General features: G+C 48.0%; 5 protein-coding genes across 5 annotated transcripts; 3 read left to right on the forward strand and 2 right to left on the reverse strand.

The window, feature by feature from the left end:
* Positions 1-9,438: 9,438 nt before the first annotated feature.
* Positions 9,439-63,105, reverse strand: TOM1L2 (target of myb1 like 2 membrane trafficking protein). The gene is given in 16 exon segments (XM_086622564.1): positions 9,439-9,521; positions 9,523-9,629; positions 10,156-10,192; positions 12,887-12,946; positions 23,594-23,669; positions 25,596-25,713; positions 26,813-26,936; positions 28,048-28,096; positions 30,713-30,846; positions 33,513-33,629; positions 34,403-34,561; positions 35,525-35,659; positions 40,010-40,159; positions 41,807-41,885; positions 42,496-42,580; positions 63,022-63,105. Coding segments are annotated over 16 exon segments (1,524 nt in total). The 5' UTR covers positions 63,074-63,105; the 3' UTR covers positions 9,439-9,479.
* A 1,994-nt stretch (positions 63,106-65,099) lies between these two features.
* Positions 65,100-80,037, forward strand: DRC3 (dynein regulatory complex subunit 3). The gene is made up of 12 exons (XM_009989856.2): positions 65,100-65,256; positions 66,664-66,780; positions 68,311-68,477; positions 69,065-69,211; positions 70,435-70,554; positions 71,463-71,575; positions 72,895-73,069; positions 75,738-75,869; positions 77,159-77,229; positions 78,032-78,155; positions 79,631-79,762; positions 79,924-80,037. The coding sequence occupies exons 1-12, from the start codon at positions 65,100-65,102 to the stop codon at positions 80,035-80,037; spliced, it is 1,569 nt and encodes a 522-aa protein (XP_009988158.1).
* A 1,126-nt stretch (positions 80,038-81,163) lies between these two features.
* On the reverse strand, positions 81,164-88,287 carry ATPAF2 (ATP synthase mitochondrial F1 complex assembly factor 2). The gene is made up of 8 exons (XM_086622263.1): positions 88,158-88,287; positions 86,406-86,450; positions 85,944-86,089; positions 85,071-85,168; positions 83,840-83,920; positions 83,594-83,706; positions 82,397-82,512; positions 81,164-81,778 (listed from the first exon to the last, which is right to left on the reverse strand). The coding sequence occupies exons 1-8, from the start codon at positions 88,285-88,287 to the stop codon at positions 81,641-81,643; spliced, it is 867 nt and encodes a 288-aa protein (XP_086478389.1). The 3' UTR covers positions 81,164-81,640.
* A 403-nt stretch (positions 88,288-88,690) lies between these two features.
* Positions 88,691-96,570, forward strand: GID4 (GID complex subunit 4 homolog). Its single transcript, XM_086622161.1, has 6 exons — positions 88,691-88,903; positions 91,406-91,465; positions 92,363-92,470; positions 93,249-93,350; positions 94,413-94,543; positions 95,762-96,570. Exons 1-6 carry the CDS (start codon positions 88,691-88,693, stop codon positions 95,823-95,825), a joined length of 678 nt encoding a protein of 225 aa, XP_086478287.1. The 3' UTR covers positions 95,826-96,570.
* A 2,343-nt stretch (positions 96,571-98,913) lies between these two features.
* On the forward strand, positions 98,914-106,956 carry DRG2 (developmentally regulated GTP binding protein 2). The gene is made up of 13 exons (XM_086622001.1): positions 98,914-98,990; positions 100,085-100,245; positions 100,673-100,762; positions 101,928-101,988; positions 102,941-103,031; positions 103,396-103,468; positions 103,621-103,711; positions 103,907-104,004; positions 104,616-104,692; positions 105,145-105,233; positions 106,170-106,228; positions 106,656-106,709; positions 106,791-106,956. Exons 1-13 carry the CDS (start codon positions 98,927-98,929, stop codon positions 106,875-106,877), a joined length of 1,095 nt encoding a protein of 364 aa, XP_086478127.1. The 5' UTR covers positions 98,914-98,926; the 3' UTR covers positions 106,878-106,956.
* Positions 106,957-109,144: the final 2,188 nt, after the last annotated feature.

Below are 109,144 nucleotides of genomic sequence, written 5' to 3' on the forward strand. Positions count from 1 at the left end.
GGGATCTAAATTCCTGGGCTGGGCATTAAACACCACTTAGTCCCGGATCGGAGCCACATGGGTGCAGGCAGGAGGGCCGGCACGGGGAGAAGGTGGCAGACATGGTTGCCAAAGTCTCCAGCACCTGGTGGAGGCCACGTGCTGGGGTGAGCCTCCGCGGAGGCCACCGTGTCACCTCTCGAGGTTCCTGCGGTTCCTGACACAGAGACAGGCTGCGGACTCCTCCCAGCTCCAGGGTCCAGAACACATCCCAGCACCGCTGCCCAACCACGGCATGGCTCAGAGCGGGAGAAGCTCCTGGGCACTCAATTAGGAGATGCTGAAGGGCCAATGCTGCTCTGTGAGCCCCAGCTGAGCCCATGTGCCCTCCCGGGTGCCGCGACCTGTGGGAACCAGGAGAACCGCTGGTGCCATCGGGGTCAGCCCCGTGGCTGCCTACGGGTGGTGGGTCTCAGCGTGGGGGTCTCACAGCAGGGCAAGGCCGTGCCTCTATGCCCTGCAGTGCTGCATGGCCTGTCTTACTGCCGGGAATTATTTAGGAAAACAAAATGCGCTGCAACATCGACCCCCTGAAAGTTTGTCCTCTCCTCTTCTGTGCCACCAAGCACGATCTGAGGCTACCTGTGAGTTAATTGAACCTGGCTGCACCATAAAAACCTCCCCCCCCCCAGCCTCACTGGCTTCCACGTGGTGGCACAGCGGGTACCCCACTGCAATATGGGGATCCCTTGCGTGGCACAGGGCACCCCGGTGCAACACGGGGCTCAGCGGGGCCCACGCAGAGCACCCCGTGCGTGCATGCGGCAGCGGCAGAGCCGTGGGTGCGCAGTCCTGCCGGTCCCTCTGCGCCCTCACCCCGACTCGAGCCTCCTCAGGCTGGGGACATAAACCTGTGCCCGAGCTGGGGACAAGCCCAGGGAGTCCTGGCACAGCTCCACGCTGACGGCTGGGGCAGCGTCACCCACGCGCAGGCCACCGGCAGCCTCTCAGACATCTCCAGCCACAGCAAACACTAAAGAAAAACCCTGGAGAGATCCATAACCTGCCATGGGGCAGCTCAGCGGGGCCATGCGCTGCTCCCCACTTTTTTATTCGGGTCACCGGGAAGGAGCTGGGCTCTGTGGCGGCGGGAGGTTTCCCTTCACCTTCAGGAAAGCCCTTCCCGCTGCCCGCGTGCTGCAGGAGGAGGGGGCAGGTTTCCAGGGCTGGGGAGATGGACGTGCCGTGGCCCCGCGAGGCTTTAGGGCAGCTTCCCGCGAACGTGAGGGTCACACGCCGTTAATAACCTACGCGAGACCCAGGACAGCCTTCCCCATGGAAAGACATGGGACGGGGGGAAAATCACACGGATAAACACGGCTTTATTTTCACCCAAGGTGCAGGCAAAGCTCCGCTTTGCAGGGCCCCATCCCAGACCCCCAGCATCCCTCTGAGCCAAGGGGTCCGTGCACCCCGGGGACCCCCACATGATGCTCCGGGGGACCAAAGCAAACAAGCAGCATCCTCTGTGCAACGGGGAAGAATTAAGCACGCCGGCAGCTCCGTGGGCCGGGGCGGGTTTGGAGGCCGATGGATGCCACGCGGGGTGGGGCTCCCCGGGGTAAGCTCGGTTGTGGGGTAGGGAAAACCCCGCCTGTAGGACCAGGGCCACGCAGCCAATAAGCGCAGCGGCCCGGAGTGGAGTGATTCTGCATCACGGCTCAGGGCCCGCGATTACATCATGTCGGTCCTGCGGGGATGGCAGCGGGGCCACGTGGTTGCTCTGGAGTCGCTGAGACGTTTTTCCTGAGCGCAGGCTGGGAGGAAACCGCAGGGATGAGACAGAAAACAAACCAGCTCCAAGATGGTCGGGTTCTGGCTGCCAAGACATCCGGGCAGGCTCGGGTGGCTCCGTAGGGCTCCGGCAGCTGCGTAGGGCTCGCTGGCAGCGTGGAGCATCGCTCCGAGCCACAGCAGCAGCAGCGACAGGCTCTGGGACATGCTGTGCTTCAGCTGCAGAGCCCAAATGCGGCAGCCCCCGGCACCCTGCATGGAGCATCCCTCATCCTGCTGCCCCCTCGCTCAGCTGGGCTCCCCCCCAAAACGCTGTGCCCAGCCAGGCCCCAGCCCCCAGACATTTGCTGCCTGCCAGCACGCCTTAACCCTGCGCTGAAAGCAGCCCTGCCTGCCCAGGGCTTCGCTGACATGCCCCGCTCCCAGCCCTCAGCATCCCTCGTGCTCCGGGGTTTGTTTTGCTATGGCAGAGCGTGGCGTTAATCATTAATTCGCGTTGCAAACAGATTCAAAGCCTCTTCTCTCCTCCACTACCTGTAACTCCGCTTTGTCAACTGCCCCTTCCTGAGCCACAGCTTGGGTAAACACGCCGACAGGCCCGGCGGCACTCCAGCGTGCCGCACAGCCCCTGCTTGGAGTTTATTTACCCTGAGTTGAAATGGGAAAAGGCAAATACACGTGTGGTCACTTCCCATTCACACCGGGATCCAAACTTGGTGCCCAACGCTGGAAAGCAGTGCCATGCCCCCTGTCTGAGGCTCAGCCCAGACAGGGCGCTGCAGCGTGCTCTGTGCCCTGGGGCTCGGCAGCCTGCAGTGGAGGGCAGCGATCCGTGGAAGCCTCCAGCCCATGCTGGGAGCTTGCACAGTCTCTGTGGGAGCCCAGGCAGGTTTGGAGATGAGAAGCCCATCAGGGTTCACAAACCCAGGGAAGCCACGCTCGGTTTGAGGTGCCAGGTGTCACCAGCAGCTTGAGGCTGGGGGGGCCACACATGGAAAACGTCCCCACATGCTTATCCTGCTCTTATGCTCTTGCCTTTGCACCCGCTTTGGTCCATGCTGGAGACAGAATTTGAGGTTAGAAGGATCTTTGCCTCATGCGTTTAACCACGGGGCTGCAGAAGACAGTGTGGTGCAGCCCCCCTGGAAGGCAGCAGACCCCCACTCTGGCAGCCCTCCCCCTGCACGGCGCTGGAAATTTATGACCCAGTGCTTTTTGTGTGATTTCTGCTCTGTCAGGGCAGCGGCAGCTCCGCACCTTTCTCAACAGAGCTGGGCTGTGAACCTACCCGAACACATCGGACATGGAGTCAGGCACATGATCCATGCCACGGCAAACAAGCCGGGGCAGAGCTGGAATTAATGCACGCTAATCTGCAGCTCCGAGGAGAGGAAACCCATCCTTCGAGCTGTTCCACACACAGCCCTTCCCCAAAGCAGTGTGCAAAGCACAGACCATTAGTTTTGATCTCCACGTGCAAGACGGAGGGCACCATTCTGACAAATTGGTTTGGTTTTGGTGGAAGTAATGCCATGTCATTTCTCCAGGGTTCCTAGATGGCTGCTCTTCCTTCTCCTCTGCCCCTCAAAACCACTGTCATAAATGAGGATGTTGGAGCAAAATCCTGGCTGATGAGTCAGGAAAAGTCACCCGTTGCATGGGCTGGGAACATCACCTGCACTGCAGAGCACAACAGCTCCTTATCCGTCACTTTCTAGGTCACCCAAGGCAGGAGATCTGACTTACCCTCTGAGGACCATCTGGCAAGCCCTGCAGGGTGGGCAGGTGTCCCACCAAGCACTGAGGTTGTCACCTGTGTGCCTGTCTGATGTCAGCCACTAGATGTGACAGAGATTTAGTGGGCAACGACTTTACCAGCAGCGGCAACACACCACCGTGCCCAGCAAGACCCACGTAAAGACACAAAGAGCATCTTCCACTGGGGACAACCCTTCTCCCAGTGAGAATACCCGGGCCTCTGTCGTTTGGAGGAAACGGAGGATTCCCGAAAGCCTGCCTGGTGTTTGGACATCTGACGGTCACCCAAGGGCAGCTGCAGAGCGAGCGTGTCTCCCGCGCTCACTCGCACGATGTGCTCGGGCAGCGAAGCAGAGCGAGATGCCACCTGACAGACAGACGGATACCACCCTCCAGGTCACACTAGTAGTGTTTTTATTGGAGTATCTCACATGCAGGAACCAAAGTAGAGATGATTTCTGGAGCAAGTTAAACAATGGTGGATTAATGCAGTTGTATCATCCTTAATGTAAACACTTTCTACGTGAATACAGCAACATTTTAGTGTTGGGTTTCTTTGCTTTTTGTGTATTTTGTTTCTCTTTACATAGTCGATCTCTTTAAACAGTTACGTCCCCCTTCTCCCCCTACCCCATTCCCAAACAAAAAAATATCCAATATCTTCAGTAAATAAATATTATCCACTTTTATCTGGAAAGCCTACAGCTGTAATATACAGAGAAGCTATGACACGGATTACATTTGTAGGGTTAACGACAGCTCATAGTCACAGGTACAGAATGAGGAGCTCGTACTCATAAAAACACAGAGCAGGGTGGCAAGTTTGGTGAAGGTTTGCCATGGCCTAAAGAGAACCAGCACCGGAGCTCCGCACGGCTCGGAAGCCCGTCAGCTCTCGAGGAAACACAACCTCGCCGCTCTCCTGGATGGAGGGGCAACCTGCCTGGAGCACGGCGCGCCGAGGCTGGGGCTGGCAGCCTGGGGACGGGGCAGGCAGGCGCAGCCTGTTCCGGCGGCTGCAGTTTGGGAGGGACGAGTGGAAGGTGCTGCGTGGGCACCAGCAACCCCTCTGGGTGCCCGGCAAGGGGGTTCCTGCCTCCTCTCCTCTGCTGGTGGGGCAAAGGTGGGTGGGTGCTCCCAGCAGCTGAAGGGTTACCTCCAAGAAGGCTATAAATCCACTCACTGATTGCCTGCTTCATTATTTCCATAAAAATAACTGTCCTGAGCTGTTTTTTTCCAGGGTAGGCTCCGCAAGCCTTGCGGTTAGCATTTAGGAGGTAAACAATGACTGAGCTGGACGAGGCTGGCCTGGGGATGGAGATAGCACAAGCAGTTCCCACTCCATGGGACTCCCAGCAGCCATAAGAGACCTGACAACTCACTGGATGAAAAAGACTGTTGAAAACGCTGCTGTGTTTGATCTCCTGGTCTGCATGTCCCGTCCTCGTGGCTGAAAGCAGGAGAGCACTGGATAGAGAGGAACAGGAACAGGCTGCGTTGGCCGAGGTGTTGGAGGGACACAGACCCAGCTCCTGCGGCAGGTTATGGGAGAGGGACCATCACCCCTGCCCTGGGTCTGAAACCACGACCTGGATCTGTTCTTCCACCACTGGAGGGAAACATCTCGCCACCACAGCCAGCTCTGCCGAGTCCTCCATTTAAAAAGTGGAAACAGCCAACGTATCCCATAAAACAAGGCCAAATGAAGCTGAACAAATGGAAACCCCCACTAAAATCCTCCTTCAGCTCGGAGGTGTAAAAACAGCCCTGGAAATGGCAGGGCTGATTTGACCAGCGCGTTTCAGAGATGGAGGCTGTGATAATTGGGAGGGGACAGGTATGTTGGAGGCTACATGAGGGTCCCAGTAAGGACCAGTCTCCACTGTTCCTTTTAAGACACACCATGCTACGTTTTTATGAGTGATTCTCCTATGAGCCTCACCTACATACTAAACACCCTAAATGTCTGTACAGCACATTGTTACCTATTACACCTGCCAAAGATGCAGCTGAAATCTACACGTAACAATTAAAAAACCCGAAAGGATGTATTTAAATAGAAATCATTCATTTCTTACATCTCAGCACATGAAGGGTTAACAGAAGAGGTTAAAAAACACTGGAAAGAAAATATATTGACAAAATAAATATTTTAACCTAGAACAGGGCATGATTAGAACTTACAAAGGACCCCAATAATAATTTAGTGTCATTGAGTGTCAAGCTGTGATTCCTAATGCGCCTAGAAAGTGTTGGGATGTTATTCCTTACGGAAAGTGGATCAGGCTGCAGCTCCATCCCTTTTCTCACAAGCGTTGGAGCCACGCAAGTCCTCTGCCCACTTGCACAGAGGAAGCACTTAGAGTGAAAGCAAAGGAAGAATAAATCGAGAGGCCGGTCTTCTGAAGTGAAAACCCCCTTCCCTTTTCCCCAAACAGTTTCCACCGCTCAGGTTTTCTGCAGACCACATGAGGATGGGGAAGATGAGAGATCCTGATACAGGACATTAGGGAAGCTCTAGGGTAGCTCTTACACCTGGTAAAGACGGTTTGGGCTAAACCACCCGTTCTGCCGTACGCTCCGTCCCCTTCGGTGCTTCCAGCCCCCGCGTGCTCAGCCCGCAGGAGCCAGCTGCAGTGGATTCCGGCTCCGAATTTAACTCAGGGCAGGGCTGCGCTTTTGCCAGACCCATCGAGGGTCCCACCAAAAGGACATTCAGCCCTCGCCCCAGGCGGAGCACACACCTCCCGAGGAAGACGTCTCCCGAGTGCTGCCCTACTTCCAGCAAAGCCACTGCTTGTGCCGCCGGCACCTGGCACCCCCTGCGAACAGTGCCCTGGCTTTCCAGCGGATAACGTTGGGTGTCAGCGGGGACCACGGAGTGCCTGAGGTTGCAAGCACAGAACAGATTCCCTCGAGTCGTGCCAACACACGCTGCTCATCTCCCCTCAGCCCCAGCCTTCTGGTTTAATCTCTTTTCCTCCCCAGCCAGTCACTGACAGCTCTGCAAACCTTCCAGAAAGGGACCAGATTCTCTCTGAAGGAACAACCTGGAAGTTCCAGGACAGGTTTAGCATTACAGAAAGAAGAATGAACAGCACACAGCCCTTCCCTCCTTTTTGATTAGAGGTGGGGGAAGAAGGGCCAGCAAATCCTCTGCAGTGGGACTCTGCAGGGGGGCTCGGTGACAGCACTGGTGATATCCGTGCCACTCAGCATCATTTGACAATGTCCCCACGCTTGAGCAATGCGATTATCTCCTCCAGCTTGGCAGGGAAGCTGGATTAACATGCTTAGAATCACCTGATGTGGCCATTTACAGGGTCAATGTGTTTCAAGGATTTAGAAGAGAAAATATACACTTAAAACACCCACAGAGCTTTTTGCATTGAGAGGAATACCAACAATTCATTCTGTGCTGGCAAGACTGCTCAGGCAATCACCAGACACTGTCTGAAACCAAATCAGCATCACAACAGCAGCTTCCTTGGGTTTCTGGGAGCTTGTGGTCACATCTGACATGTTGCAGAAAGGCTGGGTCTGGAAGGAGCTGGCAGCAGGGTGCCTGGCAGCCAGGATCTGAGCATTGGGCTCACCTTGTGTTAAACAGCGAGGGCAGTGGGCAAGAGCAGCAGCACACACACGCAACCAAGGCAGACCATCCTGGCACTTTCCAGTAGTCACAGAGAAGATGAAACGGAGAGAAACCCCCTGCAGACCCACACAGAAGGGCTTCAACTAGGGAGAAGGCCAGCAAGTGGGGAGAAGAGGCAGCTCAATCCCTGAGCTATCTCCATCCTTACACTGATTTCTCCCATGCACTTGCGAGCCATTCTACCTTCCGCACAGTGCAGAGCTGACAGGGAGCAGTGAGCTAGGGGGCACCGACAAGGTGCTGAGTCAGCACTGGGGGGTGCCAGGGCAGCCTTGTCTGCGCCCAGCTACATATCGAGGGAGCCTGGAAGAGGATGCGGGCAGGGCAGGACAGAAGAGAGGATGAGCAGGGACAGCACAGAGTGACATCTGGGCTGGGATGGCCTGGCAATCCTGCACCAAACAAGGCCTCCCTCCGAAGATTAATGTGACTGCTCTCAAAGACCACAGTGCTGCAATCAGGCCATTTGGTAAAAGATTTTATGTGTCACAACCTACCAAAGCGTGGCGTACCCTAGAGAGTATGTTACGAGCTGAAATAACTACGCTCAGATAAAAGCTTCTATCACTTTCGCATCAGCTGTTTATAGCACAGCTTCTCGGTCTAGAACAACTTCTGAGAGAGCTCCACACACATCAGCATCCTGGGAAGCTCAGACATGCCAAGTCAGAACAAAGTGGCTGGGTGCCTAAGACAGCGAGCGCCCCAAGGAAGAGGGGCTGGAAAGCTGCTGCCTGCATGGGCGTTCATCTGATAAAGTACCTCTCTGTCAGGACAGGAGATTCTCCCTGCCATGCAGTGTTCAGCTCCCTCTTTGATCCTGCCACCTTGCACCACTGGCTTCCTACCAAAGAACATGCTGGGGGACGCAGCGATGGCTGGAGCTGCCTTCTCCGGCTCTGCTTGTCAGCCCAGCAAGGCAGGCACACATGCTGGAATCCCTTCTGGCAGCTCCAGGAAGAGCAGCACTCTCAGCCATGCCTCTGGCAAGCAAGGGAATATACTTGTTTGCACAGACAGGAGGGAGACTGCAGCCCCATAGGAGCTGGGAGTCCATAAAGGGGCAGAGTTATCAAAGGGCACTCCAAAAATTACAAATAGCACGGCCATGATCATCCAACACTTTCTCAGGCCCAAACCTAGAAGGAAATTAGAAGTTTCACCTCCAGTACAGGCAGGCACGGCTAATCCCTCCACGGTAATCATCTCCCTCAGCATTTTCGTACAAGCCTCTGTGAGGTTTGCCTCTTTTTTTCACATCTACCACCGAGAACCAGCACGTCTATCCCACCCGGCATGGCAGGGAATCCGGGAACCTCAGTTCACACCCAGTCCATGAGCAAGTCCCATCCATCTGCATGGATGTTATTTACAACAGCTGAGACAAACGCAGAGCTCTACAGTCACTGCAGAAGGAATCTAAGGTAAGGAAAAAATAACCTAGCTATTTTAAAAGGCAAACACACTAGAAAAAATCCTCATGTGAGAATGCTCTCCCAAAGAGCAAAATGCTTCGTGCACTAACGTTACAGCATCCATGTAGCTCAGCGTTTTTCCTTCCCGTCAACTGCCAGAGCTACTGGACACGGCCAACAGACTGCTTTCGAATTAGAGCAAGCCCAGATAAAACACAAGGAAAAAAATACCCTGTGAGATTTAGAATATGAAGTGCCGCACAAAGTGGGGAAAAGCAACCACCATATGGTACCAGGAGATGTGTGAGTGGGAGAGTAAAGGATTTTAACTTGTGAAGCACATGTTGAAAGGGGAACAGTTGTTCCTTGCTGTCGAATCCGACACGAAAGCCAATACATTAACATTTTATCTAAAAATAAAGCCACACTCCTCCTGAACGTTCCAGCTCAGTCAATTACATGCTGATCGACAGAGCAGTCTACTTGGCAGGACCTGCCTACAGAAGAGGATGATCCCTACATAAATTGAAGGGCAAGGCTGCTCTCTCCCCTCCGGGCTTTTGTTTCAACACAGTGTGACGTACTCATGCATTCTAAAGGGGTTTTCAGCATCAAGAGCTGGTTTTGTGCAGCTGGGATAGGAAGGAGGGGATTAAGCGAGTGCTCAAGAATCGTGGTCTGGCAGGAATAGTGTTGGACTTAAATAGAAAGAGTCAGCTTGTGGGGGTGGATTGTTTGGGGAGGGGGGGAAGGAGAAGCAATCTATGAAATCGGGGGGAAGGGGACTGTTGTTAGCCAAGGACTGTGGGAGGACGAAGTGCCCGTACCGCGACATTCGCCTGCAGAGCACGGGGTGGGAGGGCGGCTAAGAGCGATCTTCACAGTGCAAAGAGAGCATCCTCCGAGCGCTCTTGCTTTTTTCCTGCTGGAAGGGTTTGTCGGAGGGGTGGGGGCTTCCAGGGGAGGGGATGGCAGATTGGGAACCATCTCCGCTGCTTTGGCTCGCTCTTCTAAAAATTTGTCAAACTCTGCAATGCAAAAAAAAAAAAAGAAAGGAAGACAGGTAAGAACTGGGGCTGTTTAGCCCCGGGGACAGAGGTTAGCAGGGTCTGAAATTCCAGCGTCTGGTGTCCCGCCGGGCTGCGTTCGCAGGCACACACTCTTGTACAGCCTGACTTCCTGAGGAAAGGGTACAGGCGTCCTCTGAGACAGCAGCAGAGGGAATCAAACACACGCTACGCCATCGGCTGTGACAGAAGCAGGGAAACATCATTCCAAAGGACTGAGCAGCTCGGGGACACATTCCTGCTGGCACAAACACAGCGCACAGCCAAGGAGGATGGCAGGAAAGCACTTACAGCCAGGAGCGCTCCTCACACCATAAATACTAACTTCTTGCTCTAAAATGCTCTCCTCCTGCCTTTCTGAGTGCAGAAGCATTTGCTGGGGAACATCAGGCTGGGAGAAGTCAGCATCTCAGCAGGGATCAAAGCAGATAATTCAGTCTGCACACTAACCTGGGAATGGCTCATAGCCACAGGCATCTCTGCTTACCTTCACTGGTCACTCCTTCTTCCAGTTCGTCTCCTTTCTGCAATTGGAACAAAAGGATGTATGAACATACAGGCAGCATTTCACCTTCACTAACTGTCTTCTACAGATGTTCAATGCAAGTGGACAGTTTCCACCACTTGTTCCCACATGCTAACTATTTAAGCAGGGTGACCTGGGGAAACTGCACGGCTCCCATGTCGGGAGGCCACTGGTGACTGACATTTCACTGCGCTGCAGAGCAAGACAACGAGCACTAGGGATGCTTCTGAAGACTGCTGGTGGATAGCTGAACTTTCCCCATTGGACCTGAATGGCAGTCCAGTGTGGTTTCCACTTCAGAAAGTAGGCCTGGTCAAAAACTGAGCTGTGTGAGTCACATGAACACCGTACAAGATGCCATCTTTTTGTCACACAGTCCTTTAAAAAGTCATGACTGCGGTTTGCATCGTGTCTTCAAATAAAATAAATAAAATGCACTTCTAGCTGACAAAGGACACATGCCGCAAAATAGTCTGGGGCCAGCGTTCCTCCTGTGGGAGTTCATTTTATATTTCATACAAAAATAGAGCAGCTTTCCTGGCATCTATGCTGTACAAAGACAGGACAAGGGTGGGCTGGATGAAGGACACTGATGGGCAGTTAGTGTCTGTCCATGAGCTACCAAGGCTGGGATGCCGGGGGTCAGTGCGTTTCTACTAGCCATGTGCATTTCAACATGCGAATTTCCAACAGTGCTTTAATAAGGAAATTAAAAAGCCCAAGGACTCATCAACCTATCAGGATTGTTAAAGATTAAAGAAAATACTACTTGAAAACCTCATGTTGAACCTGCTTTGAAAAAGAAAAGTATTTGTCCCTACTCTGGCTTCTCTACCAGGAGAGTGGGAACATATTGATTGGCCTCACAAAGGTTTTTAATGCCTGAGCATTAAAGCCACCAAAAATCTACTAGTTTTCTACTGCACAGAGGTTTCCAAAGGTACACACGGCAGCCACTGCTTCACACGCAGAGGTACTGTTTGTTCTAATGTACCCCAAAAAGGGTAAGGAAATAAATAAGGATTAGCTAACCTAATCTGTAACTTCCTCCGCTGGGAAGCAGAGAACTGAAATGAACCATTAACAAAAAAAGGAGTGGGGAGAACCCAGAGTGAAAACCAAAAATCCCGTCCAGACTTTCTCAGGGGGCATCTTTATGGCGCGCCCACATACGGTCAGGATGGGGACCCAGGTACCCGGGAGAAGGGAAGCCGGCAGTCATGTCTGCAATGCGTGCGACCCCCAGCCTCGTTCAGGGATTTACACAGCACTCCTCTGCTCTGCTCTTTTTGAGCAAGACTATCTGGGGGATGATGGATGTACAGAGCTACCTCGCTATCTCTCCGTAAGATCTCCTCTCCTGCTAAATTATTTTAAATGGCAAAGACAAAAGTTTATGGTTTAAGCAGAGTGGACATGCTACGTTTACTGTATTTCTTTAACAAAATGAGGTCAGTTTGTAATTAAATGTGAAAATGACTGCCTGCACTGAGGCCTGAAAAAACTACCTGCAGCTGAAAACCAGTGTTTCAAAGACAGCCAGCCAGCCTGCCAAACTGGAACACTGAAACTCAGAATCTGTTTAAGCACTTCGGGTGGCTTTGGAGAGCAGGAGCATCTTCTTCCTTTCAGTAGAGTCAGCTCCTCTGGTGCCGGAGCGGACGGCTGACGTGCCGGAGCGTGCCTGCAGCACTGCTGCCAGAGCCGGAGAGCGGAGCCTGAGCCCCACAGCTCCCAGCTAGGAGCTGGGCAGGCAAGAGTAAGGGGCTGGGGGAGACCTTCAGGAGTAGAGAGTTATCTAGGGACAATATCTGAAGTCCTAAGAAGTAATGGAAGGAGATGATCCTTAGGGATATGGTGACCACAAGGAAACAGTTCAGTTCACTAAAACCATGTTTAAAAGAACAGTCGGAAACACAACCCACCACCCGTCTCCAAAATGCACTTGGTTCATTTGAGTCAGATGCTTACATTAAAAAAACAGACTGGAATAAAGGCGTACTAGCTGTACCACTGCTTAAACCAAACGTGCTTTGGTACAGCAAAACAAACTCCAGGATAAAGGAAAAGCTACTTTTAGTTCTGTCTTTTGTTTGTTTGTTTGTTTGTTTAATAATTACCAGACAATAATCATTCAGGAGAAACTGAAACTTACAAACATTGAAGAGAGACTGTTATAAATTTTTTTTATTACTATTATGAAACACGTCAAGATTGCTTGCCAATTTAACAGAGACATCTCGATTTGAAAGGAATCTACACCCTGATCCAGCATCTCTTAAAAGCATGCTCAACGTAAGCATGTACGTAGATCATGACGAAGTTCATGTAGCCTTAAACATGTGCTTTAAGTCCAGTGGAGAACACAGGGAAACTTCAGCATATGTTTAAATGCTTTTCCTATACAGCTCCAGAAACACACGATTTCTGGAACACGTGCTTTTCCGTAATGTTAACATGAAGAAGTGAAAATAAAACAACTCACAAAAAAAAAAAAAAGTTTTGATTGAATTGCCAAACACGACCCTATCTCCTCCTGCTTAGGTAGTCCCCTCAAAGGGAAATAAGCCATAAGATTGGGAAGTTTCACTGCCTCCCGCTCCGAGAAGCACCAGTAACTCAGCAATGCATTGCATGTCATCTGTACAAGTGCTATTGCGCATGTGAAAAATGAAAATATAAAGAGTCTCACCAAGTCGGTACTGAGCCACTCCTCAATGTCATCCATGACAGAGGACTGTGCAACAGGGATCTAGGGAGTGCAGCGAGAGAACAGCAAGGCAGGCAAAAACCCAAACATATCCACAATCATGGCCACAGAGCGATGGAAAATGCCAGAAGTAAGATTAAAAACAAAACAAAAACAAAGATGTAAGATGTGCTGGAAAAAAAAAAAGGCAACAAAATATAAATGGCATTTCAAATAAAGAAACACTTGGAAAGGAAATTATGAACAACAAGGCTAAAAAAAACCAAGAGAAAGATTATGGGGAATGACGTAACTGGATGCCAGCGTAAGACGGGTAACTTCTCGACCACATATTAAAACCATCAAGATGGACTGATGATTCTAATCTTGATCGTGAAAAGCTTTTAAGGGTAGAATACTGGATATCAGTTAGGCTTTGCAATGTTAAATTTACACCTTTTTTTTTACTTTTAAATGGGTATTAGCCACAGCGAAGAGTTAGCAAAATGGGGGGCTCAAAGTCTTCAGGCAACACTCCTACGAAAATGTGATTTTCTCCACAGGTGGAGGCAGTCAGAGCTCAGGGTACACACTCATGTTTCCTTCCAGATCCTCCTCCCACCACACCACCGAGCCTTGGCAAGCCTCCGCACACCAGTTTAAAGTAAAACCCGCCCCACTTCCCTGCCAAAGGTGACCCTCTTGCAGCGGAGGCCACAGAACCCAACGTATGCCAGTGCAAAGTGCGGAGTCTCAAAGGTGAAGGTGAGGAGGAGGAGGATGGAGCAGCAGCTCCTGGTGTGGGCAGAGGAGGAGAGAGCATGGCACACTCTGCTTGGCTCCAGCTCCAGCACCTTGCAGTGCTGCAGCAGGGCTCACCAGAGCCTGCCCATCGGGCCTCCATGGGTGGTTTAACAAAAAGGCAGGGAAGGGTTGCCTCTCCTCCTGGGATCAAACCGCTCCCGATACGCTGTGCGATTGCGACAGGCAGCGCGGACGCGGCACGCCGAGTGCTGAAGTGCAGCTATTGCACAGAGCGCTGCAGGCAACGGGGTCAGCGAAGGGAAATCACTGCGTGTTAGGGACAGAAGTTCCTGACTTAACCACACTGCTTAAACACAGCGGAGGGCTGCAGAAGTAAACAGGAAAACACCACAATAGATCTCGTAAAGACAACTTGGAAAACACTTGGAAAGCAACGTCAGACACGCAGGTTCCAGGCCAGAGCACGGCAGCCGAGCTGCGGGGCTGGCAGGCAAGAGACCTCGCAGCGCTGGAGGGGCTCTCCGAGGAAGAAAAGGTGTCAGGGGTTGTCCACAGCCTTCGCCTGAAACCTCCCATGGGAAGCAGAGCTGACAGAGGCTTTGCAGATGAATTCGCTGGGAGATGGAGTTTTCTCAGGGAATTCCAGCAGAGGAAGACAGACAGACGCTGAATTACAGAGGCAGCAGCACAGGCTGTTGCTGTTTAGCAGAGCTCCTCAAGGATTTGGTTCTTCTAATCAAGTGGTCCTCTGCACTGAGGAGGACAGATAAGGCCTTACTTAAGGTGAGGTCTGCTAAGGTGAGTTAGCCATGTCAAGGCACTAGAAATCCAGGGCTCGATCCAAGGGTGGGATGACTGCAGCACCTCCCACCAAGAGAGGCACCGGGAAGACAGCTTACCTCCCACTCTGAAGGTTGCTGGACAAAATGCACATGACAGATCCAAGAAGGGCCAGAGGTGCGAGCTGTCATTTTGCTTTCAGCTAATACACGAAGATCCCAAATGGAAAATAAGTTCTTGCACTTTCTTATGGAACGGGCCAGATTTTGAGTAATTGTCCCTTTTTAATCTGCAACAGAGAGCTGAATCATGCACGTACAACTCCAATGCAGTGTGTTGAAGTTGCTTCAAGCTGGCCCAGATGGCTATTAACAAGAGGAGGGCCCTGTAGACACCTTCCAACATGTTCCTTCCCAAGGACAAGTTGCATCTTGTAGAACTGGCATGTTAGTTTAACAGCTTTGGAAAATACTGGCTTCAGAGATACAAAGCAATGAATTTATTCAGCCTACAGCAACCTAAAACCTACTGCCCAAGTTTCACTGATGTCTCTCTCCTGTATTACTTAACACTGCACACAATAAGTAACGCTTCGGAAGGTGTAGCCTTCAGAACTGTTGGCCAGTTTGCAACTCAGAAAGGTACTTTCACTTCTTCAAGAATAAGAAAATCTCTATGGAGGGGAGGAGGAAATATCAGAGTTTTTTCACTTTTCTGTGAATAAAATAAGAGCAGCTGTTCTAAAAAGCGTGGGCTCTGTATGAGGAGGAACAGCAATTCAAATCTTGGTTTTCCTGAAAACACAACAGATCACTGAGCAAGTAATGGGCTCCTGAGAATCCCAGGACTCTTGAGTTTGCAGGAGCCCTCAAAGAACAGCTCAGCAGTATAGAAGTCTGTACTGCTATGTTTTGTAAGATTTTTTTTTTAAAAAAAAAAGGGGAAAGCAAAGAAAAAAAAAGGAATTCTACTTTCAGACAGACCTACTTTGTATAACAAACAAACAAAAACCTCAGAAGTGCAAGAACACTTCTCGCAGGTCATATATGAGAAGCAGAGAGAGCTGTAAGATAAACATTTGAGCATGTCAGCCGTTTGCTATTCAGCACTGACCTTTTGAAAAGCTTCCCCCGTGTTCCGGCACACTTACGGAAGAGCCAAGGGTTTGTATCTACTGCTCCTTCCATGCTCAAACTTCCAATTTACTTTCCTCAGACTCTGAGCCTCATTTTCCCCATCAAACATGGGTTAAATGTATCAGGTTTAATTATTTCAAGAATAAAGGGTGTAGGGGGGGAACTCTCAAGAGTAGCTGGAAGTTTTAAATAACATTGTACCATTTATATTTAATTTGAAACTGACCACACACAGAACTTCACTTTTTGCCAGTCAGTTGTATATTTGGCAAGTCTCTTCCTTCCAGAAGCCCTAAATTGAAAAATGTGGAGCGGAGTGTTGTTAAAACTAATTCCCTAAAACACAACAGAAGCAATGTAAAAATAAATTAACTAGTTTACACATTAAAAAAGACAACAGTTTCTGGGAACAAACAGCAGTGGCAGCCACAGACTACATAGAAAAGGCTCCAGAACGGGATACCGTCTTGCTAATACTTTGATTATGCAAACATACATGGTCTAGTGAAGCTCTCAGTCTTGGCAAGACAGCTCCCTAGATAGTCAGTGTTGGCTGCAAGAGCTGTTTTTATAACGATATTGTGATTTCTTTTTTAAAAGTCTATACTCAAAGTAAATGGAAATTAAGTCAACAAAGTATTTTTGGGCACTTTGAGTAACTGGCTTTAATTAAAAGTTGGGCTTATTGTTCAAATTCCTTTTTTATTTAGTCTTTGGAAAATCCTACAAATGGGATCATCTGAACAGTCCTGAAAGGGAAATGGAAAAGGAGGGCTGGGAGAACAAAAGTGAGCGTTCAGTCCCGCAAAGCCCACAGGAACCCAGAATTCAAGTTCATACTTAGATAAGATAGATTGTGTTGGTGTTCTCACTAGCAATCAAAAGCTGAAGAGTATTGCCAATATATTTCCTCAGAAGTCATAAAATCCAATATTCTACCCTTAAAAAGACAGTTTGAGGTTATTATTATCACATTTTATTTCTATTAAAAATGATCCCACTGGAAAAGAAGCAGGTATGAAATGACAATTCAGGTCTCTAGGTGAGCTCATTAATGTTCTTAAAACGTTTAACAAGGTTCATGCTAATTGTTGCTAGACTACTGCCTTGTAGTAGCTTAGTTAATTCCACTCCTTTCTAGATGTTTAACAAAGCTGACACCAATACTGGGTTAGCTGCTATTCACTCCTCCTCGTTAGTTAGCAATAATAAAGTCGGGGCTGTTATTCCTACAGAAGCAGAACTAGAGCGCCAAGATGCACGCCAGCAGTCTACTCCAGCTTACTACTCCAGCCTTACCATCTATTTAAAGCTGTTGTGATCTTGAAATAGCTATCTGACCTCAATATTAGAACACGTTTAACTTTACATGTAAGGATTTAATTAGCTACTTGATTACTTGTAACTGTGTTTACACACCGCACAGACAGGGAAGGCGAGAGCTCAGGTGCAGTGTGTTACCCAACACAGCCTGTTGTGCCCGTACAACAACCACCCAACCTGGGTCTGATAGGCATGTCCAGACAGCGAAAGCCTTCCTTCACATGGGGCATCACATTGTCCTTGTAGAGTGCTCTGTAAAATGCCAGGGCTGGACAGGTAATGAAACCCACGTGGTTATCAGAACAAGAGAACACGCCTGCTTGCCTTCAAAAGGGAGAGAGGTCCCACCACACAGAAGAAATGAGATCTTCACATGTCTACTTATCTGTTTGTCCCCGATTCAAGCACTTTAGTCTCTAAGAAGGTGACGTATTTCAACAGTCTCATGTTACCCAAGTCATTTCCAGATCTGAGATCCTATCTCTCTCTTGAAGGCATACCTAGTGGCATCCCACTTCATCACTAATTAACAACATCTCAGCACAGGTTTCGTTTAATCTTTACTCACATATCTTTACTACAGAGAGGAACCTTCTCTCTAGTCAGGCACGCTGCTGGTGGTCAGGATGCAACGCTCAAAGTCGTTCATATCACTTTCTGTGAATTCAGGTTCAGTTTCATTCTTCCCCTGCCACTGTCCCACATAATGTCTGTCCTGACCTGGTGGCTTAAGCAACAGTTGCTTCTCACTTTCATCAACCAATATCCATTTGGCATGTGAGTGGGGTGACAGATTATTCTAACAAATGAATATATTAATGCAAATCTCAACAGCCACCCAAACTCATGAGAAGGGAACTGGAATTACCTGCACTAAAACGTGGTGACCTTATGCTAAAGTTTGTGTCTAAGAGCTGCTGATACACCTGGATGACACCTGCATGGCCTAACTTGTAAGAACCCAGACCTTACACTGCCAACAGATCTGGTACTAGACGAGCTCAGCTAACATCCCTAAGCCATATTTAAACTAGGAACATTTTCTGCAGATATCGTTTTGTTTACGTTAGTTTTGTAGGCACAGCTGGAACGGATAAAGGTGTAGTTTGTGTCTCCACGGTCCTGGCATCACCTTGCCAGCAGAACTGAGCTGTAGATTAAGCTGAAACAGAAATAATGCTGCCCAATTCACTGAGAAAGTACACATGGAGCCCTGAGTGAGCCTCCCTCTGCAAAGGTGTGTTCGTGAACTGGAGTGCACGGAAACGGAGAGGGAAGAACTCAACCCTAAGCTTAAACGCATCGCAGTTTGGAAAGAACAATGTCAGGTTGTGCAGGATGTGAGTATCACTCTGGCAGGTGGAGAATACCCTCTCAGTGGTGTCAGCGTTGTACAGGCACAGGTAACGGCAATGTCAGCTCACCCCTCTCTCCCTCCTCGTCTCAAAAGTACAAAAAGTTACCAAAGAACATGCACATCAAATTCATACCTGGGATGCTAGTTATTCCACTGGCATTGCAAATGCTACAAAGTCGTATTAATAAATACAGTTAAGAACTACAGCCAGTTGAGAGAGAAACGGAGTTAATGATTAGTTTAGTTTTATTTCGGGTATTTCTCTCTCGCATTTAGCATACAAACAAGGTGACAGGCTGGTAAGAGCAGCGACTGGCTGGACAGCCAGATCCCCTTCCCTCCCCAAATCGTATGCCTCCATGAATGCTGCAGTATCCTTTTTCCAGACTGAATAACCACAAGCCAATGAACGAATATTGTGTTTGTTTTTTTAATAAAGCAGTGGTGTGAGTGGTGTGAACAGCAGGGGTGCCGATTTCATGCTTCCCTGCTCTTGTAAACAGTGGAAAGGCGAAGACGAGGAACTAACTCAATCACTGGATTATTCATTATGGATGAACATCCATCAGTGGCACAGCACATCTCTGGCTGCAACACAGCCACCGAACGGCAAGAGCCTTTGTGAACTACAGTCCACGGTATCAGAGGCAAAGCAAACGCCGCTCACTTTACAGCTTTTCGCTCTCTTGTTACGAGCTGTGGGGCTCTGACAAACACTGAAACAAAACTCTGGCTCCCAAGGACAGGCACCTACTGCTGGGCTTACCCACGTGTGCCAGCAGGCACAGAACAGCTTTTGGGTGCTTGCACAGGCAAGCAGATATGACCGTACATATGCACGTGTCCCATCACTGTGCGTGCACCAGCCATGCAAACTTCTGACAAATTCACAAGCTGGCCCTCAGAAATAATCTGGATTAGCCCTAAATCTAAAAGAATAAATGCAAAGTGTTTCACAGAGTTGGTGAACTCTGATATCACACACTCTGGATTTTCTCCACTTCAAAATCTCTGGGATGTTTCTCTTTTTAAGCACTGAGAGGCTTCGTCCAGGACATTCAGGGCTCTCCTCGGAACGAGTCGTTCCCATTCCATGGGCCTCCTGACACACAGCCCCACACACTGCACTGCAAGTGCACCCCAGCCCAAAGGGAATTCTGCACCGCACCGCACCTTTCCGAACTCAGCTGCAGCCAGGACTGTCTCAGAAGGACTTTATACAGTTAGGTCACATTACTGGTACTAATCTCAAACACTTGAAGTGACGGATTACGTCATCCAAAAATACAAAATTGGTTTTAGAACTTGGCTTTAAGGCATAGCTGAGGCTTTTTTTTACCTACCTCTGACTTCTGCACTTAAAGCAGGCTTTTGAACTTCTCTCTGCAAGCATGTTGATGAAGGACAACTTCAAACAAGGTCAAAGCGTGCAAAGATTCAGTGATCTTCAGAAGCTTGATTTTATCAGAGCACTGGCACCACTAGACATGGGAATTAAATCCTTAAAGCCAGAAACACTATTGTACCTTTTGGAGTCCGGATCCTAATGCCAGTGTAATTCCCTGGCTGGGGTGGAAGGTGTCAATCTGGGTAGCAGTTCTCCTGTTCCCTTCCTTTCATATGGAACTATCCCTACATTACTCAGCTCAATTAGGTATGATCCTACAAGCTCCGTATGTTTATTCCAGACCAAGAAGTTAAGCACTACCAGACAGGCTGCTTTAAAGACACGTAGAAAGTGTCCTCTTTACAAACAAGATCCATGAGACTTGTGTTTATCCTTCGAAAAGTGGATACTGCATAAATAAATCAAGACAGTATAAGGAACTAATTGGATTCCCAGGCCTCTTCTGAAGGTGATGTGGGATCCTACAAATGGTTCAGTTGGTTACAGGCCTTTGTGCTGTATAAACCCGAAATTGGTGCAAATCTTTCCCTTCGCCCCAGGTCATGATGTAGGTGGGAAATAAACTCCTTGTACTGTCTGATTTCAAGTGGTTCAGTAGGGCAGGACGAGAGGTGAATGGAGGATGGTTATTCTAGGTAAAGGGACTGGGGTGGGCAGTAGGAATCGCTTCACTGGTGAAGTCCTCACCATTCCTTGTGTAATTAGCCACTTGTCTATGGGCTCCATGTCTGAGTTCCCACCTTTACCTCTCCTCTGTGTTGAGAACAGAAAGGTCCATAAAGAGAGAAACCACAGCAACAACCCATGATAAAGTAATATAAACAGCAGCAAGTTAAAAACTTCACATACACATATACACACACAGAGTCGCCCACGGTAACTTCTGGCAGCAGCTGCATCCCACCCTGCTGCCTGTCAGCTCTGTCCACGGAGGGACAGATCTCACCCGACCTCTGCACTTCCTACAGACAGTTCACAGAATTTTAGCACTTCCTCCACACTGATATTAAAAATAAAATTAAAAAAAAAAATCACTGACTAGTAGTGAGGCTGATGTTTGTCATCTTCTTAGAAGAAGAAGTGTAGGCTATACAACCTACTAAAATCAGTCAGACTTTACTGGAAACGCTGGTACTACGCACTGTGGAGTTTCCCGTGTTTATGAAGCTGTGAGTTGCAGCACACCCTATTTACCTCCTTGATCTCAGCAGACAGACTCTGCCTCAGACTAACAGCCCGACAGCTCTCATGATGGCATCGAGCAGGAGGGTAAGTAATGGCAGTTTGCTGCAGTGTTCTGGCAGTCTTTCAAACTGCCCCTCTCCAAGAGCAGCAGAGGTTAGAAGAGCCGCTGATGCATCCCGTTCCCTCTGCGCAGCCTGCAGACTGCACGGCACAGCAATGCAAAGACTCTCAAGACAGCTTCTTGTCCTTCAGCACCTCATCCCTGAGCCAGGGCCCGGATGCGGAGTCATCTCTAGCTCTGGAGGGGCTTGCTCGGGATCGGCAGAGTGCAGCGGTTCCAGCCCGCTGGCCCTGCCAGGGCTGGGCCAGCTCAGCAGAGAACCGCCGGAGTGTTTATGTACCTCCATCCAGACACCCGTATACGTGGGATACCTCTCCTGCCCCCATTACCACAGATAACGGAGAACCAGCTGTAATCTTTTATGTCTCATTCCAGCACTTGTGCTGAGAAAAAAAAAAAAAAGAGGGGAAATCACTCCAACTTCATCTAGTATCTGTGCACCACTAGAGAATTGTTTCTTGGACACCTCTCCTCCCAGTTGCGATCACGCAACAACTCTGTGGCAACAAAAGCAATTCCCAACATGGAAAAGCAATATTAAGAAAACAGTGTATTTTTAGCTCGTCTCGTTTCCAGCTGCTAAATCATATTAAAAGACAGCTAATGCCACGTGACCAGCCATCTCTCTACAGACCGTTCTGAGAACGACTACATTAGAAACGTCGGATGTGCTGAATTTTACCACTGGACAACTGTGCTGGAACAAGACGTGTGTGAAGAATGTGTTGCGAAGCTTTTGGCTCCTCCCTAGAGCTGTTCTTAAATTAGCTCTCTACCCAGATTAACTCGTGTCTTTCATTTACTGAGCACTGCCAGTTTTTTCCTACGCATGCTGGGGCTGGTAACTTTAGGAGAGTTTAATTTTTATTTCCTTTAAGAAGAGACACCCACGAGCCTCACAACACTTGACAAAAAGTAGTGTTTACCAGTTACTGAAAAACTGCATTTAAAACAAGCTGCTCCGATTACACAATAGAGTCATCAGGACCTTTGAAAAGAGGCTGAAAGTCTCCCCGACATCTCAGAGCCCAAAGTTCCACAACCCATAAAGCGTTTGCCCGGAACCAGTTTGACGTCAGATTAGCTTAGACACAGCCCTTTGAACTGACAACACTTCAGGCAGAGCAGCAGCTACGCTGGTGTGAACAACACGTTGCATCAGTGCCTCAAGCAGAACCAGCTGAGAACAAAAGTGTTAATAAATAAGGACATGACCCCGTGGCCTCCGGGGGAATCCGGCCCCCCTGACCAGTAGCTAAATGCAAGCCCCTCGCGTTTGGTTAGCCAGGAACAAAGAGCAGAATCTCAAATCCTTTCCCAGGTCCTGCCAATAACACAGCTCAGTGATACTGGGGGCTTGGGTTGTCACACTGGCTTCAGGAATTCCTCTCTCACTCCCTTTAATATACTTCTGCCCCTTCCTCCCCATGATTCCCCCTTTTCCCTCAGCACTGCTGGCATGAGTTTTTGCAGGGTCGAGCTTGAAACTGGTCCCAGGGATGACCTGGGTTATAAATTACCCTTTTTGCAGGTGGACAGGAACGAGCAGATAGATTTGTGGGGTGGGGGGATGCTCCATAAGAAATCGTTGCTGAAGCTCTGCTACCACTGAACTATGGCCCAGGCAGACAGGCAGCTGTGATCTGACCCCAGCTGGCTCCGAAGGCAAATTCTGCCTGGCTCGGAGCACAAGCTGCCAGGCATGCCAGCTGCCCTGAGTGCTCCCATTTCAACTTATCAAAGAACCAGGGTGGGATCAGCCAAGGCACGGGGGGAGGGGGCAATTCTCCATGGAGGGAGAGGTGCAGCACGCTGCACTGGCTCTCCCATGCTACACTGGCTCTGCCATGCTCCCTGGTGGTCAGCAGAGACTGAAATTAGACTGGGAAAAGGCTCTGAACTTGCTCTGTCATCTAAAAACTTAACACACAGCTGAGTACAAAAAAGCAGGACAGTTTTAAAAAGCAGGGTGTTAGAAAGGGGTTGAGGGATGACCTGAAAGCTCTTTTCACTTCTGCCTTCACCGAGGTATGCAGACAAAGGTGGCCACGCTCGCGCTCTCAAACGCATTTCTAGCATCAGCTGCTACGAGGTGACAGCACACAGGCCTCTTCTGCCCACTCAAGACAGCAGGAGCCTGCCCTCGGACAGACAGAACAGACTGCAGGCAAGGGCAGTTATGGCAAGGCATGGGAAGCATTAAAAGTCGGCATGATTTCTCTCCGTGCAACTCGCTCGTGTATCCATGCACTTCGAGCAGAGTCTAATAGAATAAGACTGCAACAACTTGTGTAAGCAAAAACAAATGAAAAAATGCACGTCAGTGTTCATAGGATGTTCCCCACTTATTCTTTTCAGCAGTGATTCCAGTCAAAGAGCTGGACCCCGCAGGCAAGCTGCAAGAACACAGGAGAAATTACCCACTACAATTTTGAAGTCTTTTAGTCTGGTGTGCTAAGTAGCAGCTCTTTAGAGATCATTACCGAGCAAGCACTTGCTCCTAGATACCAATTTCAAAATAGCCAGTACTAGCATGTCTCTGGAATACGGAATGAGAAGTCTCGGTCAAAGCAGCTGCCTACAGCTTGGATTCCACACACAGCTTCACTTAACGAAACGCAGAGCAATGACATACCCCTCCTGTGTTCTGTTTTCGAACGTCCAGCGCAGACGCTAGTCCTTTGACAGCCTGTGGATCCTCATACGTCACGCTGAAAGAAAGGAACAAACCACAGAACTAGAAGGAAGTCCAGCAGTCACCCGTGCAGAACGTACTTGCTACTCCGATTTACTCCCCTGGAAATCCGAAAGCACATTCTTGTTCTTAACAAGACTTCAAGTGTACTAAGTGCATTCCAAGGAGAGGAGTGGGCTCTGTACAAAGACCATCCATCAGTCTCAGTAAGCACGTTGAAGCAAAAAGCATAAGACTGGCATTATGAAAGGGTACGCAAATAGGTTACGAGGCACCCTAAGCATGTCCAAGAGCTAGGAGGGGACTATGAAAAGAGGCCTGATTACAGATTATGTTTTGCAAAGCTTTGAAGATGACGTTTGGAAGCCTGAACTTGAGGCGTGCATGGGGGAAGGCAGAGACTCGAAGACAGATGAAACATAACTAGCAACTACAGGGAAGCATACAAAGCAGCGCACTACTGACAGAGGCTGGATTTTTAAAAAGCTTCTCAAATTGCTATGCAAAAGGAACATGCAGCAGTCAGGTCACAGAGGCAACAGCATCATTTCTCAGAGCACGGTGGTGAACCACGAGCTGAAGCAGATGCCAACACCTGCCCATACATCAGCCCCTGGGAGGAGCCACATGTCTGAGCAGGAGGAGCACTTTCTCCTCCAGCGTGCTGGCTTCTCCCGAGCTCCAAGCACAGCACCCAGAGGCTCTCACCTACACACTGCAGCAGGTCGCACTCACATCTTTACTGCCTCACTGCTGCTCCATTTACACAGTGTACAATCCAAGGAGGATACAGCAACCCTCCCTGCTGAAATCATGGACTGATATGTGCTCCTTGTTCCATTAGCTCGCAGAAGGAGACAGAGGTGCGGTGTGGGAAGACTAGTTTCATGCTTCATTTAGCACAAGAGACAGAGGGACCTCCATTAGATCTCTCTGCAATGCATCTCCTTTCTGACTATACCTTAGGGCTCTCAGCCTGAAATCTCCAGTGGTATCACACGTCTCTACAGTAGAGCATGTCTTCTGAACACTGATACTACAGCTGAGGCAGTACCAATAGCTATATTGATAACTGTAAATAAAAGATCCTAATAAATTCACTGGCTCAAGTTTTCCAGAGCTGGTAAGTTTTTGATAAGCTAAACTGTTTAACAACATTTCTTAGTTTGAGACAAGATGTTGATGATATTCTGACTGCTGGTAGCCACTACATCCACCACTATATCCTCTAGAATCCGAAACCAGAAGGAGGCAAGAAATAATATATGAAAGAAAAATACCTGAGTGTGTCTTTTACTGAATCTCACTTGACAGGGATCAAAGGATTTCTTAATAATTGCATAGATTTATTTTACAATAAAATAATTTGACCTGTTAAATGCCTTGGAAAGTGCCAGATCTGCATCTCTAGAGATGCAAGCCCTATGCATATAAACAAATTAGGGATAGCAGGGCAGCTGGGCAAGCTACACTGCCTTGACAGCCTGCAAGAGTCTGAGTGCTGGGCCAAAGGGAGAGTTGAACTGGATGGTAATTCTGTTTCCAAGCCCTCAATGACAGTAATTCAGTCACCAAAGTGTATGCATGACCTTCAGGTGAAGGACCCTTATGCTCCTGTATCTTGAGCACTGGCTGGGTGGATGGGATGACAAGCCTTTATGAGAGGAAGCATCTGCAGAAGTAAAGGCAAGTTCCAAGTTTCCAATGAGCTCATTAACTAAGACAAATAACATTACTCAGCCAGTCTGCTCTGCCCAGCAGCAGGAATTTCTCCAGTTACTCATACTAATAATGACCTACAGGATAGGGATTGGATTGAAAGCACAAAAACATACACCAAAACTACTTTAGTCTGGAACAAAGTCAAGAAGTTTCAGATTTATGCCCTTAGAAAACAGGAATGCTGTGATTCAAACAGCGCTAAAGACAAACTCCAACGTACTTCTTTCGCTGCTCAGCCAAGGAACTGCCTCTTGTCTGTGCAAACATGTCGAAGTCATCACGAGGATTACAGTGTTGTAGAGAGCTGAGTGTGCCACTGACACTGTTTGTACCCAAGTCTGCAATCAGAGGCAAAAAAAGTGAACCAACGAAACAGCAAAGCATACGCAAGCACCACTGCCATGACTATGTAGGCTACAGAGGAGTCATTAACAACACAGGACAGCTATAGATCCCATCTAGTCAACAGCTGCAGCACTGAGCACAGTCCTGTCCAGAAGAGGCTGGAGGCTGCTAATCATGCATTTCTTAAAAGACTAATGTAGAGATTGTCCTACTCCTCCTGGAAGCACCACACCATAAGCACTCGTCGTTAAGAAGCTGGACTTTGGGAACCGGTGTGCACCTGCTGCCAATCTCATCCTGGGATATTTACTGTTCACTAATATGCTACAAAATTTGGAGCATGGCTACTAGCCTTCTCCACAATGTTGTCTCTCAGCTACCGACGGTGAAACCAACACTTTCAAATCCAGTGATACAATACTGACTTAGTGCTGAAAGAGGGGGAGAACCTTCAGCCAAATCAAGTGATCCTATCAAGCAATCTTTGGTTTGATGTAATGTAAAACACCTAACAGTTTCATAAAACCTTTCATCCAAAGATTTCAAATATTATTTGTAGAAGGGGAATCAAGAACATTCACCAGACGGATTTCATGGAAAGCTATACATAAGCAGAAATACAAGCAGTAGTACAGCTTTACCATAAACAAGAACCTGCACTTTCTTTCAGCCTGCCCTTTGGTTAATAAATCCCTCCCTTTGTGTCAGGCTGTAACTGTTCCCAGTTACAGACTGCTGCAGTGCAGGGGAGTGGGAAAGCCCTCCTAATCCTGCCTCATACTCAGACCTTCTGAAGGCTACGTGGCAACATCCATCAGGTAGTGGAGAACCAAAAGGTGCAGAAACTCCCTGACCAACAAGTGAAAAATGGCTCCTCATAAATACCAACCGCCCACTGCAATCAGGGCTTGTGCTGGGTGCTCAGGTTGGTCACAGGGACCTCAACAACCACTCAGACTTGTCCCACAATCACACACCTGGACTGCCTAGCAGGCCCTGCCTGCTGTTCAACATCCACAGACTGGTTAGGCTTGAAGAAGTCCACGCGTTGCAGCCTCATGTTCATCAGCACTGTTTAGATCAGGTACTCACCAAGCCCCGCAAGCTGTGAGGAAAGTGAAGATGGGGGTGCTGAGTTTCCAACCATTGGGCTCACTACAGCTGGAGAGCCAGGACCCAGATCTATTAAGTTATCTTCTGTCACCTCGTTCAGTACCTGTTGGGACACAAGAAACAGAGCAAGTTACACATGCCAGAGATTTCTTCTTGCAGTGCAACATTAAACACCAAAAAATAACGAGTGCTTCCTAAAAAGATCTCTCTTGCATACTGCCAAATGGACTAGTCTCTTGGATACCATGGTGATGAGTGCAGGATAATAAGGGTCAGCCACCAAAAAAACCCCAGTTTGACTGCTCAGCACAGCAGGAAACTCTCCTGGAGGTCATCTACATCTCTTCAGGTTTACCTTATGCGTCTGTGTTCTCCACCTCTTTTAGCACTGGGCCAACACTAGATCTAAGTCAAACTGAATTTGCTCCCATCTGCCACATTAGGTACAAACTGTTTTCAGAAACAAAACTTCTTTGTTGTGACTAAAGTTACAATGCAGAGTCTGTGCTGAAGTTTGCATCATGCTGCAGTAGAAGTGTCAATCAAACAGGCAAAATAAATAGAGGAAATGGTTAGAAGAATGCAGAATAGAAAATGTAATAGTGCCACGAATGAATTCATCAAGAACTTAGATCTTGAACACTATAAAACAACTACAAAATAGTTTTCATTGAAATAATAATTAGAACTGTAACTCTTCAGCTTGGAAAGGGGCTGCTGAGAAAAGAGATGAGAGAGGTTCCTAAAATTATGAGTGGCATGAAGAAAATTAACCTGAGCAGCAGTATTGTAAGACAGAGTGAGGAAGAATTAGGTGGAGCAAATGAAAATTATTAAGTGACTTGATCTAATGTAAACAAAATATTTGTTATATATAAATATCCACAGAAATATAAAAATGCGTAGTGAAACTGTGAAGCTCACTGTTTAAGGACATTGTGAATGCCTCAAGTCCACATGGACTCAAAAGCAATCAAGGAAGTTAATAGAGGAAAGAAAATCCATCCACAGAGATGTTTTAGGGTAGTGTCTTGCTGAGCTAAAAGTTGTCACTTGTGGTTTGCCACATTCTTAGGCTCTTTTCCTGGTATCTCCTATTAGCCAGTACAGGCAGGACACAGGGCTGGGCAGGTAAAAAAAGGTCTGATACTAGTGATATCCGTACAGCTAGTACGGTGAAGCTGCTGATACAACAAAGGGAGTTAGGTACTTACTCCATTGCTGGCGTTTTGTGTTGAACGTCCTGATCTGTATCGTTCAAATCTGTTTAGGAAAAAACAAAAAAAAACCAACATGGACTATCAAAGCCACCAATAAACAACAAAAAACAGGAGTTTATAACAAAGCCATGACATGTTTGCCACTGAACTTAGTTTTTGTCGGTTTAAGAGAGAACCCTGAAAGCTTTAATCCCAAACCAGGACAAAGGGAGGACAGTTGCAGAAGTTGCATTCCTGGCAAACGTGGGTATTAAGTTGACTAATCTGATCTTGCAGCACACACATCCATGAAAAACACTGTAGGATTTGTCTTTGGGTTTGGTTTGGTTTTTTTTTTTTCATTAAGTGCTTCGTGATAGACTATTCTGTTAGCCAAGGGACAGGAGGAACTGCAGGGAGATTGATGCTCCGAGCTTAATAAGCTGAGCGCCGCAGCAAGGCTTACTCCCACTTAACAGCTCCCTCTTGCTGCAGTCCATGCAAATTAGAAGCCGTATGCAAGAGAAACAATGATTAGAAGATTAATTTCTTAAAACATTCTGGGTCAGCTCAAAGATCGTCAGAGCCTATGTTCAACTAGGTTGGTACTTTGCAAGAGTGAAAAGTAATGATGTTGGATAAAAATTCTCATAATTCTTAGGGGAAGAAGTCTGGCTAGTCAAGATCTGGTCTCTTCCCTACTCCTTCCCCAAGCAGCTGTGCAGCTGGGGCTGCGAACCTGAACCCAGCTTTCATGAGCTCAGAAAAGCAGGGGGAACTACCTCCCCCAAAGGCTTGTCTGAGGCCAGTCCGATCTCCTTCCTTACCAGAAAAAGCACCGTGATTTCTCTAAGGTTAGAAATTTTCCTCATTTAAAAGTAATTTCACACTGGAACAGGTTGTCCAATGAAGTTGTGGATGCCCCATCCCTGGAAGTGTTCAAGGTCAAGGTGGATGAGGCTTTGGGCAACCTGATCTAGTGGAAAGTGTCCCTGCCCATGGCAGGGGGGTTGGAACGACATGATCTTTAGGGTCCCTTCCAACCCAAACCATTCTGTGATTCTATGTAACCTCTCTTTTCAGTAAAAAACCTGTAATATTCATATAATTCTGTGGGTTTTCTCCCAAATGGACAAAATGTAACAGGGAATCTCAAGCAAACAAAAACATTTTCTTAATGTAACAGAAGAAAATGCAGACTTAAAAGGCAGCAAAACCAAATTCGGGCCCAATCTCAATTTTAGGAAACTGTGGGTGTCAACTATTACTGGAAATCCAGCTCCCTTAGCTGGAAAGCTAAGACACCTCCCACCTCATCTTTCTCACCAGAAGGCTTACGAACCACACGTTCGTTTACATCCAAAGCTTCACAGCGAAGGCCAGAGCTCCTGCTTGAGTCACTGGCAGAGCTCGGTACCCATACTGGAAATCAGCGTGATGAATGTGGAGCTTTTGGAATAGCAGAGGAGGCACTGGAATTTATTGAAATGCTTAGACCAGTGCAGCTATCCTACTGCAAATGGCTTGCTAACATCACTCAGCTCACCTTTCAGTGTGTAATGACTACAAATACATTAGTCCCGTCAGCAAAGGCGCAGATGGAGGAAAACAGAAAAAATATTAAGGGTGACCAGACTGAGCCTTAGTGACAGTTACACTCTGCCTCTTGTAGAATCATGCTCGTGCATGAAACACACACCATTTCACATAAAAAGCCAGTGTTTGTTTCAAAGTTCGCCCCGATCTCCGCCGAACCACTAAATCAAAGACAAAATCGAGGCCGCTGCGTCTTCTTTCCAGCCTTTGCCGTGACAGCACAGATTCACAGATCTGGAGTCTAATTTATTTTTAAAGGCTTGAGAAACAAAGCCCTGTGCTAAGAGCAAGGAACAAAGGGTACTCTTTAGTGCCTCCCTCCCCAGGCCTGTCATTAAGGGGAAGATTAAACTTTCCCAAGACTGCTGTATCACGTGTCACCTGCTGCAGCAGATGTGGCTGACAGAGCCTTTGTCTCACATGTCGAAAGTCCTATGACCCAAGTCCTGCCCCTGGGGACGATTCCCGTACCCCAACTCTTCAAAACCTCAGCTCGGCGCAAGACAGGCTTTTTTCAAGATTTTAAGTGTTACTTGAAAACAAAACCCTTGCGTGCATGAAGGTCTCGCCCACCTCAGACAGCTCCCTGGCACGAGGACTGGCACTAGAAAGCTCAGAGATCAGAAGACAGAGCTCACAGGAGCCTCCCTAAGCCAGGAACCAGCACAAGCGTTGGTGCTGAGCCCAAGCTAGCAAGTAGAACTAGCGACTGTGGCTGTGGTATTTTCAGTCCCAAGTCCCTACATCTGTACAGCACCACACAGCAGTGACTTGCAGACTCAAGTCTCCGCCACTTCTGAGAGTTTTGCACAAGGTTGCCCTGCATTTCACGGATGTGCCCCACAAAAATTCAATGGCTAGGACAAAAAAAACCCAACATACTATTAAAAGAAAGAACTGAAACAGGAATGTTGTCATAAAAGACAATAAAAAGACTTTGTAAATGCTTTCTGTGGTTTTGTTCTCTGCATTTTGTTATGTTGCACCATTGGCCCAGATGGCCAACTCTTGTCAACTGTCCATTTTTTACACTTAAGTGAAAACTCAGAACAAACGTACACAGGTGATGGAAAAGGTGCCCCACCTTTCGTATCGGAGGAAGACGTTATTTAAATCATCATTCACATGCAGTAGTTCCTCTGTGACTTCTTCGTTGGACACTCGTGAGATAAGCTCCACGATCCTCTGCTGCATAGCTCTGCAGGTTCGGTTCAGTTCCTAGGAGGAATGCACCGTGCACACACATTCTGATAAGCAGCTAGCAATAAGTAGATTTAGTCGAGCTCTGTTCACAGCCAAACATATCCCCCGGCTGAGAAACACTAAGACAAGTCTATCTTTGCATGATTAAATGTCACCCAAAAGCACATCTAATCAAACATGCCCTTCAAGAGACGATGGCATAAAACCTTGAGAGCCTATTTACAATTCAACATCCTGATTCTTCTTTAACTCTGAGCACTTCAGAAAATAAATATCTGTATTTTAGTGATCTGTTTTAAGAATAAAATATATTAATACAACAGCTTTCCAGAAGAGAGCTTTCACGGAAAATTCAATCTGTCCTTTTTGGCAGTATCATCCTTAAAAACTAGAAGATGCACATGGTGGAACAACTGGGGGAAAAAAGTTCATCAGGGCTACCATAAGTAGCTAAGTGTGTGCGAGGAAGAGAAGAGTTGGGGACACAGAACTTACTGACTACTGAGAACACGAGGGTGAACACAAAGCAAGGAGCAGGAGCAGGAGAAGATGAGCACTCCACACACTGCAGTACTGAACTGTACACAGAAACCTTCCCTTCAGCTGAGCCAGTCCGCAGACTAGAGACTGCAAAAAGGCAGTGGGGACTTTCAGAAGGAAATTTTTAAAAATATCGAGTAAGGGCATTTATTTTAGAAGTGTCTCATGCCGATAAATTTAGATTTGAGTTCGCCTAAACCAGGAGTTCTTGTGCTTCCAGGACAACTCTTCCATCACCAATTACTTAGCAGAATTCTTTACTCCTGAAAGGCCTCAAGATCAAAGGTCAAAACCGGTTATGTTGAGGAGGACCTACAAGAAGAAACGTGACATATGGCATGGCGCCACTGATTAGGCCCACGGTTTTACTTCAATAAGCACTGACATTTCAACTAAAGCATGTCCCTCTGTCATCTTCTACCCCCCCCAGCTCCACTTCACAGCAAAAATTCAGCACTAAACAGGGATGACTTGTTGGTACACAACCTTCGGGATGAAAGCAAAAATGTGTTTGTTTTCCTTGCTTGGTCTGACATCCTAAGCCCTGGATAAATTTCACCTAGCACAATCCAGCTGCCTTAACAGCTTGAGGAATGTGTTCTCCAATGTCAGTTTTGATCCCATCACTTTAGAAGCAGATTGTGACATTTCAGAGGTTTGTTTGCTGCCTTTCCGAGAGGGCTGACAGTACCTATCTATTCTGCTCAGAGCTGGCTCTCTAGCAAGCTGTTTACATTTGATTGTTGGAGAAAATGTCAGGAATTATTTAAGGAGGAGGGCTATATAAACCTCAAAGCAAGGAGTCCTTGCATGCAGCACCCGGCTCACAGCTTTCAAAAGACTAACCATCCTTTGTGATCAAAAACGGGTTCTCCCCAGCTCTGTGATTCCGATTTAGGATGCATCAGTCAAAGAAGGGAACCAGTTGGAATAAAGAACCGTTGCTGTCACTCCGTTTGATGATCAAGTTCTTTCACCTTAAAGCTATGCTGTAAGGTTACGCTGTCAAGATGTTAGTAGTTGTTTCTGAATGTAAGCAAACTGTTCTACGCTGTTTTGGTCTGTGGTGGTTTCCTGGAAGCTTTTGTTTTGAGCAGTCCGACCCAAATGGGCAGTAACTGAAAGGCTCTTTATTGCAAAGCCTCTCATCAGCTGCCATGATGGCTCGGAGACAAACACACAATATCGCTGCATGGGAGAGACCAGTTTTTGGATGGATTTCAGACTCTGATGTATCACAGAGAGCAATTCCCTGCCTTTCTCCAAACGTACTGCTGTGGGAGCCCATCCTCCCTGCTGGAGGATCAAAACAGAAGCCTATTTCTGAAGCTATGGAAAGGCAAATACCATGGTAAGGGCAGCAGCTGGAATGCTAGTTCACAGCATTCCTCACCGGTGTTGCAAATAGCACTGTATTACTTTCCTCAGCCAAAAGGCCACCCCACTACCACTGGCCTAGGGAAACAGGTATGAAGCCTGAGACATGAGCTTAACTTACACTGTATTCCCTCTTGAGGTAATAAATGCTGCACTGGATTGAGACCTTCCAGCAAACAAATTCCTTCTGATCACCCAGTCTAACCCTCCAGAGAGCACGAAACTTCACCTGAGCACCTGCCTTAAGGGACTACCTTCAGGAGAAGCTACAGTTCATCTTCTAGAAAGACAGTTAGTTCATCTACAAGATTTCAAGAGGCAGAGAATCCACAGTCCCTTTGCAATATTTAGTCCAGCTGGAAACACGGAGTGTTTTTTTCCTGCACAGTGACTGGGAATGTTTTGACACTGTACAAGTGATGATGGAGGATGTAAGAGAAGCAGAAATGCTCAGGGCTTACAGTGTCTACAGCAATTCTAAGCTGTTTTGTGGCAAAGGAGATCTTATATTCAACATTGAAAAAAAATTCTAGCTACATGGAGAAGAAAGCACTGGAACGAGTTTCAAGGGAAGTCAGGAAATCCTTGTCACTGGAAGCTCTAAGAAATCAAGTGATGAGACTAACCAGGGTCAAGCACAGCCCACATTCTTTAAGTAAACCAAGCACACCAAGGCAGTGAAATGAACTACAACAAAAACCACACCCCCCAGAGAAACTCAAGCCCAGAAAGGATGGGCATCATATTTGCTAGGAAACTGTTACCTGGAGTAACTCCAGGTCTGAGGAATCCTCTTGTCCAGGTACCATTTCTGTCAGCATTTCAGACATCACTTTTGTATTCCCACGAACAATATCCAGTTCACTGCGCAGCCGGGCAATCTAGATTGGGGTAAAAAGACAGCAAAACACTGCATAATCTTTCGGTTTAAGCAGATCATTTTCAAGAACCGACTTTGTGACACCTCTGGTTCTGTCTGACTCAGTATCTGAGCCTCCAGACATTCTAGCAGGAAAAAAAAAAAGTAAAGATAAAAAGTTTACCCAGGAGAGAATTTTAGAAAAGCAAGAGACAAAGAAAAGAACTTTGTAGAATCACTCACTATCATCACAAACCCAGATGTGTTATGCTTGTATGGAAGGGAAGCAATTGAAAACAGCAGCTAAAACCAGACCTGAGTCGCAGTACACCTTGTGCACCTCACTCAAGCGTGGGGAAAGACGTATAGATTTTGAGCAGGATCTTTGGCTTTGAAGTTATTATTTTTGCAGAGAGAAAATAAGATGCTATATTAGGGCTTTTGCAAGGATCTTATGGATGCAGACTTAACTCTCTGCTAGACTTCCTGCATCTGCAAGACGTTCTGTGCCTTTAAAGGGAGGGGGCTAATGAGAACAACTGCTAATCTATTGCACAACAGCTGAGTGGACTGGTACACCAGATTGTGAGGTTTTGTAACTGCTGCCATTAGGAGGCTACACACACAGACAGAAAGCCTAGATTTTACAGTATAATAGGAGGAAGGATTACCAAGTAGAGCCAAACCTAGGAGGCAATCAAAGTCAAAAGAGTTAAAATGAGAGTTCCTCTGCAAATCGGTTTCTGATTTGATCTGCTGAAAGAGTCTCACCCAAAAGAATCGTCATCCTGATACCTGTTCAGAATTAGCAGTGATGGGACCAGTCACATTCAGAGCTGGGGCCTGAGGAGCAGAGTATGCCGTTGGAGAAGATGAAGAATAAGAACTGGTGCTCATCCTCTGCCGAGACTGTGAATTGTGCATATTTGCTGCAGGATCGACTTCAGGAACACTCTGTCACATCAGAAAGACACGAGTTCAAAAGCTGAACTGTGACGGCACTTGCTTTGCCAGCAACCTCAGGCCAAATATGCTTAAAGATAGAACATAATTGCACCTTGTGGAAAAGGTCAGTGCAGTTACGGGAACAGACTGGCAGGCCAGCCCATAAACAGGCAGCTGCAACAAAACTGCACGCCCGTATCTTTCGACCCAACCCACATGCATTTAAGGCAATTTACCTTTTAAAGAAAGGTGAAAAACAAAATAAAAACAAGAGCCAACGATAAACACATTATTTTAAACTCGGAATTAAGTTGCAGGCTTACAAAAACTGATGTGATAGACAGATATTGAATTTAATTAATCTTGACACAAGAATTGTAATCTTTCAGTCCTTGATCACTTGCATTTACCACTTCAAAGATTCATTAGCTTCAGTTTTCAGAGTGAATAATCAGAACACCTGTGATCATTAAGTTATTTCCTTTCTGTCAACTTTCCAGACCTAACTTTTCAGAGGTGTAAAGATCTCACGTTACCATGGGATCAGCGAGACAAGGAGACTCTGTACACCTTTAAAAGACAGGCAGGCCTTGGTCCAGAGTTATCACCAACAGAAACAACCATACTTCTGAGCAAAAAAAGTAAATCTCAATCATGTATTCTCTCTGAACAAATTAGTTGCATTTCTCTGGTGGTTTTGTGGTACAACACACAAGTGTACAAACCTCCTCCAAACTCTTTTCTCTCCTCAGACTGATGTTTAACTCAAGGGAGGAGATATCATTAGCTTATCAGCCTGTCAAATGCAGCTGTATTATGCCTCTCCTACATGCCCTTTCATTATTAAAACAGTCCTTGCACGAGCGAGAAAATGAGCCAAATTCAGAGAAACAGGAGGGGAAAGAAGAGTAGTTATCCAACTATTCAGATATCTGGGGAAAATACCCCTGGAATCGCAATGCTACTGCTTACCCTCTGTGGTGTGTGTATTGGAGACAAAGCATCAAGATCTGCCATGGGAAACTCTATGCCTTTCCTCTTGAGTTCTTCATAAATATGCACTACTCCAGTTAAATCAGGGCTACTTCGAAAGGCATCAGCCCAAGCCTGGAAAACATGAGGGATTATCCATAAACCTTCCAAACGAAGTTCCAGCTCCACCCTGACCTCAGATACTGACTACAAAAGCTTTCATGTATTTCAGCTTCAAAGGGAAGCTGTGATCATTAGACCCGGTCTAAAACATCCTGCAAATATTATTAAGACAGTCACGTACACATTTTATTCAAATATAAAACAGACAGGAACCCAGTGCACAGTAGCTATGCCTAGCCCCTGACATCATCAAAATCTGTAAATGCAAATGAAAGCCTCTTCCAACCTCCTCTCCTTAGCCATGATTGCATGCTGATCTTTTCTTGCATATTCCATGGCCAATGACCCATCAGAAAAAGTCTGCATGAAAGATTAGATTGATCTAAGCCAAATTCATAAAGTCATACAATAATCTTAGGTAATCTCGATTTACTTCGTGAAACATCCTCCTTTGTTGCCAAAGAAAAAAACCACAGCTGCCAAGTTTTCTTCAGTATTTTATTTGGACCAAACTCATATAAAAAAGGTAGTTTCTGAGGTTCTTATATCGTGAAACATGCAGTCCCATGAGCGGCAGGACTAATGAAGCCTGGTTCTCACAGAGCACATCCAATGCTTCAGACACCCTGGTGTGTCAGAAAGAACAAGCTTAAAGGGAGAATTTCCCGCAGCCAGAACACTCAAAATATCTCTCCTGCATGAATTCTCTCGTGTCTAAAAAGACTTCAATTCACATTGGAGCTTTTCCTTCGGTGGGAGTACTAAGTGCTTCTCTTCGCTAGCCAGCCTCCCGTACTTGTGAAGCTGCCAGGAGCACGGTATCTTGAAAGTCTCTACCCCCTTTCACTTTTGCTGGAAATTAGCCAAGTATTAAAAGTTTAGAGGAAGGAAAAATTGAAATGTTATGACTCAATTAAAAATGAAGCGTTCCACAAACCCCCACATATGTGAGGTAGAGTATCAGTGTGCTGGATCCAGAACTACTGCGAGACGGATGTGTGGGCTCTGAACTTAATTCATTTAGTCATCGCTTTTACACTAGTGCTTTGACTATTTTTACTTTAAAAGCTGGTTTTAATCACTTTTTATATTTGAGAGAAGAGAAATCAAAGATAGCAAAGCAAGATAAGAAATAATATTAACATTTAACTTACATTCCCATTCTGCTCAATCCTAAGAAAGAGCATTGCCTACTCTACATGCCCAGGAGACAACCCATTATCAGATGCAAGCTAACAATTCTGGGTTTGATTCTCAGCTTTGTTAAAAGTAAATTAACTGCACCCACTGCTCTGATGCAGTGCAAGTCCAAACAGCCCTATTTGAGCCAGAGAAAACAGCTCCGACCGCAAAGAGCCATTCTGTTTCCTTGGAACCGACCTCCCAAACCATCCCTAATTCTGATGGAGATATTGGCAGTACAAGTAACTCTGCCCTTGCTCTCTCTCTGCATTTTCAATTTACATAAGAAGTCATCTGAATGCTGCTTCTGCACAATGGTGTTCCCCACTTCAACACTATTTGCAAGTAGGAGTGAAAAACGTTAGGCGAGGGATGCTCTATTTAATAATCGCTCCAAGGAAACTTGAAGACGAAAGTGTGCTGCGTTGCTGCCCCCAACTTTTAATGAGGCTTGTTTGCCCAGGAGGATGTACTAATGCATCCCCTGTTTCACTGGCTTCCTATAGATTCTGTTGTAGGCACTAATGACACTGCAGTCACTTCATTTGCACTCTACCTTTTTAATATATTCTCTCTTCTGCAACCCTCTTCCCTGGAGAAAGGAGACACTTGCATTTGTATTCTTCTTCGCCTGAGCTGGGAGCATTATCTACATTAGTGTGTGTCTCACAGGTCACAAGCAGGACTGGGCTCAATTGTCCTAAGTGCTGTCTACACACATTGTAAGACAATCCCTGGCCTAGACAGCTTACAATTCAGCTAGGTAACAGTAATACTAGCTCTACTTTACGGATAAGGAGCTACACACACAGCTTAGGAGACTCGCCCATTGTCCAAACGAGCGTATGACAGAGGTGAGATTGAATTCTAAGACTTTGGGCCAGACTATCAAAGGTAGATGCTTGAGGATGCTCTTGTATAAATCCCACTTGGTACCTCACTGTGCCCAAACAGGTTAATTAAATACCACTGCAAATCTGGCCCTTAAATCAGGGATGGTTTCAAGACAATTTTTCCAGTGTTGGACACTTTTTAACACATGTAGCCTCAAAAGAATTTGCCATGCCACTAGAAGTCTCCCCGTGCTTCACCTCTGATGGCAGTGCACAGCTACCAGGCAGTAAGGTGGTATGAACTCCGAGGTGACACACAAGCTCTTACCAGAGGCACAAGAAGGAAGGATAAGCAATATGTAATACATGCTAATTTATGTACACTGGGAAATAGGTTGAGAAAGTGAGACACAAGATGCCCAACATCTCGAAACAGTCAAGTCTCTAGATAAGAAATTGCATGGCAGCTTTATCTACCCTTGCTACGGAAGGCCCAGGAGCACAAGAGCTGTGTGGCTGAAGACATATGCTGTTGGTAGAGCTTTTTTCCATGCTCCCAATTGCTACTGAGCCTCCCATTTCTGTTCTTATTAATTCCCTGATATCAAATCGTAAAAAGCCTACAGAAGGGGATAAATGTAATGTTAGTCAAGCAGAGCTGAGAAGAGATCAGGCCCCTGAAATGGAGTTAACTCCAGCTGCAGGGAGCTCTAAGGAGCAAAGTCTAAGCTGAGCAAAGCGGTCATGACGTACGGAGTATTTTGGGTGTGCGTGTCCATCGGGCAGCTGAGATGAGTGACTGCAATCACTCTTCCAAACTTGTCAGGCAATCTGGAAAACAAAGTCCCCTACCACCTCCAGCTAAAGAGACACTAACAGAACCCACCCACAGGCAACTTTCATAATTCTTAGGCTTTTTATACCAAAAGGCATTTAGTACCCAGAGTGAGGCTTTTAGCTCTACTGCATTAAGCCTACTCAGATTAGGCTCTGTTTAACACACTCAGGCAATGACTGCAGCTTTTCGGTTATGTTACAAACACTTCCACCTTAGTTGCACTGATGACTGGGAATCCACTTAAATCCAGGACCCAGCGTAACCAACATCCTCTAAAATACTGTAGGAAAGCAAACAGTACAGAAACATGCAGAGTTCCTCTTTATGGGACAGTATTTAACCTCATCTCCTAGTCCCCGCGTGCGTCAGCTCTCCCACCAAAGCAGGCAGATGCTCAAGGGCTCAGTTGCAAGCACAAGAATTGCTTTTAATAATTCCATTAATTTTGCACAATTTTTTTAGAAAGCCTTGAGATCACAGAGGAGAAATAAAGGGACGCCACAGACTGCAATGCAATGCCCACCTCATTTCCCCACCCAGGCTATTTTCTGTTCGGAAATCACTTCTTTATGTCGCCGTACTCTAACGACGTCCTATCTGTGCATCCAAATAGCAAATAAACCAGACGAAATTCAACTGCGTGCTTTGCCCTAAAAATTAGAAGTATATCTGGAAAACTGTGCTGCGCATTTGTAAATACCTGCCCACAAGAAACACTGCAGCAGGTTTATATCATTTTAAATACGCAGTGTCTTTTAGTCTCTGGTGTACGCAATAGCCTGTAGGAGCTTAGTGATAAAGCTTCCAATAATTGTCACATTTCCTCCAGGCAGGCACCAATGTTTCCTCATGTGTTGCTAATGGTTTCTGGAATTAACATGGCTGTTTATTGTTATGCTGCACAGAAGGAGAAGTGGCAGACAGGCCTATGTCTGAACTTCCCCACTGCAGGCAAGGATCTGACAGTGCACTTTTACTGCACAATAACCAGAGAAAAGACACCAAAAATATTTTAACTCCTATACGGTCATTTACTTTTCTATAACCATCTTTAAAAGGAATTCAGAATGCTTTCTAATGGAAGGAAACAGCTCCATTTTACGGTCAGGGAAACAGATACAGAAAGGTAAGTGTTCTGCAACTGACAGCGAAAGCGTGATCCTCTAAAATTTCCTGGCCTCAGATGACAAGCCCATCACAGAAGCAGGTCTCCAGCTTCTAGATTTGACTGTTAAATTGCAAAGCCATCCACTCATCCTTTATTACGCTCTCTTGTTTTAGAGCAGAGCGGTACCTTTCTAACTAGAATCCAGACATTTCTCCCTGGATAAAATGTCTATGCGTGTGCATGTCTGCTCTTCCCTGCCAATCTGGATATATTGTTTGTTTTTACATATAAAAAACTCGCCACATTTTTAATGATGACAGCATGTTCAGCGATGTGTAGCGCTGAAGCAGACAGCCCTTATTTCAGGCAGCAACATATGGAAGCAGAGACAAGCCGTGTACCTGAATCAGTGCTAGTACTTTATCCTGTACAATAGTGGGGGGATTATTCTTGGGCGAGATGATTTTCACCAGAACACCATCTATGAAGTCACGGTTTGCCACTAAGACATGAAAGCGATGGCCACAGTTCTTCACGCAGGTCTCCAACACCTACACACACACAAAAAAAAACATTCAATTGTTGGAATAAAGCTTGACCACACACACAGAGCACCTATGTGGTTGCTTTTTGATTTTTTTTTTTCCTTTTAAAACTTTTGATGGGAGGGAGAGAGGACAGAGGAGAAATTACACTTATACTCTTAATTCTTCTCTTCTTCCCCAATTTTACCAAAAAGCTTCCTTCTCTACACACATATTTAGATGTACCTCTCCCACCATTAACGTTTTGGGCACTTCTGTGATTTACCTTTGCCTGTTTTCAAGGTAAAGAAATACAAAGTTTCTTTCTCTTCAAAGCAGAAGAGAAAGAAGCTGTCCAACCTGCACAGCCAAACAGCTAAGTACACAACATCGCATCGAGAGCAGGTAAGACAGAGGACATCCTGTCACAGTGAGATATTATCGTGCTGTGGCACTCCACCATTTTCTGTGTACCTGGAACACAGCTGGACCCCCTTGCTGTGAGCTATAAGCCACGTTTTAGAGTTGGGAATTCAGGTGAATGATCTTCACTCATTCAAAACACTCCCTTGTGAATGCTCTGACAGGTTATACTTTGACACACTTTCCCCCTGCAACCTAGCTAGAGGCACCTTCCACTTGCCATTCAACTGCCACGGAAGAACAGCTGTTGATTTTTCTCTGAAGAACATGATTAGCATGGAGATAAATCCAATGCGTCACTTCTCCTTACAGCCATGCCTAATAACCACTGCGACTCTGTATCTGAGGAGTCTGTAATTACTCTCCTACTTCAGCCCTGATGACATGGACTCACTCCTGATGAATTTCGCTCTTTCCTGCGCAATGGATAATCTCATGGTTTGGTCTTTGGTAATCTGTCAAAATGACAATCCGGGATAGGAAACGGCAAGAAGACAGAAAGCACAGTCACGCTTTGTCAGGGAGATGCAACAAGAGCTGTGTGAAAGGCTCATACAGATCACCTACCCACAGCAGAACAACTCCATCTAGTTACTGCTGCTCATTCCTCAGACGGCTGTGGCGCCGTGCCTGCCCGGCATCGTGCGTTCGGGAGAGCTGCATCACCCAGGAAACCCCGAGCTAAAGTCATCAGTAGGAAAGGTCACTGGCAAATTATCTCACACCTTAGCAGTGCTGCCTAAGTGCGCAGAATATAATTTACACTTTATTGAGTGAAATTAGATCAGCATAAATTAATTTGAGTCTCCTACAGAGATCCATTCACAAGGGAAATTGTGCATCAGCTACTTATGAAGCTGAAAATATGGCAAGTTCATCATCCTCACTTGCAGATATGCCCACAGCTGTTGTCTCAGAGTGGAGAAACAGTAGGGCACAGGGAGATGGAAGCAGCAGCGAAAGCCCCAAAGGGTACACAGAACCATTTGGGCTACTTTAACTTTCCTCAGCCAGTACTTGGGATAAATAAAAGCCCAGAAAAAAGCAGAAATCAATTGAGTCAGAAAAACACTACGCAAAGCTTCCACAACTCTCCCCAAGGAAGCGAAGAGGCAATTGGAGAGAAGAAAAGGGCAGAGCAGTGGCTGTTAAAGCAAAGAGTGTGTACATTCAAGAGAGTGCCAGGAAAAGGAAAATGACAAAAGAAAAGGGTTCTGCCCTTTTGAGGCATTCCAGCCTGCCCCCACTCACCGTCAGCGCCAGCATGACCTCTCTGTAATTTTTGTTTCCATTCAGCCTCTTCTTCAGTGCTCGAATGGCATCCTTTGGACTGCAGGAGAAACACACCATTTTTAAAAGACAGCTCAGACACTTTTCACATGCCATACACTGTGGGAAAACAAACCCTTCACCATTTCCAGCTGGACATAAGGATGTATGTTAACTTCAGATAACTTGTCTACAACCAAACTAGGGTCATGTAGAATTATGTGAGAAGACAGGATATGATAGAAGTCACGGCCAGAGCAATGCCCACGGCATCCAACAAGGCAGGATATTGATCAAGCAGGAAGGAGTGACAGCCACTCAGAAAAAGGCCCAGGGCATAGGCCAGCGATCAGTTCTCCTGCAAACTGCAAGCAGCACAGCTTTTCTGATGCTGAAGGAGATGTATCAGAGGAGCTCTCTAGTCAAACGGCTAAAATGAACAGCTTTGCAGCACTGCAAAAAGATACACCTGCTGAAAACGAGAACCCCAGAAGTACAAGCTCGGTACCCTCTCCAATAATTTTTCACATTTTTCACAAAGCAGCTCATGCAAACTGTGTTCAAACTATGAGCGTCTGCCCCCAGATTCACTGCACCTCCTCACACGCTGAGGACGACTGGATGAAGATTGTGCTCATGAACTTTTCAAAGTTTGCTGAAACTGCACATACCCTTCTTCTGTCTCGTTGATAATGTCACAGATCTCCATGTTAAGTGTCCAGTCTTCACTCTGCAGAGAGCCATCTGTGGCCTTTTCTGTAAAGTAAAGAAAAACAAATCTTTTCACATCTTGCTGATCAGGTACTACAATCCATCTTCAGTTACTCTGAGCTGAAACTATCCAGTAAAAAAAAAAAACAGAAAAAAAAGTCCCCACTGACTGTAAGCAATGTCAAACCTTCCCTCCTGGTTTCAGGGATCAGCATAGAGGTTTCCAGACAGAATCAATTATCCCTGAAGCTGACTACCTTCAGCCCACATAGATGGGCTGTTCTTCAAAGACTCTTGAATTCCTTGGAGAGTAGCAAAATGTCAGCTAATTCCAATTTAAACTTCTCAGATGCTGCACTGTTGGCAAGTTACAAGGTAGGAAAATCTCCCCAAAATCAACATGACCTCCTCCCTGTTTTAGTAGATAACACCTCCACATGAATTGAGGGAGGAAAGACAGCAACTTGGAGATAGAATTCAAGGAAGCCCAGTGTGGAAATTCAATTTCAGTGTGAAAAGAACCACTATCATGTGAAAACACTTACCACATGACAGTTCAGGTCACGATATCATTCATGGACACCCCTTTTTGCCCAGGACTCTTTTACTCCTGTACTGTGGTCCCTCAATATCTGCTTGCCAGGGGGCTGAGTACTGCTTCCCTCTGTCCCACGCTGTGTCCCCACTCTCCTCTCCATGCCGGAGCTACGTACACGTCCCCTAAGCAGGATCTGCCTTGCCCCTGACTCCCAAATGCTCCCTCACTATTTGCATGGCAGGTAAGTCACTCTGGCATCAGATTAAATTCTACGGGAAGGATGACCTATAGCACCGTGACAGTGGCAGATGCCAACTGTCGGCAGTTTAATTTATAGAAGTCTGCAAGAGTAGCATAACCATAACTTCAAGTAAGCAGTTGACAAGAACTATTTCCTCCTTGGGATTTCCTCCTAAATCAATATAGTTCTGTCTAGCGGTGCCTGGAACATCCCCTGAATTTTTCACACTTCTCACTTGCAGCGTTCGAACCCTATCTGCACTGCACTACCCACATTCAGAAATCCCGTCGAGTTGAACATAACATCTGATGCCAGAGAGACCTGAAAAGGGGACCTTCAAGCCAAACGTGATCTTCTGTGCTAAATTAGTCTTTCTACAGATCCCTGATATCCAATGTTGGAAGGTAAAGAGGGTAAACAAAAGCACTTTTAAACTGCAAAATAAACCAAGAAAAAACTTCTAAATGTTTTAAAGCAGAAACAAACCCACAGGTACCATCTTCCCCAACTACCCTTCTGTCTTTACATCAGACCTCGATCTGTCCCCAGAATAAGGCAGATTTTGTTTGAGAACACCAGGCTCCAAGGACTTCACACATCTCTTTTTCTGTTTACCAATGACATTTTTCCCATTAACATTTCCATCACTGTGACTGAGGATATAGATGCCCACAGGCCATAATTACGGGACATGATTTGGAGAAAGACTACGCGTCTGCGTAATTCAAATTTCCGTGACTTGTCTACACCCCAATTGTCGCTAAAGCAGCTCCACCAAGGACAGTAATTGTGTAACCCTGAGACAAAACAGATAGCTATACAAAATTTGAGTAGAGAGTGCTGAAAAGAAGCCATCTATCTCCAGAATGGAGAGGAAACCATGGAAAAGGAGATTATGGACCAGGAGATCATTCTTCACAGGCCTCGCTTCCCATTCAGAGCAGCAGTGCTGCCAGGATGGAGATCAGTGCGCAGGGTCTCACCCACTGGGGAGGAAACGGAGGCTGCAAAACTCCCAGCGGTGCCATCTTCACCTCTGGGTCTTTTTCAGCCATCACCACCTCATGGCAGAGTTCACTTTGGCAATGAAAACTCCTTCTGCTTGAGGAGCCTCAGAGGGATGTACGGCTTCCAAAACATCCAATAAATACTGGACAGGTTATTGGATATTTTTAATTTAATGCGTTTAGGCTATGTTAGGCAGGGATTCTCTTAAGGAAGAGTGGAGGCACAGCTGTTTAATGTTTTCTGGGATCAGGAATTCATCTTTGTGAAAAGCTACTTGTAACAATCATTTTTTTAGTTGCATTTTGGTTTTATACTGTACATAAGGCTTTATTGCTATAGAATGTGATCTGCCTTCACCTCCACATAGTCCTTGTTGCTTAGGAAAACATTTTATTTAACATTAGAGAAAAATCCTTAATTTTCAGAGATATAAAAAAATCACTACATTTGCTCTGCTGGACAAGGTGATCTCTAAAGCTGCAAAGGATTTATAAGCACAGTGCTACAAAATTAGAGATTATGCCGTAAACAGAGGGTATTCCTTAATCTGGGCATATGATTTGTTCTCTGAATCTAAAACTATATTAACAAATTTGTGTGTTCTTGACAGCATTTGGCATCAGGCAGCAACTTTGCAATATTCGTACTCTCTGCTTCTGCTATCACATTTATAAATGCTCGTGGAAAATGCTGATCCTGCACAAAGTTGTGCTAGCAGCCAAGTCATTCACTGGTCTTGCAAGACCCATTTAGTTAAGGTTTATTTTGACAAAATGTGTATATGGCACTACTCCACAGTTAAAACCTGTGATGTTTTGGTAGAGTAAAGAGATGCTGCTGCAGCACTGCATGGAGGGTGGCATAGGAACATTCGTCTGGGGTCCCCAATAACCTCATTCGCGTTTCCCTTCTGAGATACACGAGGGAAAATGAAATCCCTTTTCTCCCCGAAAGTTTGGCTACCGCCTTTTTATTTTTGCCTTTCTGTTCGTTAGTTGAAGTAATACGTGGTTGAGACTGTGTGGGCTTAAGATGTAACAGTTGTCTTTTTGAGAATTAGTTCTTTTCCCCTTGGGTAATTTTTAATTCGAATAAGAGTCGGGAGCTAATTTTAGTCCCTTTTTCAGCGACAGAGAGCACACAGGCTCTCGTCATCTGTAGTCGCTTGTCCTTTGTGGAGTGTGTGACCCAGTTTTGCTTCTGCAGTGCTCTCTCAACTGGTAGAAAGGAGTTAACTGACTGCAGAGAAGGCGTACAGGTCTGTGTGTGATTTGTTTGAAGAACAGTATTACGCTGCAATGAGCTGAAAGCCTGTAGAGCTCTTCCAGAATCAAAACACAGCAGGTTGTAGCTCTGGATTTCTGGTGCAACAGCTCTGCCTGCACTTGTCCGTAAGAGAATCCCGGCCCAAGATATCCAAAATGCAGGAAATCAAAAGTATTCAATAACCTGTTCAGTATTTATCAGACATTTTGGAAACCATGCCTCTCTCTGAGACCCCTCCTCAAACAGCAAACAGGTGGGACTGACGAGACTAAATAGGTTTTGGAAACCATCACAGAATTGCAAAGGAATGGCATGCAAATCATGCAAATACCCTTTTAAAACGTCACCAGCTCCTCAGTCTCTTTCAACCTCATTAAAAGGCATCTAAATGGCACTAGTTCACACAAGGACTCTGGAACAGGACCAAGGGATTCCAGGGTGACTTGGAAAATGTTAAACTAGAAAAGAAAACAGGCAATGAGTAGGAGTCCTTCCTGCCTCTCCCCTCACTGAAATGAAGAGTTTATGGTATAGTTTAATTGTGTAACAAAAGGGCTGGCAACTCCCAGCCTGGGTGCCAAGGGTGCCTTGTGCAGTGACCCGAGAGCAGCTCCGAGCGCCGCGTTATTGCCGAATTTGTCGCCGCAGCAGCGGCCAGGAGCGAGTGTCTCACACGGAGACGTGACACCACCAGTGAGATTATCGGAAAGTCTCTCTCAGAAACAAGATGCTATCGGTTCCCACTGTGTTTCCCAAATTAAAGCATAAATGTTCTGGTAGAAAGAAAGACAATCTGGCACTCCATGCCTGACACGCTGAAGACCTTGGACACTGCATATGCACAGGCGAGCATTAGCTTAACTCTAGTCTGCAAAGAAAAGGAGAAAAAATTGTGCTATTTTTTCATTCACACCTTCCTTCTGAGATCTAACTCTTGTGGCCGCACTTCCACGCTCTGCCAAATGGCAGTATCAGTATTTCCCTGCTCACGCTGAAATCACGCACATTTTATGGCATTCAGGAGGCGTTGTTCAGTGGCATAAAGTTTTCAGTGTAAACAGTCTCAGTGCCCGCATCCCCCAGCCCAGTCTCTTCCCAAGCAACCTGCTCCGACCTGAAATACGTCACCACAAGGAAATCACAGAATCACAGAATGGTTTGGGTTGGAAGGGACCCCAAAGATGATTCAGTTCCAACCCCCTGCCATAGGCAGGGACACCCTCCACTACACCAGGTTGCCCAAAGCCTCACCCAACCTGGCCTTGAACACTTCCAGGGATGGGGCAGCCACAGCTTCTCTGGGCAACCTGTTCCAGTGCCTCACCACCCACATAGACAGAAATCAAGTCAGAAATGCTGGTGTAACCGCCACATAATAAACAAGATGTGCAGGGCAGGACAGGAACACTCTTTTAAATGCAGGGGAAAAAAAAAAAACAAAACCAGAAGTTTGCTCACTCATCTTGAACCCAGCTCAAAAGTCACCTAACAAAGAAATACTAACACTGGTTGTCCTCAAGAAGCTGCTCTCACAGCCCTTTTCAGTCGGTACTACTTTTGCTTCAAGGTTACATTTCGATGCTGATGGCACTCTGAAAATTTTACTTTGTTCCCATACAGATGAGATAAAGCAGAACTCCTCGCTCTTCCCTGCTTCCCCCTTGCAATGCTGCTCTCTGACCATTACACTGAACCTGCCCATGGAGACAGTCTCCAGGTTTTCTTTCGGACTGCACAAGTCGAAGTCTGGTCGCTATTTCACTCACATACCACGCACGTGCTTACACAGCCGAGACTGAAAAACTGACTGCTGGAAGCACTGAGAACATCTACTCCAGCTGAATGACAACGGTGGGCACCACCAGGGTAAAAATCTCCCCAAAAGGTCTATCTATAAACACCTAAAAGTGACTGTGGTGCTGCATAATGTTCTGGGAAGAAAAGGCAAAAGTGAAAGTTAAATGCTGCACTAGCTACAAATCCCATTAAATGAAAATTGGAGAACTGTGCTGTTTTCTGTCTGAATACCAGAATCTTGTGAATGAACAGATCTTTGTGTTCAGAGAAATCACAGTTTTCTCTCTCGGGACTTCTCCAGATGTTGCTTCAGAGACTCTTGATTCATACGTTTGGGAAGAATTATGCACGAAAAATCACCTTCTGTTTCTGTAAGAAGCACGCACACCAAGGCACCCTATGAGAGCGATCCAAAAGCAAGACAGTTCCCGTTCCAAATTTCTCCTGTTCCCTCCAGCAGCGTTTGGGGTTCAAGCAGCATAATTTTTTTTTTTTTTTTCTTGGAAGTTCATAAGATGGTGAATCTTAGATCTTTTCCTTGCCTCTTAACAGTCCACCTGCCTACCAGCTGTGCTCCAAGCCTGAAATTAGCAAACCAAACAGTCAGATGTGTTATATTTCACTCTGCATAATATGTGGCAGAGAACAGAAGAAGCCACAGTATCAGCAGGCTTTTACTTGCATCCTGCTGGTCCCCTTCCCTTGAGCTCAGTGGAGCTCTCTCAGAAGCAAGGGCTATCAGCTGAGGTCAAACGCAAAAATGCTTTTATAGAGTGGACAAAGGTCTTTCAGGGAAAAAAAAAAAGTTTTGCAAGGCAATGCAAAACACACAAGACAGCTCACAAGGGAAGACAAGCTATTGAATGAGACGATAATATCTCTCCTCTGAGCTGTAGTTTACAGAATTATTTTGCTTTAAAGCATCATTACGTTTTGTGACTGCAGTTGTCTCTCTTGGATTCAACAAATCATCAGTGACCTGCACAGCACCATCAGTAAGACGTGGGGAAAGACCACGCAGAGGCCACGGAAACATATTCCAGCTGTCCAAGTAAAACAAAGATAAGACTAAACATCCTCAGCATTTGCATGGCTCCTGAGTTCATCTCACTTGGAAGACAGAGGTACACTAGAATAACACACTCGGATACTCCTGAACCTAACAGTCTCTTCTTGCTTCCTCTATGTTTGCTTTTAGAGACACAGTCACGGACACTTAGACATTATGGCAACCAACAGGAGGTTGTTTCCTTTTTATCAAAATGCTGCTATTAAAAAATAAATGTGACTCATTCAAAATTCAAGATCAAAACTCAACTCTGAAGTGACTTACTCATAAAAACCTGGCAGTGTCTTTGTTAGAAAGCGCAGCTCCGATAGCATTTTTCAATTAGCCACCTCACTGCTCCAAGTCCTTTTTCTACACTCCTTATTTCACACTGCTCTGAAAATGCTGAGCTTCACACTTCCAAAGAAAAAGCCAGTCAGCTAGAACAAACGGGCTCAATCTCAACTGCAAGGCATTACAGCAAAACGTGATTTGGGTTGTACAGCTGCAGCACCGGTCAGCCACTCTGACTGTTGTGATTTTTCAATTGATTTTAGCTATGCTTACATCGAAACTCTTTGGGATGAAGTCATCTATCCTCCACTCATTGTTTCGCCAAAGTTTCTTGGGCTGAACACATGAATAATCATAGTTTATAATGACTGCAGAGTCTACATTAAAATAAAGTAATAAGAGAAGCTGTGGACATGCATACGTGCAATCACCATGAGTATTTAGCTCAAATGCTGTTTGAAGGCACAGCCATACCGGGAACTGTCATTTTCTCCAATTAATTTTCAGGTTTTCTTCTTTTTGAAGCTGCCGCCCAAATGCCTAACTTCTTCAAAGCTGTGTTCCAGATCACACTTACCTGCAATCATGAGTACGTAACACGCGATTACTGTGCCTTTTTAAGGACCACATGGTATTCACAGTTATACTACAACATTCCTGTGATTTAGACATGGCACAGAAAAGACATCACCCAGCATCTCCCACAAATTCAGCCTCTAAGGAGCAGGAAACTGCAGCTGTTTAGCTGAGCGTAGCTGCGCAGCAGTTTCAGAAGCAGAGCAAGGTGAATGGATTAATACATATTAAATGAATATTAACAGCTGCATAACAAAGATCGTTTTTCTTTCATACTCAGATCAGAGCTTCACCTGAACAAGAAGAAAAACAAACCAGAAATCCTAATAATAATCATATCAGAGGAGGTAAGAGAGCATACGAGCCTGACTCACGTAGTTTATCACATCTCACAGGTCTCCATGCATTTGCAGGTTGTAAAACCAGACTGACCTTCCAGTACTACGATATCGTGTTGTACCGAAAGGGCCCCACGAGGCAACCTAGTGCAGGCAGTTGCTGTACTTGGGCGTCACTCATCTCGGGCAGAAGTGATGGTTTAGCCAGAGTCCTTAAAAGCATTTGGAATCTGGATCCCAAGCAGAACGGTGTGTTTCTATACAATAAAGACTTTTGTTATGAATCTTCTCCCTGAAGTTCCCCCATCAGCAGGAACTGTTGCTGCCGACAGCATGCTCCACTGAATGACATGTGTATATAAGTTGCTCTCTTTCAAAACAGATGGCAGAAAGAGGCTACTGCTTCTCTAAAACAAAGTGAAATCCCTCTGACTTACTCATTCTATACAGCTTTAAAAAAAAAAAAACAGTCCAAACTTCCTCCTATGTACTGTACGCTCATTAAAGCTAACGTGTTGACCTGTGCACCGTAAATAGCTGTCCTTCAGAGCTAGGTCATACGGCAGCAGCTCCCAGCTCATCAAGTCATTTGCATGATTCGGAGGCACTTTTCCCTAAAACTCAGCCTGCACTGCACATTTCTTCACCTCTTCCAGCAGTGACCTTGGCCAGATCCCCATCTCACCACAAACTCACCACATTCAAAGTATGGTGCTGCTTTATGGCTGACAAACACGGACCCGCTCGCGTCGGAAATCAATGCGCTAAAGCCTTCCATCAGAAACGTCCAAGCAGTTTGAAAATATACGTCCTGTATTAATGGATTTTAATGGATTGGAATGGAGGTGTTTACCCTGTGATTTACTGGAGGGGAGCGACAAATCGATGCTCCTTTATGACACGCCACATCTCATGACGGAGTGTCCCCCCGCGCTCTTGTATCGGAGGAGATGATGGCTCGCCACTTGGCAAACGTCTGTGATCTATTAGGCAACACTTCCAGTCGTCTGATATTATCACTCTCTGAGTGTCCATCTTTCTTCTCCAGATCAGAGGCACGAAAGCAAAAATTAAAACCTTCCGGGTGACAAAACGTTCTCCCTCAGATTTGCCTTTTCCGAATTTGACTGTGACTGTTAGGACTTGTCCGTATGACTCTGCACGGGCGAACTCGTCAGCACAGTGTGTTGGAACAGGGCACTGCGTTGGGATGGATACCCAAATCTCCTCCTCCTTTGATCCCAGTAAGGCAGCTAGTGCTGTGTACCAAATCACACTGTTTAGTCATTTTCATAGGCAGAACTTGGATTGTAGCCTACTACTCGCCAAAGAGTTTTTATATTCTTTTAATTTCTCCAAGAAATTTGGATGATTGAGGGGGGGCTACCTTGTTCCGTAACTGGGGCTACCAGTTCCTTAACTGAGAATCTCAGGTATTAAAACATTGATACTGGATGAATAACACCTGTTCACCAACACTAGAAATATAAAATTTCTTAATAGCTGAGTCTTTGGCTCTCTTCCTCCCAGAAAAAAAAAACCCAAATGAATCAACTAGCCAAAGAAACTGAAAAAATAGTATTTTTCCAAACACTGCTTAGTAGCTGAGAAGCTTTTCTCACCAGAAAGACAGCTAACAACAGACAACCCCAACATTCCAAAAAAGCTCCTAAATAACTATCTAATACATATACATGAATTTGTCCTAATGCCAAAACCAATTATTTTTTTTTTTTTAAAAGAGGCGACACCATTCATTTTATCAGCCTTAACTTACAAATCTGAGAAAAGAGGCAGCTAAAAGCAGTGATTTATTTCTCAACTTCTTTGTTAACAAGTATGCCTAAAGGCTCTATTACAGTGGGTTTGTTATCTGTAAGAGTCACACCGAACACCAGTATGGCAGTTCCTTAAATCAACTGTTGCAAATTGCTTTTTAAAACATTCCCCACAAAATGCAGAAAAACAATACCACAATATGAAGCAGGAGAATGTATTTGACCAGCAAGATACTACCAGGAGGAGAGAGAGAGAGAGAGGAAGAGGAATATTCTATGCATCCAGATGCAGTTTTACCACCCAGAACTGCAAGCAGAGCACTTATTACAATTTGGTATCTCAACTGCACGAAACGTTGCAAGCACCATCGAGAGCAAGAAGGTGCCCTAATCTGTGACGAGCTGCCCCGTTCAGGACTTCAATGGCATCCAGTAATTCCAGGTGAGACCCAAAAAACGTCTTTATGAGAAGTTATGGATGATCGGTGTGTCAGTGAGCTATATTTGAAATCTATCAGCTCTTGATGGCTAATTTTGTACTACATGAGTAAAGCAAGTTCTAATAACTCACTTGGGACTTCACTCCAGTACTTACAAGCTACGTGCTTTTCATATTCATAAAACAAAACTAATTGCCTTTCATGGATGAAATGTTCGAGGAATTTTTAATCCACGTCAGCTGCAAACTTTAAAAATCCATCCCCATATATTCAGAACTCCCCCTCCCACCCACTCACTCGTAACGTGCTGTTTGCTGCAAACAAACTGTAAGGCAAAGATAATCCATCAGGCTCCTACATTAGTATTATTTATATTTCTTTTTTACAGGTTACTCCCGAAGTCAATCACGCACATTCGCACCTTCTCAAAATAAACACTCATTACAGTTAGAGAGGGGAAAAAAGGCAAAATCTTTCCTTCCTACAAAGGAGGCAGTTACAAGGATAAGTTTACTCCTCAGCTGCAGCACGCTACAGCCGATTTTTAAGGAAATGCTCACAAACAATAATTAAAACACGTTACAAATGAAACGGAACAACTCTTGCAGTAGACTATTTCACGTGCACACCCAGCTCTCCACACTACCAAGTGTGTCCTCTGGCAAGCCACGATTATCCCACACGTAGGAGCGAACTAAGCAGTGAGGAGTCTGCAGCTTCTGAGGGCTGGCAGCTCACATTTTCCAGCGTGAAATGCTTCAGTTTGCTTTTCATTTTTGCAGCCTTTCCTCACCCCGCTCTACAAGATGACAGCAGCCTGGGCAAGAGGCAGCTAGCTCCCATCCCATTCCAATTCTCCAATATCTCCACGGCTTGAAGATCAGCGTCGGGAATACACTAAGCGTTTGCACCACGGGAAGAGGGGAGAGCTGGCTCCTGTTCCGCTGGGTAGCAGGAATCACTTTTGCCAACGCTGCTGTCCTTGAAGGGCTCTAGTGCCAGCTGGCCGTTCCAACAAGCCACGCTTGCTATGCCTGCAAAAGCTTAGCAGCTAAACACTTCCAAACGATCTTCTCAGGAAACCTGCGTGCAGATCAGGCAACGATAACAGGATACACGTGTGCAATTCCGTTTTGTACCAGCTGAGAAACGCAGATTTCTTGGTCTCTAATAACCCCATTAAAAATTCCATTCCATTTCTACGGCCCTGTTTCTCATGTGTCACTGCCGCAGATAAGCTTGAAAAACACCGATAAATAGAAAATGTAAACAGCACAAGTTTAGCTTGAGTATGCAAATGCTTGTTTCTGAGACTGTCTTTTTAATTTTCCCGTAAGTCCCCATTCACCAGCTTGTGCTATCTAGTCATACGAATTTGCAAATTCTTCAGGTGAGGAATTGTCCCAACACATTTCACATTCCACCGCTACCGCCTACATTACATGACACTATTAGCGTGGTAAAATTGAAAAACAATGCAAACCTATCAGGGGACTGCAGCATACTCTGGAAAATAACTGTATTGGTCCTTGGACAGTTAAAATTCTAAGTAGAACACAGCTTTTGAGCACAGCTTACAAACAGTTTGGCTTATTTACCGTATGGAGCAGGGAAGCAAACCATAGGAAATGAAAAGGGTCGTTCTTGTGCATTCTGAAAACCACAGATACGGATGGGAAGGTAACTTCCCTGGTGAGAACACACATGATCTTCTGGAATCTACAGAGAACAGCTCTCCAGTTTTTGCTGCCTACAGCTTTTAATCAACACCACAGGAGATGTCACGGGATACCAAATAACAAACGTGAAACCTACTGAAGCCTTTTTGGCAGCATGACACTGATACACGTTAGTGTCACTGCTCCTGCCTGGGAAAGCAACGAGCACCAGCGACGGCACCAGCCTGGCCCCGTTCACTGGTGGCCAGCTCAGTGACTGAGCTTCACCAGCCCCGGCTGAGGTTAGTCCCTCCTGGGCATTGCCTTACTTTTCTGGGTGAATCAAGACTTTCTCAACTTCTTTTGGGTTTCATGTTCACGTACACTGTGCACGTCCTTCCTCTGAGCCCAGCAGCAGCTTCCTAAGCAACCAACAACAGCATAATGATGTCTTTAATGAAAGAGTGCCCGTTAGAGGTGTGAAGCTTGCCTGAGCGAGGCTGCACCATTTCGTCTCTCTCCTGGTGACCATCAATGGCCTGGAGATGATTCTGCAAGCCAGCATGCAAACTAAGGTTTGCTTTAAGGGATGCTACAAGTCAAATACCTCATTAGCTGCAGCAAGACTCAGGGCCAATATCCTTTAAGGAACCTGGTTGGAAGAGGGATTTTTCATTACTCACTGGCTATGCCAAGTCACTGGCATAGATGGGGATTTTAAAGGCAGTTTTAATTATAGTAGGTAAAACCCACACATGATCAAGCTGCAGTGTCAGAAAACCACCAGAAATGAACACTGACCCTTTTGGGTTGTTTGCTGAACTTTAATCACTTTCCAAGTCTGACAGCTGCTCAAACTTAATTGCTCATTACGCTTGTAAATAAAAACTGATCTCACTCTCTGATTAGCCAACCATCTTATAGTTGCCATAACAACTTCTTGCCTAATAAGTGATTTCAGATTTACCATTATTTGTACTAGCAGAAAATTTCACAAAGGTCTGAGATCGCTCTTTTCACTGAAATACCCTTCTAATTAGAAGAACTGAAAATCAGCAGAGAAAGGGCAGCTCAATGATAATGAAAAAACAAGCTGTTTACTACAACAGCTTAAACATGAGATAAGGGTACCCCAAACCCAAATATATGCTGGATCCTCCTTAACCCCCACCTTTCACTATCAAAAATCTTATTATCATCCCTACATCCCATAACAACTGCTCAGAAAAATCCTAGAGAGCATTCAGGTAATAACTGGTCACAATGCGGAGACCAATTTCAACATTTGCTCCCAGATGAAATATTCCAGTAAAGTTTGTGTATTTTCTCTCCTAATCTTAAATTAGGAACCAATTAACCGGTCAAATTCCTTAACATTCTGTTAACTGAGGGGAGTGCTTTTTGGTGAACACTGAGGAGTTAAGATTCTCAACAGCTCCCTATAAAAGAGGGAAAAGCATTTGTCTCGAGCCCAGCATATGTCCATTGCATCAACTGCAATGAAAGATGTTTTGGAAGGTAGAGTTACAATCTAGTATCTCATCTCTGGATCACCTCGGTCAAAAACTTACTTCAGGCTTGACTTTTTGGACAAGTTTACTAATGAAAGCCTTATAGAGGTCTGAAAAAAAATTAATCTGTACTTCAGTAAGTATTTGGTCATCATAGTTTAAGTAAAACATCTCTTTTCAAACATACAGATGTATTTGTCTGAGAAGACAAAGTGATTGGGAGCTGTCAATACCGCTTGCCTGTAGGCCTAGTACAGCAGAAAGACCTTCCAAAATTTGCTGGCAAAGCTACTGAAGCTTGCAATTTATTTAATCTGCTCAAAATAGCTTTTTGTGTGTATAGGCAAGGAAGGACGCCCTTTTCCTTCCAAAAGGAAAATAAACGCAGAAAGCTATAATTGAGACAAAACTAAAGCTAAAAAAGTCAGGAAATACCAGATTTTAAAAAGGGACTTTTTCTGCATTTACTCAGCTATGCAAGAAACGTGATTTTTTTGTTATCTAAGTCAAATATAAAGCTGGTCATACTTCTTGCAGTGGATGTATTCCATGAAAATTCAGAGGATGCAACACGTCAAAGTTAACGACATCCTCGACATTCCCGACTGTATTTGGGATGTAACACAGTCTTTCTTGCCTTACGAATAAGAAAGCAGTGCTCTGCAAAGTTCTCGCAGTTCAAACATAGTTTGTAACACCAATCTGTGCCTTCACTTTGTGTACGGTTTCTTTGATCTTAATTTGAAAAAAAAAAAAAAAAATTCTCCCCAAAGTAATCTAACCCAGGAGGCTTCTGAGGACCAGTTGGGGAACAGACTGGCTTACCCTCAAAGAATATGCAGGCTTACAAACTAACCAAATTGTTCAACAGGTTTCTTCTGAATATCTTCTCATTTCGGAGTCTCCTGATGCTCTCTGAGACTACATTAAAAACAACGAGCTGCCAAAGGGTCTCTGTGAGCTGAGAGACACAGAAGCATGGGTAAACAGTCCGTACACAGCCGTGCCAGGAACTGCCCAAACACGGACAGGGTATATACATACGTGGACTTTTTTCTTCCCTAATCCTTGATTTTGAAATGATTTACTATGTTATGGGGTCTACCTTACAATTCTGGCAGGTACAGAAAAATGATAGAGTGTATATTTAAATCGAAAAACAATGCTGCCAATAATACACTGGCTGGATTTATCTGCATCTCCCTTCTTGAGCAGTAGGAAAATGACCTGCAGAAGATCTGGTTCCATGAGTTATATAAAGACACGTTTACTTGTAGCAAAGGTCCTGCTCCTAAGGGAAGAGTGACCAGGCTGTAGCAAAGTCTTTCAACCAACATCTTTTGTGCTCAGGAATGATCAGTTTTAAAAGAGTTTTTTCCCATTGACGATAACTGGAACAAACGAGCAAAACAGTCAGGGAGAACTGTCAGCAGAATGACTAAGCGATACAGAAGATAAGGCTTATCTATCCCAGACAGGATTTTTATACTCGAGCAACAAGTTTCTTTTACGTAGAAAACAAGTAATTCCCAGGAGGATGCAAACGAGAAAAGGGAAAACTAGTTCTGGATGATCTGTGCAGACCCATCATACAGGGAAAACGATGTTATGCAGGTTGGCCTTGAGGGTCACTTCCCAACTTCTCAGGGCTCCTACAACGCTTCTTTCACCTCTGTGTTCTCCAAACATTTGTGCTTTTTAGCACCTACAGGTTGCACAGATTTTGAAACCAAAACACAAAGTGTGAAATTATTTACCCAGAGTCAAATACAGAGATTGCCAGGCCAACCCTGAAGAGCAGCAGCCCTGCAGGTACTATGCAGCATCCTTCCCCATGAAGAATCATCTCACCAAAACTTCTGCAACAACTGCTGCTGTTCCTCCACTGACCATTATCACTGAAGATACTTCCAAATGCCTTGATCACCTTCAAAGAATGCTTAATTAAAAACCTAGCATAGTTTATGAAATCAAAGGAGAGTCTGACTAACTTAAAATTGTTCTTAATTCAACTAAGGAAAACATACAATACTTTTTTGGTGAAAATTGTTCCAAGTGAAACGCAAAATCAGTAGGAAGGGTCCGTGGGGATTTCCTAATTGTGTGGGTTTAGTCAGGCAAATTTTAAATATGCAGGTTAAAAAATCTGCCAGGTATATGAACAGAGCAGCATCAAACTGGGAACTAGCTGTCCTCACACTGCAACTTCTCCCATATAGATTTATATTAGAAGCATATGGAGTACATGTTTCAGCGTACTGTGCTGGAAGAGATAAAACTGCATTACTCAAAAATACGTGCTATAATACCTTCATGAACTACAATCTCCTTTTGTGCCTATAAAACAAATCCAGTCTTAGAAACCTAGTATTAAATGGTATTACACTAATTATCCAGCTACTACACGTATGTAGTTTCTCCAAGTTGCCAGATTCATGACTCAGTATTTATTTGCTCCTTTAAAAGCAGAGATACCCATTTTCCTATTTCATGGAGATTTTCCTTACAACTTAATCCATTGTCATGAAGCAAAAGCAGACCCAAATAATCTTATGAAACTAAAATTATCAGACTCTCTTTTGCACGACTAGCACAATTCTACATGAACAGTGCAGGGTGGAGTTTAAATGACTGATCAGCTACACTCTTCACTCCGGGCAAAGGCAAAATTTATCTTTTTGATACAGCATATGCTGTGGGCATCTGATAGCAAGAAAAGTTACTGGCTACCTTGTCCTGAGAAAAGCTTCCCTTAGAACAGGGCACAACACTTCAGTGGTTATGGGTAAATGCAAAGGACTTTTTATTTTATTATAATGCAATCAATTAGAGATGATTCAGACCCCAACAGCATGCTGCAAAGATACAATTTTATTGGTACCAGACCCTACGATTACGGTGTGAACTTTAAACACTGATTTCTGGCATTAGGAAAAGGTTTGTCTTTAAAAATATGTTTTATTTACAGCACAGCAAAGTAGTAAGTTTACTCTGAAGGGAACTTAGGCAAATTGTGTACGCGGACAAGAAAGCCTGGGTTAATTCCTCCTGCAGGATTATCCTGGGCTGCTCACCGTAATACATCTCTCTATTCCTGCATGTAGCCATCAATTCATTTATTTAGGAACCATTTTTATTCTAAACCTCATAAAAATCTTAAGATATAAGAAATCTGAAGAAAGGTCTTAAGTGCTTCTATGGAAAGGAAAATAAAAAGGTGTTTATACGCTCCCCAAGCTGAGGCATTTTGTCATTTTAAAAAAAAAGAGAGGGGAACAAAACAGCAGCTCTGGAAACAGACTCTGTCCACCATATTTATTATCAATTTAACAGCCTTGAATGGAAACTGCAAGTGCTTTGATAAAAATCAATTGAAAAGCTGTCTGCCTCACTGTTGCTTCAATAAAGTGCCTCCGTATCTTTTGCTGAAGCCTTGTTTTTGTAGCCTCCTTAAACAATACTCTGTATTAAATCACTGCACTGTGCCTCCCCCGAAAACAGACTCCAAGGCAAGTGCCCAGACCAGCAGCCCTCACTCAAACCTCCCTCCATCAACAGGGAGCAGGGGTGTAAAGCAGCATCGTCTGACCAACACCCCCACCCCCTGTTACACAGGACACCTTAATTTCTACTGCGTTGTTAGAAATCAACTTACAGGTGTCTGTGCATTGAGCTCAGGTGCTGGACCTCTCTCCCTGGAGGTCTTTGGCTCCAAGTCAAGCAGACTTCAGGCTGCAGCAAGAACGGCTTCGCTTCAGCAGGACTCACAGCCCTGACCAGAGCCCTTACCAAAATGGACCTTGATGCTCTCGCCCGTCACCCTGCGAGGAGCCCATTTCATACATCACTGCCCCAACTCAGCCCTCCTCACCTGAGGGTGCCAGGAGGGGTGGCCAGCAGCAAGACTTGGTTTGGATTCAAACCAATAAACATTCTCCTGAAACCTTTGCAAAGTCTCCAGTGTAAAAAAAAAAGAAAAAAATACTACAAAGTGTAATTGGTTTTCCTGTGTCCTCATGTGTAAGCCATATGGCCTACATCAAATAAGCAGAATGAGCAAAAAAAGTCACCAGTCCTCCACATTCTTGTAATTCAATCAGCTTTAATCATCTAAGTTGCTTTCGCTAACCCACTGTAAGGGTATTTGTTCTCATAACCTTGAATAGAGTGGTGACACTTTAAAGATGGCTCCCTTGAACAAAGAAAGATAAAAATGCAATTTATGGCAGGATGGTGAATCTCAAGGCAAATTCCCGCTACTGTAAATTGCAGCTTTTTCCCCAGGCCAGCCTCTCTCCAGATAGCAAGCAGTCTGTCTTCGCTGTTTGACTACACGTCTTGCCGTACTTTTCCTCCTCACTGGTCAAGAGTATTCTTCAAAATAGTCCTCCTCTAAGGATCTAGTCTATCATATTTACAGTATTAACTGGAAAAAAAACCCAAATGGTTCAGTCATAAGAACTGGGCCAACACCCAATGCCACAAAGGATCTTGTCAGCCCCAACATACTCGGCAACCTGCGAAAGCCACAGCACCCAGTTCCACCCTCCAGACCCTTGCCAGCTTTCACAAAGATGTTCTCCAGGGCTGGTGGCATGGCCACCCCTCCGATGGCCAGGGCCGTGCAGCACAAGCTGTCAGCGAAAGCTCCGGCATCTCCCCGGGCTCCTTGTCCGGCACCGCTGATGGCTGTGGAATTCATCGGATGCTGAGAACACGGCACCAGTTAAAAGCACGAGAAGCAGCCTCTGCCCAGGATCACCCCGAGGAGGCCTGCTAGGAAGCACTGACGACCGAGGAAAGCAACATTGTGAAGGGCTCTCAGGGTGGTGAGGCACTGGAACAGGTTGCCCAGAGAAGTTGTGGCTGCCCCATCCCTGGAAGTGTTCAAGGCCAAGTTGGATGAGGCTTTCAGCAACCTGGTGTCCCTTCCAACCCAAACCATTCTGTGTCCCTGCCCATGGCAGGGGGGTTGGAACTGGATGATCTTTGAGGTCCCTTCCAACCCGAACCATTCTGTGATTCTACAATTACAAAGACTTCTAAGTCTCATAGGATGCTGAAAAGCACTGTTTCCTCACAAAGACTTTGGGAAGTACTGGATTCTGCTATAAAATCCTGGGTGACCTTTTCAGTTTATATGTAAAACGATGCCATTACCTCCCTTCACTGCAAGCTCCAGGTAAAAAGCAATATGGAATGAGCAAAATGTTTTTTAAGCTCGGGAATCTCTTAGGCACATGGCAGCAGCTGCCTGCCTTCCACACAACAGCCCTGCCAAAAACTACCCCCGCCACTCAGGAGAAGACCTTGCTAGAGACATAAGGACAGTTCAGTGTCCACAGGTCAACCAAAGTATTACAGAAAAATTAAGTGAGGTTTGTAATTAGTAGCCATGGTGATGGCTTATACAGTTTCTGTTATGCCACCACCAGAAACTAAATGGAGGCTACCACACGAGCCAGTCAAAAAAACGGGTAGCTTTCAGGGATGAGGAACCTGTCTGCCATTTAAACTGGCCCTTGAGATGCAGGAAACTCTGTCTCCATTACAAATCCTCTGAGCTCATCCTAGCACCACTTTCCCACATTAAGCAAAAGAGTTAACATCAAAAGTCTGCCTAGCTTCAGACACTATCCAGATAAAGAGAAAGTGAAAAGCAAAAATCCCTTGTATTACCTCTCTCAGCTCTCCCCAAACCTTCTCTGGCATCTTTGTTCTTTCAGACCTGGCGTTCATCTGAAGACATTGTTTAGCCCTAATTAAATCTTCATGTGAACCACTGCTACTTCCTGGCAGAGAACATGCATTCTCGGTGTGCTGATGGACCTGCATCATTTTCTGCACTTCTTCCTTATGGTGAGTGCTAGGCCTTGCTTGAAAACATCGCAACCGTGTTCAACACAATATGTTTAAACAGAATTACAGAATTATTCAGTTTTTTTTCAAGAATGAAGAGAAACATAAGTGAAAATTATATTCCACAAGCTCATTGAAAAAAAAAAAAAAAAACAACTGTGGAAACACTGGGCAAATAGCACTGTCTGAGAACAAGGCACGTTTTTGTTTTACTGTTGTCTCAGAAAGGGATAACTGGCAGCGATAACAGAAACAGAAAAATTTTTCTCCCAGAATAAAACCTGCAGCTATGTCTTTCCCCCAGGAACGAAAACCCGTCCTTAAAGTGCAGCCACTGCTCATGCAAAGAGAGCAAGGGGACATCAGAGTGATGAAAATCTTTGCACTCCAGAGGTAGGAACGCAAAAGACCAGAAAAGCAGATTTTACTGCTAAACCCCCCCAACAATTCTTAAGAAAGCCCCTTAAACCACTCTCTGATGCTAGAAGAAACTGACAACAGATAGCTGAGAAATGATTGCCTTCCCTGAACAACGCTCCTTGTAGAAGGCTGGTCCCAGCAGCAAAGCTGCCAGCTGCCCTGGCAGATGTGGTCAGATGGTCAAACGCAACAAAGCGAATTCATTTTAAAATCATGTTTAACTTTCGCTGTCCTCATTATTATCCTCCAACTCTCGGCACTTCTCTCCCTAAGCAGAAGAAATAAACAGCCCAGATGGCTAAAGAAAAACAGCAAGCTATACATATGCTCCATACAGTCTGACAAAGCCAGAGTCCAGCCATCTCCAAACCACAGTGCGAGACTTACCCATTTAAGGGCCTTTTACCTCTACAAGGGGGTGTCTCTGCACGTGTGGGCGAGAAGACTACTATAAAAGAACTCCTGGGATTCAAGGCCACAGCTAGGTACCTTGCAAATTTTTCCACTTTGATTTCCAACGACATAAGTCTTCCATCATTCCATGAATTAATGTAGAAAAGCTATAGATTACGCGATATATAACCCCTAAATAAGGCATCAGAATTACTGCTGCTTATGAAACAAACCAAGGAAACTAAGAGCCTAGTTTTACTGGAGAGGGATGCTAGTGCAAGTGCATTTGACTGAGCATCGCTGTGGCTTCTGGGACCATGTGCCACAGTCCCCACAGAGCAGGAACCTGAGCCAGTCTGTCGTTCTTTCCCACTGCAATGTGAGAGATCTTGTATTTCTTCAGGGCCTGAGAGGAGAAAGCGGAAGGCAGTGACAGCCCACCCAACCGTGGGCAAGTTCTCAAATTCTGCAGAAGTGGTGCCCGGGCTTCATCCTGCGGCCCTAGCCACGACAACCCACCCCGAAAGCGGGCTTGTCACGTTTCAGAGTGAACACGTCTGTGACAGGGAGGGAGTAAACACAGCAATCCAGCAAGGCCTGGGCTAGTCGCACGGTGAAAGCACACTCAAAATAACCTGCCTAATGGCACCAAAGCATTAGCAAAACCACAATTCAAGCTCTGGGCTGAAAACAGGGCATGTACTCGTGTCGCTAAACCACGTCACCCTCCCTGTGCATGCACAGGCCCAGGGAGCTTTCGACACTTGGGGAAAAAGGTGGCTGAACGACAGGGCTGCTCTGTAGCAAGGCGCTCGCAGGCAGGAAAAGGATGCAACGGGGGATGCAACAACTTTCCTTCATCCATCAACCATCTTGGAGCGGAGTCGCTCCTTCCTCATGGCAAACAGCCTGCCTGAAGCCACCACTGCCCCCTCCAGAGCCCTCTGCAACCCATGCTCACCCCAGAGACCCCCACTGAGGCCTACAGCACTCACCGCCACTCCCAGAGCCCCCACCAACCCTGCGATCCCTGCGACCCCCAGAGCCCTCCCGTCCCTCCAGAGCACTCCCCAGCCCCCACAGACGCCTCACCCCCGCCGGCGTCCCTCATTAACCCCCGAGATCCCCACAACCCCCAGAACCTCCACTAAATCCCTCAGCCCCCTGCCGGCCCCAGAGCCCCCGCGGGCCCTCACAGACCCCCCACCGCCCCCCCAGCACCTCGCTGACCCCCGGAGCCCCCCGCTGCCGGGAGCCCCCCAGAGACCCTGCTGGCTTTCCGGCCCCCCCCGAGCCCCCCGCAGCCCCCGGCCCGCCTTACCGAGGCTCTGCCCCACCGGGGTGCTGAACGGGTTCCCCAGCAGAAACTCCATCTTGGGATGACAACAAACAGCGGCCCGGCGGCCCCCCCCTCCCGCCACCTCCTTCCGCCTTGACTGGCACCCGCGCACACCAACCGCAGCTTGCTCTGCCAAGCGTGGCCCGCCTCCTTGCAGCCGATTGGGCGGTGGCTGGATGCCCAGCGGAGTCATAGGTTAAAGAGTGTGCCCATCACTGTCAAGCGAGGGGCCCGCCCCCGCGGCAGTCCCGGCCCTTTCCACGCCCTCCGGTTGATGGACAGCAGGGACGCCGCTCCTGGCATTCTCCATTGGACAACGGCCAAATAATTCTCTATTGCTATTGGGCAGAGGAAACATCAATCGTGTGAGAGTCCTCCCGCCCCCGAGGGCACGGTGCCGGCTCTGATTGGCTGACACGGATTTCTCGCGCTCTGATTAGCAGCCAGCCTTCCCACCCACTCCCTGGCCATTGGCGGGCGAGCCTGTCACGTGCCCGCCCTTAGCAACGTGCCTGGGCTTCCTTAGCAGCGGGCGCTGGGGCCGAGGCGCAGGTGGGGCCGGGCCGGGGGCGCGGAGCCGGCCTGGAGCCTTGGGGGGCTGCGGGGCCGGGAGGCTGGGGTGTGGGCCTGGGCGGGTCCCGCGGGGGAAGGCAGCAGCCCACCCGGGTCAGAGCCACCCTGACGGGCAGCGCCGGGGTCCCCGTCCCGGGCCCTGCTGGGCCGGGGGGTGCCGGGGACGTGGCGCTGCTTCCCAGGGCTCCGGCTGGCTGCGAGTCCCACCGGAGCTCGCACTGACACCCGCGTTGTTCCCGCTGCGTGCAGTGAGGTGCTGACCTCGTGCTGCCATGAGCCCTGTGGAACCGACGCTGACTAAAGACACAATGGACAAATACAGGGAAAGTGGGAAGTCCGGCAGGGCAAGGATGGATAAATCCAGAACCTGCTACTCCTCGGTCTACACTGAGCACAGCCATAGAGAGGTTTGGTTTGTTAATTAAAAGCCGTAATGAGGAGACAACTTTCTAAACCCAAGCATTTATCATTCCTGCCCTCCTATGCAAAAGTCAGCAGAACTTTTTCCACGATTACAGACATTTTACGCAGGCAAAAGTTTGAAGATCCAAGTCCTTCATACTGATTCATTAACTGTGCACAGTTCTAGAAAGATAAATAGTCTCATAATAGTCTCAGATCATTTGTGATCTGATCTAGGTGGTCCTGCTCCGGCAGGGGGATGGGACTAGATGATCCTTTGAAGTCCCTTCCAATCCCTGACATTCTGGGATTCTGTGATTGCCTCCCGGGCAAGGTTAGGGATATGTAAATAACAAAGCCAGGACAGAAAGTTTTGACTAACAGAATTGTCTGTTTCCCAAAGCAAAGGTGTTAGTCGCAGTACTGTGTATTGACTGAACTAAACAGCCTTTACTAGGGATCTGCATTAAGTGCCCTCTTCAGAAAACTGCTGTTATTGTCTATAAATTTCCCTCTTTCCTCAAATTTGTTTTCACTTTTGTTATGATGTTGGTGTTTAAAATTTAGTGAACTGCTGTTGCTACTTTTCCTGTTATAAATACATGCCTCGTACTCTTTAAATCAAATTTGCCTATTATGAGAAACTCACATTTTAAAACTGGATTAAATGGTGCACAGAGCCTTGAACACGTCTTCTTCATGAAGAGGGGTCTCTGCAACAGGTGATTGCCACGTGACAAACCATTGCTGCTCATAGGTGCTGCTCAGGGCCTCCTTTCCTGGTCTATTTATCTGGGATTCTTCATGGAAAACTCCCAAACGTGGTGTGAAGTTTGTATGTGATTGTGCCCAGCCATTTTACAGTGCTTGGGCTGGAAGGCTGCGCTTAGAGTTGAATCAGTGACTTCGTGATAAAAATCAAGTCTGTCTTTGATATCAGCTGTGAGGTATTAGATCTTCTTAACGCTCAGCTGTGCTCCTAATTCCTTGGAACTGTCATGCCTGTTCAATGAATGGAAATGGCAGCCAGGATGTGATTTTATTTGTTTTTCTTTTCTGTCCTTTAAGGCTGATACTGTCTGAAAATGAGTCAGTTGTACGATAGCATTGAGCCAAACGTTATTGATGATGAAATGCTTCAGAAAGCCATCGAAGAGCAGTGCCTAGAGGACACAGGAAAGCTTGTGGAAAAGGAAGGTATCAACTTTAAGGATGTGACAGAGCTACAGCTTAGTTTTAGAAGTGAGTATCAGAATATACACTCTTTTTTTCTTCTTCTTTCATTAGAGGGTAAGAGAATTAAGCATGAAGTGGCCAACTGGCAATTAAACAATCATGATTAGCTTGGATTTGTTATGTGAAAAGCAAAATATCTTCTGGACTTACGTTTTCAGTCCTACCTGCAAGAAGTAGTTTCAACAGAGAGAGCTGGGTGCCTTTGCTGATGGGTAACTTTAAAGCTGCTTAACTTGGTGCTGTTATTGTCACTGCTATTCTTATTTAACATTTATATTGTGGTGACACCTACAGGCCACAGGCCTATTGGGCCCTTCTGTACCTGGACAAACCAAACCCTGGGCAGACTCCACCATCGCTGGTGATTATGTGAGAGCTATTTGGTGGATTATGGTGATTACAGTCCAATTTGGTGGCTTCCTCCAGTCATCCATAGCATTATCGCAGCTTGCCTCTTACTGTTAAACCAGTCATAAACTTGCATTCAAAAAATGAAAAGGAAGAACGTTTGGTTCAATATCTCAGTATTTTGGGAGTATATAATTTCGTGGGCAAAAATCTGCTTTTATTATTCATTGCGTGCTCCAGTAAAATAGTACGTGTATTAGTTGAGTTCCTTAGAACATGCACCCTGTTACTTGACCCTGCATGTACTTGTTTGCAAATACAAACTACAGAACTATGTTAATATTTTGTGCATTCAATTCTTTGCTTTACTCTGCACTCACTAAACAATAACAGCAGAGCCAGTAACGAAATCTTCTGGGAATCCATCAGCGGGGCAAAGAGAATTGGGAATGGGAACGTTCTGTATTTTCTCTCACCTTGGTCCTAATGTTCTGCTGTAATGCCTAACAGCCTGCCCTTGTGATTCTGTTTTTGGCGAAAGCTAAATGCAGGGATATTGATTAGTTCTAAACTGCAGCCTTCACAGAAAAGTAAACCCCAACTTGCTCCCCTGTGATGAGAATCCCAGGAGCAAAGAGTAGTTTACAAAAGCCGTAGCTGGCCACCACTGGCCTGCAAACGTGGAGAAAAGCAGAGTCTCATCCCAAACCTCCCTCTTCGAGCTGGGAAGGAAAATGAAGGTCAAGGCCTCCTAGTAGTGGATTCATAAAGCCACTCTCGACTGCAGGGCTGTAGTCAGCATCCCCTCAGCGACTCATTGGCATCGCTGATGAGCAGTGTGCACTGGTGCAGGACACTGAGGTTAACTGGGCTGTTTCATTGCAATCTTGTCCAGCCAGTGGACCTCTCAGCTCTCTAGGGCAGTCATCACACGCTATCATAATCTGCTGAAAATCATTTTGGAGGTAAGACTGGACATGTTTTCCTTGTGCAAGACAGCGTGTCTGCTAAACTGAAAGATGTCTCACATGAAAAGCAATTTTCTTTTATTTTTTTTTCCTTTAGATATCCTGCAGATTGATAATCTGTGGCAGTTTGAGAATCTGACTAAACTGCAGCTGGAGAACAACATCATTGAGAAGATAGAAGCTCTGGAGAGTCTGGTTCACCTTGTACAGCTTGGTAAGATACAGGCATACAAGGCTGGATGCCTTCACAGGTGCAAAGCAATCTGTGATAAAGCCAGGATGTTGCATTCCCTCACAAACACGACTGATAGGAGCTTTCCCAGGGAAGGCTGTCAGCTGTCTGTGTTTCCTCGTTTAACCACCAAATGTCAAAATGCCTGAATGTCAGAGCTGCAAAACAATCCTTCAAATGTTTAAAAACTGGTTTGAATACATTTGGTGTGGCAGAAACAGGAAGCTGAGATTTCAAGGTTGTTTCCAGGGTTTGTATTCCTATTTGGAGGTGACTTTCAGAAATTTTTATGGAAACACCTCTGTGATTTAGAAGCCTATGTTTTGTTTTCAGAGGAAATGTAGGCATTTTGCAGACTGAAAAGCAACAGTATCCTTACCTCTACATGCGTAAGGGTTTGCCGTTACTGTTGTCCCAAGAAGTGCCCATCCTTGTAGTCTTATGTGACTACTTTTTCACTAAAAACTTGGCATACTGATAGCAGCATCACACAGTGGTGGGCGGATGGGTGAGCTTGCTGCTGCAGATTCATAGCTTGGAGCATTCTCTGGGAACCGTAGCCACATTGCTGGCTGGCAGTGTACATATATCCTCAGCAGCCACTGAGAATAGCATGCAGGGCTTCAGTTCACAAGCACATCTTGAGATGTCTAATGGGTTCTTCCACCCAGTTGTCTGCACCGTTCTGCTGTACAGATGACTAATACACTTGGGAATCAACAGCTGATCGCCACAATGTAAGCAGAGTGTTTTGAAGCACACTCGTGGGTTTTGTTGGCCCAAGGGCTGCGGTGGTTCAGCAGCTGCGGCGTGAGTGTCTTTGCTGCCCAGGGGCTGGGGTGATGCAGGCACCTGGTAACCTCATCAACGATTTTTGGACTCCTGAGTCATTCAGTACTGGCCTGAAGGTAAATACTGCCCTTAGTCGTGATGAATGTAGGTGTTAAGATAGATGTTCTGGCAGGATAAGAGGAAATTTCAATGAGTGAAACAGCTAAAGTGAGTGTGTGCATTTACATACCTCCGTTGACAACAGGGGGACTGTGAGCGTGGGACTGGCATCTGTTGGTCCTGTGGGAATGACCATGACAGTGGGCATTGGTGTGGCAGGCAAGAGTCTGCAAGAATCAAAGCAGGGAGTGTCAAATTAAAAAACAAATTAAAATGTTACAAACATACACCTCTTTTAAAGCATTGCCCCACCTCTTGTATTTTGAGGTTCCCCATAAGGTAGAAATCACTTTCAGGTCCAGGTATGTGGACTGTGCATGGAACACTTTCAACTGTTTCTCTCATTTAAAAGTTGCATGGACAGTTGCAAAGAGGAGGTGTGAATGAATGATAATGTAATGCTGAGCCTTTCCTGTGGGACACTGAACACCCCTGAGGAAAATACTGTACATGAACTCCAAATCAAGAACCAGGCTAAATGCAAGGTCAAAATCAGGTCATTCTGCTAGAAATAATTTAACGTCTGCTTGTAAAACTTTTGATTTCTAAACTCTTCCCCAGACTTGTCCTTCAACAATATTGAAGTAATTGAGGGTCTGGATGCCCTCGTCAAACTGCAGGACCTCAGTCTCTACAATAACAGAATATCTAAAATTGAGCACATGGACACGTTGCAAGAGCTGCAGATTTTCTCCATAGGAAAGAATAACCTGACCACTCTGGAAGATGTGAGTGCTCCCTGTCTTTGCAAGTGTTCATTATCAAAGGATCAAATATTCTAAAACTGATGTTTGCCACTGTATCCAAGCCCCTCCTCAGAGGAGAAAACTCTCCTTAGGATTTCACTGCTTCTGTAGCCTAAGTTAGGGTTTTGGTAAGCTGTCCCGGCGCTAAGTGCTTACTACAGCTATTTATTGACTCACTGGGGCCCGGTTCTGTCACTGCTGTCAGCCAGGGAAAGTTCCTGTTGGTTCTGGTGAAAGCTGGGAAAAGATGAAGTAGCTATGTATGAGAAAAGGAGGGAGTAGAGACTGGGATTTATTTGGGGTTCTTTTGAGGGCAGCTTACCAACCTAAGACCCGTGATTTGTCCACCCCATCTGCCTTCTCTCTACACCCATCATTTATATATTCACAGTGCAAATTTAAGTATTTCCTTTCCTGAAAGCATTAGAAACTCATACTTTAATGATGCCTGTGTTTGGCAGCAGAGCAGGACGCGTTTTGCAACATAATTGTAATAAGAGCAATGAATTTGGAGGCTGTGTGTTTCCCCAGCACTGGGAAGTACAGCATCTCTTTCCCCCTCGGCACAGGTGATCTATCTCAGGAGGTTTAAAAACTTGGGCACGCTGAATCTCACGGGGAACCCTCTCTGCGACGACAAGCAGTATACTCTCTTTGTTGTCGCTCATCTTCCAAAGCTGGTATACTTGGACTTCAAGCTCGTGAGCGACGCCACGGTAAGATTTTCTGCATTCCCTGCTTGGGAAATTGGGCACCAGCATCTTACAGAGCGTTTGCTTTGTTGGTATGCCAGCAGCATTCTACCGTTCGGGGCAGGTTCCCTGCAGAAATTAGGCTCACAGAAACACGCTGTGTTTACTCTGCCTGCGCCGAACAGCTGGGAACCTGTAGGCCAAATTCTATCAAATCTGACAGAGAGGCAGAGGTGTCAGAGGCATGATGTCTTCAGAGATTTGGTGAAAATCAGCAGCTGTGTGTGGGAGAGGGGCCTGGTTAATGTTGCCACAGAGAGGCTGCAGTGTGAGCGCAAGCCGCCTTAGAGATCCGAAAGTCTCGGAGGAGATCAGTCTTGAGACAAGGATCCGGGGGAAGGGGGCTTGGTGGTCCTGCTGCTCGCTGGGCGGGTTGTTCCAGTAGCGGACTGACACGCTATCCAGGCAAGCAGTTGCCATTGAATGCGCTTCCCACTCTTGATTTCTGAGAAAAGGACAGTGCATCCACACCAGTAACCTGTGGTTAACCTGCTTTTTGATCCCAGAGCTCAAAGGAACACAGAAGGGGTTCTTTTGGATTACTTTTTTTTTTTATAAATAACCAAAGTACATGATGAATTGTAAATTTGCTTGGCACAGAGCAGGAGCTGTTCTTGGAATATACATTACTCTTACCTTAGGACTGGAAGGGCTTTCCAGGTCATTGGTTCCAGTCCCTGCTCATACAGACAGTATGTCATAGAATTGCATACTTAAATTTGTTAAGCTCCGTTTTCAAGCTAATAACATTCTTGCCCCTGCTACTACCTTGCCATCCACTCCTTCGAAGAGCCTTCTTCTCCCTAGAAAATGTATTAAACTCACTAGCTGATCAAATCAGAGCTCAAACTCTGGAAGTCAAAACAGGGCCTCCTGCTAAAAAAAAAAAAAAAAGGAAAGAAAAAAGAAAAATACCTGTAAAGATGAGGAAATGGAGAGAGAAATGTTTCCTGGGCCTGAATCAGCTCAGATGCACTGAATGCAGAGTCAGAGTAATATGCCAACAAAAAATGTGATGAGAAATGGATTAGAAACTTCGTAAGCAGTTTAATAAAAATCCCACAAAGAAATGCAGATGCAGATGTCACTCAGGTGCGTGTTCTAGAAAGATCGGATGCTTCTGCCCAGATTTGTTGAGCAATGCTGGATAATCTAACATAAATATTTTCTTTGTTTGCTTTTCTCAGCGAGAAGCTGCAGTTTTACAGTATCAAGATCTTACTGAGCCGTTGGAACGTGAGGAGGCTCAGGCCCTGGCTCAGCTGGAGGAAAAACAGGCGAAGCAGAAGGAGCTGGAGCACCACAAGGTATATTTTCTTTGGCTGGTTGTAAATTGTCTCAGGAGAAAGAAGCAACACGTATTGACTTCTCCTTTACCTGCTTGAAGATTTAATGAGAGGTTAACATCGACTGTGCTAAAACTAAGGATTAATCCCTGTGATCTCCAAATCTCATCTTTTGAATGAAAGCAGGAACTGCTGTGGAATACACGTGACGTGGGGGAACGTAATTCTTTTGGCTGAACAACGGAACTACAGATGCAGACCTTGCAAAGTTAAACAGTACATCATGCCTGTGGATCTTATCAGCCCAACATGAGATTAAGAAAACTACAGGTCTGAGGGAACTGTTAGCGTTTTCATGGTGCAATGACTTTTTTTCTCTTTCACACTAAGTTAATGCTTTTCATTAGTGTTCTGGTTAAACTCTTTAGGGCTTTCAGAGATCACTGTAGTTCTATGAACAGACCAAAAACAAGACCCAGCAGAATGGTGCTTTCAGTCTGGGTCTGCCTCTGTGTTCCAGCCCTCTAGAAGATCAGACTGGCTGACGAGCAGGAGGTGGTTAAGTGACAGGAAGGACACCTGCAGCTCTTCCCTCCATCCCTCCTCAAAGTCCACTGACTTCTTATCTGGAAGGCTTAATGGCCTTGCAGCATGCTATTGTATGTGATAATGTCTTATCTAAGATTAAATGGTGATTTCTATCCTTAGGCTAGAGAGTTCTAGCAGCAAAGCCACACGTGAACCAGGATGGTTTTCACTCTAGTTGCAGGTTGCTTTCATGCCTTGGTTGGTGTATCTATTGTGTTGGTGTTACTGTCTACACCAGTGTTCCTCTGCTGGTGAAGTGTTTATAGGAGAGACACATCCTGAGGACTGGCAGCAGGTTGGCACTCTTTATTTTACTTACGTTGCTCTGGTTCTCTTCAAAGGCAGCCTTTGTGGAGTACCTGAATGGATCATTCCTGTTTGACAGTATGTATGCAGAGGATACAGAAGCTGCCAAACTGGCTTACCTCCCTGGAGTGAGTGACCTGCTGCAGGCATATCCTTCCTGCGTTTAGAATACCTACAGCTAAAACGTAATGCCTTGAGTTAAGAAGGAGGTGCATCCACAGGGACTCTTCATCCGTTGCTTTTGTCCAGGGCTGAAAGCTGCATTGATCTAAGATCTGAGACGGTCTGCATTCAATTTTGGAATGATACAAAAAAAAATACCCAACCCACTGCAAGACTGTGAGCCCACTGACAGCTTTAAGGCTTGATATGTCATGAAATATGAGGGCTACAAACAAATGGTTTATATTACTGGCAAGCTGGCCAACCCAGCTTGAAACATCCCCTTTGGAAAACCACTTGTTTCTATCACCAACAGGTCATGAGATTCCAGCGTTTTAAATTCTCCCCATCGTAATCACCGTATTCCTTTTCCTTCACTTGAATCAAACCCAATTTCCGTAGCCTTCTTTTCTGACCCTTCCAGAATCAAGCCTTTGTACTTTCTTTAAGTTTGGAACCCACTTAAACTTTAGAATGAGCTATAAGATAAATCTCTGTCAGTTAGATTGTAAGAGTGCAGTTGCTAAAATCATGCTGAAATTGAAGTGGCAGGAGATAGGAACAGACTAATCAGAACGATATGAGTCACATATCTCACAACCTGCCAGAGCCAGCAACATGAAGTTTTCAGGCCAGCACTTTTTTCTGATCATTGCTCCTACATGGGGGATCAGAAAGCAGACACTTTTTTTTTTCTTCTTCTTTCTTTTCTCATTCAGATTAATAGAGCATTGTCAAGGCCAGTAACTTGACCTTCCTTAAAATTGCATTACACTGTTGGGGAAAAAATGCATCATGGCTTAACTACAATAGACTCTAGAAACAATTCCATTGCCAAGATAATAGCAGAAGAAAAATTGACGTTATTTTTGTGATGCAGCCCAGTCAGTAGTTTATTCTGTGCTCTGGCTGTGGGCTCCAGAGCCGTATTTATTAACTACACAGGCACTGTATTCACACTTGTGAAGATAGATAGGGTTGTATGCTTTATTCAGCTGCTGTGTCAGAAAAGAGTCAGAGAAGTATATGTATTTCTTTTTTTTTTATTATTTCCCTCAAGGCCTTTTTCCCCTCAAGTTGCCACAGCTTTCTCCATACCCTTAAGGTAGCAAAATCCTATGCATAAAATGTGAATGGGTTACCCAGTCCTGCCACAGACAGAATACCTGGCAGCCTGCTCCCAGCAAGAACCATGGGGGTTACATCACAGTAGCTTCTGAGTCTTGTTGCTCATATTTGCAGAGGTAGAAGGAACACAGCGTGTTGCTCCACTGAATAAGCAAAATACCTTGACTCTGGTGTCACGTACAGGAAGGAGTTTGTCTCTGTGTGTGAAAACCTGTTTAACTATGGTCTGAAAGAGCATGAAAAACGAGAAGCTGAAGTCTCTGATTTCTACGAAGGTCTTCATGAAGCATTAGCAGCCAACCAGCAAGAAGGAAGGAAAATAATCCTAGACTTTGAAAATCGGAACAAAAGGGTAACGTTGGTATACTTTTGTTTGTTTGATACATGATTTCTCTACATCCTTTGCCAGCTTTTAATTTCCCTGAGAACGAGGGTAACTGCATTAAAATTAGGATAATGATTCTGGATTTACTCTGTTGTAATAGGAATGAGTACTTGATCCCTAATGGCAGAATCACAGGGTGGTTGAGGTTGGAAGGGACTTCCGGCCGGTGTCTGGTCTGACACCCCTGCTCAAGCAGGGCCACCTACTACAGGCTGCCCAGGACAGCGTCCAGATGGCCTTTGAATATCTATCTCCAAGGATGGAGACTCCGCAGCCTCTCTGGACAACCTCTTCCAGTGCTCAGTCACTGATCTTTCTTTACATGTTTCTTACAGTATAAATCTGTCACAAGAAAAACTGCTGTGTTATCGAATATAATGTCATTAACTACATAACCTTAAAAGTTTTTTAGTACTTATGTAGGAAAAGAATTTGGAGATTGAAGTTTCAACCCTTCGGGCAAACCACCACCAGCTAACACTGACAGCCTTTATCTATACTGGAAATTCAGTGCAGGACAAAATTAACATGTGATAGTGTTATCTTATTGTCCACAAAGGTAAAGGTCCTTCAAGGTTTTACAGAAAAAAAAAGTGGTAGTTTTTTTACTTTTTTTTTTTTTTGTCATTCAGAAAAGTTACTGGTCTTTCAGAAAATGGAAATGCTCAACCTTTCCTTTAGTTTAAATATTTTTGATGAAATTGATTAAAAAAAATATAGATAGATTTATCAGATTTAATGCCACTCCCCTTCTTTTTGAGGCCTCCAATAGCTCTTCCTTCATTGAAAAAGGAAGAAGAAAAAGAAGGAGATTGCAGGGTATTCAGCTTGTTTTCAAGTAATTTTCTGCTTCAGTTCATTTTGTCAACAAGAGCTCAAAGAACTTTAACAAAAAATTAGATCAAGTTATTGTAATGCATTTCTAGTCTTTTTAAAGCAGAAAAGATCTTTTTCTTTTTTTCATTCTGCTTGACTACAACCACCCATTGTGGCTGCTAAGGGCGTAGCTTCTAGCTGGATCCCTTTCTACCCATGCATAATAGATGGATCATTATTTTGTTTCCACAGAAAAAAATAAGGGGGGGGGGCTCAAGCCTGGTGACACTGTCAGCTGAGCAGAGCGAGCCCCTGACAAGTGACACCGGGCAGAGTCACGAGTGCTGGCTCCCTTTGAAAACCAGGTCACTTTGATTTAGGTGCCTCGTCACACGCTGGCAGCCTGCTGAGTCACTGCACCCAGGTCCTTGAACCTTGCTGACTCATGCTGGCACACTGACCATCAGCTCTAAGTCGGGACATGAGTTTGCAGCCTTGTCAGAAGGCAACACGGAAAGATGGAGATGCATATCCGCATAACTTGCACTTGAATTCCTGATACGTCTTCGTGGCTGAGGCCAGATTTTGGCCCTTTGTCTTTATCTGATGACCTGCAGCCTCTGCTACGGATTGAGCCGCAGGAACAGGACACAGTGGTCAGTGTGCCAGTTTCCATATAAATTCCAGAGGAGTCGGTGCCAGAACTGTATTTTAACAGCGTTTCCCTGTTGGTTTAAAATTGCCGGAGGAGTTCAAAAGGAGCAGGGGCCCCAGCAGACTGAGGTCTGTGAGCCATTCTTGGGGGCTGTTTGTCTCGCCGTAATCCTTTCATGTAAACTCGGGTAACCTGCGAAATAACTCTGCTCTCTGAAGTTGATGAAGGAGCAAAGAAGCATTGAAGGCCTTGAACTTTGAAGTCACTGCTCCCGGAGGTGCGGCGGGAACGGCTGGGGAGCTTTTTGAGCCTCCTGACTTGTTTACCTTAGAAAAGAAGACACCTTGCTCTCCCCTTCGCCCCTTTAACACGGCAAAGTTTGGGTAACCTAGTCCCTCTTCAGACACAAGTCTTGGCAATGGTTGTCGTCAGAATTCCCTATTTCAGCCTGTCCCATTCCCTCTGAGAAGTGGATTAGACATCCTAAAACATGTATATATTTTTTTTTCCTCCTATTAACGTTTGATTGTTAACTCATTTTGAACAGACTTGAAAGTAATACGTTGCTCAGCACAAGAGGATTTTTTTTTTTTGTTCCAAGAAATCGTAAATCTTGTCTGATACAAAACTGACGTCAATATTTAATTCTGAAGGGCAATAAATCCTCGCTGTAAGAGGAAGGCAGGCAATGATAGGTATTCCATATTCAGAATACTAAATCCTGACCCTATGGAAGTCAATCAAGATTCTTCTCGACACGAAGAGGGATCAGGATTTAGGCCTGCATTTCTTTCTACGAAGTAATTGTTAATCTCTTCTTCATGGCCAGCCATGTCAAGAATCTAATTTATTTATTTTTTTTTACTTGAAATGTGTTAGAAGAGGATCCAAAGTTGGAAGCGTAGAAGGGGCAAAGTCTTCTGCTGACCGGAGGCTGAGAAGGCGTTTTCCCGGATTCCACTGCGTTGCCCTGGATCGTTAGCGCAGTAGCATACCTCAGCACTGTTGACTACCCAGTATGTAAATCTGGAGACTTCCTGAATCATCACATTTCATTTCAGCTAATCAGCAGCAGGAACTTTTCTCACATATGTAACAAGTTAATTAAATTGCAATGGAGTGCTGAACACAAACTGTAAGTAATTTATGGATCTCTGTGTTTAGAGGCTGGATGAGATTCGTAATGCCAGTAGTTATGATATTGCTGAGTCTAAACAAGTCGAGTACAAGGAGGACATACTTCAGCTGTCAGAAGCACTCATGACCTTGGAAATACTGATAGCTGACCAGCTGGAGGTAAGGGTGAAGCACGTACCGGTGAGACCTCGCACCCAGAACGTGGGGAGGGTTGTTTTTCTGTTGCTGCACCCCTTGTTTAGCAGCCCAAAGAGGGGAGCATAGGTCTTGCAGTCAGGCTGATGTTTTGTCTCCATCTTAGCCGTTCTCTGCTCAAGAGTTGGTCTGGGTGAGATCAGGCCCTGGACATTGATCCATTGCAACACATTTCTGTTTCTCAGAGCAGAGCGCTGTATGTCCTTTGTGTCTATCCAAGCTGATTTCCTAGGCTTTAAAGAAGGGGACTTGAGGTCACTCAGTCATTTTATAGGTCTGCGTGTGGAAGTCGCTGCATAGCATGTGGTACGCGTTTGGGATTCTAGAGGTGTAATTTTTTGAAGCTGATCTTTGCTATGAATAAGACAGCATGCATTCCTGCTCAGCTTACTGCATTTGCTTGCATAATAGCTGCCTTTTTTCTCCCCAGACTTTTCTTCCAAAACTAGGGCAGGGCTGCTCATGTGCATCTTCATTAAAAAAAAAAAAAAAAAAAGTGATTTGTTTAAAAATTAGCAGGCGGGAGCTGGGGCCCGTGTGCAAGGAGATGCAGCAGCTTGATTTCGTGAGTGTGCATGAAAGCAAGCAGCAGCTCAAAATGGATTCCTCACTGCATCAGGATTGTGCCTTTTAATGCTTCCTGAACTGGTCCTCTTGTATCTGCTGTCACTGATGGCAGGAGCAGAAACATTCCTCCCTGCGTGCCCTTCTGGATCTGCAGGATTCGAGTGGCTGTATTTGAGCTGTTGTATCGAGACATTTAAGTGCAACACTTCACAGATTCCCCATCAGCCGTTTTTGAGAGAGGTAATAGGCAGCAGCAATTTTAGTTTCTGAGGACTAAAACAAAAGCTGCAGTAAGCCCAGACATGGGCTGTGCTTCCGACAAGAGGCTCTTCATACGTACCAGGAGACTGCACCATGGCAGCACACGGGAATGAAGCACTCTCCATGCATTGCTTAGGTGAGGGTGAAAAGGATCAGCTGGCTTGCTCCAGACAGCAGGTAAAGGTATCGTTGTCAGCTTCCCTCCAATAAACTGATGCTGATTTTCTGTCCCTGAAGGAGAAAAGAAAATCTTGCAGCACTTTCAAAACACTTTAAAGGCTTGAGGTGATTCAGTTTCTGACTGTGCTAATAACAGCATTGAGTCCAAATTCTAATCAGTTGTAGATTCTTCCTAGACTCCCTGACTGCCTTTTATGTTTATGCAAGTTTTCATTGTAATATTTCCTCTTTTTCCCTCTGTTAAGGAACTAATAGAGGATTTTAAAAGAAACATTGCTGTCATAGCATCAACATTTATTGACAACGTCAGAGAAATATATCCTTTGGACAGTATGTTGGCGTGGACCTCCCCCTGATTTAGGTATATCTCACCCCTAAATCCAGAAATGAGCCATCAGTATAGAATTTGATTATTTACTTTTTTTTTTTAGATCAATGGAAAAGGTCTTTTCCCAGTTTTGCAGAAATGGCCATTTAAGGTACCTAGCTTCTTTCTGTGAAGACCCTGGGGAGCACAAAAGGATCTAAGTTCTCCTGTGCTGAAAAGCTATAGGACTCTTGCGGCTTTCAACCCCTTGGGAATCTTCCTTTCTTCTCCACATAGGCACAACACAACCCTGGGAAGATCTGCTTAGACTGTTTTCTATGTACATTCTTGCCATAGCAGCCAACGAAATGCCTACAATTCCTCCTGAAGTTTCTTTAAATGGCCTTCATTTTTGTGTTCCTGATGCCTTCTGAAACACGTGAGATGAGAATACCAAAGTGTTTCAGTGCCAGGCAACACTAGATATATATATCCACTGGCCTCGTGGAAATAATTGCACCATGTTCAGAGCTTAGTTTATATCCTGGGAGGCCTCCTTCAATTTCCTTTCAAATTTAGACCCACTCTCAATTCTGCATAACATATGGCAGTGAGGATGAGAGCTGATGTGTGTGAGCTGGAATTAAGAGCAGAAAATGTATATCCTGACACCGCAGCAGCTTCTGGCAGCAGCCAGGCTCTTCCCTGCAGAGGCCCACCGTGCAGGCACTCAGTCTCTAATTACAAGAGGTCATTTAATTTCTGGAAGTGAGCGGTGGGGTCAGCTTTTTTCCTTAACCATCTTCTGTACGGTGACGCAGTGCCGGGATCTGGAAAACCGTCACCATGAAAAGCTGCTAGAGATCTCCATCGCTGCACTGGAGAAATCAGCCAAGAATGAGCTCGACGAGGATTTGCCAGATGATGTTCGAATGGTGAGAGTACCGAAAAATTATCTCTGCTAGGGAGTTGGCAAGAAGAGGAGGCCACAGCCTCTTCTCCGAAGGGATGGGTTCTCCAGGAGGCTCGGTACAGTCAGAGCCATGCCTAAACCAGAGCGTAACCTCCTCCTGAGAGCGGTTGGCTCTGCTTGGCTGAACTGCCGTTCTGCCGGACATCTCCGCTGCCTAGGAGAGAGGATAACTGCACTGCAGGATTCCCTGGGCGCTGCCAGAGCTGGTGGCAGCAGCCCAGGAGAGGTGCTGAGCAAGGCTCTCTCCTGCCTCCAGCACAACTCACTTCTCTGGCTCGTTTCCAGACAGCCCCAACGCAGCAGGCACTTAGGCAGCGTCTTTGCTGCACTGGCAGCTGGTTTTGTTCAGATCCTCCCTGCTCCCCCAGAGGAATCCGAACACTGCTTGGACTTCCTTGCACCAGGGCTCTGTTTGCCTCGGTGATTTCAAAAGCCCTCCCTTGAGCTCCCTGACCCGTGAGCTGATGTGGGGGCAGGACATGACGTTTCAAACGGGGCCTTCCACCGAGCCCCTCAGTCTTGCTGCGATATCAAAGATCCCAGGAGCCTTTCAGAAAGCGCAAAGATCAGCGCAGTGCTCCGGCCAGCAACGCCGCTGACCTTTTTGCCTCCGTTATTCCTTCATTTAGTGGCTAAATGACTCAAGTTTTGCATTTGCTGTGGTTTTGCTCTGTCCAGATTATCCCACCCCCCCCATTACTCCAGGTAATCGAGAGCTGACAGACACAAAGCAGACCCCTCAGCCCCCCGGGGGAGCTCCCTGCTTTATGGGCTGTGCAGATGGCTGCAGTTCCGCACCGTTGCTGCGCACCCATTTCGCCTCGCTGCCATCCATTTCCACGGAGAAGCAATCTTCATTTGTTCAACAGCTGCACTTGGCTGCAGGAGGAGAGTCATTATGGTTTAGCGAAGCCACCCTCTATTTAAGCCATGGGGGAAGTCACTGCTTCGATTAGAAGCTGGGACTCTCCAAAAATGAAGATTTACAGCCAGTGCCACTAGTGCAAGAGACCCTTCCAAGTGTGATTTTCCACTTCCCGCACCTGCTGGGCCAGGCGTGCTGGAGCATATGCAGCCTTGCTTCAACACCAGCTGCCCGCAGGGGTCTGCCATGTGCTGCCAGGCAGCCCTGCCTGCAGCAGAGCACTCGGCAGCAGGCGTTTGCTCCCAGCTCCAGCAGGTGAGCCCATGGGTGCTGCCTCAGTTTCCCCACCTGTACTAGGGATAATACTCCATTACACTGTCGTAAGGCCCAGACACGTCCTTGTGAAGGGTAAAACACTGGATTCATCCTGATGCCCAGGGCTTTGTCGGTCTGAAACAGAGGGTTGATTTTCTTCCCCTGAGCACTGCAGTTACAGTGCTGCTAGTTCTGAGCTCCACTGCTCTTGCTGCACGCCTGTCCCCCTCCTCTCATCTGGTCATGTTACCTCCTAGTTTCTTGTGGACAAAACCACCATTGTCAACGCAGCCAACGCATCCCATGGCATCCGCCTGCTAAAGATTGATAAGCGAGAGAGCGACATTCTCTGCAACACCTACCGCTGGCAGGCCTCCGTGACAGAGAAGGTAAGAGACCCTCATGCTCAGGGGGATGGGGCACAGACAGGTCTGGCCCAGCTAGCAGGGACACTGCTAGGGAAGATGCTCCCTGTCCTTTGCTGGAGCCCTCTGTGCTCCAGGGACCCTGGCATGCCTGCAGATTCACTGCTTGGTTTCGATCTGTTCAGGCTTTCCAAAACGAGATCGACAGAAACCGCGAGCGTGTCAAAGAGATCATTCAGTACATCGACAGTCTCCAGGAGAAGCTAGATAACGCAGAGATCCTGGAGCCAATGGAATAGGTATGTCACGGGCTGGGCACCTGCCTTAGCTGAGGGCACACAGGACAGCCCCCAGTGGCAGCACACCCAGCAGGGATGGCCACTTCTCTATGCCTGAGCTGCCTGGGACGTTTCAGGCCAAAGACATACTTCTTCCATCCCACCATAAACTGCAAATAAAAGATGCTTATTGACTCTGGAAAAGCACATGAAGCTCTGTCTCTTCCCTCATGTTGGCATGAAGCCCGTGCAGACAGAGCTCAGACCTCGTCACAAGGGGTTATGGATCAGCTGTGAGCTGGTTGAACCAAATCATCGTAGCATATCATGCCTGAAATTTTTGGTACCTGCAGGCACAGCGGAAGGAACCTGTGAGCCACAGGCACGCGGCAGCAGCCTGGGAGAAGAGTGCTCTCCATCAAACCACCCTCAGGATAACAGCAGGTTTCCAGCTCAGTGAGCACAAGGCTGGCGGGGGCTCTGTGTGCCCGGGAGCCTCGTCTTCTCACCGCCCCTCGCAAAAGCAGCTTTCTGCAGCATGAGCAGAGCAGCCCCCAGCTAGCGGGAAGGGAAATCAATGGTTCCACAGGAGCTCGCACACCGCCGCTCGCAACAGCCAAGCAAGGAGTCATTAATTCCCCTCCTTGCTCGGTGACAGCAGCTGCTACGCTCACTTGTGGGCAGCTTCTGAGGAATGATGCTGGCCGGGGTGGTACTGCTCCAGGCAAGAAGCAAGGAGAAAGGTGGGAAGGTTAAACGAGAGGGTGGCTGCATAGGCGCTCTGGGGAGAAAGCGGGTCTTTCTGAAAGCCCCGTGGCTGGTGCTGCATGTGATACACAAATTTAGCTCAGTGCCCTGTGCTTTTGAAGATGGCAGGAGCCCAAATTCCCCCGTCTTGCTCCAGGACTGCGGAGTCATCTCCCTGCTACTCCTTGGCTGCAAGGACAGGGCACCTGGCCTGGAGAGGCTCACGGAGAGCTGCAGAGGGAGCAGATCTGTTTGGTAGTTAGTGTCTGCTTCTGCTCTGTGATTTTTTTCTGCCTGCAGCCATCCCAGCACCTGCCTAGAGCCTGGCAGCTCAGGACCTACACCACGGTTTGGTGATTAAAACAAAGAAATACTCAGCAGCGTTGGCTTTCAGCATCTAGCAGGGGCGTGCCTTTAATCAAACAGAGAGACCCTGGTGTTACATACAGGCACGCTGAGGGATGAAGAACAGATGCAATGGAGTCTGTTTTCAGATTTCCATAACAAGTGTGTGTCAGGAGCTGGCAGCGATGAAGACGTGTGGCATATGCTGGGTATGTCTGTGCCGTGCCCTGCCCAGGAAGCTGTTTCTTTCATGGGAGCTCCTCCGATGAGTTACAGACACCGGTAATGGACAGAGCTGCTGTCTTGGGGACACAGAGGAAGCTCACCTTGACCTTTCCTCCTTGTCAGCTCAAAACTGCTGGCACTGCACTGCGGCAGGCAGTCCAAGTGAGGAGTTGCCCACAAAGTCACAGCTTCTCAGCACAAGGCTGATCCCAGGAAAAACATGGTGGCAGGAGGGTGGTTACCATCCACTGGGCCACACCAGCAATTCCCAGCCGGGCATTTTCTTCCTGCACCCAGCCCAGCAGCCTCAGTCCTGCAACAACTTGTGTTTCACAGTTGAGCTCTCTGAACAGAGGTGAACAAAGAGAGTCCCGGCTGCCGCGCGAGCATGCAGCTCGCACAGATCATAGTCATGGGCCCACTCCACGCTGCCCCACCGTTGAATCTGAATGAGAGAAGGAACATGAGTCAGTTCAGAACTGGATTACACGTAGAGTTGCTCAGCAACTCTCAGCCTCCCTTTTCATGTTTGTGAAACACAGGTAACCCCCCAGGAGCCGTGCCAATCACTGACTAATGGGGCAGGGAGATCTCCAGATGAGAACGGTGGAAGGACATGCTTCATCTGTAGTGGCATCTGAGGCAAAAAGCAAGGATGAAAAGATTCCCAGCAACTTCAGCCACTTTTGGGTCAGGGAGAGCTTTACACCAGGCCAGTTTCCAGCAAGCAAGTTATTAGCTTGGTGTCTACCAAGGCCTCCAGGCTGGATAACCCAGAGAAAAAGAAGCCAGCCACAGCTTTGCACTTCAGATTAGAGAGGGAGAAGAGCAGCCATCTGGGTTCTGCAAAAAGAAACTGGCAGCCCCAGCAGCACTCTGGGCTTTTGCGCCCATGACATTGTGCAGCACACTTCAGACTCTCTCAAATGGGGAGACTGGTGGAGTGGAACCTCTCCTGCAATAGCAGCCACTTCCCCTGCCAGTTATTTGTGGTGGGAGACGCATTTGTCATGCTGAGATTACTGCTATTTGAATTATAGGGCTGTTTTGTAACATAATTTACCTGGTATTCTTCCTCCAGGCGAGACAGGAGCACGGCTTTCTCTACTGTAATGTGCCTGTCAATCAGACCCATGGTCAGAATCAGAGATTTCAGCTGGGTGATTACATATTCTATACCTGGAAGAGAATAACCCACAACAAACAAGATTTGTGGTTGCTTCCTCCAGCATTACAGCAGCATCTATCTTCACGTTCTCCGAAGAGACAGTCAGAGCGTGGCACCTCCTCGGGGACAGTGATACCTCCCACTTGCATCTGGGCACTTAAGTGTCAGATCTGCAGTTAACAGCAGACACAAAGTGCTGTTCTGGCCACTGTCACCACAGTGACCAAGGCAACACCTTGGAAACCACCTCCTTTTATTCTGCCACAAACCTGCCCTGTGCAAAGGGAAGGGATACCCATCCAGGCCCGAGTATTCTGGAGCTCAGCTGCAAGTCCAGGATGAGAGACTTGTATGCTGTTTGGTGCTAAAACAGCTGTCCACGTCTATAACCATGCATGGAATAACACTGAGCAAATGTGCGTGGTGTGCTGTGCCCTGGGAGAACTGTGTCTGCAAAGGACACAGCTGCTGGGCTCAGCTGATAAAACAGCAGAGCTCTTTCCTGCTGCACCACCAGCTACTGGTGTGCAAGACCCCCCTCTTCAGGGAGGAGAGCGAGTGCCTGATGGCTGAGGGACCTGAGCAAATCCCACAGACACACACAGCCAGGAGGAGGAGAAAAGAAGGGCTCAAAACTCTGAGCTGCTGAGCACTCACAGTTCAGCTCAAGCTGATAGGAAAGAGAGGTGCCCACACATGGGCACGGTCTAAGGAAGGAACTGAAGTCAGACTCATCCTGCCCTACCAGTCCAGGCCAGACCTTGAATTTCAGGTTTAAAGTCAACCAGCTGCCCAGAGGCTTCCCTTCCCCAGGGATGGCACATGCCTTTCCCTTCCCCCCTGCCTACCCATGTTACAAACTGTGAGAAAAACAAATGATTCATCAAAAAATATCTTTACAGGGGTAATAGAAAGGCTTTGCAAGCCCTGTCCCTGGCCTCCAGATTCAAAACATAAACCTCAACACTCCGATTATCTCAGCACATTGGCAGAAGAGGAAAAACATCCCAGTCACTTTTCTCCCCAGTGGAGAAGAACCACCTCCTCCACTGGCCCAGCCTGAGCAGAGAGTTCCTCAGCCCAGCCTCTCACCTTGCAGGGCCCACATGTTGTAGGACGCCAGATGGCTGATGAAGGTCTCCTTGGTGCTGGCTGGAATGTTTGGCCCCAGGATGCTGGTCGAGGAGCCAATTGCCACGTTGTACCTGGAATGATCACCCAGCCCCTTAGAAAAGCACGGGGCTTGTAAAGCCTGCAGCTCCGACAGCCACAAGCACTAGAGCTCCTGGCCTCAGCAGGGCAGGGCATGAGCAGACAGAAACATCTTTGACCTCTTACCTTTTCTCAGCCCAGGCAACAACGGGATCCCATTCATGCTTCTGCAGCTCTGCCAAAGCGGCTGGCTCCTCCACGCGATAGCTGGGACATTACAGAACAAAACCACGCTGGACATTCACTCCCAGACTGACACCTCTGGGAAGGAAACTGCCCCTTGCCAGACCACAGCGAGTGGAACAAGGGCCTGCTGCCCACCCGGACAGTGCCAGCAGTGACTGCACACAATCCCCCCAACTCTTCCCCCAACTCAGAGCTTTTTCTTGTTCCAGGAAGGACAATTCTATTTTACTACAAAATGGAGCAGCAAACTGACCAACAGAAAATCGCAGGTAGCCCTAAGCCAGCCACAGGATGCAGCGAGGTTAAGCAGTCAGAGCAGGGGACATATCCCTCTGGAACTCTTTATATGGGGCCACTCCTCCCACCTCACCTTGCCCCCCAGCTCAGCTCGGCACTCCCCACTGCCGGCCCCACCAAAGCCACAAAGGCAGATGGGGAGTCCTGTTCCCCTCTCCGAACCAGAGCTGTGCACTGCCAGTGGACACCTCGAGGGCTGGGACTGAGAGACAGGAGCTTGGGCATGAACAGGCTTGATCCTGCAGCCCACACAGACTTTAAGGAACGAAGTGCATTTTGCTACTGGTACAAGTAATCTGAGCTGCCTGTACCAGCATAGGAACACAGGTGTCTGGCTGAGAGATTCCCCCAGGTCTTTCAAAGATGTTTTTTCTTTCCCCCCAAGGAAATAGAATCATAGAATGGTTTGGGTTGGAAGGGACGTCCAAGATCATCCAGTTCTAACCCCCCTGCCATGGGCAGGGACACCCTCCACTACACCAGGTTGCTCAAAGCCTCATCCAACCTGGCCTTGGACACTTCCAGGGATGGGGCAGCCACAACTTCTCTAGGCAACCTGTGCCATCATCTTCATTTCTTGCTGCTCCCACCCTTGCCAAGCATGGAGGTGTCCAAACCAGAGTTCAACAGAGGGTGAGATCCCCGTTCTCCCTCATACCTACGCCCTTCGGGTGCACAGACTTCCACTAGATTTGCAGACACAGGACTAGCCTAAACTAATTCAAACCCTTGGGCCAAAACCGGGACAGATCAGAGCCCTGCCATGACTGGATTACATTAGACATTTTTGCTCACTTCCGCCAACCACCTTTCCAAAACCCACCCTGCGACAACACAACCAGGCCTCCGCGCCAGCGGGACCCCCATCTCGTACCAGACAGTGTCAGTCTCCAGGAACTTCACAGCCGCACGGATCAACTGCATTTTATTTCGCTGCGTGGGATTATCCAGCGCCGTGTTGCACAGCGTGGTCTGCGGGATAAAGGCAGTTTGAACTGTTGTTATTCAAGCCCTGGGGAAGCAGAAGCTTCTGTTGTACAAAGCCAAGAAGGAGCAGAGGAATTCGTGGCAGGCAGAGAACCGAGGAGCGCAGCTGAAAGACGTGCAGGGCCAGAACATGGAATCTTCTCACTGGTTTCAGAAGCCTCAGGAGCAGGCCCATCAAGCACCAGGGGAGAGGGCTCACAGACTACTCCAGGGCTCATCCCATTTCCTCCTGCCCCTTGCTATCCCCAATAACACCGTCCAGCACTTTCTCAGAAGTCTCCCAGTGACACAGATTTGCCCCTAGACAGTCACCCAGCTAGTATCTAGCTGCCCTCACAACCACAAGGTTCTCCCCAGTGCCCAGCCAAAGTCCCAAACTCTGGTCCCCAGTTCCACGGGGATTAGGACAACCTGCTCTCTCCATGTTCTGCGTTTGGAGACCATTCTCCTTCTACACAGTCACCCTAGTTTTAGACCAAGCCATGCCAATTCTACTGCAACTTCTCAGGAGAGCAGGGGGAGGCAGGACACAGAAGGAAGCATTCTTAGAAGATGCCCCCATCTCATGCACTGTGGTGCAAGGCTGACACCCCAAAGCGGTGCTCTGGAATCCATTCTGCCAGCTGGCAAAGCGCTTGCCTGGTGGCAGTGGCCTGGCAAACCCATCTTTAGCCCCCAGCATTTCCATTCCCTGTCTTTAATCCTGACTTCCTTGACCTTACTGCTCCCAGCACACTGCCTTCTGCCCTGCCATGCTCACCAGATGCATAGTGTAGAACTTGATGGTGTCTTTCTGGGAGTCCCACTCTGTCGCCACTGCAATGGCCAAGGCCTCACTGGGGACAGTGAAGATCTTGGCCTGTGGCGTTTTCAGCTTGCGGTGGTCCAGGTTTATTTCAAAGCCTCCTGGGGAATCAGAGTATAAATCCTGGGGAATCAAAGAGGAGCAGGCACTAAGGAACAACAGACAACCCCACGGCGGGAGCAGATTCAGAGCTGGAGCTGATGGGAGCACGGGACCAGGGATACTCAAGTTTCCCCACCATCACCATCATTTTGACATACTTTTCCACTTGAGGGAAGGGCAGAGCAGGCTGGTGACAAACACCTGACTGGCACAGCCTGGGTTGTGAGTGTGCCATGCTCTCGCTGAAGAAGGGTGAGCTGATAACACCCCCGCTGGGGACCAGCCCCTCCGTCCTGGCCCAGCAGCTGTACTCACCTTCTCCTTGCGAGATGCTCACGTTCTGGTAAAACCGCTTCCTCTCTGGGGGCAGAAACAGAGCCATCCAAAGGGGAGTTAGAGGAGGTTCAGTTCCTTCCCTGCTCCCCAGCACAGCCCAGAACAGACGAAGCCCTCAGTGCTGTTGAGTTTCAGGTGGCCTGGACACAAAAATCCTGCCCATTCCTCCACAGCTTCCAAGCACTGCACGGTTTCAGGGAGCTCCACTCAACTGGGGAAGTGCCTGAAACTGGTGAAAACCACAGGGTTGCTGTGCACAACTGACAAGTGAATGGGACCAGCTTCACTTCTGCCAGCCTGGGCTCTCAGCTCCCTTTGAACTGGCCTGCACCGAGTTTCCACAGAGTCTGGGACGGGTGGTTTCCAAAGCAGACCTGTCCCAGCACTGCTGGGGTTTCACTCTGGGCTCAATCTTTCAAGATTCTCCCACTGCAATTACGTTTGACAAATTAATCCCTGAGCTGTCTTGGCCAACCTCTCTCTCCTGGCTTGTTCTGTCCGAGAGCAACAAGAAATCCAGTAGAGCTGGGTTAGAGGCAGGGCAGGGCACAGCAACCTCTCTTTCCACCTCTGATGACAACAAACCCAGCCAGTGCCAGCCCACACGCTCTCTCTCCGTGCCTCTCACTCATTCTCTGCTTCCACCTGCAGCCGATGCTCCCGCTGGAAGAACCACAGCTGCCAGCAGGCTCGGAGCGTGGAGGGGCAGGATGCTGTTCCCTTCGCTGCGACCACCCACAGGGCAATGTTTGGATGATGTTGGGGCCACGTCACACACACCACAGCGTGCCACTGAGTCACCAGGGCACGAACCACCTCCCGTGGCTGCCTCCAGCCCCCACATCCTGCTCCAGCTCGGGACTACGCCTGCTCCACCAGCAAGGTGAGCCTGAGGGAACGGCAGGACTGTGTTTTATGAGCTGCCTCCTTTCCCACCAGCACTGCTGCACACGCTGCCAGCACCTGAGAGCCGGATTACACTGCTGCAAAGGCTTGTACGGCTCACGCCAGGCAGGAAGAACCTGCAGGCCGTTCCCCTGATGACAGCAACCAGATCGTAAATCCCAAATCCATAAATCTACCTCCTGAAGGGTGAGGCGAGCAGGCCAGGCTGCGAGTCTGTTATTCGAGGCTAAAAAAAGCACATTCCCACTGGGGAAAGGGAACAGGATTTTCTCAGGCTCAGTGCTCTTCGAGCCACGGGGCCTTGGAAAACACCACACTGCTAAGGCACAGCTCTGAACGGGTTAACCTGCAGAGGAGCCCTGAGTCGCCCCAGTGGGCTCCAGACACCCTGCGACGAATCGCCGCGACTCTGCAGCCTCACCTCGGGCAGAGCGCCACTCGTTTTACCGTCCTCGAACCCACACGCTTCCCAGCAAAACCTGGGAAATGCGGATATGCAGCCCCCAACGTGCCTCCACCACTCCGGGCGGGTCCCGTCCCCCCTCAAATCCCTAAAAACCACAAAAGCAAACTGGTGCACTGAGGGACGGGCCGTGCTGCCAGCGAACCCCGCTCCCACCCCCCACTAACGCCGGGAGAAGGGCGCAGGGGGCGGGACTGGCCGCTTCCCCTGTTTCCACCCGCCTCAAACCAGCCCCCCCTTGGCTCGGGGTGACCTTGGGGGGTCCCATCGCGGAGGGGGTGTCCCGGCGGGAGCAGCCCCGCCGGGACGAGGGAAGGGCTCCCCTCCCCAAGGCGGCTGGAGACGCCCCGGTGCTCCCTCACCTGCCGGCGGGGCGTAGGCCCGGCCTCCGCGCGGCCCCCCCGGGCTGCTCCCGCCGGCGGCAGGAGGCGGCCAGCAGAGCCGGGCTGCCAGGGAGCGGCCCTGCAGCAGTCGGCGGCAGCCGCACCACATGGCGGCTCGGAACGACCAGCCGCCACCGCCGTCCCGCCTCAGCGCGGCTCCGCGCGCGCCGCCATGTTCCCGCGGCGGCAGCCAATCCGCGCCGCGAGCGCGTTTTGTCCCTTCGCCCGCCCCGTCCTGCCGGGGGTGGGGTGGGGGAAAAACTACATTTCCCAGCAGCGCCCGCGGCGGCGCCTGCCGGGAGGAAGCGCGTGCCCCGCGCCCGCAGCCAATCGGCGGCCGGCGCCGCCCCTCGCGCAGCCCCCGCGAGGGCCAATGGGAGCGCGCGGAGGCGCTGCCGGGAGGCCCTGAGCCAGGCGGCGGCGGCGGCGGGGGGGAGAGAGCGGAGCGGAGCGGGCGGCGCCCCCGGCCGCGCTCGGCCCCGGCCACGCTGGCGCCCGGGGACCCTCCCGAGATGCCGGTGCGGAGCGAGCGGTGCCGCGCGGGCGGGGCGGCGGGTTCGGCCTCGTCGGCGCCCTCCGGGGCGGCCGCCAGCAGCCTGGTGCCGCCGCCCCCCATCAACACGGCGCAGCCCGGCGTGGCCACCTCGCTGCTCTACAGCGGCGCCAAGTTCCGCGGGCAGCAGCGCAGCAAAGGCAACGCCTACGAGGTGGAGGTCGTCATGCAGGTGAGGGGCCCGCCCGGCGGCCGCCTTTCCCCCGGGCCCGCCGCGGCCGGGCTCCGCGCTCAGGCCGCGGTGGCGGTTCCCGCCCCGCCGGGCCCCGCGGGCCGCGGTCGCCCCCCCCCTTTTTCCCCTCGCAGCTCGCTCTCGACCGCGCTTGTCCAGTCTCCAGTCCTCTCGGGCCCGGTCGCCTTTTCTTCTTCTCCGGTCTCTCGGCTGCCGCCGTGCTCCCCGCCGCCGCTCCCTCAGGCCCCGGTTTGGCCCTTCCCGGCTCGGGCTCTCCCCGGTTCCCTCGGAACCCAGATGGTGTTGTGTCCCCCCACAATCCCTGTCTGCTGAGCCCCAGCGAGGTCTGCGGCCGAGACCCCTTTCCTTTCCCTCAGTCCCAGTGTGCCCATTTCCCTCAGCCCCAGTGAGGTGGGACCGGGGTGGCAGAGGCCCCGCGGGGACCCTTCCCCCAAAGGCCCGTGGTCTTTGCTGCCTCTATTCCCCTCTGACCTGGCTGTGATTCCCCTGGTTCCATCAAGCCTAGTAATGGCTGTGAGTCCTCAGGCTCTGGAGGGATCTCTATGCCTCCGTGTGCTGTCCTTTCCTGTCAGAATCAGGGGAAAAGGCCCCATTCTGTTCCCCTCAGGCCCCAGGAGAGACTGCTTTCCATCAGGCTCAGGGCCCCCTCCTTGCTCCCTCCCCCTCAAACCCTGAGGAGGGCTCACTACATTCAAGCCTTTCTCCCCTGCCTCTTTGCCCCATTCCCCTCAGGCCTGGCAAGGTTCATTTCCCGGGATCCTTCTCCCGTTCCCTTTGGGCCCTGGGGTGGCCGTGCCCCTCCGTGCCACGAGGCAGAAGGTTAAGAGCCTGGCTTACGGTGGGTGTAGTTCTGGAAAGTCCCTACCAGAGGGACAGCCTGTGTTTTAGGCCTGGCTGGAAGTCAGCAGAGATCCAGGTCCCAGTCCCTGGCTGGCACAGCAGGGCCCAGCTGGACCTGAGACTGGGGGTTCCCCATCCCTGGGGTGTTGGAGGCTCCCCCACCCTGAGCAGGGAACGTGGGGTGAAGTGTGGTGGTTCATCTGTGGCAGGAATGCAGCCAGACAGCTGTAGTGCCCAGCTGTGCTGGAGAATCAGGACGCTGGCTTGTGTGGCTTTCCCATTCCTCCCTGCAGTCATTGTCACCCTGCATGCTTTATTTTTAGTCATGGGCACTGGCAAGATCCCTTTGGGCAGAGCTGGCAAGAGGTGTGGAGTTGTTAGTAAGCGGGCAAGCCAGACCTCTGGTCTATAGAGTGCTCAGCAAGTCACAGCTTTGTTCCCAGTTTGGTGGCAGGAGAACTGGGAGACCGTGGTTGAGCATGGAGTGAGAGCAGTGATGACACGCGTGCTGGCGTTGCACAGAGCCCCGGGGCCAGCACACAGGATGGAGTTTGAACTGGGCTGTCTGTTTTCACGTGTGGTCTTCCCCTGGCAGCAGTAGGAGCGTCCCTGGTGCGGTTTGCCGTGGCGGGGACATCCCGTGGCTGCTGAGCTCCGCTACACGCTGCCTTCTCGCAGGGGCCGGCTGGGGCTTCGTGCGGAAAACGCCGCTGTTTGGCGCGTGTCAGCGGAGAGGAGGTGGCTGCCTGCTCTCCCTGTGCCGAGCGCAGGGAAACGGCGCTTTTCTTGCATCACAGGTGGGGAGGATCCGTCTTCTCACAGTTGATGTTTGCACTTCCCCAGATAACTCGCTGATCTGGAGGTGGCAGGGAAAAGCTTGGGAAATCCCCTGGTTTTAAAGGTGCTCGGAACAGACGCAGCCCCCTGCCTGGCTTCTGCATGGCAGAAGCAGCGAGATGCAGCCCCGTGACTCGAAAGAAGGGTGGCATGAAAGCGTTGGATCTGGGAGAGATGCCTCTTTTGGAATGAGTGAGACGTTGTCTGGCTTCTGAGCAGGCTTTGGCGTGCCACGTGCTGCCAGGCAGAGCATACAGGTAGCATGTTAGAGAGGCATGGGTCAGGACTGTTAAATAAGCAGATGACGAAGCTCAGGGCCATGCTTTCTTCTTCTAGCCTGAATTATCACCAGTAAATAGATGCCTTTTACTCTTCCCTTACCTGAACATGAGTTTGCTGGTAGCAGTTGACTGGGAAACGTGGGGGTGTGGGTGATTCTGCCAGTGGTGCTCTCACTTGTAGAAAACCGAGTCTGCTTCCTTCTGGGTGGAGAGAGGAGGTTTGCTTCCCGTCGGAGACATCTGGGCAAAGGGTGCTGCCTCGGTGTGATGGAGCTGGAAGGACGGAGGGTGTTGTCAGGCCTGGGATGTGGGGGCTGTCAGAGGTGAGCTGGGCATCTGTCAGTGATCTTCCCGAGTGGTCCCCAGCCATGAGGAAGGGCTGCCAGTGTAAGCGTTGGGCAGTAAGCTGGACAGTCTGTACCAGCTGAAGCTGAAATTAGCCTTGGAGGGGTTAGAAACTGCTTTGGATCAATTGGGTGCCTTCATGCCTGTGTTTATGGTTGGACTTTGCACTCTCTTCTAGCATGTGGATATGGAGAACTCCTATCTCTGTGGATACTTGAAGATTAAAGGCCTTACAGAGGTGAGTGTCAATGCAAAACAACACGAAAAAGTGCTGTGTAAAAGCTTTTCTTTTTCCTGGTGGGGTGGGAGAAGCTGCCACCGGAAGTAGGAAGTGGAGAGACTGGGCATACCGTAAATGTGACCACTAAGTAGTTTAATAGCTGTTGTTCTTGGCATATGGAGCAAACACGACGGGCCTTGATAGGAGCCCTGAACAAGGGAAGCTTGCCTGGCACCCCTTAAAGCCTGAGCAGAGCCGAGTCTGACCCTGCAGCCAGCTTCAGGCAGTCCAACAGTGGCGGTGCGTTGCTGAAAGAAAATAAACCAGGACTTGAATAGTCAGATCTCTACGTTCTTCCTCCCTGTCCATCCTCTAAGGTCTGCTCGTGGTGGGCACTGTCTCCTAGGGGTGATGCTTCTTTCGGCCGCAGCGTGCCATGTGCCTGTCGTTACGCAGGAGCGCTTGGAGAAGCTCACCCTGCTCTTCCCTGCCTGCCTTCTCCTAACGTGGTGCCAGTGTAAAGCTGAAGAGGAGCACCTTCCGCCCTGGTGGAGTGGCTTAGTCCAGCCCTTGGGCTGGAAACAGTCACTTGTGATCGTCCGGCTGGGAGCCTCCCTGCAGTCCCACTCTGGCACGGCTCCTTCTGGTTTCGTGAAGTGAATAGAGAGGCAGAGGGAGGCTGGAGAGGCTGGAATAAGAGGGTGGAGGCCGTGGGTGCCAATAAGTCGGACTTTGAGGTGCGGAGCAGGACGAGTCAGCGTGCTGCTCGGAGGGCCGGGAGCACCAGCCTCGGATTGCCCGGAGCTCTTGCCACGAAACGCTGCTTTTTGCTGAGTGTGTGCACCTCTGTCTGAGTTTGAGTTTCTGTCTCTCGGTGACAAATTTGATCTCTTGCTCATCTCTCTTCTCTCCCAGGAGTACCCAACCCTCACCACTTTCTTCGAAGGGGAGATAATCAGTAAAAAGCACCCGTTCTTAACGCGCAAATGGGATGCTGACGAAGACGTGGATCGTAAACACTGGGTAAATAAATCTGGGGTGCAGACACGGGTCTGATGCAGTCCTGGCTGAGCAGCTGGTTTAGAGGCAAGGTGCAGCCTGTGGCCATGCAAGAGCTGTCAGAAGGGCCTGCAGACCTCTTGATTTTGGATGTCTCTCTCCTTCTCTCATTGGGATCTTTGCAAATAGAGGTCCCTTCAACAGGCTGTTGGCTATGATCCCTGAGAAGGGAGATGGCATCTTGTTCTCCACTCACTGGCCTTGGAGTTGGAAGAGAGCAGAAGCAATCCCCATCTCTTGACGCCTTAGGAGAACACGCCCCTTGTTTTGAAGGCTTATCACAAAATGGAGCGTGGAAGGGGAGAGGTGCCCCTCTGGCACAGGCAGGGCGGTTGGTACCCGTGTCTCAGCCACCTCAGCGCTCTGCTCGGGTAGGGAGGGTGTGTCTGCTGCCGTGCTCTGGATCAGGGCCACAGGGGCCAGCTGATTGCCTCCCCGCCTTGACCTTTGCTGCTGTTTGCCAGAGTTTGATGTTTATTATGTTTCTGTCAAAATATCTTCCTCTGGAAGTGTAGGAGCTTCTCCGGCTGGGCTGGATGTGGCTGTGGGTGTCTGGCAATCCTCTGTTCCTCTGTGCTCATCCTGGGGTGTGCGTGTAGCACCGCTCCAAGGGAAGAGCAGCCCCTTTGGTGAGGAGGTCCTGTTCTGTAGCAGTTCTTCCCTCCTAAATAGCAGCTGGCACTAGTGAGCTCTACTCCTGGAATAAGCATCCTGGTTTGTGGTTTTTTTTTTTTTGTTTCAGGGAAAGTTCCAGGCTTTTTACCAGTTTGCAAAAACATTTAACTCCGATGACTTTGATTATGAGGATCTGAAAAATGGGGACTACGTCTTCATGAGATGGAAGGTAAACTCTGCATGTCTCCTTCTCTGTTGAGCCGCTTCCAAGCAGCTGACAGAGGCTTGTGGTGCCTAAAAGCTTTTTCACCTACGATGGTTTAATGAAAGATCTCACCCTACCAACCTCGTAACCCACCATACTTGCAAATTCCAGTGTGACTCCTGTCTAGCCAGCTAATTGCGTCCTTAAGGGCTGCAGTCATGGCTAAAAACACAACAGGAAAATCTTGCTTGGTGATGCTCTGTCTCCAGTCCCTGTGTGGCGTCTGTGTGTTTGATGCAGACTGGCCGGTCTGCACCTCTCTGTTCTTCAGCTGCATTGATTCCTCCCTCTTTACATGAGCCTTGTGCAGCTGCAAGGGGAGGAAATCTTGGGATTGTAGAATGGTTTGTGGCAGGAGAGGCCTCTAAACGTCATCTAGTAGAACCCCCCCACCATGGGCAGGGACATCTTTCACTGGATCAGGTTGCTCAGAGTTCCGTCCAATCTGACCTTGAAGGTTTCCAAGGATGTGAAATCTACCAGCTCTCTGTGCAGCCTGTTCCAGTGCAACCTGTTCCAGTGTCTTGCCACTCTCACAGTAAAGAATTTCTTCCTTACATCTAATATAAATCTACCCTCTTTTCGTTTAAAACTGTTACCCTGTGTCCTGTCACTACAGGCCCTGGTAAAAACTCTCTCCCCATCTTTCTTGTAAGCCCCCTGTAAGTGTTGAAAGGCTGCAGTAAGGTGTCCTCAGAGCCTTCTCTTTGTCATCAGGCAGCTCCGATTCCTCATTTCGCAGTTGGCTTCTCGTTTGCAGGGGGCAGGTGTTGAACTGAAACTCATCTCATGCACTCTTAAAACTGGTTCTGTTCTCAGTTGTCTGCTTCCCTGTAAGATGCCTACAGTGGCAGGTGGTGAAAGAACACACTGGTCTGTGTTCTGGGCTGCTGGGAGTGCAGGGATCGCTCAGCCGGGAACACCTTCGTGTTGATGGGTGCCGATGTTCAGTTTGGAAGGGCGGATTGGGGTGGGGGGATAGTATTTGACTGGCATTTCAAAGTATGGTCTGTGTTTTGTGTGCAGGAACAGTTCCTAGTCCCAGATCATACTATCAAAGACATCAGCGGTGCTTCCTTTGCTGGTTTCTATTACATCTGCTTCCAGAAGTCAGCAGCATCTATAGAGGGCTATTACTACCATAGGAGTTCAGAATGGTAAGGAAGCTTTCTTACTCCTGCAGACTGAAGAGTGGCTCCTCAAACCAAGCAGTCACTCCTCTTCTGCTTCTCTGCAGCCTTGGAGTGTCCAGGTGGTGCTTCTCTGGGTTGGGAAGGAAGTTCAGTCTGGTGGCTGGGCTGTGGGGCAGAAGGGAGGGCACGTGTGCCATGCTTGGCCCGAGCAGGCTAGTGCAGCCCATTCATGTGGTTTAAAGCGCTGCCCTTTTTTCACAGCTGGGGATAATCAGACTGGCAATGTGGCACAGGGGAGGAATGAGTTCTGGAGACGTACTGTGGCCCATCAAAGTCGGGTGTGCCTGCGAGGTGCGGTGGGAGGCAGACACCAGCTAGGTTTCACTAAAAGCATCCCTCCAGAGGCCTGGTTTCCAGTCTGAACGCTCGCAGGGCTTGCCTGCCCCTGCTCTCCCGTGGGGACAGGCAAGCGTAAGGCAGCCTGGCCTCATGTGCAGGGTTGTGCTCCCTCAGTTTGCATTTTGCAGTGACTCGGGCTTTGAGTTTCTCCATGCCTTGGCCCATCAGAGGGGCCTTTTAAGAGGGAGCTTGGTGCTTTCTCACATGTAACAGCTTGGCTGTTGCTCCCTTCAGGCAGAAATCTTGTTAGGCTGGTGCTTTGTAGTCCGCGGTCCTCGAGGTGTTGCTGTAAGACACAGGGAACAGTCAGTATTAATTGGTTTGTTTCTTGTTAAAGCCATATGACAGGTGGCTGCGGAGAGCTCTTTTCCCTCTGACAGCCTTGGATATTTTCCACAGGCAGCAGCTGAATCTGTAGGGTGTCTGGAAGCTCTCAGGGGGAGAGAAGGTACCCAGGAGGCTTTCAGACAAATCCCCTCAAGCTAAGCTTTGAAAGACCTGAGTGTAATTCGCAGTCGTAGCAAACACCGTTTGAACATGGAAGTTGTAGAACTTCAAAAGGTGTCCAAAACCCACAGTCAGCCCACCCCGAACACAGCCTGGCTGCAGGTAGCTCAGAGGCACTGGAGTGGAAATGAGGAACGACACCGAGTCCCCACGGGGTTTTGGCACCAGACGTAAGTGGGTGTTGGGTGCCCGACCACCTCTGAGACTGTGAAGGAGAAGAGAAGAGCCAGCCGCCGGCGTGTCTGCTCTGTGATCTGCCAGGCAGGAGCAGTGAGTGCTAGGGGAGTTCCGTTGCTCTGTGCCATCCTCTCATCCATCTTTTCCCCCCTCTCCCAGGTATCAGTCATTGAATTTAACTCACGTTCCTGAGCACAGCGCTCCTATCTACGAATTCCGATGACAGCTGTCCAGAACTGGTACCGCACAGAAGCAAACCGGGCAGGAGGGCATGGCCTGCCAGGAGAACTGTGTCCCTGTCGGAGCACGGGAATGCACGCTTCTCTCCTGCCCCTCGGACTCGCGCGAGAGAGAGCCTGAATGTTAACCCAACCAGCCCAAGGAGCGTGGCTGCTGGAGCTTGATTCTCCCTCCTGTCGAGTGGCGATTTGATCTTTAGTCTGGTTTTAAGCTACCTTTAAATGCACTTTCTTTATTGCACAGCTAGTTTCTCTGTCACTGAAGCTCCGCCCGGCTCTCCTCTGGAAGCTGTTTCTCAGTAGCTGGAATCAGTGGTCTGTTCTCTGAGTAATAAGAAAATATACGCTCAGTGCTTATATTTTCATTGTTACGGCCTGATGTGGGTTGAAATGGCCAGGACTCGGGTTTGTTGCCCAGGTTGCCAGCTCTGATGCTCCCAGAGCCGGGTCCCGTGTGCGAGGCTCTGCCTGGCAGGGAGCTGCTCAGCTGCAGAGTCTGTTGGGGGAGTGTTGGCTGAGACAGATAAGGCTTGGATGAGTCTTTGCTTTGCGCTGGCTAGCGAGGTTAGCCGGAGCTGCAGATCTTTCAGGAGCGCTGGCCCTTTGGAGCTGGGAGCTGTTCCGGTGTCTGGATACGCCACTGGGAATTAATTCGTTGTATGGACTTCCAGGCTCTCAGTAAAGTGGATCTGAACTCTGCTTATAGGTGTATATTTGCTTTTTACTTAAGTTAAGGGTGAAAAAAAAAAAAAAGAAAAAAAAAAAAGAAAAAAGACTTTTATTAAAAAAAAAATATTTTTATGGTTCCTTTTCCCAGGGGCCCTATGGCAAATGCACAAGTACTCGATTCCATTGTACCGTTTTCACATTGAAAACCGGGAATGTCTGCGTTAGTTTTTATATCCGTGTGTGTAACCAGCTAACCGCTTCGGGAAGGTAATCGGGGTGCGAGTGCCGAGCAGCGCCACGGGATCAGCTCTGGGACTGTTCAGCACTTGTGCTCGCTCTTCATGCTTCACCAGTACCACTGCTTGATACCTTTTTACAAGGAAAAAACAACAGACAAGAGAAAGAACCAACAAAAAAAACCCCAGTAGCTCTCCTCTGACTTTGAAACGTTTCAAATGACGTAACTTAAGGCTTGTGTGCCAAAGTGTGTGTGTATGCGCGTGTGGTTATTTTTCTTTTTTTAAAAAGACATTTTCAGAGTTGGCCTCGGTTGTGTATTTAATGGGACAGTCCCACCTGTGGGGCTTTTGTGAGAGTTTAATTTGCGTTTTTCTGGCTGTTTTAAAAGCAGGCTTGTGTCACACCTTTGCCGCCTGGGAGAGGAAAGCGAAGCCCTCTGCGTGCCTGGTGCCCGGGGGGTTGGGTTTTCCTAACTTTCTTCCTTTCGGCAGCGTCTCTGTCTGGCTTATTGCAGCAGCTGAATTGCTTGTTGAAGCCTTAACAAGAAAGTGTTCAGGTCTCGGTGAGCCCCTTTCCTATATTCCAAGTCAGGAATCTTGCGTGGTCAGAGGAGCGGCCAGGCTGGTCTCGGGAGATGATGCGGAAAGCGCCCGCCTCGTGTGTGCTGTTCACCGCGGAGAAATCCTTTTCCGCAGAACAAATGGGGAGAGACCTGTTTGTGGGAGAAGGGAGGAGACCTGGCCCTTCCGTGGGGCAGGAGCCTGCCCGCTGCGCTGGCGGTGGGGAAAATGCGTGTCGTTGTCTTGGCCATGGCAGGTGGATTTGTAGAGTAGCGCGAAGGCCAACGGGAGAGCGGATTGCAAAGGGAGAGCGGCTGCGAGCGGAGCAGTTGGGAAGTGGATTCCCATTTTGTTCTGCTCCTCTCTGAGAAACTCGTCCCCTTTGGCAGTGGGGAGAGGGACATCGTTGTGGGCGGTGCTGGGAGGCATCCTGGGTTTAGAGGCGAAAGCCGGTGGTGCTCCTCCACCGTGACCAAGTGTGGGGGCGAAGCCTCCTCCCAGGTGCTGTGTGGACGTGGGGACCCCCACTCCGCTGGCTGCTCGCAGCCCTCCAGAGCTGTCCGTGTGCAATATTGGTGGCGGTGCCAGTCTCCCTGCGCTCCCCAGGGCTGCCAGTGCCAGCGTGAGACTCGAGTTTCTGACGTGGTTTGGTTGAATTAACACTGTGGCTGTTGGCAGAATCTGGGTTAGGAAAGATCCTGGGATTGTTTAATAAGTATTCCCCAAAACCTTTGAAGTTTTTTTCCTCTGAGATTTGGTATGTTGTGAGAAGGCTGGGGAAGGAGCATCCTGCTCTGCCTTTCTCCTTCCCACCGTCCTGAAGCCGATTTGGGCTGAAATCCAAAACTCCCCGGGAGCGGGAGGCGTTGGGCGGGTGCAAAGCAGGTCGTGGAGCCGAGGGGTTTGCCGGGGCTGTTGGGGTTCAGGCTTCCCTGCTCTAAAGCCTTCACTTTGGTTTGTTTGACTCGTTTGGTGAGCTGAGGAGAGATGTTCCGTATGTCGCGGTGTGGTGAGGGAGAGCTGGCCGGGGGAAGGAGGTGAGAAACGGGATGTTTGGTGTTGGAAGAGGTGGCGATGTCTCTTTTTAACCGCGCTGGCTGCAGAAGGGCTGTACCTGTGGGGGGACGGAGCGGGGGCTGAGAGGCTGTTTTGCGGAGCGATCCGTGTCCCAATTAAACATGAAATGTATTTCAGAGGCCCGTGTCCGTGTGGTTTTTGTCGACCAAAGTGCTTCTCGGTTCCGGAGGAGACCTGTCCTTCATCACCTCCCTCGAGGGCTTCTCCAGGAATCCAATAAGCTGCTGATTGCCGTTAATTAAGGCTGGATCCTGCATTAGGGGAGCAGGAGGGGGCAAGACCTGGTGGGGGGCTCCCTCTGAAACCCGCCGTATTCCCAGAGCTTTCCCTACCCGTTAGCCCCCTCCTCAGCCTCCTTTCCGGGGGTCGCGGCGGGCGGAACGCGGCCGGCGGGGCGCGGGAGGCGGCCGGAGCGGCGCGGCGGGTGCGCAGCGGCGGCTGCGGGGGGGGCGGCCCGGACGCTTGAGCGCGACGGACGGGCCGGTGCTTCCGGCGGGAGGCGTGCGGGGCCGGGGGAGCGCGCCGGGCCGGGCCCCGCCATGGGCATCCTGGAGAAGATCTCCGAGATCGAGAAGGAGATCGCCCGCACGCAGAAGAACAAAGGTCCGGGCCGGCGGGGGCACGGGGGCGGTCGGGGGCTGCGGTACCGGCGGGTACCGGGCGGGGCGGAGCGCTGAGGGGGTACGGGGGGGGGAGGATGGGCTGCCGGGTTTGGGAGGTGGTCTGGGCCGTGGGGGAGGCGCGATGCGGAGCGGTTCGTGAAGCTGGAGTGGGGTGCGGGGCACCAGGGGCTGGATCGGGGCGGTGGAGGGGGCTGGGGTGGGGGTACGGGGGTCTCGGGGGTCTGTGCATCCCGGTAGCCGCCCGTTCCCCGCGGTCGGTGCCCGTGCCCGTGGGAAGGGCGGTGCGCAGCCCCGGTGGCACCGCCGACTCTCCCGGGAGCCGGGCCGGGGACCCCGAGTGCTGCCGGTGCGGGGGGGCTGCTGGGGGCTTCAATTAAAATGCCTTTAATTAAAGAGGGGACCCGGGAGCAGAGCTCCCCCCGGGTTCTGCCGGAGCAGGTGCCCAGCGCCTGGCTGCTTCTGGAGCCTGTGGTGAATAATGGAAAAGAAAAATAATAAATCACATCATCTCGTGGGTTTCTTGCCCTTCCGTGTTACAAAGGGAGCTTCTGCAGAAACAGCTGCCTTCCTTTTTTCTGTATCAGGTGAAGAAGAGTAAGTCAGTAAAGTGCTTCCACGCACACAAGCTCCGAGTTAAACGCGTCTTTAAAACTTGACAAGAGCAGGGGAAAAAAAAAAAATCTCGCGTTTTTGGAGTGCAGAATGTAACCGGGTGTGAGGAGGGGCCTTTGCCGAGGAGCAGCTGTTCCCCCTGTGATCTCTCCCTCCTTAACTGGCTCCCTTCACCCGTTCATTCCTGCACCTGCTCTCTCTGGCTTGCTCCTTTTACTCGGGAATTTTTTGGCTGCTTATTTACCTCGAGTCTGACTTTCTGTGCAGGTTGCTAGAAGGTTTGCTCACAATGCCCAGTATTCCAGAAGGTTACAGAACAGCTGGGGGTAGCTCGTGTGTGTGTCAGTCGTTAAGATGTTGACCAAGATCCATAGTGTTTCTTTGAAGGAAGGTTCTTATTTTTCTGTAAGTGAATTATCAGCAACTTTCTGTCAACCACTTGTTGTGTTTGTGTTATTCCAGCCACTGAGTACCACCTTGGCCTGCTGAAGGCAAAGCTTGCAAAATACAGAGCTCAGTTGCTAGAACCCTCCAAATCGTCGGCCGCTAAAGGAGAAGGCTTCGATGTGATGAAATCTGGAGATGCCCGGGTGGCACTGATCGGTTTTCCTTCTGTGGGTAAGGTCAGTGAGTGTCTACGTTAACCACGTGTGTGTTTCCAGGTTTGTGGTTAGCAGTGGCTGTAAAGCAGATATCCATCTTCTCTTCGTCTTTCACCTTCTTGCCACGACGTAAGAGAAAATTTATGTACACTGAGAGTTAGAGCTGGGGGACATGCTCCTTCGTCTTGTGTGCAGTGCCCTGTGGCAACAGCCTGAAACTTGGTCTTGCCCAGCCACAGCACTGCTGAGAAAACAGGTGAGAGTCCAGGATTTACCTTCGCTCAGCGAAAGCGCTGTCTGTCCCATCACCGCTTCGGTCCCTGTGCCTGGAACAGCCACAACACGTTTTCCAAAAGCTGAGGAGCACTTTGGCGTTGCTTGTTTTGCCGAACATTTAGTGATGCTTTCATTTGTGTATCTCTAGTGATGCCGATCTCTTACATTTCAGTCCACGTTTCTGAGTTTAATGACCTCAACTGCCAGTGAAGCTGCGTCATATGAGTTCACAACCCTGACATGTATCCCAGGAGTCATAGAAGTAAGTAGGATTCTCCTCCCTTTGGCACAATAGTGGTGGTAAAGAAACCCAAATGTGTAAATGCGTCTGTTTACACTAGTTACACTCGTGCCACCACTAAGAAGCAGTGATATCCAAAGGTCTCTGCTGACTTCTGCTTTAAACTTTAGGAGGTCTCGAGTGCTTGTGGTGCCAGGTCTTCTGCAACCTGCAGTGCTGATTTAGCACTTCTCTAGGCGACATAACTCTTCAGGATTGACCGCCCGATCGGGGTTTCGTACGCTGCCGTTTGACTGACCAGAGCAATACGACGATTCTCAGCTGAATTTTTTATAAATGCTATTGGCGCCATTGACCAGATGGCTGGAAACCTTGACAGATTTGTTTTTAATGAAGCTTTGAAAGAGGCAATCTGTACTGTGATCAATTTGGAAAGAAAATACAACTACTCCTGCCCTTGAGGAGTTTTATTAGTGGTGGCCTGAGCATCCATCAGTAAAGCACATGATAAAGGGCATCAAACTGAAAAGTGTCCAAGAGTAATGAGAAAATGTGGGTCAGAACTGAAAGCAGAGTTAAATAGTGAAAGTGGCTGTATTGGTGTTAAAACGAACACAAATACTGTAACGCATCCAAAGGCAGCCATGAGCTGCATCAGTCGCTAAAGCCGTTACTGAGGACTTCACTGCCACGATAGCTTGAAAGCTGATGCCCCTGCAGATCTGATGAATGAAAGTCTCCCGTTATTTCTTGGCACCGAAAGCCCTGCAACACATCTGAATAGTTCTGATCCGTCTCAGTAAGAGATGGTGGCACGTGCTTGTTACAGTGCTTTCTCATTAAACCGAGAAAATAAGTAAATGGTGGGTTTTTTCTTTCCATTTCACCAGCTCGGGATAACGCTGCTCTGTTATCCTGGTGCTTTGTCAAACTGCAGCCATGTGATGCTTCAGGAGGTCAGGACCTAACGTACCGCAATATGTGGTGTTGAACGCAGCTTCTTGGGGAACTCTCTGGAGGTTGCCTCGACAAAACAGAGCCGTCAGCTTTGTGCAAAATTGTCCTGCTCTGTTGGGTTCGTTCAGTTCCACTCTCTACAGGCTTTGGACTCCAGCACGTGCTTGAGGCTTTTGAGGCAGCTCAGGTGCCCTGCACAAAGCTTTCTATCCATCTCTTTCCTTTTCAGTACAAAGGAGCCAATATTCAGCTGCTGGATCTGCCCGGAATCATCGAAGGAGCAGCACAAGGTTGGCTGATCACTTTGTTCATATAAAGCAGGGATTTGCCCTCAGCAGTGTACCCGAATGTCTCAAACGTTAGCGAGTTTCCTGGGCCAATAGTTCCCACGTTGGCTTTCCAAATTTTAGAGTCCTTGATCTTATGTGAGGCACGATTCTTATCCCTGAGCCCACGTAAGGTTCTATATGTAGCAGAAGGATGCTTTTCTGGAGGTGGGAGCCAAAGCAAGCCACTCACTTCTCACCTTCTTGCGTGAGTGTTATCTTGCTCATCTGTTTTCTGGTACAGAGGAAATCTAAAGAAAGATGCTAGAGAGGCGGAGGGGAAATCACAGCTAAACAGTAACCTCTTTTGACTAATTTCCTGAGTTCCTGCCAGTCCTCCCATGACTCCTGATTCTGGGAAGCGATGTTGGCTTTGTCCCTCTGCTTCATCATTGTCCAGATTGGCTGGTCTTGTCAGAAGATGCCTTAGGAAACTTTGGAAAATCTCCAGATGACTTTTTTTTATGTTTTTTGGAGGATCATGGCTTTATGGTGTCTCTGCTTTTTGACCAGCGAGTGTTTGTAACCTCTGCCCGAGCCCCCTGTTCTGGGTAAGCTGTCTCTGCTGCCTGGAGCTGCTACCATTGCACATATCTGGGGATGTCTGTCCTGCTGACAAAGAATGTCATTTCCACCTGTGCAGCCGTACTCAAACAGCTTCACACACACTAGTTCATGTAACCTGTGGTGGAGGGACCGCAGAAACGAGTATTTGTTAGGGCTTCTGCTGAATATAAGACAGTACGGATGGACCAGATACGCTCAGGGGCCCCTCAGCAGCTGACTACAGCCAGAACAACACTGCAGGATCTTTTTCCTTGCTTCCAAGCAGCTGTGCAGGGCAGAAGTCCCTGTCTCTCACAGAGCTCCTAGCTGGTTTCTCTTGCTGATGTATGGCCGGCTCCTCTTTTCTCAGGGAAAGGCAGAGGTCGGCAGGTGATAGCTGTGGCCAGGACAGCAGACGTTGTTATTATGATGCTGGATGCCACAAAGGGTGAAGTACAGAGGTGAGTGTGTGCTTCTGGGCACCTGGAGCTGTGGGGTGCTGGGCCGGGTTCAGGATTTCCCATATGCCTAGAAAACATGTCAGCTCCCTGAGATGTTGTGTCCCATGCATGATGAGGAACCAGTACTTAAGCAATTGAGTGTGAGATGGAGGTTGGTGCTGCATTAGAAGCATGCTGGCTAACTGGCTTGGGCCTGAAGGATTGTTCCCACAGGATGGCTGATAAGAAATGGGGATGTCAGCCTAGATTTCCACCACAGACTCTGTCCTGCACTAGCTGTGGTTTTTAGGTTGTAGTGAAGGCTTCTGGCAAGGCTGTATCAATATGATAGTCTCACAGGTACTAACGTGCAGTGTCCCTGCAGGGCCTTGCTGGAGAAAGAACTGGAATCTGTCGGAATCCGACTGAACAAAAGCAAACCAAATATCTACTTCAAGGTGAGGTTTCCTGGGCTGCCGCAAGTCCAGCTTGTGTCTGGCTGCCTGCTCAAAGCTGAGGTCACTGTGTGCTGCCCCTAGTGTTGGACAGGCTGAAGGGGGGTTGTGGATTTTGCAAACTGTTCTTAAGTTGCTTTATTGCCTCCCTGCAGCCGAAGAAGGGTGGAGGTATCTCCTTTAACTCAACGGTCACGTTGACTCAGTGCTCTGAGAAGCTGGTACAGCTCATCCTCCATGAATATAGTATCCTTTCCTAAAACGGGAGACCCTTAAGCCATCAGCAGCTTAGGAGTCAAGTGGTACCTGCTGTGGGACAGCCTCGCAGCGTCTTTGGTGGTTGCTGGGTTGAGGACAGGCTTTCACAAGCAGGCTCAGCCCGTTGGCTGACAGCAGCACGTAGATGTGTTGGGATTTTGGCCTTGACAAGGTTCACCTCAGAAATCTTCAATGCTGAGGTCCTCTTCAGAGAGGATTGTTCCCCTGATGAGTTCATTGATGTGATTGTAGGCAACAGGGTCTACATGCCGTGCCTCTACGTGAGTATCTCAGAAACAGCCTGCCTTCTGCCACACCGAGCATCTCCATTCTTTGCTGAAGGAAACGCTGGATCTTCCTGATTCCTAAAGCAGTAGCAATTCGGGGCTTAAGAGGTGGAAAGCACAGCTCAACAGGGAGCTTTTTAGAAGCTTTCCTTGTGTGGCTGTGCTGTGTGTGTGTTCCCTGTGCCCTCTGGTGGCTGCCTGCATTGGAGCAGCACCAGCTGTGGGTCCTGGTGGCATGGGATCTGCTCCCACGGTGCCAAGCCTCCCGTTCCGTGCTGCAGGCGCTGCACTTGAGTTTTCGCTGCTGGTCCCATGTGCCAGAGGTCACTTAGCAGCTCCGATAGCGACTGGGTCTGTAGTGAAGTCCAAGGTGCAGGAGAATGTGTTGCAAGTCATCCCAAAGGGAGAACTTTAAAAAGCCCAAACTTACATTTAGGCTTCTGAATTTTAACAGTTTGTTTTACTAAGAGCCTGACAGGATCTGAGTTTGTTTCGGATGGTGGAATTACCTTGTTATACCTACGTGTACATGTCTGTCTTCCTTGCAGTATTGTTGAATTGACTCCCTGAAGGGTGTGCTGGTTTTTTTTTTTCTTTTGACTTAGGTTTATAACAAGATTGACCAGATATCTATGGAGGAAGTGGATCGTCTTGCTCGGAGACCCCACAGTGTTGTAATCAGGTAGGAGCCTGTCACGCTGCCTGATGTGCTGGCCCAGATGGTGTGGTGGTTCATTTCATACCCCTTTCTCCAGCTTGCCCCAAGAAGGGACTTCTCCCAGGGCTGCCTGCAGCTGCTGGAGTGAGAAGCAGAGCTGCTGTGCAGCTTTTTCCAGGCTTCCTTCCCCTGGAGAGGCAGGCTGCTTGGCTTCTGCACGCTGTCTGCAGGCCAGAGTAAGCCAGTCTAGCTTGTTTCCTTAGAAGTGCTGATGTATCTGACTGGGGCTTTGCTGCTTCAAAGCTGCTTGCCCTTCTGGAAGCCCTGTTTATTTCACCTTGTGTTTTCCCTTTACTGGCCTCATTAAAGACCTTTCCCCTTGTTCTCTAGCACTTTAATAAGACATTTCACCTTGTTCTTCTGGATCACTAAATCACAACAGCAGTAAACACGGAAATGTTCCTGGTGTTTTGCAGCTGTGGCATGAAACTGAACTTGGACTACTTGCTGGAGAAGCTCTGGGAATACCTGGCACTTACCTGCATCTACACTAAGAAACGAGGACGTAAGTGACCATTAGCTGAACAGAAGGTTAGAAAGGCATGAAGGGCTGCTGCTGATCAAAGGCAGACGAGCTGCCAGTGGGGCTTGTTTACCTGACTGTCTCAGTGAGCTCTTATGTCTTGGAAAAGCTGCAGTTATGCTCTTCCTGACCAGCTTGCAGCTCTTGGGAAATGCTTTCTGTTCCATCTGATCCAGCTCTGCATGTATCCCACCACAGCCCTCCTATTTTCTCTGCACTAGAAGAGCTGAATTTTCATAAGAGTTTGCGTAATGTTATAAGGAAATAAAGTTTGCAAGTTCGCAGCTTTGTTCCTTACTATGCACGCTCTGTGATGGACTGTTCAGCCCATCACTACCCAGAAGAGGTCTCCTGTTGGAGCTGTGAGAGGTTTGGTGATTCCTGTGCCAGGCTCAGGAGTGCATTTGATCCTCCTTTTGCTTTCCAGTTCACTTGCAGCTTCTGTCGGTGATCAGACAAGACACGGCTGTAACTTGTTGCTGTTTAGTTGTGAACAGCTGTGACTCTGAACTTGGGTGGATGTGAGGAGATGGAGGAACTTTCAATGAGCTTGTTAAGCTAGGAAATTTGGGGGATTTTACAGGAAACTGCAGAGTGGTTTGGTTTTACTTGAGCAGGTGTGTTTTGACTTGGGTGGTTTTGTTTGTCCTAAGTTAAATATTTGGAATGGAGTTGAAGCAGGTGGATTGTTAGGAAGCTGTGGAGAGAAGTCGTGGGTAACTGTGCTTGTGGGTACTGGAGTGTCTACAGACCTGATTTGATGCTTTCAAGTACATGTTCTGTCTGGGAGCTGGCAAGTGTAACGGGAGGAGGAATTTGGGAGTAGTAAGCACAAGGCAATGTGAGATGATGTCAGCATATTAGAACACATTTGATGGAAATGTAATGCTTTTTTCCCCCCCTCCTGCTTCTCCACAGAGAGACCAGACTTTACAGATGCCATTATTCTACGGAAAGGGGCCTCTGTGGAGCACGTGGTAATTTCTCTGCATCTTTTACGTTAATCCTTGTCTGTAGAAGGCAGGTTCCTCTTGGAGCTTGCTATGATTTGTGCCTCATAAAGCCTGGGACATGTCAGTGCTTAGTTGGGCTTCTCCTTTTGTTACCTTTACTGTGATTCCAGCTGCCTCAGGTTGCTTTCCTCGCTGCTATGAAAGATTAGAAAAAAAAACTTAATGCAGACCGGTGAAAAAGCACATGGAAGCAGTGGAGTGGGGCTTTATGTGGTCTGGTGATTCCTATGTGTCTGTTCCATGTTCTTTCAAGTGCTGTTAACTGGCTCCTCAAGTCACTGGCGTAATTTCTGACAAAGACCTGAGTTGCTTCTAGTTCCTGGATATTGAGCAGGTCGTTTGCAAAGGGGTGTCATTGAACTGCCTCACATGCTGTCTGTCTGTCTTGCAGTGCCATCGAATTCACAGATCATTAGCCAGCCAGTTCAAATATGCTTTGGTGTGGGTAAGTGTTTAAATGAGATCCCTGTCCTCGAATGTCTCCGACTGGTCTTCTCCTAACCCTTCTCCCCCTCTTGTTTTCAAGGGGACAAGCACAAAATACAGCCCTCAAAGAGTGGGCTTAACCCATATGATGGAGCATGAAGATGTCATTCAGATCGTAAAGAAGTAACCCTCTTTGCTGGTGCCTGGCCTTGTCTTTAATCACTAGAATTGGAACTGACCACATAAAAGCAAAACAAAACAAACAAAAAAATAAAAAAAAAAGAAAAAAAAAGAAAAAGGGAGACGTGTTCCACAGCCAAGAAAGCAAGAAAGCTTCCATGAAGCTCCTTCTTTTGGAGAAAGGCAGAAAATGAGGCTACTGTACTTGCAGGTGGGGATGGGGAAGACGGGTTTCCATCTTGCAGCATTTCAGGCGAAGTGATGTTTCTTAAAAAAGGAGCCAGTTCCTCTAGGATACAGTTCCTGCAGCCAGCAACGTCCTGCCCCTAGCAGGGTTTGCACACGGATCTGTGTGTTAACCCACCAGTAGCTTGCTTAGCCAGTGGGAAGCTTATGGGTTTGTGTGAACGAATCTGGCCCTGTGCTTTGGGACAGGGAGGCCAGGGCTGAGACAACCTTGCTGATGCTTTGCTGTTTATCCGTTCACTTAATTTAAGCACTGATCTGAAACGGAAACAAAGTTCTCCCTCCCCTGCTCGCTGGACACATCTCTGCAGCTTTCATCGTTGGAGACTTTAGTCTCTGCATCTGAGACAAGCCCTGGTGAATTTGTAATGGTCCCACCTCAGTTGAAATTAAAACGTGGCACTCTGTGCCTCTCCTTGGCTCTGCAGTAGGGTTTGTAGGACATCCTGGTCCAACTGGTACTGGGAGAGGTGAGATACAAAACCTTGTTAACCAATGATTAACCTGGCTGAGCTGCAGCCAGGTACGATCAAAGAGCCGTGCGGTGCAGGGAGGATTCACTTCTGGCATACGACTCATCGAGGAGCTGTCTTGGGATGTCCTGCCCCTTAGTCCCCGGGAGTATTGCTGGGATACCTCCTCCTTTCTCAGTCATGCCCCTAGATTCCAGTAACAGCTCTTTGAGCTCAAGTACCATCCCATGCCATGGGTTTCACCCCAGCCCTGTTAAATATTGTTGCTTGTCTGGGTGTTTTTCATCAGAAATCTGGGATTTTTCTAATCATGCTTTTTCATCGAATACTGATGCTAAACTATTCAGAGTGCCTGATAGAGAACAGCTCTTTCCTTCTGGGATCAAGAGTTGCCAATAGCTTTTATTTTCTTTCCTCAAAAAAGGGTTCGGTGTGATGTGAGGACAGGTCTGATGGCAAACTTGTCTGAGCAGAGCTCCTTCCCTCTCCTTTGTGCTCCTCCCCACCCCTTGCAGACTGATCACGCAGAAATGGAAGGATTATTTTATTTGAGAAAATAAAAGTTGCTATTTCATGTGAACTGTAGGTGTCGGCCTGCAGTGGGTGGACGGTTTGGTGTGTTTCCTGACTCTCTTTTCTTCCCTTTGGCCACCTGAGGAATCCTGGTTGCTGTTGCAGGAGGTCATGGAGGGGAACGATTGTGAAGCAGCTACAAGAGGGCTCTGAGGCTGGAGAGGACTTGATGAGGTGTGATGGGAGATAAATAGATACTGTACACAATACCCAAGCTAAGAAGGTGACTTTGAACTCTATAAGTTCCCTTCCCTGTTGCTGGCTTTGTTCACAGCTGGAGCGCAGAGCAGATCCCGACCGCGGTGGCAGCCAGCGGAGAACGAGCTCCGAATGAGCCGCATTATGCCTGAGCTGGCTGCAGAAAGCGGGCGCTGCTCTGTCTGGATTGGGTGGGATGCTGTTCCAGCACATTAACTTGCCCTTTTAAATTTCCTGTGAAGGTTGCACAGGCAGCGTTGCCCACACAAAAGAGTTCCTTTGGTTTCATTTTGTCCCTGAGTTTTTTCTGACTTTTCACTCCAAACCCAGGAGCCTGCCAAGCCCCAGCACGCGACTGGGCATCCAGAACTGCTGACTGGGCTTTGTCCTTAGGTCATGTAGTGCCAGGGCTCGGGGAGGTGGTTGATGCTTGCGTCAGGCTGAAATGCACGGTATTACCTGCTAAAATGTGTCCTCAGTTAGTCAGGGCTTACCTCTCAGTGTGTTCAGGTTTCAGATTAACTAGTCTCACGTGCCATCGTTAAAAACCCCTCTGTCTAATTAGCCTTAATCTTCATTTGGGAAATTGGGCAGTTTATCCTGTTCAAAATGAACTGATACGTGATTAAATTTGGAATGGGCGTGAAAGAAAAATAGTTAAGCCAGGAGAAGCTAACTTATTTTTTTTAGTGAGAGTAGCTTTTTTGCCAGCACGTTTATAGCTGTATGTGAAAATGCATGCATTTAATTGCAGCGTTCATTCTTCCAGACGGCTTCCCTAATG

The sequence above is a fragment of the Tauraco erythrolophus genome, chromosome 17 (assembly GCF_009769465.1).
Source record: "Tauraco erythrolophus isolate bTauEry1 chromosome 17, bTauEry1.pri, whole genome shotgun sequence".
NCBI classification, from domain to species: Eukaryota; Metazoa; Chordata; class Aves; order Musophagiformes; family Musophagidae; genus Tauraco; species Tauraco erythrolophus.

What these genes read in the sequence shown, in the direction of transcription:
- DRC3 (XM_009989856.2), top strand. Translation starts at nt 65,100, where the DNA reads ATGAGTCAGTTGTACGATAGCATTGAGCCAAACGTTATTGATGATGAA. An exon ending in GCTACAGCTTAGTTTTAGAA is followed by an intron (nt 65,257 to 66,663) that starts GTGAGTATCAGA and finishes TTTTTCCTTTAG; the next exon opens with ATATCCTGCAGATTGATAAT. An exon ending in AGGAGCTGGAGCACCACAAG is followed by an intron (nt 70,555 to 71,462) that starts GTATATTTTCTT and finishes TTCTCTTCAAAG; the next exon opens with GCAGCCTTTGTGGAGTACCT.
- ATPAF2 (XM_086622263.1), bottom strand. Translation starts at nt 88,287, where the DNA reads ATGTGGTGCGGCTGCCGCCGACTGCTGCAGGGCCGCTCCCTGGCAGCC. An exon ending in GAGCATCTCGCAAGGAGAAG is followed by an intron (nt 86,090 to 86,405) that starts GTGAGTACAGCT and finishes CTGATTCCCCAG; the next exon opens with GAGGCTTTGAAATAAACCTG. An exon ending in GTTGCCTGGGCTGAGAAAAG is followed by an intron (nt 83,707 to 83,839) that starts GTAAGAGGTCAA and finishes TGATCATTCCAG; the next exon opens with GTACAACGTGGCAATTGGCT.
- DRG2 (XM_086622001.1), top strand. Translation starts at nt 98,927, where the DNA reads ATGGGCATCCTGGAGAAGATCTCCGAGATCGAGAAGGAGATCGCCCGC. An exon ending in GTATCCCAGGAGTCATAGAA is followed by an intron (nt 100,763 to 101,927) that starts GTAAGTAGGATT and finishes TTTCCTTTTCAG; the next exon opens with TACAAAGGAGCCAATATTCA. An exon ending in CTACACTAAGAAACGAGGAC is followed by an intron (nt 105,234 to 106,169) that starts GTAAGTGACCAT and finishes GCTTCTCCACAG; the next exon opens with AGAGACCAGACTTTACAGAT.
- GID4 (XM_086622161.1), top strand. Translation starts at nt 88,691, where the DNA reads ATGCCGGTGCGGAGCGAGCGGTGCCGCGCGGGCGGGGCGGCGGGTTCG. An exon ending in AGATTAAAGGCCTTACAGAG is followed by an intron (nt 91,466 to 92,362) that starts GTGAGTGTCAAT and finishes CTTCTCTCCCAG; the next exon opens with GAGTACCCAACCCTCACCAC. An exon ending in ACGTGGATCGTAAACACTGG is followed by an intron (nt 92,471 to 93,248) that starts GTAAATAAATCT and finishes TTTTTGTTTCAG; the next exon opens with GGAAAGTTCCAGGCTTTTTA.